The 122,320-nt window shown below is 37.3% G+C and overlaps 3 protein-coding genes, 1 long non-coding RNA gene and 1 other non-coding gene across 6 annotated transcripts; 2 read left to right on the top strand and 3 right to left on the bottom strand.

Moving 5' to 3' along the window:
• Positions 1-56,815: 56,815 nt before the first annotated feature.
• On the top strand, positions 56,816-56,924 carry LOC132280604 (small nucleolar RNA R71). Its single transcript, XR_009471617.1, has one exon. It is a non-coding gene; the product is annotated as a small nucleolar RNA R71 (small nucleolar RNA).
• A 10,462-nt stretch (positions 56,925-67,386) lies between these two features.
• Positions 67,387-69,280, bottom strand: LOC132277816 (transposon Ty3-I Gag-Pol polyprotein). Its single transcript, XM_059779658.1, is given in 1 exon segment — positions 67,387-69,280. A coding segment is annotated over 1 exon segment (1,779 nt). The 3' UTR covers positions 67,387-67,501.
• A 1,365-nt stretch (positions 69,281-70,645) lies between these two features.
• LOC132278726 (uncharacterized) lies at positions 70,646-72,534 on the bottom strand. Its single transcript, XR_009471109.1, has 2 exons — positions 72,253-72,534; positions 70,646-70,993 (listed from the first exon to the last, which is right to left on the bottom strand). It is a non-coding gene; the product is annotated as an uncharacterized LOC132278726 (long non-coding RNA).
• Positions 72,535-72,676: 142 nt separating this feature from the next.
• Positions 72,677-105,767, top strand: LOC132277817 (DNA-directed RNA polymerase III subunit 2-like). The gene is made up of 19 exons (XM_059779659.1): positions 72,677-72,685; positions 72,876-72,940; positions 74,680-74,785; positions 74,872-74,982; positions 77,104-77,163; positions 80,552-80,590; positions 80,803-80,853; positions 80,954-81,052; positions 81,879-81,938; positions 82,026-82,115; positions 83,349-83,450; positions 83,560-83,670; positions 83,805-83,921; positions 86,522-86,638; positions 86,779-86,835; positions 98,492-98,576; positions 98,641-98,744; positions 103,847-103,975; positions 105,146-105,767. Exons 1-19 carry the CDS (start codon positions 72,677-72,679, stop codon positions 105,194-105,196), a joined length of 1,563 nt encoding a protein of 520 aa, XP_059635642.1. The 3' UTR covers positions 105,197-105,767.
• A 1,641-nt stretch (positions 105,768-107,408) lies between these two features.
• Positions 107,409-111,502, bottom strand: LOC132278907 (uncharacterized protein At1g01500-like). Of its 2 annotated transcripts, none has more exons than XM_059780811.1 (3): positions 111,256-111,502; positions 109,762-110,560; positions 107,409-107,894 (listed from the first exon to the last, which is right to left on the bottom strand). In XM_059780811.1, the coding sequence occupies exons 2-3, from the start codon at positions 110,473-110,475 to the stop codon at positions 107,664-107,666; spliced, it is 945 nt and encodes a 314-aa protein (XP_059636794.1). In that variant the 5' UTR covers positions 110,476-110,560; positions 111,256-111,502; the 3' UTR covers positions 107,409-107,663. The 2 variants fall into 2 exon arrangements, with proteins under 2 accessions (XP_059636794.1, XP_059636795.1); XM_059780812.1 differs by lacking the exon at positions 111,256-111,502 and adding an exon at positions 110,727-111,242.
• Between the last annotated feature and the right edge of the window lie 10,818 nt (positions 111,503-122,320).

Genomic DNA, 122,320 nt, shown 5'->3' on the forward strand with positions numbered 1-122,320 from the left:
CATTTCCGGGATCCTAGTCCTGAGCACACACAGAGGAGAGTCCGACAGTAGACTGGGGAGACTGCGCAGCCCTCTCATAAAGATGAGCCATTACACCCTACTCCAACCCAGTCGCCGGCTCATCCAGCATTCACTCCATCACCATCTCCACCGCATAGAGGCGCTGAGCAGCCAGTTCAGCCGGCTCTACCTGTTCAGCCAGCTCATCTACAACATAACAGACTCACGCCTTGATATGTATACATGACTATCGAGCACGAGTCAGCATTCGACACCACATTCTTCTCCAGATCGGTGCTGACTCGATCTGCCTATTAGGACATCATTCATCGGGGCCTCTCAGCTATTCTTGCCCCAGTCACAGAGCCGATCTACCCGCGACTGGTACGGTTGTTCTATCAGAACCTCCGACCATCGCCGCACACTACAGCCGAGCTCATCACCTCTATCGATGCCCATGAGATCACCATTACAGTGGATACTCTGGCCCATTTGACTCGTTGTCCACATCAGTGCCCGCCCGAGCAACAGGAGACATATCCCAAGCTCCACAGGCCTTCTTACGCCGATATGGCGATTTTTCTCACAGGTCACCATGCCGGTGGCGAAACCTTCGCCACCCAGACATTCTTGCTGGATGACATGTGGTTTACAGATTTGGTGCTCTACCGAAACATATACATGGCGGGACACAAGATTTAGAGGCGGGGCGACTATCTAGCAGCCCTGTACACCTTCTATACCGGCCATTGGGTGTCTATTCCTTCGCTTATCTGGAGTCTGATGAGGAAGCTTTATGATGAGTACGTCAGCAAGGAGGCGCCCGGAAGGGCGAAGTCTCTTCCATTCAGCCACCTCATCACCCAGATTCTCATTGACCAGCGCTATCCTATCCACCCGCAGGAGGACCCCGAGAGAGGTTCCAGTCACTTCCGCAAGAAGGACTGGGACAAGAGCTACAGAGCTATTATCACTCGCCTGCAGGTTCATGCCGTACTGGCGACTGCAGAGCTGGAGTTAGAGGAGGAAGCGGCAGCACAGGCAGCCCAGCACCAACAGAGCCAGCAGTAGTAGCTCCAGCAGCGAACGATACACTAGTCGATCCAGCTACCGAGCATGATGACATTGATATAGACATTGACTTGGAGCACTCAGCGGATGATGCAGCTCAGCATTCTCCAGCCGGGTCACTTATCCACGAGCAGGAGCAGACCCAGGAGCTATCTTCTGACTCATCCATACTAGACTTGACCCCCGACTTCGGAGTGCGTCTGCAGATGCTCAAGGACGCTATTGTTGCCATCAGAGCTGACCTCACAGCCCACAGAGCGGGAGTTCGCTACCTTCCGCACGGATGTCACAACTATGTTCAGAGATCAATCCCGAGACATCCGTGGCACCAAACTTGCCCGCCCTACCTCATCCTCTTGAGTTCCAGTCCCTTCTGTTTCATGATCTCTCTCATTATACTTATTTTTGTCACTCTACTTTATTATTTTTACAACCGGTCTATCGGCTTTCATATTTTGTACCTGTACTTTACTTTTCCTATACATATCTTTTTCTGCTATGGATGTCTTATTCTTGCATTCTCATACATATATGTTTAACTCCATCAGGTATATCACAGTGACTTCAGTGAGAGAGTGCTACCCAATTTTCAGGACCACCCTTATAGCTCTCTCATTTCTCTATTTTGTTTATTCCACTTATACTTGTATGTTCATTGTGCACTGATTACCCTATTTTGTTATCTGATGAATTTATCCAAGTGCCAAATTTTAGGACCACAGTTCATCCCAAGTTTGGGGGGGCCATGCCACCCACTTCGGATAATTCAGTCCCGATCATTCTATGTTTTAGTTGCACTGGTATACTCTTTCCTTTGTTCTCTTGCACATTGAGGACATTGTGCCATTTAAGTTTGGGGGGATTGTGTTTTGCAGTGTTAGCTTTAAATTCAAATTTTTAGTATGACTTGTGTATTTGAGAGATATTTTTATGATTGGTCCATATCTAGCTATGATTTTAATCTTTTGAGGACTATATTGCTTAAAATTTAAAAATTGCTTGACTTGAGAGTCCAATACTTCTTGTATGCCTTGTGGAAACCATTTAGGAGTAAATTTTTCGAAGGATCGACATCTTGCTTACACTTATGGTTCACATCATCCTAATTTTGTGATTATTTTGAGATTCATTCTAGGATTCTACACTAGCACAGGCGCACACTAGCATTCATTTGTGGGGTACATGCTTTGTTGATTATTAAATTGGTTATATCCCAATTGGGCTAGTAGTGCATTGAAAACTTTCATTCTTGATAAAGGTGGATAACAAACCCTTTTCACTAAGTAGCCGGGATTTTTGCCTCATTAAGCATTGAACTTCTCGCGCCGAAAGGTGGAGGGCCCAAACTCTAGGTTAATAATTGATTGAAAAAAAAAAAAAAAAAAAAAAAAAAGTGAGGACTTCTCCCAAAAATGTGAGAAGTATGAAATGATTAGATGGTTGTTGTCTTGATTTATAGCCTAATTGATTTGAGCTTGTAAGTCCGTAGGGGTATCTTAACACCTAGTGCCCTAAAGCCATCTGGTTTAGGAGTCATTGACCTAACGCTTGATCTCATGAATCAATAGAAAGCTTAAGAGATCAACACATTGCACCATACTTCCATCTTTGATCCTCTGGGAAAAAAAAATATATATAATAATAATAATAATAATAATAATAATAATAATAATAATGAAAATGAAAATGAGTGAAAAGAATAAGTGCACCTAGAACAATAAGCTTTAATAAAAGGTCCATTTTTTATCTTGATGATCGGTTCTAGATTTGTGTGCTAGTTTGAGGGTAAGGATGTGATTAATTCTTTAGTTGGCTAAAATAGCAACACATTGATACCGGTTCACTCAAAAGAATTCTAGAGTTGTTTTGATTTGCATGATCATTTTCTTGATGTGTGGAGGACCATACTTGCTTGCTTGATGTTGAAATTTTGGGAGATTGCTTAGAAATGTTTGAAACATTGCATACTTGGGGTAGTTTTCTCCCAATGCTTATTTGCAATATTGGTGCCTTTTTTGAAAGAATGAGCTTAATGTTTGTGGGTATCATTTCTGGAAATCCTCACGAGACTTCATTCGTCCACTAGGGGCCAACCTAGGGGTTTAAAAGGCTTGTTGCATATGCTAAATGCAATCGTGTTCCCTACGAAAGTGGCGTTATCCATTTATTGTTTTCTAGTTCATAGTTATGTAGTTGTTCATTTCATTCCTTTACTTTCTAGTTCATTGCTAGGGACTAGCAATATTTAAGTTTGGGGGTGTGATGAGCACTGAAAAGTGCGTATTTAAACCCCTTAAGCTTAGGCATTATAGTACATTTATCTATCTTACTTTGCCGTTTTAGATTGATTTCGTATTATTTCTATTTTCAGGCACTTATCCCGAAAATAAGCTAACTCAACCAAATAAGAGTTTATTTGAAGCAATTCTGAGATTAAACAAAGAAATGAGCAAAGTGGAGGAAGAAAGAAGCAAAATGAAGCAAAGCAGCAAGTTCGATCGATCCAAGTCCAAGATTCGATCGATCGAACATTGATCAATCTCAGCACTTCAAGATAGATCCAAGTCTTGACCCAAAAGCACTTAAGTCCAAAAGTTCGATCGATCCAACATCATCTTCGATCGATCGAACACCTTTGTCCTTATCCAAATGATTGATCTTATCCATAGCTGTCCACTCACTAACCACCTTTGTCCTTTTCCCAAAAATATCTCCCAAAATATCTCGGATTTGTCTTTTTCCAAAAACTCAGCCAGTTGGATCGATCCAACCTCAGTTTGATCGATCTCAGCTAGTTCGATCGATCCAAGTCCAAGGTTCGATTGATCGAACTTCCTCCAAGTGCAAAAAGTTAAAATTTCAGCTCATTGAAAGTTGTCCTTTATCTAATCATTGAAGAATATTGTGTGCACGACCCTAGCTCATTTGGGGAGTGATTTTAACCTACCTATATAAGGTTAAGTATTGCTTTTTAGTGAGGGACACATAGGAGAGAGGAGACCAATACTTGAATATTTTTTTTAGATATACCATCTCTAAGGAAGCTTAGAGGAGGAGGCTAGAGACACCATTGGAGATCTTCATCAACAAGGAGCAAACCTCTTCCATGGAGTTAGCCCTTGAGGGTTGGAGCATCCTCACCATGAGTGGCTAGACACCCTCTTGGTGCTAGAGTTAGCCCCAAGCATGCTTTCTATATCTTAATTTTGTGTATTATTGAGGGATTAGTGTTGTAATTAATGTTTTGACACTTTGATATATATAGATCTTGTTTAATCAATGATTTGTGTGGTTTAATGCTTCCAATTGATCATTTCATTCTATTCATATGTCTATGTATGCTAGAATAGATGTTCATGTTCTTGTCTCTAGATTTTGTGTTGTTGATGCATGTCTATGTGTATTGATACCATGGATTTAGAGATTGTCAAAACATAGTGCTTAAAGGAATGCTATTGTGATTCTCTTGATGGTTCATACTTATTCCTTGATGGATTGTGCCTCTTCCCTAGTTTACGTTCATGCTAGTAGATTAGATGTAGTGTAGTTGTAGTGTAGTGTTAAATGGGAGGACAATCCATGCTTGTTGTTTGATGTTCCAAGCTTTTGAATACAAGTAACATATGTCTCTAATTTTGTGTTCTGCATGGTTGTAAGTTCAAGGAAAAGGATTAATAACTTATTTTGATTTATTGTGCCTTCCACATGTTGTTTAGACAATATATGCTTCATCGCTTAGATATATTGTGCCTTTCACATGATGTTTAAACAATACATGCTTAACTAGTCATCCTTGCTTGTCGAATCAACCAAACACACACACATACCAATATTGCAACACCCTAATTGCCCTCATTAGTCACTTGTCAATGATATAGGAATGCATTGCTTGTTGGTGATCTCTAAACCCCAAGACTCTTTTCTCTCTTACTTACTCTCCATTGCATTCAATTACTTAGTTTAATTTAGTTGCTCTCTAATCTAATCAACCAACCAATCAATTGTTTGATCACTCGACCTACTAACCCTAATAGCGATTCCACAATCAACTCCGACTCCAATCCCTTGGGACGATCCCTACTCGCCCTAGCTATATTTATAGTGAAAGGTAGTAGTGGCTTTTATAAATGTAAAATTTGGCCCTCACCTAAATTGCACGCTTCTCCAAGCTTGTGGTCACCGCGACCTAAAAAAAGGACCAGCATTGACAGTAAATGGACGTCATCAGAAAGCTTAGGAAGACGGCGACAAGGTTTTGGTTTCCAAAACTGCGCAGACAAGTTCTTTTTTTCCTCTCTCCCCTTGGCCTATGTTCTGTGCATACCTAGAGGATCTCTTGGATGTTAATTGAATATTAATTGAATCTTGCATGCTTAATAAAAGTCAACTTGATCATCTGTATGTGTTTCAATGTGATCTGTAACTGTTCTTGCTAGTTAAAGTCCATGTTCTGTGTTAACGCATAATGAATCGGTAGGGGTTTTAATCACTGTAATTAATTCCAGTTGTTGTAAAAAAATCATTGGGATGCTACTGGATTTTTATTAGACTGTTAAGATCAATTTTAAGGAAGAACAGAAGGGTATGAAGAGGCCGGAGATGAAACAGATGGTCAGAAACGGAGCAGAAGCGGAGCAGTACTCTCAAAGAGGGAGAGAGCCGGCTCCAGGAGGTTGGGAACCGGCTCCCCCCTTCATAGAGCAGGCTCCAAGGGCTAGGGAGCTGGCTCCATGGTGCATAGAGCCTGCTCTGTTGTTTAGAGAACAGGCTCCCTTGTTTTAGCCTTGTTTGGACGCGTTCCGGAACTGTTTGGGCACTATTTTGGACGTGTTTGGGATTCTGAATTGTTTCAAGGACTGGACTGAGAATTTTTAAAGTAATTTCATGGGATTTTAAAATCTCTATTTGTATAATTTGATCCATAGTTCAAATAGAATAAACAGTATAAAAATAAGTAACTTTGCACGCTGTTAATAGATAGGAAGGACTAAATTGTGTAATCTTGTTTTAACAATTGAACGGATTGTAACATGGACACTAAACATGATATTATGCTGTATTAGGATCCACAATGCATAATTTATCTCCATATGCTAATGGTGTTCACAGTGTGGAAGTTTTAAGCATTGTCGCACACTGTTGACGGATATAAAGTATTTAGTTGCTTAAACTTATTTTAGCAACTTAGGTGATTGGAGTATGATTTCTAAATTTATTTTGAAGGCATAGTGGGGTCTTATACATATTAGATTTTATCGTGTTTCTCTTGGATTTTAATTGAAGAATTATTAAAATATATTCTGTTAATTACATGGGATTATGTGTTGGATCATAATTGCTGAATTCTTATATTAAATTCTGTCAATTATCTGGAATTAGGTATTGGATTATAATTGCTGAATTCTTATATTAAATTTTGTCAATTATCTGGATTTGTGTGTTGGATTATAATTACTGAATTAGTATACTAAATTTTGTCAATTATCTAGATGTTATGGATTGTATGCATTGGTATAGGACGGTGGCATACTAGGGATGGTTTAGCTCAAAACGCTAAAACCTACGCTATTAGAATAAGGGAATGGATTGTAAAAATTGAATCTTACTTATATTTAGGTCAGATCACTAAATAAGTTGAGTGACTACATGGATTAACTGTTGTCTGTAGTTAAGTCATATCAACTGAATAAGTTGAATGATTAAGTGGATTTTAAATCGTATGTCAGATCAATGAACAATTGAATGACATACTCTGGTTTTGAACAGACTTTAGATATATGGTTATGGTACCACAAGATGAGCTTGAGTCTCAGGCTCGTTGGTTAGGGTGCGTATATGGAGTGGATGCGTAGTTAGCTATGATAGGTTGAGGTGTACCCTGTTAGGTCTAGGTATTCATGCCTACCTTTGGGTACGTTTTTGCATGTTGCCTTCTATTCAGGTTGAGGCCCCCTTTATAGTCTAGTGAATGTCCCTTAGTGTAGATATATATATATATTTATGGACTAGATAGATATTGTGAGATATCTAGGATGTATATGCGTATTGGGTCACTATATGGAGTGCAGTTAGATTAGAACTTGTTCGTGGGCCTGACCCACTCTTATATTTTTCAGGTATCGGACGGGTCCAGTCTTAGGGCTTGTTCGGGCTGAGCAAAGACGGTCATTCACTCTACCGATGATGTAGGATTTCATTCCATGGTTTAGTTTTCGTTTTATTTTGAGTTGTTTACTTTTCAGTTAGGACTTCATTTAAGGGTCCACTAGATGGATTCCTGAGTTGTACTCTTTGAGGTTTTGGGAGTTGGATTATTTTAATATTTAACTTTGGAGGATTTTATATTTAGAATTTCTTTAGCTTCATTATTTAATTCTTAAATTTTTTTTTTTCCCGTGTCTCGAATTCGAGGGGTATCACATAGTGCCACCGTCATCTTTGTCCTCCTTGAGCGAGGCCGCTTGATATACGCCAAAATAATGTAGTGAATGTGCGGTTCAAGAAAAGCCTTTTAGGTCAAGTTTAAATTTATAAAACCACTACTACTAACGTAGTAAGGGTGACTAGGGATCGTCCCAAGAGATTGGAGTCGAATTTGGTTGTGGAATCGCTATTAGGGTTAGTAGGTCTAGTGATCAAACAAATGGTTGGTTAGTTGATTAAACTAGAGAGCAAATTAAACTAAATAATTGAATGCAATAAAGAGTAAGTAAGAGAGAGTGAGTTCTTGGGGTTTAGAGGTCACCACCAAACAATGCTTTTCTACACCCTTAACAAGTGACTAATGAGGGAAATGTGTGTTACAATATTGATGTATATGTGTGTTTGGTTGATTCAATTAGCAAGGGTGACTAATTAAGCATACATTGTCTAATCAACATGTGAAAAGCACAATATATCTAGCAATTAAGTATATATTGTCTAAATAGCATGTGAAAAGTATAACATATCTAGCAAGTCATTAATCATTTTATTAAGCTCACAAGCCAAATACACCACAAGGTTAGAGACATATGCTACTTGCATTCAAAAGTATAGAACATCAAACAACAAGCATGGATTGTCCTCCCATCTAACAACTATGCTACCACTACACTACAATTAAGCTAATGACATGAAATTAAACTAATTAAGCTAAGGGAGAGGCACAATCCATTAAGAAATGAGCATGAACCATCTAGAAAATTACAAGAGCATTCCATTAAGCACTATGTTTTGACAATCTCTAGATCTATGGCATCAATACACATAGACATGCATCAATAACACAAGAAATAGAGTCAAACACATGAACATCTATTCTAGCATACATAGACATATTGATAGAATGAAATGATTAATTGGAAGCATTAAATCACATAAATCATTGAATAAACAAGATCTATATATATATATAAGTACCAAAACATGTATTACAACACTAATCCCTTAATAATACACAAAATCAAGATGTAGAAAGCATACTTGGGGCTAATTCTAGCCCCAAGAGGATGTCTAGCCACTCATGGTAGTGCTTCTCCAACCCTTAAGGTATGATACCCCTCGGATCCGAGACGCGGGTTGATCAGGTCCGAGCCCAAACCCGAGGGATATCAAACAATTAAAGTTTTTTATAACGAACACGGAGTACAAAATGAATTAAGAAATAAAATTAAATAGCTGGAAGAAACTAAACTAATAAACCTTGAATTATAAATATTTTAAATCCGATAATCCAAACCACCAATCCTTACAACTCGGGAATCCTTCTAGATGACCCCTAATAAAAATCTCGAACTGGAAATAAAACATAAAGCTAAACATAGAGAGTGGTCCTACGTAGTCGGTGGAGTGGAAGTTTGTATCTGCTCTGCACGATCAACCTCTAATTCTGGAACTGCCGAGCACCTAAAAAATAAAGGAGTGGGTCAGGCCCACATGCAAGTCCTAATCTACTACAATCCAAACAGTAATCCGATACGCAGATACATCCTGGGAAGACTCAACAATATCTAGAGTAGTCCATATATGTATATAGTACACACTATAAGACGCTCGCTAGTCCAGTAGGTCTGTCTCAGCCTGAATAGAAGGCAACATGCAAATACGCACCCTAAGGTGGGCATGAGTACCTAGACCTACCAGGGAACAACACTTATATCCAGTTATCCATCCTAGGCGATATACGAGCCCTAACCATGGTCCTGAGACTCAAGCTCATACCATGGCACATATAATAAATATATATAGTACGTACTCCTAATATAAAATATCACCCATCTGTATAGTGGTCTGATATATGTATAACAACTCCATCCTGAAACTATAATAGGTCATTCAATTTATTTGATTGACATGACACAAGTAGGTGATGGACTTAACCTTTATGGTTAATCCATACCTTAATCCAAATTAGGTAGGACTTAGTGTTTTGAACTAATCCATTTCCAATATAGGTAAGTCTTAGTGTTTTGAACTAAGCCATCCCCAATATGACACTATCTTATACCGGTTCATATATATCCATGTAAGTAGGACTTAACCTTTTTATGGTTAATCCAACTCATTCCAAATTAGGTAGGATTTAGTGTTTGAACTAATCCATACCAAGTATGTCACCGCCCCATACCGATACATACAACCCTCCAGTTAACACAGTTGATAATACAGTAATTAAATAGTTATCAACTATACTCCAGAATATACACAAAATAAATTTAATGCATATATATGTAACAGGCATTCAATATAGAGCCCATAATCCAAATTCCAGTAATGTAAACTGCTACATTAAATTCAAGCGTTTACATCCTCCAATATAGTCCATGAATTGATACAGTTAACACAAATTTAAGTATCAATTATACCCAAGCTAAGCATAGGAACTTTTAGTTACTTCTCTATACTTATAATACCAAGAAAAATATGATTATATATATAGTTAAATGTAATACCCCTAGTTTTAAAAGGGGTATAATTGGAATTTTATTATTTATTTTATTGTTTTCAGTATTTATTTTATTATTTTTAAGTGCTTATGTGGCTATGTGTGGAATTTGAATGACGTGTTGCTTGAATTGAGAAGTGGATTTAATTTAATTATATGCTTAATTTTTATTTAAATTTTTTTTATTTGGTATTTTTAATTAGATTAAATGTGTATTTTATTTCTGGTTTAAAATGATGGGCTTGGACAGTAGCGATGTACCAACCGGTTGGGTCTCATGGACTACTCGAATAGGAGAGTAACGGGTACTGTTAATATCCATGGATGATTATACATATATTTTTTTTGGTATATGTGTATATAGGGTAAATCAAATTAATAGGATTTTAGGGTTGTATATAACCATGAAATCTGTAGCCGACTTATATATTATTTATTTTATATTTTGTTTTATTTTCTTTTGTTTTTAGTTTCCTCCTAGAATTAAAATTAGGTTTTCCAATACACTTATAAATATATTGTGTTACGGCTGGTTAGGGTTAGAAAAACAAAACACAGACCCTATTCACGTTCTGGGATATTAGGAGGAAACAGAGAGAGGTTTTTGAGAGAAACAGAACAAGTTGTGAGGTTTTCCGGCTGGGGCTTCAAGGCCCGACCTAGGAGAAGGGAAGAGCAGAAGTAAGGGGAGGCTAGACAGTAACTCAGTATTGCCGGAATAATGGACACGATGCCGGAATTTCATAACTGAAATCACAGGCAAGTTCTTTCCTTTCTCTCTCTCGTTGCCTGTGTTCTGTGCATCCTTAGACTGTCTCTAGGGTTTTAATTGATCATTAATTAAATGATACATGCTTGTTATATGCTAAATCAGATGTCTATTTGTGTGGAATTATTCTGTTAAAGTTCTTGTGCCTCTGGTTTTCAGTTTGGAGTGGAAGCATGCTTGATCAGTTAAGGTTTTAAACACTGTAATTGAATTGGACTATTATGAACAAGTCATGGGGATGATATTGGGTGTAAATAGGATTCTTAAACTCAGTATTAAAGATGAACCGAAGGTTGGGAATAGCCAGAGACGAAGCTAATAATCAAAAGGAAGCAACAGAGCAAGAAAAGTGAGCGGAGAGGGCTCTCAGAGAGGGAGAGCCGGCTCCCACTCAATTAGAGCCAGCTCCAAGGGTTGTGGGAGCCGGTTCTAGGTAGGTTAGAGCCTGCTCCAATTATTTGGAGAAGGCTCTGTGGTCCTTTAGGTGTTCTGAAGCAGTTTGGGGCTTATTTGGTTCAACTGTGGGTTTCAGAACAGTGTTTAGGCTACTGTGATGGTTTTAAACACTATACCATGGAATGTTAATGCCCTAAGATGTATAAACTTATTTATATGCTAAGGTTTTAAACTATAAGAAAAATCTAGGGCAAGTCGCAACAGTTTACGGACTTGACGGACCAGAAGGATTTAATGGTGCAAACGGTGTCTAGAAATTAAAAAGGGATAGAACATGGATTCTAATCATTGTACCATGCTACATTAGAGCCACACTTGATAAATTAATGTCTCTGAACTCATGGATTTAACTGTAGGAATGTATACAGCAGTGCAGGTTGTTAACGGAGGAAAGAGAAAAATCTAGGGCAAGTCGCAACAGTTTACGGACTTGACGGACCGGAAGGATTTAATGGTGCAAACGGTGTCTAGAAATTAAAAAGGGATAGAACATGGATTCTAATCATTGTACCATGCTACATTAGAGCCACACTTGATAAATTAATGTCTCTGAACTCATGGATTTAACTGTAGGAATGTATACAGCAGTGCAGGTTGTTAACGGAGGAAAGAGGTTAATTTGCTTAATTTAGTTTTAGCAATTGAATGGAGTATGTATATATTTATAAATTTGATTGTAGGTGCATGCTAGGATCATTTAATTAACAAGTGTGATCTATGCATATCCTAGATGTTAGTTGTTGAAATATATAGTATTTCCCTGCAATACATGGATTTGAGTTAGGGATTTTAATTGCCGTAACATTAAACACTACTCTGTAATTATTTGGATTATGGTTTTTAAACTGGATCATGTTTTGGATGTTAATTGTTGAAATCTGATATATTATTCTACAATTAACTGGAGTATGGTTTTGAACCTTAATTGCTGAAATATTATATAAATTATTCCGCAATTAATCTGGATTATAGTTTTGGATATTAAAATTGATGTACTGTTATTCATAATCTGTAATTTACATAGTTTTAGATTTAAATTGCCGAAATACTCTTCTGTAATTATTTGGAATGGTTATGGACTGTAAATTGCTAAAATATTATTTAATTGTTGTAATTTACGCGGATATGGAGGATTATATGCACCGGTATGGGACGGTGACATACTAGGTATGGTTTAGCTCAAAACGCTAATTCCTACCTTATGGATTTTAATTGGTGAACAGTTTTACCTGTTTAACCAATTATATGGATTTTGTGGATTGTATGTATCGGTATGGGACGGTGGCATACTAGGGACAGACTGATTCAAAATACTCAGTCCTACCTATTTTGGAATAAGGGTACGGGTTGTTAAATAAAATCCTCCTTATATATATGAGTCGGTGCAGTTGAATACGCCGAACGACTTACTGGATTTCTTATGGATGAATGTGAACGGATTTTATATATATTGTTATGGTACCATGACATGAGCTTGAGTCTCATAGTCGACGGTTAGGGAGCGTATATGCAATAGGATGCGTAGCTAACTATGTTGGTTGAGGTATACCCTGTTAGGCTTAGGTAGTCATGCCCACTCAGGTGTGTATTGCATGTTGCCTTCTATTCAGGTTGAGACCCTCGGCATAGTTTAGTGAGAGTCCTGTAGTGTGGATATATATATTTATCTATTACGGACTATATAGATATGGTTGGGACATCTAGGATGTATCTGCGTATCGGGTCTCTGTTTGGATTGTAGTTAGGATAGAACTTGTTCGTGGGCCTGACCCACTATTATTTTTTCAGGTAACGGACGGTTCCAGGTCTTAGAGCTTGTTTGTGCTGAGCAGAGACGACTACTCATTCTACCGACGATGTAGGGGGTTCTTCATGGTTTAGCAGTGGACTTCTTTTTAGTTGTTCGCTTTCCAGTATTGGCTTTTGATTAGGGGTCCACCGGATGGATTTCCGAGTTGTATTATAATTGGAGAAGTTGGATGTAACAGACTAGTTCTTATTTATAAGATTTGTTCTGAAGTTTTCAATAAAGGATTTTTATTTAGTTTCTTTTCAGCAAATTTTATTTACTCATATTTATCTTAATTATATTCTGTGTTCGATTATTGCTAATTGTTTTGATATCCTCGGGTTATCGGGCGTGGGCCTGGCTAACCCGCATCCGGGAATCTGGGGGTATCACAGTTGGTATCAGAGCACTCCAAGTTCTAGTGTCCTTAGAAATGTTTTTCATTATAGGACTTCCGCGTTGCGTCTCTTAAAAACTTAGAGCCATATTAGGATTTGTTGTACTCTTGTTACGGTTCGATAGGGGGAGCTGATGTCAATTATATTCCATAGTTATGGAATGGTTGACACTAGGAGGAGGATCTGGTTCAGGGCGAAAGCGATATGGACCCAACGGAGTAAAGGAGGATGTTGTCAAGTTCTTTGTCAGAAACAGAACTTGGGGGATCAAAGATTTAGTCCTAAGGTTGGCATTACTTAGACAGTATACGCCAAGACTGGATTAAGATGTCGGTGTTAGGTCTGTATATCGGGGCCAACACAAATTGCAGATATTCTCAGAAAGGAGACAGACGAATAGTAGGATTCTGAAAAGGGTCCTACGGGATGAAATTTCAGTGTCTCCAAGAAAGGGGATATTAAAGCTTGAAGATGAAGGATCGCATGGAGGTGATCTCATTCATCAGTAGTATGGTGAATGATACTAGTAGAATTGGTGTAAATCAATCTACATGTGGATAAATTTTTGTCGTCTCTCGGAGAGTCAATTAAAACAGCACTCTTCGGTTGGAAATCGGATAGAGTTCTCATTAAAACAAAGATATGATTTTATATCACATTCTGGAGTGAATGGGGATTAGGTTGTGACGTTCTATGGTACGTTGTAAAACCACGATAGACGGTTTATATTCCGCATATTAGGAGGATGAGGGTTAAGTTTTTAGATATTTACTTAAGCAAACAATTGTGCAGTTAAACTACGGTTAATGGAGAAGTTTCGAGGTTGGATAATTACCAACGAAACTATGGTATGAACTTTTGCGAACTTGAGTTCAAATGAGGTTTTCTTCTCTGAAATGGAGGATGTTTGAATTGGGAATTATATTTTGGTTGTTTTGTTGCATTGTGTGTATCTATGTGTTTGATTTTGTTATTCTGTGTTGCATTTTGATATTATGTGTTTCGTTTTGTTGTTACGTGTTTCATTTTTGTTAATTTGTCCGGATTGGGAGTATGGAGTGGTTGGGGACACAAGTACGTGATCAACCAACTATTATGTTGATGACATGGATAATAGCGCTATGTACGCTAGGATTTGTGACAGTATGGTCATAGGATTGGGTAGAAATACAAACTTCTAGCCAATCTAATGGATCTAGGTATGCATCAATATGGTATGCTAGTTAGGATGGGATAGTTAAACTATCAAAATGAGACAAATAAAAAAAAAAGGATTAGTTTGATATGCTCAATGCTAGGTGGGGATTCGTTTTTACACCGCTATAATAATGGTGGTTGTTAGTGTCTTGGGGATTCGTGAGGTTGTGGTAGGTAAAGATCATTGTAATGCCATTATGGTTCAGACGGAGGATTTTGTACTGGTAGGTACTTATTAGAATGACTCTGAGAGAGGATAGTGGGCTGATAAAATCTTTAGCAGGCTATTCGTAATCAAGACAATATTTTACGAGGGTGTCATTTGGAGGAGTTGCTGGTGTTACACTTGGAGGAGGAACTAAAGTTTCTAGACTGTATAAAAAAAAGTGGAAATTTCTTTTATTTAGGGTTATCTTTCGCAACAATTAGCTGTTGCTCCGACATTAATGACTATATGGAGGATGCGAAAGGTTTCAAATTCAATTGAAAACGAGACAAGGAGTTACCTTGACACTTACCCATAATAGAGAAGTAAGGTGTGTTAAAGATAGGAAGGTGAGACTGAACACCTATATAAGGAAGTGGTGCACGGTGTGTGTGAAAAAGTCATAATGAGTTGACCTTCGATAAATGGAATTACCGGTTAATTTTATTATCGGTAAGTCTAACTGGTGATGCATAGATACAGTTTCTGGGTTAACTTTTGACAATGCTTCGATGTAAGCAATGGGTGCATACGGAAGCTGGTGGTACCAGACTAGTTGGTACTTTCTATAGACAAACGGGAAGGAGGATATAAGGATTTAGATTCACATCTCTTAGTTCTTTATTCATCCCGGTGCATCATAAAATGCTTCATGGTATGAAGCAGTTGTTTGGCGAATTGGCAAGCAAAGGGACGTGGTGATTTGGATACCATTTCTCATATGATCGCGATGGACCATTCGAGATTCCTAGACCCTTGTAGACATTTTCTATGTTCAACTGATAGACCCTTTTCACGGATTTGGATTCGGATTTGGTTAGGATGTTGGTTCGTTTCTTTATTAAGTCAGCTAAATTCTGGTTTATTGCGAACTGGTGGGTCATCAGTTCATCTGAATAGAGGGGAATACAAGACGACTTAGATGCATCAAGTTGGTGATTCACACTTTGCATTAAGTTCTGTTCGGGGGAAAGGAATAGGGAGGTGGACGCTCTCAACAACCGATCTTATATTCATATCTTGCGACTCATTGTTGAGTTTGTAGTTGTAGTTTCGCCTGTATAATAATGACACAGGCTATTATCACGGAAATTAAGGAAGACAACTGCAAATATTAAGGTTGATCTTTGTGGAGGTGTTACTTTACTTAACTAGAGCTTAAGGTACTGACGGAGATTTAGTGGTTTCTGTTAGTGTTGTCGAAATGAATTGCGATTTAAAATCGGCACTTCTTCTTAATGTACTCGGATAATTATACGGTACAACAGGACTTCAACTGTCGGGTCACGTGAACCGGATGATGTAAGACATGTTCATTTGTCTATCTGGATTGGTTGTTTTAAATTAATACGTTTGATATGCATGCTCGAATTAGGTGAGATTTAGTTCTTTGTTAAGTTTAAAATCGGTATATGGTTCCAAAGGCATGGTTGAATGGTCGGTATAGTTGATTTGTCAAATATAACTAAATATACTTAAGGTCGCATAGGTGATTTGCCACAGACATGGTTGAATTGTCGGCATGGTTGATTTGCAGTGGTTATCACAATATACAACAAGGGGGCATGGTTTATTTGCTAAAGTATAAATAACTATACTTAGGAAGGCATGGGTTAGTTACCAAGTTATGACTCAATCTATTCGTACTGAAAGAGCGAAGTCTACACGAGAATAGAAATGAATTTTAATAAAAATAATTCAAAGTTTTGTGAATTCCGAGGACGGAATTCCATTTGTTAGGGGGGAAGAATGTAATATCCCTAGTTTTAAAAGGGGTATAATTGGAATTTTATTATTTATTTTATTGTTTTCAGTATTTATTTTATTATTTTTAAGTGCTTATGTGGCTATGTGTGGAATTTGAATGACGTGTTACTTGAATTGAGAAGTGGATTTAATTTAATTATATGCTTAATTTTTATTTAAATTTTTTTTATTTGGTATTTTTAATTAGATTAAATGTGTATTTTATTTCTGGTTTAAAATGATGGGCTTGGACAGTAGCGATGTACTAACCGGTTGGGTCTCATGGACTACTCGAATAGGAGAGTAACGGGTACTGTTAATATCCATGGATGATTATACATATATTTTTTTTGGTATATGTGTATTTAGGGTAAATCAAATTAATAGGATTTTAGGGTTGTATATAACCATGAAATCTGTAGCCGACTTATATATTATTTATTTTATATTTTGTTTTATTTTCTTTTGTTTTTAGTTTCCTCCTAGAATTAAAATTAGGTTTTCCAATACACCTATAAATATATTGTGTTACGGCTGGTTAGGGTTAGAAAAACAAAACACAGACCCTATTCACGTTCTGGGATATTAGGAGGAAACAGAGAGAGGTTTTTGAGAGAAACAGAACAAGTTGTGAGGTTTTCCGGCTGGGGCTTCAAGGCCCGACCTAGGAGAAGGGAAGAGCAGAAGTAAGGGGAGGCTAGATAGTAACTCAGTATTGCCGGAACAATGGACACGATGCCGGAATTTCATAACTGAAATCACAGGCAAGTTCTTTCCTTTCTCTCTCCCATTGCCTGTGTTCTGTGCATCCTTAGACTGTCTCTAGGGTTTTAATTGATCATTAATTAAATGATACATGCTTGTTATATGCTAAATCAGATGTCTGTTTGTGTGGAATTATTCTGTTGAAGTTCTTGTGCCTCTGGTTTTCAGTTTGGAGTGGAAGCATGCTTGATCAGTTAAGGTTTTAAACACTGTAATTGAATTGGACTATTATGAACAAGTCATGGGGATGATATTGGGTGTAAATAGGATTCTTAAACTCAGTATTAAAGATGAACCGAAGGTTGGGAATAGCCGGAGACGAAGCTAATAATCAAAAGGAAGCAACAGAGCAAGAAAAGTGAGCGGAGAGGGCTCTCAGAGAGGGAGAGCCGGCTCTGGGAGCAAAGAGCCGGCTCTAAGGGTTGTGGGAGCCGGCTCTAGGTAGGTTAGAGCCTGTTCCAATTATTTGGAAAAGGTTCTGTGGTCCTTTAGGTGTTCTGAAGCAGTTTGGGGTTTGTTTGGTTCAACTGTGGGTTTCAGAACTGTGTTTAGGCTACTGTGATGGTTTTAAACGCTATACCATGGAATGTTAATACCCTGGGATGTATAAACTTATTTATATGCTAAGGTTTAAAACTGTAGGAAAAATCTAGGGCAAGTCGCAACAGTTTACGGACTTGACGGACCGGAAGGATTTAATGGTGCAAACGGTGTCTAGAAATTAAAAAGGGATAGAACATGGATTCTAATCATTGTACCATGCTACATTAGAGCCACACTTGATAAATTAATGTCTCTGAACTCATGGATTTAACTGTAGGAATGTATATAGCAATGCAGGTTGTTAACGGAGGAAAGAGAAAAATCTAGGGCAAGTCGCAACAGTTTACGGACTTGATGGACCGGAAGGATTTAATGGTGCAAACGGTGTCTAGAAATTAAAAAGGGATAGAACATGGATTCTAATCATTATACCATGCTACATTAGAGCCACACTTGATAAATTAATGTCTCTGAACTCATGGATTTAACTGTAGGAATGTATACAGCAGTGCAGGTTGTTAACGGAGGAAAGAGAAAAATCTAGGGCAAGTCGCAACAGTTTACGGACTTGACGGACCGGAAGGATTTAATGGTGCAAACGGTGTCTAGAAATTAAAAAGGGATAGAACATGGATTCTAATCATTGTACCATGCTACATTAGAGCCACACTTGATAAATTAATATCTCTGAACTCATGGATTTAACTGTAGGAATGTATACAGCAGTGCAGGTTGTTAACGGAGGAAAGAGGTTAATTTGCTTAATTTAGTTTTAGCAATTGAATGGAGTATGGTTTTGAACCTTAATTGCTAAAATATTATATAAATTATTCCGCAATTAATCTGGATTATGGTTTTGGATATTAAAATTGATGTACTGTTATTCATAGTCTGTAATTTATATAGTTTTGGATTTAAATTGCTGAAATACTCTTCTGTAATTATTTGGAATGGTTATGGACTGTAAATTGCTAAAATATTATTTAATTGTTGTAATTTACATGGATATGGAGGATTGTATGCATCGGTATGGGACGGTGACATACTAGGTATGGTTTAGCTCAAAACGCTAATTCCTACCTTATGGATTTTAATTGGTGAATAGTTTTACCTGTTCAACCAATTATATGGATTTTGTGGATTGTATGTATCGGTATGGGACGGTGGCATACTAGGGACAGACTGATTCAAAATACTCAGTCCTACCTATTTTGGAATAAGGGTACGGGTTATTAAATAAAATCCTCCTTATATATATGAGTCGGTGCGGTTGAATACGCCGAACGACTTACTGGATTTCTTATGGATGAATGTGAACGGATTTTATATATATTGTTATAGTATCGTGACATGAGCTTGAGTCTCATAGTCAACGGTTAGGGAGCGTATATGTAGTAGGATGCGTAGCTAACTATGTTGGTTGAGGTATACCCTGTTAGGCTTAGGTAGTCATGCCCACTCAGGTGTGTATTGCATGTTGCCTTCTATTCAGGTTGAGACCCTCGGCATAGTTTAGTGAGAGTCCTGTAGTGTGGATATATATATTTATCTAGTACGGACTATATAGATATGGTTGGGACATCTAGGATGTATCTGCGTATCGGGTCTCTGTTTGGATTGTAGTTAGGATAGAACTTGTTCGTTGGCCTGACCCATAATTATTTTTTCAGGTAACGGACGGTTCCAGGTCTTAGAGCTTGTTCGTGCTGAGCAGAGACGACTACTCATTCTACCGACGATGCAGGGGGTTCTTCATGGTTTAGCAGTGGACTTCTTTTTAGTTGTTCGCTTTCCAGTATTGGCTTTTGATTAAGGGTCCACCGGATGGATTTCCGAGTTGTATTATAATTGGAGAAGTTGGATGTAACAGACTAGTTCTTATTTATAAGATTTATTCTGAAGTTTTCAATAAAGGATTTTCATTTAGTTTCTTTCCAGCGAATTTTATTTACTCATGTTTATCTTAATTATATTCTGTGTTCGATTATTGCTAATTGTTTTGATATCCTCGGGTTATCAGGCGTGGGCCTGGCCAACCCGCATCCGGGAATCTGGGGGTATCACATTAAATCATATACAACAGTCTTGCTAAGCTCCAGTAAATAAACCTAGTAAATCCTCCAATAAAATCCATGAATTGGCACAATTTAATAACAATTTAAGTACCAATTAAATCCGATCTAAGTATAGCTGAGTTTAATTGAGTCACCATACTTAAAATACTGTAAAACATGATTTATATATATCATTAATTCCTATAATAAAACCATGCAAAGTTCTGAAACATAAACTAGCAAAACAGTGTGCAAATATACCAGTTTTTCCTTAACTGTATGTTATTCCATGATTTAATCAAATTTCAGATTAATGTTTTCCATAGTTTTATAAGTTTATTACAATCCCAAAACATGTTTAGTACAGTTTAGAAGACATGCCAAAACACTGCACAGTCCAAACCACGCACCAAAACCTTACAGTATACAAAAATTGGGCAAGAGCAGGCTCTAAAATTTGAGAGCCTGCTCTATTTAAAGGGAGAGCCGGCTCTAGGCTCCAAGAGCCAGCTCTAAGGCTGCAAGAGCTGGCTCCCCACCCTTTGGGAGCCGGCTCCAAGAGTAGGAAGAGCCTGCTCTTCCTCCCTTAGATGCCGTCGTCCGTTTCTGCGTCTTCTTCTCCAACTCCGATGATTAACAGAGCCTCTGTGGTGTTTTTAAATTCTTGTTCTAGGTTCAAACTCAGTCCTAGATACATCTTAAACCACTGACATCCTACCATAACATGTATTGAACACAACCTTTTGAAGCAACGACTACAGAATCTCAGTTAAAAACTTAAACGATTCAAAACAAATTTATTCAGTGAAGTTGAATACTACTTTTAAAACTTGATTCAGGGTTCAATCTTAAACCCAAATTCATTACAAGTCATCAATACATAATCATGACCTCAATTTTAATCAAAGCTTAAACACAATCACCGAGAAGAACAAATAACAGAAAACCATCAAGGTTTATGCAAATCACTTATTTCAACGAGATTAATATAATTCATACATGCATACAAGATTTGATATCATGTTCGTTTAATCCATTTTTAGTCCTTAATTAATCCCTGGAGTCTAACCAGGCATGCACAGAACACAAATTAAAGGGAGAGAGAAGAACAAGACTTGCCTCTAATTTCCGGTTAGAAAACTGAAACTGTCGTCTCTAAGTTTTCCGTCAATGTTATCGACTATTGTTCTACACCTCCGGCGCTCTTGGTTCAACCCAGAAGCACTCTGTTACAACCTCCTTGAACCTCTCTGCAAGCTCTCAAGTTTCCAGTCTCCGCTTCTCTGTGTCTCTCTATCTCACTGTATACGTGAATAGGGTTTTGTTTGTAACCCTAAACATACGTATAATGCAATATATATATAGGGCGTCATTAAAACCCTAAGTCTAATTCTACACCAACCTTAAGTCGACTACAACGTGAACATACAGGAAAATACAAACCTAATTAAACCAATTAACCTATTTAATTTTTAAACAATTACAATAATTACAATAAAATAATTTAATCAATTAATCAAATAAAATACAATTTAACCAATTAACTAAATAAAAACACAATTAATTAAATAAAAATGCACACAAATAATTAAATTAACAGCAATTAATCAAATAAAAACACAATTTAAACAGTTAATTAAATTCCAGGATTGTCTTTTAAATATTAGGGGTATTACACAAGGGCTAACTCCATGGTAGAGATTTGCTCCTTGGTTGATGAAGAGTCTCCAATGGTGTCTCTAGCCTCCTCCTCCTCTAACCTAGGTATGAGATGATATGATGTGAAATGATATGTTCTAATGTAAAAAGTAATCCTTATCCTTATATAGGTAGGTCAAATGACACCCAAAATGAACTGGGGTCGTGCACAAAATATTTCCCAATGATTGGATAAAGGACAACTTTTTGTGAGCTGGAAATTTAACTTTTTCGCACTGGACGAAGTTCGATCGATCGAACTTTGGACTTTGATCGATCGAACATGGCTGAAATCTATCGAACTGAAGTTAGATCGATCCTAAATAGTGGCGTTCTTTGGATAAAGACAAATCTGAGATATTTTGAAGATATTTTTGGGAAAAAGACAAAAGTGGTTGGTAGAGTGGTACAACTAGATAAGATCAATCATTTGGATAAGGACAAGGTAGTTCGATCGATCGAAGAATAATGTTGGATCGATCGAACTTTTGAGATCTCTGAAAATGTCATTATGGCTCTGATCCATCTTGAAGTGCTAAGATCGATCATGTTGGATCGATCGAACTTTGATCCGAGATCGATCGAAGATGTTGATTTCTACCTTTTTCTTCCTTTTGCTTCCACTTGGCATATTTCTTTGATTTATCCCAGAATTGCTTCATTTCTGCTCTTATTTGGCTGAGTTAGCTTATTTTCGGGATAAGTGCCTGAAAATGGAAATAATACGAAATCAATCTAAGACGGTAAAGTAAGATAGATAAAGGTACTAGAATGCCTAGGCTTAAAGGGTTTAAATACGCACTTTTTAGCGCTCATTACACCCCCAAACTTAAATATTGCTAGTCCCTAGCAATGAATTAGAAAGTAAAGGAATGAAATGAACAACTATACAAGTATGAACTAGAAAACAATAAATGGATAACGCCACTTTCGTAAGGAACACGATTGCACTTAGCACATGCAACAAGCCTTTTAAACCCCTAGGTTACCCCTAGTGGACGAGTGAAGTCTCGTAAGGGTTTCCAGAAATGATACCCACAAACATTAAGCTCATTTTTTCTAAAGAGATACCAATATTGCAAACAAGCATTAGGAGAAAACTACCTCAAGTATGCAATGTTTCAAACATTTCTAAGCAATCTCCCAAAATCTCAACATCAAGCAAGCAAGTATGATCCTCCACACATCAAGAAAATGATCATGCAAATCAAAACAACCCTAGAATCCTTTTTGAGTGGACCGGCATCAAATATGTTGCTATCAAAGCCAACTAGAGAATTAATCACATCCTTACCCTCAAACTAGCACACAAATCTAGTACCGATCATCAAGACAAAAGGTAGACATTTTATTAAACCTTTATTGTTCTAGGTGCGCTTATTATTTTCACTCATATTAAAGCTTTATTGTTCTAGGTGCGCTTATTCTTTTTAGGATCAAAGATGGAAGCATGGTGCAATGTGTTGATCTATTAAGCTTTCAAGCGATTCATGAGGTTGAGCGCTAGGTCAATGACTCCCAAACCAGACGGCTTTAGGGCATTAGGCGTTCAAACACCCCTACAGACTTACAAGCTCAAATCAACTAGGCTACAAATACAGACAACCTCCATCTAATCATTTCCCACTTCTCACCATTTGGGAGAAGTCCTCACTTTTTTATTACTTTTGTAACTTCTTTTTTTTTTTCGTATTCAATTATTAACCTAGAGTTTGGGCCCTCCACCTTTCAGCGTGAGAAGTTCAGTACTTGATGAGGATAGAATCCCGGCTACTTAGTGAAAAGGGGTTGTTATCCACCTCTATCAAGAATGAAAGCTTTCAATGCACTACTAGCTCAATTGGGATATAACCAATTCAATAATCAACAAAGCATGTACCCCACAAATGAATGCTAGTGTGCGCCGGTGCTAGTGTAGAATTCTAAAGTGAATCTCAAAACAACCACAAAATCAAGATGATGTGGACCACAAGTGCAAGCAAGATATTAATCTTTCGAAAAATTTACTCCTAAATGGCATCCATAAGGCATACAAGGAGTATTGGACTCTCAAGTCAAGCAATTTTTAAATTTTAAACAATATAGTCCTCAAAAGATCAAAATCATAGCTAGATATGGACCAATCATAGAAAATCTCTCAAATACACAAGTCATGCTCAAAATTTGAATTTAAAAGCAAACATTGTAACATACACTATTACCCCCAAACTTAAACGGCACAATGTCCTCAATGTGCAAAGAGAACAAAAGGAAAGAGTATACCGGTGCAATTAAGGCAAAGAATGGCTGGGACTGAAGTATCCAAAGTGGGTGGCATGACCCCCCCAAACTTGGGATTAACTATGGTCTTGAAATTTGGCACTCGGATAAATTCATCAGATAACAAAAGGGATAATCAGTGCACAGTGGACATGCAAGTGTAAATGAAATAAAACAGGGAGAGAGGTATAAGGGTGGTCCTGAAAATCGAGTAGCACTCTTTCACTGAAGTCACTGTGATGTACCTGATGGAGTCAAACATACAGATATAAGAATATAACACATGACATCCATAACAAAAGTATATAGAAATAACATAGAGTATTGGATACATTAAAAGATCAAAGCCGATAGACCGGCTGCAAATAATATACAGTGACAAAAATGAAGTATTGAGCACAGAGGTTTAGTATAAAAAGATAGAAGAAACTGGAAATCTCAGGTGGACGAGGCAGGACGGGCAGGGCGAGCTCCACGGATATCGCGAGATAAGTCTCAGAGTGCAGTCATGACATCCGTGCGGAATGTAGTAAAATCAGCTCGGTGGGCTACAACATTGGCTCAAATGGCAGCAGTATCAGCTCTGATAGCAACCACTGCATCCTCAAGAGCCTGAAGATGCTCTCCAAAGCCGGGGGTCTGACTAAGAGCCTCAGGTATAGATGAATCAGAAGAAAAATCCTGAGTCTGCTCCTCCTCATGTACTGGCGACCCGGCTAGAGAGTGCTGCTCTGCGTCATCTGCAGGTCGCTCTAAATCAATGTCTATATGCTCGGCAGTTGGACCTACTGGTACATCGTCCGCTACGGGGTCTGCTACTACTGCTGCCTCAGCTGCTGCTTCTGCCTCCTCAACCTTGACCTCCTCTGCGGCCACTACTGCGTGGTTGTGCAGTCTAGTGATGATAGCATTGTAGCTCTTATCCCAGTACTTCTTTAATAAGTGATAGGAACTTCTCTCAGGGTGCTCTCGAGGATGGAAAGGATAGCGCTGATCAATCAATATCTGGGTGATAAGGTGGCCAAAAGGGAGAGACTTAGCCCTTCCGGGCTTCTCCTTGCTGATACTCGTCGAAGAGCTTCCTCATCACGCTACAGATGAGCGCGGGGATAGATACCCAATGGCCTGTATAAAATGCGTAGAGGGCTGTCAGATAGTCTCCTCGCCACTGAATCTTGTGCCTGGCCATATATATATTTCGAAAGAGAACGGAATCAAAGAACCATAGGTCATCTGGAAGAAAAGTATGGGTACAGAAAGTCTCACCATCGGCATGGTGACCTGTCAAGAAAATTGCCATGTCGGCATAAGAAGGCCTGTATAGCCTCGGATATAGCTCCAATAGCTCCGGAGGGCATCGGTGTGGACAATGGCATGATCGGGTTAGCGAGTCCACAGTAATAGTATTCTGATGGCCATCTATAGTAGTAACCAGCTCTGCTGTGGTACGCGAGGACGGTTGGAGGTTCTGAAAGAACATCTGTACCAGTCGCGGGTAGAGTGGCTCAGTAACTGGGGTAAGAATAGCTACAAGGCCCCTCTGGATAATATCATGAGAAGCTGATCGGGTCAGCACCGATCTGGAGAAGAAATCTGTGTCGAACACTGACTCATGGTCCACTATTATATGCGCATATCTAGGCGCGGGCCTATCACGCTCTCGAGCTGGCTGAACTGGCTGGCGTGGTGGAGATGGTAATGGTGAATGCTCAGCTCCAGCATGTGATGGAGATGGTGATGGTGTAAACGCAGGCTAAGCCACAGAAGTGGATGGAATATGATCATCCTCAGCCTCATGAGCAGGTGACTGTGGTGGAGTAGGCTGTAATGGCTCCTCCTGTGCATGAGAGGGCTCGCTGGCTCCTCTATCCTGGGTCTGATATGTCTCTGAGGCCCGTGTTGCCTCTTGACAACAGTCTTGCGCTTAGTCATGGCCTGAAAAATAATTTAAAAACTTGCAAGGGGAATCAGTGCCAGAATTAAGAATTGAAAGCACAAAATAGAAACATGCATGTCAAATAAGATAGACAAAATATATAGATGACATGAATCTATCCAAGTGACATGATATGAAGCATGCTAAACAATGTAAGTATGAAATGCATCTAATGTGGAATATCGCAGGTATTGGGCATATATAAGATGACATGAACATAATACATGATGAATGAAGTGTGTGTATGAGATCTGTGAAGTTCGATCGATCACAAAAAGGTTTAAGATCGATCTCAAAACTTCGATCGATCTGAGAAATTTGAAAAACTGAGTTCGATCGATCTCTCAAGATCGATCTGAGATAGAAGTTTGATCGATCGAACTATGCGAAGATGAAAACTGAAAAGTCACAGATCTATGACTGTGGAAGCACGGGGGCCACACGAACAAGGTCGTGGGCTCATCAACTCATCAAATCATTAATCCTACTCACATAGCATGGCCCATACTCCCACAATTCGAATCAAAACTTAAAAATATATAACCATACATACATATATATACACATATATACAAACATGCTTCAAGCTTATCAATAGTGGATTTCATCAACAAAATATCCTAGATCTAGCATGTAGGCAACATGTATTGTCAAGTTGAAGCTTGAAATGACAAGGTGTGGCTCGGATCTTACCTCAAGTCGCGAGAGAAGATGAGAGGAAGATGGTGATGCAAATCCGAGAGGAGAGAGAGAGAATCAAAGTTTGGATCTCGCCGGAGGTTCGCCGAAGAAGATGATGATGATGGGGCACAATGGTGACGGGAATGAGGGACAAGGGTTTGGAGGGTTAGATCGATCTAATTAATCGATCTTGAGACCCTCCAGGTCTATTTTTAAAAACTTTTCCCGATTAATTCGATCGATCGAACTGAGATTTCAAATCGATCGAACTTTGATGATCCCTCTTCAAAGTGTTTTTTTTTTTTGGAATTTTTTTGAAATTTTTGAAAAATTAAAACTAAAATTAAAAATTAAAAATTAAAATTGAAAAATTGAAAATATTTTTGGATTTTTGAAAAATAGAATAAAATAAAAATATTTTTGGATTTTTTTGAAATAAATAAAGTAAAAATCTTTCTCTTTTATATATATATATATATATATTTTTGGAAAATAAAATGAAATACAATAAAATGAAATAAATATTTTTTGATTTTTTTTTAAAAAAAAAAAAAAATTAAAAAGTCAAATAAAGTCAAACAAAGGTCAAAATAGAGAATTGAAGAACTGAGATCGATCTGAACAAAATGTTCGATCGATCAAACAGAGAGCAAAAATATGCAGGTTTTTGGTTCAAAAATTTGGCTAAGTGTAGGAACTTGCAGATCTATCGAACTTTGAAGTTGGATCAATCGAAGAACTTCAGATCGATCTTGAAATGTTTTCGATCGATGAGACAGAGAGCTGAAATATGCAGGTTGATATAGGCTCAAAATTTTTCTAAGTGTTGGATCACGAGATCGATCGAACTTTGAAGTTGGATCGATCTAAGGTCTTCTGATCGATCTGAGAATAAGTTCGAACGATGGGACAGAGATGTGATTTGGATGCAGGTGGATGCAAGTCGAAAATTTTTCTAAGTGTTGGATACAGGTGGAAGTTCGATCGATCGAACTCTCATTTGAGATCGATCGAACTTATGCAAAATGCTCAATCACAACATAAAAATTCATGCAATCTTAATCACAGTTCCTAGCAATGCATGTGAACCCAAAGCCAATATCTAGACTTCACAAGAAATGAAATTTAAGATAGAAATAAGGGAGGAATAGGGTTTTGACACCCTACGAAATGCTTTGCTAGTCTTTAACGTCTCTAGCAAGACATTGGGCTCTTTTAGCCCGGATCAAAGATCTTATAATACATCCCCTCTTTGTTGGGGTGATAGATGCTTTGAATTCCACCCAACAAATAGTTCTTTGAAGAACTTGTTGAATTAAGCTCAAAAGAAACTTTGAATCCCTTGTCAATGCAATCACAACCTTTGGGCTTCCATGCCCTTTCAAGGCAAGAATTTGAAACAACACTTTGAGAATGCAAGGTTGAAGATGATCCTTTTGAAGTTTTGGTCTTACACAAAAGCTCACTTCCTTGACATTGAAGATCATGACATTTGTCTACAACATTAACCTCTCCTTCATATTTGTCAAATGAATTGGGTGTGGGATTAAAGATATTCAACTTTATCTTTATGTGGCCAAATGAGATTTTCATTATCCCCGTCCTACAATTGATGTTAGCATTAGCGGTTGCCTAAAAAGAACGGCTAAGGATAAAGGGAATTTGTAGGATTGGGGACTGGTTCCGTGTCAATGACAACGAAATCAACGGGGAAGAAGAATTTGTCAATCTTTATCAAAACATCCTCAATTATACCCCTAGGCTTCTTAATGGATCGGTCGGCAAGTTGTAAAACTACCGACGTCGGTTTCAATTCACCTAAGCCCAATTTGACATAAACCGAGTATGGAAGAAGGTTAACACTTGCTCCTAAGTCAAGAAGTGCCCGATTAATGATATGATCACTAATAATGCATGAAGTAATAGGTGAACTGGGGTCCTTAAACTTTGGTATAGTGTTATGTTGCAAAATTGAGCTTACTTGCTCTGTCAAAACCACTTTTCTTAGTGCTTGGCCCTTGTTCTTCCACTTTTGGGTGCATAAGTCTTTCAAGAATTTGGCATAAGCCAAAATTTGCTTGATTGCATCCAAAAGTGGAAGATTGACTTTCACTTGCCTAAATATTTCCATGATTTCATTGGTTTTTGCCTTTTGCTTGTCTTTTGAAATTGATGCTTTTAAGGCATCCAGAAATGGAACTTTTGGCTCGAACACTTTTCAGCATTTTGTTTTGAAGTTTCTTCAACACAAGAATTTTTTAAATCACTTTGTTTCAAATCATTTTTCAACAAAATCTGTTCAAATTCATTTTTTTTGCAAATCTTTCTTCAAATCATTTTCAAAATCACTCTTCAAATCATATTTTGAAGTTTTCTCATTCACAAGATCATGTATATGCAATGAAGGAGGAATGGGATGTGAAACGGGACGGGTGACAACTTGAGGTTGCACCGGTTCACTCTCTTCATTGGACATTTCAACTTGATTGTCCACAATCCTACCACTCTGCAAGGTAGTCACCGCATTAACATGTTCAATGGTGTGGCCTTCCGATAAGAAATGGGTTTCCACAACACAATGTTGCTTAGGTGGGGCATTAATAGGCATCTTTCCCTTTTCTCTTGCATTAAGAGTGCTTGTTATTTACCCTACTTGGGTTTCTAGCTTCACAATGGATTGAGAGTAAGAATGAAGCAATTAAATGTTAGCCTCAAGAGTGCCCAGAGCATTCAAAACTTTTTCTTCAAATGTGGGACTTCTAGCATTTCCTTGGGAATAAGATTGGTTGGGAAAATGAGAGTTAGCAAATTGATTCCCTTATGATTAATAAGGTCTATAACCTTGGGATCCTTGGTTTTGAAGTGGAGGTGGAATGTACTTCCCTTGAAAATCGCCTTGGGAAGGGATTGAGCCCTCTCCTTGGTTTTTCCAAGAGAAATTCGGATGATTTCTCCAACTTGGATTATAATGAGTACCATAAGGATTGTTCACTTAGTTCACAAAAGCTGCATTGACTTGTTCATTAGGTTCATTTTGCATTTGTCCGTAAGGACAATGAGAAGTAGAATGAAGAACACTAGAACAAGTCATACATGTTTCATTTGATGCATAATGAGAATGGTTAGGGAAGGAAGATACTTGGTTCGCCGAGTTTTGGTTAATCAAAAATTGATCAAACCTTTGAGATAAAGACTTCATTTCGACGGCTATTTCATTTGAATGGTTGACTCGATGTAAGCCAATACTCTTCCTACCTTGTGAATTTCTACCATTCTTGGATGATAATGTTCTATGCTCTCATAAAGATACCACACGTCATCCTCATGCCTATCAATGTATGAGCCTCCCAAGGAAGCATCAACCATGCCTTTGTGATTGTCCGATAAGCTCTCAAAGAAATATTGAACTAATTACCATTTGGGCATGTCATGATGTGGACACTTCCTAAGCAATTCATTAAAGCGTTCCCGTGCCACGTGAAACGTTTCTCCATCCCCATGTGAAAATTCTCGAATTGAGGTTCTCATGGCATTGGTCTTTGAAACCGGATAGTACTTATTCAAAAACTCTTGTTGCATTTCTGCCCAAGAAGTGATTGAAAAAGGCCTAAGATTGTTAAACCAATACTTTGCCTTGTCTTTTAAGGTGAATGGAAAAAGTTTGAGTCTTAAGACCTCTTCGGGCATGTCCGTATATTTTACGGTGGAACATACTTCTAAAAACTCATCCAAATGCTTGTAAGGTTCTTCACTTGGAAGTCCATGATAGTTAGGAAGCATTTGAATGGTTTGTGGCTTAATTTCATAGTGATGTGCTCTAAATGGTGGCAATTGAATGCATGTGGGTGCATTGTATTCATTAGGCACATTGTGATCTCTTAAGCAAGTGGAGGATTAGCAATTTAAGGTGCAACGTGGGCACTTTGATTTTGATTTTCTTGAATGATGGGAGGTTGTGGAGCATACATTGGCCTTGGCATTCCAAATGGAACTTGGCCTTGTTGTTGTTGTGGTTGGTGAATGAATGGCCTAGGCATGTCTAATGGTGCTTGCATGTTCTCATGGTGCACATTTGGATGAAGGATACCTTGTTGGTCTATGTGACCAAGGCTCTCTACATGCTCTTCATTATGGCCTTCCATTAATGTAATGGATCGGGTAGAACTAGAACTTCCTCTTCCCCTAGGATTTCTAACTACGAATTCAAGATGCAAATCAAGAGGGACAAGAGTTGGTTTTAGTGATCTACGACCATGCATGCACAATGTAAAAACACATAAACACAAAGAATGAACAAAAACTTCAACTTCACAACAATTTAATGAAACTTCCTCCACAAACACTTAACCCATACTCCTATGCTTTAACAACAATGATGCAAAGAACAATTAAAAATGCCTCCACGCGGGCTCACGATTTATCTAAGAAATTAAAAATAAGCCTCCACGCGGGCCGACGATTTAACTAAGGGATTGAGTAATAAAAAGCTTACAAATGTCCTATAGCACTTCAATTCCAAATTTATAGCTTAGCTTAGCAATTTTTTTGAATTTTTAAAGTTTTTCCTTGCTTGCTTAGCTCCTTTGCTTGGTGGCTCCTTTGCTTGCCTCCTAGCTCAATGCTCCTTGTCAAATATGAACAAACACAATAAGTAATCAAAAGAAAAATAAAAACAAAGTAAAGACATGATCAAAAGAGTACTTATTCCTAATTGATTCCAAAAATACGACGTTACCTAATCCCCGGCAATGGCGCCAAAATTTGAGCGAGGCCGCTTGATATACGCTAAAATAATGTAGTGAATGTGCGGTTCAAGAAAAGTCTTTTAGGTCAAGTTTAAATTTATGAAACCACTACCACCATTACTACTAACGTAACAAGGGTGAGTAGGGATTGTCCCAAGGGATTAGAGTTGAATTTGGTTGTGGAATCGCTATTAGGGTTAGTAGGTCGAGTGATCAAACAAATGGTTGGTTGGTTGATTAAACTAGAGAGCAAATTAAACTAAATAATTGAATTCAATAAAGAGTAAGTAAGAGAGAGTGAGTTCTTGGGGTTTAGAGGTCACTACCAAACAATGCTTTTCTATACCCTTAACAAGTGACTAATGAGGGAAATGTGTGTTGCAATATTGATGTGTGTATGTGTTTGGTTGATTCAATTAGCAAGGGTGACTAATTAAGCATACATTGTCTAATCAATATATGAAAAGCACAATATATCTAGCAATTAAGTATATATTGTCTAAATAGCATGTGAAAAGCATAACATATCTAGCAAGTCATTAATCCTTTCATTAAGCTCACAAGCCAAATACACTACAAGGTTAGAGACATATGCTACTTGCATTCAAAAGTATGGAACATCAAACAACAAGCATGGATTGTCCTCCCATCTAACAACTATGTTACCACTACACTACAATTAAGCTAATGACATGAAATTAAACTAATTAAGCTAAGGGAGAGGCATAATCCATCAAGAAATGAGCATAAACCATCTAGAAAATTACAAGAGCATTTCATTAAGCACTATGTTTTAATAATCTCTAGATCTATGGCATCAATACACATAGACATGCATTAATAACATAAGAAATAGAGTCAAACACATGAACATCTATTCTAGCATACATAGACATATGGATAGAATGAAATGATCAATTGGAAGCATTAAACCACATAAATCATTGAATAAACAAGATCTATATATATATAAGTGCCAAAACATGTATGACAACACTAATCCCTCAATAATACACAAAATCAAGATGTAGAAAGTATGCTTGGGGCTAACTCTAGCCCCAAGAGGATGTCTAGCCACTCATGGTAATGCTTCTCCAACCCTTAAGGGCTAACTCCATGGTAGAGATTTGCTCCTTGGTTGATGAAGAGTCTCTAATGGTGTCTCTAGCCTCCTCCTCCTCTAAGCTTGCTCTCCAAGAGTTCTTATAAGGTATAAGATGATATGATGTGATATGATATGTTCTAATGTAAAAAGTAATCCTTATCCTTATATAGGTAGGTCAAATGACACCCAAAATGAGCTGGGGTCGTGCACAAAATATTCCCCAGTGATTGGATAAAGGACAACTTTTTGTGAGCTGGAAATTTAACTTTTTCGCACTGGAGGAAGTTCGATTGATCGAACCTTGGACTTGAATAGATCGAACATGGCTAAGATCTATCGAACTGAAGTTGGATCGATCCTCAATGGTGGCGCTTTTTGGATAAAGACAAATCTGAGATATTTTGAAGATATTTTTGAGAAAAGGACAAAAGAAGTTGGTAGGGTGGTACAACTAGATAAGATCAATCATTTGGATAAGGACAAGGTAATTCGATCGATCGAAGAATGATGTTGGATCGATCAAACTTTTGAGATCTCTGAAAATGTCATCATGGCTCTGATCCATCTTGAAGTGCTGAGATCGATCATGTTGGATTGATCGAACTTTGATCTGAGATCGATCGAAGATGTTGATTTCCACCTTTTTCTTCCTTTTACTTCCACTTGGCTCCTTTCTTTGATTTATCCCAGAATTGCTTCATTTCTGCTCTTATTTGGCCGAGTTAGCTTATTGTCGGGATAAGTGCCTGAAAATGTAAATAATACGAAATCAATCTAAGACAGTAAAGTAAGATAGATAAAGGTACTAGAATGCCTAGGCTTAAAGGGTTTCAATACGCACTTTTCAGTGCTCATCACTCCCCGCGCCAGATCCACACCAGAACAATTGTTTTGTCGCCGATATCAGTCTCGATGGCTTAAATTTAGTTTTCGATGCCGTCATCGCATTACTGTTTAAGTGAAGTTGTGGCCGGCAGACAATAGTCATCGTCATCCATGGTTGCTTTTAAGACTCCCATTTTCGCCACCGAACATGGCGGATATGCCTTTAGAAGTATAGATCAACCTTAGGTGTGGGTCTTTCATCCATCAATGTCCACCATGTGTCCCAGCAAGGTCATCCTGTAGTCAAGTGTGACATGTGTGTCTCATAGTTCTTGCTTTTACATTTTCTTCATCCCAATTGCAGGGATGAATTCAAAACCAGAAGCTTCTTTTAGTTCAAATGTAAACCCATTTATGCAATGGTTCAGCTTCCTTCATATAGTAAACTTATAACCGACATCACCATAGAATTTTCGGTTTGTTCCTTGTTCCGATACCATATTTGATTTTTACAACAAAATATTCAATTTTACTAAAAAAAAAAAAAAAAAGTGAAGAAAGAAAGAAGAGGCTTTGTGTGTGCTGATAAACAACACCAACATGGCGGTCCATCCAGTAGCTGTTATAATCGCTGGACCAATGGTCCAGCAACAATGTACTAATTCCGGCAACTGTTCGGTGACGAGTTGGTAGAAAGAGAAAGCTCCGACATCTAATTCCGGCGACTAGTAGTGGCAATATTCATTAAAGGTATAATGGTAATTTAAGCAAACAGATATTTTAAAATAAATGGGATTAAAAAAATTAGGGGCAAAGTTGTCTTTTTACACGTTTTTAACGGACACTGTGACGAAAAAGTAGAAATTAACTTAAGTGATAGTTATTTTCGAAAGATATTTGAGTGTGAAATTTGGCCAAACCTAAAGGGGTGTAAGTGAAATTAACCCTTAATATTAAGTTCCTTTAAACTGTAAAAAGAGACCAAGTTAAATAAATATAAGACAATATATCCAAAACCCTTTGTAATTGTTTAGTCATATCATTTTTATTCTTTTTGAGTAAAGAAAAAATTAATGTGGTCATATTTGGTTTTTTTTAGTATTAATGCCCTTTTTATGTTTCAGTAATCTAATTACTAATGGTTTGTTTTTTTTTTTCATTTGCACTATGTAGATAGCTTTTATTGAATTAAATGATGGATTTTGGTATTTTCTATTTCAGTGACTTTCAACTTTCAAGTGTCAACTGACTTTCTCATCATCTTCCTCAGTCAATGTAATTTTTATTTTTATTTTTCTTTTCCTATTATCTTTTTCATTTTTCCTTTTCTATTTTCTAATATATTTATATAATTTCATATGTCAACATTTTAATGTCTCTGTCAAGTGACTCCGGGGAGCGTTCTGATGGTCATGAATCTCAACCCAATGAACCTATTGTTACTTATTCCAAAAAGGAACTTAAAACTCCTCCTAAAAAAAAGGGTCGGTCTCTTATGTGGCAAAATTTTACTAAAGAATTAAAAGATGGGAAGCCAAATGGTGTCAAATGTAAGTATCGTGGAGCAGTATTTAAGTGGTCGAATGAGAATAGGACTAGTGTTTTAAAAAAACATCTTACTAAAGTTTGTCCCAAATTCTCCAACAAAGACAAAAAACAAAAGCTTTTGTCATTTTAATCGGGGACACAAAAAGATAGTAGTAGCCTTGGTGTTTGGCGCTTTAACCAAGAAAAATGTAGGCTAGCTCTTGCTAAAATAATTATTATAGATGAGTTGCCTTTCAAACTTGTAGAACAAGAAGGTTTTCGTTACTTTTGTAGCGTATTGCAACCTGATTTTAAAATTGTGTCACGCACTACCTTGGCAAGGGATTGTTTTGCATTGTATCTTGATGAGAAACAAAAATTGAAAAATCTATTGTTGAAGCCAAACCAAAGGATTTGCATCGCTGCAAATGCATGGACCTCACTACAAAACCTGTCTTACATGTGCCTTACAACTCACTTTATTGATAGTGATTGGAAATTGCATAAAAGAATAATAAACTTTTGTACACTTTCTAGTCACAAAGGTGAGACGATTGGTCAAGCTGTGGAAGAATGTTTGATGGGAAGGGGTATTGAGAAACTAGGTACTATTACCGTTGATAATGCTAGTTCAAATGATGTTGCTGTTGGATATTTAAAGAACACAATTTCTAAGGGTAATGAAACTTTCATATTGGGTGGTGACTTTTTTCATGTTAGGTGTTGTGCTCAAATTCTTAATTTAGTTGTGAAAGATGGGTTATATGAACTGAAAGATTCAATAATTCGAATTCGTGGGGCAGTAAAATATGTTAGGAGTTCTCCACAAAGAGAACAATGCTTCAAAACATATGCAGAGGAAAAGAAGATAACAAGTAAAAGCTTTTTGTGCCTAGATGTTCCAACTAGGTGGAACTCCACATATCTAATGTTAGTGGCCACAATCAAATTTCAAAAAGCATTTGTGTAATACCTTGTTATTTTAAATGATTTATTAATTATGATTAATTACTTTTATTTTATTTTTAAATGATTTATTTGATTTAATTTGAATTAATTGAGTTTATTTTAATTTTTAATTGATTTGTTTTATTGAGTACTTAGATTAATTGTTTTATTTTTATTTTGTGAATTATTGATATGATGATTGTTGTGTGTGTGCTAGATTATTGATTGAATTGTTGGCGTGTTAATTTTATTGGTATGGTATGACTTAGTTATAAATTCTTGTTTGTTTATGTATTTTATATAATTAGTTATTTTAATTTAAGTGTTTATTTAATTATTTTACTTATTTAAATTAATTGGTTTGGGTTTAAGGAAAATTGGACGAAAGGATGTGATCTTGGGCTTGAAGGAAGCCTTATTGGGTTAATTAATAAAGCCCAATGATAAAAAGATATTTAAATAATTATCTTTGCATAATTTTATATATATATATATATATATATATATATATATATATATATATAGTGTTTTATGTATATATGTATATGATTTAATTAGTTAAAGATTAAAATAGAAGGAGATATACAATTATATATTATATAATATATGTGTATATATGTTATTTAATAATTATTATTTCTTTTATTTGATAGTCCTATTAGGAATAGGATTTAAATTTTAATGTGTATAAATATACGCATAAGGTTTATGGTTAAAAAGTTTACACGTTACAAAAATAAGAGAGACAGAGAGAGAAGAAGAAAAAGAGAAGGTTGACAAAGAGGAGGCCGGATCGGAGAAAGAGGATGCCGAAATTGAAAGAGACAGTCGAGGCTTAAGACGTCGGTTTCATTTCGAAACCTTCAGGCGAGTTCTTCTTTATTTTTCCTCTTAGAACTCATAAATATTTCTCCTTAAGTATCAAGTCTTTAATTAAATTTATTTGATTAAATCATAGTTAGATCGGATGAATTAAAATCATGAATTATTATATTTTATTTTTTTAAAAAACTTTGGATTTTAAATAGATAGTTGAATGTGATATATTTATTTTAGATTCAACTAATATGCTTGACTTATGACCCAAAAGGGGTTAATTAGGGTTTATAGAATTTTTGATAATTTTCTGGAATTTTTCAGAAATTTTCTGGGATTTTTCTATAATTTTTCTAATGTTTTAGAATTATATATATAATTATATATGTGTATAAATATAATATATATACATATACTATTCTACAAATTGGGGTCTGTAGCGTATCAAATAAAGTAGGTAATCCAGCATGGTGCGGCGTATATTATTATGGTGCACACGTTGATCTGGACGCTTGGATTAAATTGATAAAAGGGAGGTAGTTTAGTGCATCAAAGAACATAGGAGTATGGTATGCATGTGATCTGGATTGTCGACTTGGTCTGCTCAACAGAATAGTTATCCAGTGTGGCGCGGCTTACCAGAGCACAAAACAGCAATTAATCAGAAGCTGCCAGCACAAGTCGAGAGTATGTTAAGCGCGTGGCAACGCGTGGACGCGCCTGCTAGTGAACCTGAGCACATAGGGGCACGTGCAGTGTGTGTAGGAGAGTGTGGCAGAGCGTGAGGGCGCGTGGGGATGTGTGTGATGTCTCGAAAAGTTCCAGTGGGGTCCGGTGATGTCCCAAAATTGATTTTAAACTCGTTAAGGTTGAAAGCGAACACTATAAGAGATATTCCTAGGGCTTTGATATCTGTGGAGTGTTACTACTATATTTAGTAGCACTTATTTGCGTAATATAATTAATTAATAATTTATTACGGAAGGAAATATATATATATATATATATATATATATATTTATATATATGTATATATATATATCATACATATATATAAATATATATATATAAGGATAAGTATGAAGGGATGCGTATATATATATATATTTATTGATATACATATATATATATATATATATATATATATATATATAATTTAAATAATCAAATATTGTTATAGATGGTATTACACATATATATTATATAATATATGTGTATGTCTATGTATATATCATTTAAGATTATTATTCTTATTTGGTATATCATGTGTTTTCTAGGTTGTGTGGTTGATTAAATCATAGTAGGCTGGTTATTAAATTAATGTTTTGCTTTTAATATACATGGGATGTCTATGTATGATTTGGTTTATTGCTAAGTTTAAAGTTATTACATGTTTGAATTGTAGTCATGGATGAGTTGCCAAAGGCTTAAATATATGGCCTAAATATTTGTATGAATAAAATACATACATAGGAAGCACGGATGAGTTATTAGTTTAATAGTAAAAATATATATACTTGTAAAGGCATGGTTGAATTGTCAATGTATAAATAAATGTATTTGTGGAGGCATGGTTGAATTGCCAATGTATAAATAAATATACTTAAATGAGGCATGGTTAAATTGCCAATATATAAATAAATATATTTATAATGGCATGGTTGATTTGCCAAAGCGTAATTAAATTACTATGTGTTAGATGATTAAAATATCATCTATGGTTATTGTATGTATATGTTGGATTAGGATTAGATATTCCTAAATTAGAATAGTCTAGTACTTACATTTTAGTGTATTATTTTATACATATTAATAAAATAATACTGGTGGAGACATGGATGATTTGTCAAAGCTTAGATTTTGAATATATGATTTAAATAATTTAAATCATTATTGGGTTTGGATTAAATATAATATTCTTTTAATTATATTTTATTATTTAAATGATTAAACAACTATCTAGAATGGAATTAAGGTTAAAGGGAGTTTCTTTTTAAAGGGAAAAAATAAATTGTGAATTGGTCTATGAATGATTATTAATTTATTCATTGTTTATTGGTTTTGGAAAATTAATGAACCTAATAATAGATGAGACTGTATTATTATATATATAATTATTTATACATATGTGTATCATTGTAAATTAAAGATAAAAACTTTATTAGGTTTAGTTTTGATCAGAGATGATCTACTTATTGGTTTTCAGAGGCCTAGTAGAGAGAGCTTGTTTGTAGGGTTTAACCCGCGATTTGTTTTTCAGGTTATTAGAAGTTTAAGTCTCAAGGTTGATGATTCACAGCTGGATGACTTATTCATTTTTTCGGTTTATTTAAAAGTATGATATTATTATTTTCATTTGATGTTAGTATTTAATAATGAATTTCTATATAGTGGATTTTGGTTAAGGGGTTTTTGAGTTACAAAATTCCTGAGTTGTAAATTTTGGAGAATTATTAAGGGAATTTTTATTTTATAGATTTTCCTTCAGCGAGTTATTTATTCTTTTTATTTCTTTTTGTACTCCGTGCTCGTTTGAAATACTTTAATTGTTTTGATATTCCTTGGTTTAGTGCGTGGATTTGATCAACCCGTGTTCTGAAATTAGGGGGTATTATTGATGAGCGCTGAAAAGTGCGCATTTAAACCCCTTAAGCTTAGGTATTCTAGAACCTTTATCTATCTTACTTTCCCGTTTTAAACTAATTTCGTGTTATTGTCCTTTTTAGGTGCTTATCCCCAAAATAAGCTAATTCAGCCAAATAAGAGCTTAAAAGAAGCTAACTCAAGATGGATGGAAGAAAGGAGCAAAGTGGAAGCAGCTTGAAGCAATTACAATTTGAAAGGCTAGCATATGAAGAGCAATTCAAATTTGAATTTACTAGTAATGATGGAATTCCTATGGCTAAGGATTGGGATGATGCTCGTTTTTTTACTCAAATATTGCAATAATTCTATAATGCCACAGTGCATTTGTCTGGTTCATTGTATGTCACTTCTAATTTGTTCTTTCGTGAAATTTGTGGCATTGAAGCGAGCTTGGTTGAATGGTCCAAAAGTTTGGATCCTTGTATATGTGTCATGACTAGAAAAATGAAGATTAAGTTTGATAAGTATTGGAGAAACATTTGAAAAGTTGAATGTAATGCTATTCATTACAAATGTGTTAGATCCTCGTTGTAAATTAAAATATTTAAGGTTTTCTTTCTCCAAAATTCATGATCCAACCAAGGTAAATGTGCTGATAAAAATGATAGTAGATATCCTAAAACGTCTTTTTGATGAATTTGAAAAGGTTGAGTTAGCTAATTCATCATCATTTCAAATTGTAAATGTTGAGATTAATACTATAGCGATTGACCAACCGGGTGATACAAATGATGTATTCTCACTATCAGAGTTTGAAAAACATATGGAATAAGAAGGTGGTGAGAGAGACAAAACTGAAGTGGACAAATATTTGGAGGAATCTCGTGAAAAGAATAGTTCAAACTTTGATATTTTGAATTGGTGGAAAATGAATAGTGTGAGGTATAAAGTTCTTTCTTAAGTTGCAAAGGTTGTTTTAGCCATTCCCGTCTCTACTGTTGCTTCCGAGTCCGCATTTAGTACTGGAGATCGTGTTCTTGATTGATTTCGTAGTTCTCTTAGTCTCAAATTTATGGAATGCTTAATTTGCGGACAAGATTGGTTACGTTCTTCACCGGTCCAATTCAAATGGAAGAAACTATGGCTGAAATTGAAGCAATTGAATTTGGTACCATTAATTTTATATAAAATTTAGTTTTAAAGTATTTTGCTTTTATTGAAATATTTATAGCAGTTGTCTTTGCCTTTTGCAGATGAGAATGTAGCAGCTGGTTAGCATTTGGCACTTGGCAGCAGCATGCAGCCATGCATGATACAGCAGAATGTCCTCACTGAGTCACTAGTTACTTGGTTAGCATTTGGTAGCACACTATCATTATTACTTGGTTAGCACTTGAAGCAGACTATCACTATGATGTTGAATGTTGATTCACTTTTTTGTAATAAGAATGGAATATCATAATTTCATGTCAACTATCAGTGAATGATATTGAATTGTTGATTCAATTTTTTAACTTTTTTGTAATTCTAATAGAGTAACAGAAGTTTTATCATGGGATCTATTATATTGATAATCATGTGTATTTATTTATGTTTTTATTTTTGTTATTGCTATTGTATTTTGTTTTAAGGGAAATTAAAATAATTTTGAAAAAGTCAGCTTGGTTAACGGTTATATGGAACTGAACCGTGAATGACGGTTCGGTTCCATTGCTCACGATTCCGGTTCTATTTTTTAAAAACCCTACCGAGCCATGTGAATCTCTACCGCACATAGGAGGCTGTAAAGGCTTTTGGACAAAAATATCCAAAATCCCCCAGGAACAAAATCCCAACAAACACCCCTCCACCGAGCACTACAGCCGACACCTCTGTTTGGTTGCCATCACCGACGGGATCCTTTTGGCTTAGTCACACAGTTGGATTGCTCGAGAGAGACAACATCCCAAAGCCCTGGCACCACTTGATATGGAATCCACTCTCTATCCCAAGATGCAAATTTTCTCTATGCTACCCACCCTTGATCGAAGCCGTATAAGGTCATTCACAGGATCCAGAGTCTGTCTCCTCTGCAACATGGTTATTTCATCTGTTCTTTGCTTGCTCTTTCACCCACCCAATTTGGATCTCTTTCCAAAATAAGTGCAGATTCCACATAGCGCTCTTGATGTGGAGCGATTTTGTTGAATGGGCCACGATTCACTAATCAAGAAGAGATTTGAGATCATCTATGAATAAGCTCGTTCTATCCACCACCATCAACAAGATTTGGCACGAGCACAACAATCGAATCTTCAAAAATCATAGATCCTCACAGATTGCGATTTTCAGACAAATCACCGACTTGGTTCGATAGAAATTGCTATCTACAACTGTGAAAGACTCTCCCCTTGCAAAAAGACTGAAGCTTGATTGGGAGTTGCTATCGTTCATACGACCCCCACCAGAGCCACCAGATTGCACGAGTTATGCCTCATTTGGATCGAGGGATTTAGAAGGATTTGGAGAGAAAAGAAAGCGAATGATAGTATTTAATGTGTTTGGATGGAGAGAATTGAAGAGAAAAGAAAGGATTGGAAAGGATTTTGAGGGATAACCTATCCCTCCAAATCCCTCTTACACAGTGAAATCAAATCCTCCCACTTTTGAGAATATTTGGATGGATTTGGAAAGAAATTGAGCAAATTACAATAGGGGCAAGAGAGTTGAGAGACAACCAGCTGAAGCTTTGTGAACGGCTGCAGCAGCAGGTGATAGAAACTGATTGATATAGGTTTTGATTTTTTTAACAATCTGAAATCATATGCGGATATGGGTTTTGATATACAGTTGCAGAGAGAGGGAGGGAGGGAGGCTGAAAAGGAGATGGAGGCTATTGGGGAGGCTGATATATATATATATATATATATATATATACATAGTTGCAGAGAGAGAGAAAGAGTTGCGCAGTTCTATTAACTTTGAATTCACTATATGGTAAATACAGAAAAGTCAAAGACTTTGAATTCAACAACTTGCCTTCGATTCTGTTTGGTAGAAGTGATCTCTGTGAGCTGTCGTTCGATTTCAGATGATGGAGATCTAGGGTTTCAGAGCGTAGTAACACATAAAGGAGAGAGTCCAATGAGTTTTACGATAATATATACATATGTGAAATGATATGCCAATATGCAGTTGGAGAAAGAGAGAGGATCAGAGATGGAGGTGATGAAAGGCTGAAATGATTTTGCCCTACTAGCCTATCAAAAAGGGTAAGTTGGTAATTTCATTATTATCCTTTCCCTTCTTTCTCTCCTTTGTGTTATCCAAACAACAATATTGTCAATTCGTTTCTTTTCTCTTCCATCTATCCAAACATAAATATAAATTATAGCTATCATTTCATTTCCTTTTTTTTTTCTTTTCTCTTATAATCATTTCCTTTCTTTTCTTTTCTCCCCTGTGTATCCAAAAGAAGCATTAGGGTTCACACCCTCGCCTTCGTTATACCGGACTGTGTTTACCTTAGACAGGATTAATCTAGGTTTCCTTTACTAGACTAGCAATGCCTTTAGTCTGCTGGGTTAGGCTGGGCCTTGTTAAGCCCTATTATTGTTTCTTCTCTGAGGTTGGGCCTGCCCATGGTACATGGACTTGCCCATTATTAATGCTTAGCCTTTGTAAACTTTGTAGCTACTACTTATTTATATAAATTAACCTCAGCATCGGGGGAAGAAAAAAAACAAAAAAATACTAGTAATTATTATAAATTTCTTTAATAAATAATTTATGTAGAAGTTTACATGTTAAAACTTAAACCTAAACGCATTAAACCCTAAATACAAATACCAAAATATGGTCCAAGCTTTTTTTCTTTTTCCTTGACAAATATAGAAGAATTACATCTGAATACAAAGATTAGCCTGGGCAAGTTGTAGAATATTGCAGGAACACACTCTAACACAATATCATCGTCTGTGCCGCTATCCCGCCGTTGTCTATGACGCTGTCCCGCCGTCGTCATCTGCTATCACAACGATAAGTACTACATCACTTAGAGAAAATAAATCAGAAGTTATGTGTTGAAGTGATTTTAGTTATAAATCTTTTTACTGATTTCACGGTTGAATATTTCCCCTTTTATTTATTTTTATTTGTTCTTTGTATAATACCCTATTTACATCTCTCTTGTCACTCAATGGATCTCTGTTATTGTTTTGCCTTGCATATTTGTACATGGATAAATTTATAATAAACCATTTTGGCAAAATAAGAAGACAAACAGCAGTTATGTGATACAATTAATCGTAGAATATCACCAAAATAATATATTTTTAATTTTTTTTTGTTTTGGCTTTAACTTTACTTTATTTTTACTTTTTTCTTCATATACAGCTATGTTAGATCAAGAGAGTATAGAAATGGATACTAAAAATGAAAATGGCAAAAGACCAATTGATGATGTGGTTAATGAAGTCATTGATGTTATTGTTAGCGAAGAAAATTCATTTTAAACAAATAAAAGAAAGAAAACATCTCTGTCTGGAATGAATTTGAGGTAGTAACAGATAAAGATGGCACTAAAAAGGCACAATGCAAGTTTTGTAAGGCCAAGCTCGCTACTAAGGCAGGGGGTCTTACAATCTTAGGCACTTGAACAAGTGTGCACGACGTCATCTCGTTGATAAAAAACAAAATGTTCGAAGTGTAGGAAAAAGAGTCGTTGGAAGCGAATTTCAAGTATGATCATGCAAAGGTTAGAGAAGCTGTTGCCCGCATGATATTAGTACATGAATATTCATTTAACATGATGGATCATGAAATTATTAACCGATTCATGAATGCTGCCACCCCTCATTATCAAAAGATATTATATACAACTGCAAATAATGATTGTATGGCAGTTTATGAGATGAAAAGAAAAGGGTTAAAAACAACATTTAAAAGTGTTAACAAGTTTAGTATCACATGTGATTTCTGGAAGTCTGGTTAGTAGATTGGGTATGTGTGTCTTACATGACACTTTATTGATTCTGAATGGAAGTTACAGAAGAGGATCTTAAATTGTTGTGATGTGCCACCTCCTTGTACTGGTGTTATCATAGCTAATACTTTTTTTTAATGTCTAATTGATTGGGGCATTGAAAATAAAGTATCAACAGTTACGTTTGACAATGGAAGTAATAATGATGCAGCAATTAGGATTTTGAGAGATAACTTCAGCATAAAGATATTTCATTTACGTTGTTGTGCGCATATTTTAAACCTTTTGCGCACAAACCATTGCCCCTAATATCTTGAGAATTTTTTTAAAAAACATAAATAACTGCAGTATTCTCAAAATTATGTGTATATATATATAAATTAATAAAAATATATATACATTACTTCATAATTGCTGTGGTGCAAAATGAAGTCATGGAGGCAAACTAATTAAACATAAAATTAGTACAAATTGTCTAAACCCTTTTACTTTATAAAAGCATCGCGTATTTAGAAATAAATTTACCTTCAAGAACTCTGGAATAAGTTGAATCTTGTCGACCGCCGATTTCACCGGTGCAGCCAGGAATTGCTTGTCAACAGCGAACCTAAATTCCAAAGCCAACAAAAAGATTACAATAAAATTAAATAATTAAATAAATAAAATAAACTATTCTACACTTAAAATTAATATGAAGAAACATTTCCACATATGGATATATATATATATATATGTGTGTGTGTGTGTGTGTGTGTGTGTATATGACTCAGAATCTGTGTGTATATGTAATGCTACATTTGGTGTATAGGAATGGAATAGAATGCAAGTGCGAATGGAATGGAATGCAAGTGTGAATGGAATGAGAATGGGAATGGAATGGTCATTCTCATTCTATTGTTTGGTTGTAAATATGAAATGTGTAGGAATAGAATGATAATAACCATTCTAGAGTTTGGTTAGACCAATTTAAAATTTAGAATGGAATACCTTCTTTCAAGTGTTTGACTAATGTTTGACTTTTCTCTCTTCTTTCCCTTCTTTTTTTGCGGTGTCTATCGTCATCATTTATGCTTTGTGCTTCTGGATTTTGGCTTTTTGGCAAGGATTTTTGTCATGCTTCATTCCTATCTCAGTGTCGCGACCTTACCTCGTCTTAACTTCCATGGTGAAATCAAAAGATGTTCTATAGATGGTGATTCGGTCTTTAGGGTTGATCATCAAAGCACCAAGGATCGTGAATCTGTTTTGCGGTCATGTCTAGTTGGTCGTTTTGACAAAGATGTGGGGTGTATTGAAGGGATTGAGGCGTGGGCTACGAGAGCTTGGAAGGTCTCAAATGGCGTAAAAGTTTATTCCCTTCCCGATGATCTTTTTCTGTTCAGGTTCCTGTCCGAGCAAGAGGCTTTAAGGGTGTTGGATGAAGGAAAAAAGAGGTGGGGGGAGGCTGTGTTATCCATCGACATATGGCATTTCGCGGTTGGATGCTCTGCAGTGAAAGATCGCAGTATAAGGAGGGTGTTATTATTTGGCTTGCACCTTCATTTGTGGTGTCAAAAGTTGTTTGAAGCAATCGGTAATCTATATGGTGGTTTTCAAGGTGTTGAGGCGGATGATTCAGTGAATGGAGAGAGAATCCTTCTCTACGTTTCCGCCGAAAAAAAGATGCCGGAGTACGTCTTTGTTGAGGATCACAGAGTTGCCTTTAAGGTCAACTTGATTAAGGAAGTCACACCTCGTATCTTCCTAAAGTCCCACTATACAGGTGGGGAGAATTCTTACTTCCCGCGTGCTGCAACGATCATCAGAGGGGGTCGCCGAAATTACAGTTCCATCAGGGCTTCAAAGAAAATAGCCGATTGCTTGCCCACGTGCCTAAAGCGAGTAAAAAAAGTAGACCCAGGAACCGTGCTAATCAAGTCCTAGATCAGTGCCCACCGTCTCGGTTTAGCCGTTTCAAAAATAACCAACCACGTGGTAATAATCGTGGCATTAATGGAGCCACTCACGAAATAGCCATTGATGGGCCAGATGCACGTTCTGGGCCTCTTTTATTTAATGGGCTAACTAATAGTGCTTAGAAAATTAAAAGGGCCGTTAATTGGGGACCCAGCAACCATCTATCAATTTCAGTCCCAAACGAGAAATCCAGCTCTTTTATAGTTAAGCCCAAGCGGGGGCCCATCTCTTCTCTTAATTCAAAGCCCAGCTCACCTCACTCTCATGTTATAAGCACTTCGCACAATCCACACTTAAGTAGATCTTCCGGAACTGTCTGGAACTCGCCGGAAAAGAGAAGATGGATGAATCTCTCTGTTGCAGAGGTTGGTGCAAGACCTGTTGTCAAGAGGTTTCATCATTCTCAGTGTTGCGCTGGCTTTTCTTCTACATCCCGCTCTGCTATTCCATAATTGAAAGGAAGTACTAGATTTCTGTCTCAAAGCCATTTTCCTGGAGTTCGATGGTTAAGAAAAGAAAAGCAGAAGTGGGTGACTAACAGTTCAGGTATGCCTTCAGATCTCAATAGCCCCTCTACTGATCCACCCTCTTCTTCTACCCTTTCTTGTGAGGCGATGAGGGATGTTGTTGATGTTATGGAGAAGAAGGATGGGCGAACACTCTTGAACTTTGATCATAAGATGGGAAAAATGGTAAGGAAAACTGTAAGATTGATCCTCCTGGGCTGCTGGTTCCGGTTGGTAGTATAGATGATTTGTATGAAGGAGCAACAATCTGTCTGGGAAGAGATTTACAATTTAAGCTGTCTAATGATAAGGCTGCGGCTCTATTCAAAGAGTTACATTTGAATGTTGCATTGAAAGGTTTTAATTGTATGCCATCTGCAACGGATGAGGAGAATAAGGTTGGGAGCAGTGTTGGATTAGATGATTATGTTACAGATTCAGATTCTGTTTTTGAGTTTGACAGGAAGACTGAAGAGGAGGTGGCTAAAGACTTGGGATCCATCTAACAGGTTACTGAGCTTCAACCTTAGTTGAAGGATGACTCTAACATTTCAGTGGTGGAACATTTGGCAGCGGTGAGAGCTGATGATGAGGTTACTAACTTGGGGAGGAATTGGGTGGTTGATAACATTGGAACTACTAGTGAGTTACTGGGAGTTTTTACAAAAGGTAATAATGCTCAGACTTTATCTCTTCTTCAATCAATTGTGACTAGAACTGAGATAGCAGTCACTAATGAAGTTATAAACATGAAATCCATATTGTCTTGGAAAGGGATTCATGAGATTAAGAATCTCATCTCTGATGTCAATTACGACAAAAACAAAGGTGTGGTGATGGAAAGGGGCAGGACTAAGAGTAGGAGTTTGAAGAAGGGGGGGAAGGGAGTTAATCTCAACTGGTTTTTAACGAAGCTACGAATCATTATATGGAATGTTCGTGGTCTCAATTGTTGTTGGTTTCCTTAATGGAGTCGCCACAACCAACAAAGCTTGAAGAGTTGTGAATTTAGGAGGTGGCCAAGTTTTACATTTATAAAAAAAACCACTACTACCTTTCTCTATATAAAATATAGATAGGGCGAGTAGGGATCGTCCCAAGGGATTTGATGGTATATTGAATTGTGAAACTATGGTAATTAGGGTTAGTAGGTCGAGTGATCACACAATTGATTGGTTGATTGATTAAGCTAGATCGAATTCAACTAAATAAAATAATATGAAGTAAACAAGAGAGAGAGAGGTCTTGGGGTGTAGAGATCACCACCAAGCAATACTTTTCTATACTACTAACAAGTGATCAATTGAGGGTAATGGATGTGTTGCAATATGATAAAGGTGTGTGTGCATTAGGTTGATTCAATTGGCAAGGATGAAAAATCAAGCAAGTATTGTCTAAACATCATGTGAAGAGCACAATATATCTAAACAATAGAGCATATATTGTCTAGACAACATAGGGATAGCACAATAGATCAAAACAAGTCATTAATCCTTTATTAAGCTCACAATCCACATACAACACAATATTAGAGGAATATGCCATTTGGACTCACAAGCATGGAACATCAAACATCAAGAGTAGATTGTCCTCCTATCTAACATTACACTACCACTACACTAAATCTACACTACTAGCATGAAAATAAAGCTATCTAGACTAGGGGAGAGGCACAAACCATCAAGAATAGGCATAAACCATCAAATGAACCAAAATAGCATTCATTAAGCATATCATCTTGATAATCTTTAGATCTATAGCATCAATACACATAGACATGCATCAAAAACACTAAATCTAGAGATAAGCACATGAATATCCTACTCTAGCATACATAGACATATGGATATAATAGAATAGTCAATTGGAAGCATTAAACCATACAAACCATGAAATAATCAAAATTTATGTATACATGAATATCAAGATGTATCATACAACACTAATCCCTCAATAATACACAAGATTAGAGTATAAAAAGCATGTTTGGGGCTAACTCTAGCCCCAAGAGGATGTCTAGCCACTCATGGTAGGGATGATCCAACCCTCAAGGGCTAACTCCATGGCTGCTCCTTGTTGGTGAAGATCTCTTCCAATGGTTGCTCTAGCTTCCTCCCTTCTTCCTCTCCAAGAATAGCCTCCAAGATGATTTTCAATGTGTGACAAGATTCTCCCTCAAAAAGTGTATCATATTCCTTATATAGGTAGGTCAAATACACCCCATAATGAGCTGTGGTCGTGCAAGGCATATTCTCCAATGATTGGATGAAAGACGGAATAAATGAGCTGGACTTTAACTTTTTCTCGCTGGAGCAAGTTCGATCGATCGAACCTTAACTTGGATCGATCGAAAATGGGTTCGATCGATCGAACTGCATCTTGGATCTATCGAAGTGGTCTGACTCCTTCAAGGCTAAGATATTTCGAAGATATTTATGGGGAAAAGGACAAAAGTGGTTGGTAGGCGTACAGTTGTGGATAAGATCAATCATTTGAATAGGACAAAATAGGGTTCGATCGATCGAAGGTGATGTTGGATCGATCGAACTTTGAATTTCAGCAAAGGCCAAGGTTGGATCTATCGAGAAGTACTGTGATCGATCATAAATGTTCGATCGATCAAACTCTAAGTTGGATCGATTGAACTTTTTAGCTGCACAACTTTAATTCCTTTTTGCTCTTTTCTTTCTCCACTTTGCTCCCTCCTTTGGTTTATCTCAGGATTGCTTCAATTAAGCTCTTATTTGGCTGAGTTAGCTAATTTTTGGGATTAGTGCCTGAAAATATAAATAACACGTAATAAGTCTAAAACGGCAAAGTAAGATAGATAGAGATACTAGAATGCTTAAGCTTAACGGGTTTAAATGCGCACTTTTCAGTGCTCATCACACCCCCAAACTTAAATATTGCTAGTCCCTAGCAATGAACTAAGAAGTAAAGGAATGAAATAAACAACTATACAAGTATAAACTGGAAAGCAAGTAAAATGATAACACCATTTTCGTAGGGAACACGATTGCATTTAGCATATGCAACAAGCCTTTTAAACCCCTAGGTTACCCCTAGTGGACGAGTAAAGTCTCGTGAGGGTTTCCAGAAATGGTACCCACAAACATTAGGCTCATTCTTTCAAAAGAGGCACCAATATTGCAAACAAGCATTGGGAGAAAACTACCTCAAGTATGCAATTTTTCAACCGTTTCTAAGCAATCTCCCAAAATTTCAATATCAAGCAAGCAAGTATGGTCCTCCACACATCAAGAAAATGATCATGAAAATCGAAACAAGTCTAGAATCCATGTGAGAGGTCCGGCATCAAGTGTGTTGCTATCTTAGCCAACTAGAGAAGTAATCACATCCTTACCCTCAAACTAGCATACAAATCTAGTACCGAGTATCAAGATAAGAGAGTGGACCTTTTAATAAAGCTTTTTTGTTCTAGGTGCGCTTATTCTTTTCACTCTTTTTTTTTATTATTTTTTTTTTTATTGAGGATCAAAGATGGAAATATTGTGCAATGTGTTGATCTCTTAAGCTTTCTAGAAGATTCATGTAGCGAGCTTTAGGTCAATGACTCCCAAACCAGATGGCTTTAGGGCATTAGGTGTTAAGACACCCCAACGGACTTACAAACTCAAATCAACTAGGCTACAAATCAAGACAATAACCACTAATCATTTTCCACTTCTCGCCTTTTGGGAGAAGTTCTCACTTTTATTGCTTTTGCAACTTTTTTTTTTTTTTTTTTTTTCAATTATTAACCTAGAGTTTGGGCCCTCCACCTTTCGGCGCAAGAAGTTCACTGCTTAATGAGGCAAGAATCCCGGCTACTCAATGAAAAGGGGTTGTTATCCACCTTTATCAAGAATGAAAGCTTTCAATGCACTACTAGCCCAATTGGGATATAACCAATTCAATAATCAACAAAGCATGTACCCCACAAATGAATGCTAGTGTGCACCGGTGCTAGTGTAGAATTCTAGAATGAATCTCAAAACAATCACAAATTCAGGATGATGTGGACCACAAGTGCAAGCATGATATTAATTTTTGAAAAATTTACTCCTAAATGGCATTCAAAAGGCATACAAGGAGTATTGGACTCTCAAGTCAAGTAATTTTTAAATTTTAAGCAATATAGTCCTCAAAAGATCAAAATCATAGCTAGAAATGGACCAAGTATAGAAATATCCCTCAAATACACAAAACATGCTCAAAATTTGAATTTTAAAGCAACACTGAAACATACACCAATACCCCCAAACTTAAACTGCACATTGTCCTCAATGTGTGAAGAGAACAAAGGAAAGAGTATACCAGTGCTTTAGACATGAATGATCGGGATAGAAGTATCCAAAGTGGGTGGCATGGCCCCCCCAAACTTGGGATAAACTGTGGTCCTGAAAAGTTTGCACTCGGATAAACTCATTAGATAACAAGATAGGATAATCAGTGCACAGTGGACATGCAAGTGTAAAATGGGATAAAAGATAGAGAATAGAGAATAGAGAGAGGTGTAAGGGTGGTCCTGAAAAATTGGGCAGCACTCTCTCACTGAAGTCACTGTGGTGTACCTGATGGAGTCAAACATACAAATATGAGATACTAAGAGACATCCATAATCAAAAAGCAATATATAGAGAATATAAAGTGCAGGTACATCAATAAAATAATAAAGCCGACAGACCGGCCGCAAAGTATAATACAGTAACAGTGACAGTATAATACAGATCCAGAATAAAAGAAATGAAAGCATAGAACAACTGGAAGTGGAGTCTCAGGAGGCCTGATCGTGAAGATCTGCAGTGGCTGGAGGTGCAGGTGCAGGGAGTCGGCTAGAGAGATCGGCAAAGCAAGCCATGACATCCGCCCTGAAAGAGGTGAACTCAGCTCGGTGGGCAGTGATGTCGGCTCGCATGGCTGCTACGTCCTCCTCCAGTGTCTGCAAGCGTGCTCCGAATCTGGGAGTGGGAACTGGAGACTCAGGCAGAGATGCCTCTGAAGAAGACTCCCGAACTCGTTCCTGAGCAGCGGCTCGATCACTGGTATTATCGGCATCAGCATCATCTGCAGCATCGGCATACTCCTCCGCAGGTCGCTCCAGGTCAATGTCCATGCGATCGGCAGCCGGACCGACTGGTGCGTCGTCCGCTGCGATATCTGCTGCTGCTGGAGGTGCCGGCTGTGCCTGGGCTGCCTCCTCCTCCTCTAGTTCAGCTGCTGCCTCTACAGCTGGCTCCTGAAGACTCCGAATAAGAGCATTGTAGCTCTTTTTCCAGTCACTCCTCCCATAGAAGCTGGACCGTGCAAGGGGCTCCTCATCTAGGGGCACTCTGTAGTGCTGGTCAAGAAGGATCTGCGTGATGAGGTGTCCGAAGGGCAGGACCTTGGACCGCTTAGGGTCCTTCCTGGAAATGAAAGAATCATACAGCAACCTCATCACGCTCCAGATGAGGGCTGGGATAGATACCCAGCAGCCTGTGTAAAAAGCGTAAAGAGTTGTCAAGTAGTCATGACGCCTCTGGATCTTATGGCCCGCCATGTAAATGTTCTGGAAGAGAACTGTGTCGATGAACCAGAGGTCGTCAGGCAAGAAGGTCCTGGTGGCGAATGTCTGACCACCGGCATGATGGCCTGTCAAAGAGATAGCCATGTCAGAAAATGAAGGCCTATGCAGCCTCGGGTATGTCTCTGCAAGCTCAGGTGGACACCGGTGTGGGCACCGGCAAGCACGGGCCAGAGTGTTAACTGTGATGACAATCTCGTGGCCGTCCACTGTAGTGATCATCTCTGTGGTAGATCGTGGCGAGGGCCAGAGATGCTGAAAGAATAGCCGCACCAGTCGCGGGTATACATGGCCGGTGACTAGGGCAAGGATGGCTGAGAGGCCCCGCTGCATGATATCGTGATAGCTAGACCGGGTCAGGATAGACTCGGAGAAGTACTCAGTATCGAAGTACGACTCCTGAGCCACGGTCATGGCTGCATATCTCGGCAGCAACTGGTCACGGCGCTGAGCCGGTAGAGGTGGCTGCGGTGATGGCATGGCGGCTGCATCTGCCTGATGGCGCGCAGGAGAAGGTGATGGTGTGAAAGCTGGAGGAGCCTGGGATATAGATGGCATGTGGTCAGCTCCCTCCTCAGCCTCGTGGGATGGGGACTGAGGGGGAGTAGCCTGTGCGGGCTCCTCCTGAGCATGAGATGGCTCTGCAACCATCTCTATCCTGGGCCGTATATGTCTGCGGGGTCGCTGTGGCCCCGAAGATCGCTTAGTTATTGTCTTGAACCGCGGAGGCATGATCTGTAAAAAGACAAGAAAATTTTAATATATAAGTCAGTGCCAAATATATAAGAATTTAAGTGCATAATAGAAACATGTATGTCAAATATGATAGACAAAATACGGATGACATGAATCTATGATGATGATGAAATGTGAATCATGCTAAGCAATGTAGGTATGAAATGCATCCAATGTGGAATATCACAGGCATTGTGCATATAAAGATAGCATGAAGACAACATGAGATGAATGGAGTGTGTATGTGTGATCTTTGAAAGTTCGATCGATCGAACTTTAAGTTCGATCGATCACCAAAAATTTTCGATCGATCGAAGTGAAAAATGTTCAAAAGTTGGATCGATCGAAGTGAATTGGATCAATCCAACACTTGGATCGATCGAAGCATGAAAATGCACAGGTTGGATCGATCGAAGATAGTGAAATGAAGTTCACTACTTCAATCGATCGAAGCACAAGTTCGATCGATCGAACTGTACGAATGCCGAATCTGAAAAGTCACAGATCTGTGAGATCTAGAGCACAGGGCCCACACAAACATGTTTGTGGGCCCATCTACACACCAAACATCCAATCCTCAACACCCAAACACTCCCCAAATGCCACAATTCACATCACAATCCCCAATTTGGTTCGGCCGAATGGATATGTATATGTATATCATGTAACAGGAAATTCAAGCTTCAATAATGGACGATTTACACATTTATAACATGATTCAACATAGAAAATCAATAACATGCATCAATTTAAGCTTGGAATCAAGAAAATTGCATTCGGTTTACCTCTAAACCGAGAGAGATGAGATAAGAGAAAGGTGTGAAGCCGCGGGGAAAATAAGACTTGAGTTGGCCGGAATTTGCTCGTCGGAGATGGGGAAGATGATTAGGAATTGGGTTTTTGCCGGATTAGGATGAGATTGAGAGAAGAGGGAGACTAGGGTTCGGTTTGCTTTTGAAGTTGGATCGATCCAAAGTGATCGATCCAACTCGGTTATATTTTAAAAACACGATATGCAGAGTTTGATCGATCAAAGATGGAGTTCGATCGATCGAACTTAGGTCTCCACTCTTAATGGCATTTTTTTGAAATTTTGGATTTTTTTGAATTTTGAAAAATATCAAAGGAAATTAAATTAATGAGATGCAAATTTCGATCGATCGAAGAAATATTTTGATCGATCGAAGAGGATAAAGAATGTACAAGTTTAAGGGCTCAAAAGTTGACACGTGCTGGAACCTTGGATCGATCGAACTTGGAATTCGATCGATCGAACATGAAAAATTTTGAAAAGTTCCGAGAGCATGCATTTTGGAATTTGGATGCAAGGCCAAAATTTTTCTAAGTGTTGGGACTCATGATCGATCGAACCACACGTTGGATCGATCGAAAGATAGTTCGATCGATCGAAATGGTTTACGATCGATCGAACTTTTGAAAATTTGGAGATCCCGAGAGCATGCATTTTGGAATTTGGATGCAGGTCCAAAATTTTTCTAAGTGTTGGGTGCAAAATGAGAGCTAGATCGATCGAGTCCTTAGTTGGATCGATCGAACCAATTTTCGATCGATCGAACCAAAACTTGGTTCGATCGAAATTATGCCTAAATGCTCAAAATGACTTGAATGCTCATGCAATCCCTTACTCAGTTCCTTCCAATGTATATGAACCATAAAAATAGTATCTAGACTTCGCAAGAATTAAAATGCAAGATAAAAATGAGGGAGGAATAGGGTTTTGACATCCTACGAGTTTCGGTGCTAGTCTTTAACGTCTCTAGCAAGACCTTGGGCTCTTTCAGCCCGGATCAAAGATCTTGCAATGCATCCCCTCATTTTTGGGATGAGAGATGTTTCGAGTCACTCCCAACAAATGGTTCTTAGAAGAACTTGTTGGGGTAAACTCAAAAGACGTCTTGAGTTCCTTGTCAAAACTTTCCTTGGGCTTCTGCGCCCTTTCACAACAAGAGTTCGAAATCACTTTTCTTGCATGCAATGCTGAAGATGAAGATAAAGGCTTTGAAACATTGTTCATACACAAAAGCTTATTCATTTCACAAGCAAGATCATGATATTCCTCTACCACATTAACCTCTTTCTGTCAAATGGATTGGGTGTGGGGTTAAAGATGTTCAACTTCACTCTCATGTGCCCAAAAGAAATCTTCATTATCCCCGTCCTATAATTTATGTTGGCATTTGAGGTTGCCAAGAAAGGACGGCCAAGGATAACCGGAATTTGGTTCTTTGGATTGGGCACCGGTTCCTTGTCAATGACGATAAAGTCAACCGGGAAGAAGAACTTATCAATCTTAATCAACACATCCTCAATTATCCCCCTAGGCTTCTTAATGGATCGGTCGGCAAGTTGTAAAACCACCGACGTCAGTTTCAATTCACTTAGGCCCAATTTGACATAAACCGAATACGGAAGAAGGTTAACACTAGCCCCTAAGTCAAGAAGTGCCCGGTTGATGACATGTTCACCAATGACACAAGATGTTGTAGGTGCACCGGGGTCCTTAAACTTTGGCAAAGTGTTGTGTTGTAGAATAGAACTCACTTGTTCGGTTAAGACCACTTTCTTTGATGTTTGGCTCTTGTTCTTCCGCTTTTGGATGCATAAGTCCTTCAAGAATTTGGCATAAGCCGGAATTTGCTTAATTGCATCCAAAAGTGGAAGATTGACTGTGACTTGCCTAAACATATCCATTATCTCATTGTTCTTGGTCTTTTGCCTTTCTTTTGAAATGGACCCTTTCAAGGCGTTCGAAAATGGAGCTTTTTCAAAAACTCTTTCAGCATTTTCTTTCAAAGAATTTTCAGCATTGGACTTGTTCAATTCATTGGATTTCAAATCACTTTTCAAAGAAGAATCATGAATAACATTTTTCAAAGAACTTTTCTCAAACACATTTTTCAACACTGTTTTTAATGAATCTCTTTGGAAATCATCTTTCAACTCACAATTTGAGGGCTTCTCATTCTCAAGATCATGCACATGCAATGAAGGAGGAATAATGTGTGGAACGGGACGGGTGACAACTTGAGGTTGTACCGGTTCACTCTCTTCATTAGGCATTCTAACTTGATTGTCTACTACCCTACCACTTCTCAAGGTTGTTACCGCATTGACATGCTCAACATTATGCCCTTCCAATGAGGATTTGGTTTCTACAACACATTGTTGTTTGATTGGGGCATTCATGTGCATCTTTCCCTTCTCTCTAGCATTAAGTGTTTCAGCTATTTACCCTACTTGGGTTTCTAGCTTGGCAATTGATTGAGAATGAGAATGCAACAATTGAGTATTTGCTCTAGAGTGCCCAAAGCATTTAAAACCTTTTCCTCAAAAGCGGAACCTCTAGAATTTCCTTGAGAATATGATTGGTTAGGAAAATGAGAATTAACAAATTGATTTCCTTGTGAGTTATATGGTCTTGAACCTTGGGATCCTTGGTTTTGAAGTGGAAGTGGAATGTATTTCCCTTGAAAACCGCCTTGGGAAGAGTTTAAGCCCTCCCCTTGGTTTTTTCAAGAAAAATTAGGATGATTCCTCCAACCGGGATTGTAATGGTTACCATAAGGATTGTTTCCTTGGTTCACAAATGTTGCATTAACTTGCTCAATGGGTTCATTTTGAATTTGTCCATGAGGACAATTAGAAGTAGAATGAAGAATACTAGAACAAGTCATACATGATTCATTTTGAGCTCTAGGAGAATGGTTAGGAAAGGAAGACACTTGATTCGCCAAGTTTTGATTGATCAATTGATCAAACTTTTGAGATAAAGACTTCATCTCGGTGGTTATATCATTTGAGTGGTCAACTTGATGCAAGCTAACACCCTTCCTACCTTGAGAATTTCTACCATTCCTAGATGACAATGTTCTATGCAAAGAGTTTTCACTCATGCTCTCATAAAGGCGCCACACGTCTTCCTCTTGCCGATCTATATAAGAACCTCCCATTGAAGGATCAACCATGCCTTTATAATTGTCCGATAAGCTTTCAAAGAAGAATTGGACCAATTGCCATTTAGGCATGTCATGGTGAGGACACTTCCTAAGCAATTCATTGAAGCGTTCCCATGCCTCGTGGAAAGTTTCTCCTTCCCCATGTGTGAATTCTCTAATGGCGGTTCTCATAGCATTGGTCTTAGAAATCGGATAGTACTTTTTCAAAAATTCTTATTGCATTTCTGCCCAAGAAGTTATAGAAAAAGGCCTAAGGTTGTTAAACCAATACTTCGCCTTATCTTTAAGGGTGAATGGAAAAAGTTTCAGCCTTAAAACTTCTTCCGGCATGTCCGTGTATCGAACGGTAGAACAAACTTTAAGAAACTCATCCAAATGCTTGTAAGGTTCTTCACTAGGAAGTCCATGAAAGTTAGGTAGCATTTGGATAGTTTGTGCTTTAATCTCATAATGGTGTGCTCTAAATGGTGGCAATTGAATGCATGTGGGTGCATTATACTCATTAGGCACATAGTGATCTCTCAATGCGAGTGGTGGATTAGCAACTTGAGGTGCAACATGGGCACCTTGGTTATATTGAGCTTGATTAATGATGGGGGGTTGTGGTGCATACATTGGCCTTGGAATTCCCATTGGAATTTGGCCTTGTTGTTAAGGAGATTGATGAATGTATGGCCTAGGCATGCTTGTAAGGTTCTTCACTAGGAAGTCCATGAAAGTTAGGTAGCATTTGGATAGTTTGTGCTTTAATCTCATAATGGTGTGCTCTAAATGGTGGCAATTGAATGCATGTGGGTGCATTATACTCATTAGGCACATAGTGATCTCTCAATGCGAGTGGTGGATTAGCAACTTGAGGTGCAACATGGGCACCTTGGTTATATTGAGCTTGATTAATGATGGGGGGTTGTGGTGCATACATTGGCCTTGGAATTCCCATTGGAATTTGGCCTTGTTGTTGAGGAGATTGATGAATGTATGGCCTAGGCATGCCTAATGGAACTTGCATATTATCATTTTGCACATTAGGATGAAGGATGTCTTGTTGGTCTATGTGACCAAGGTCTTCAACATGATCATTATTGAGAGCGTCCATTGGTAGATTGGTTCTATGTGAACTTCCTCTTCCCCTTGGATTCCTAATAGTGGATTTTAAATGCAAATCAAGAGGGACAAGAGTAGGTCTCAATGAACGACGACCATGCATGCACAATGCAACACGAATAAGCAACTTTCTCAACAATGCAATTAAACTTCACAACCATAATTTTCAAATGCAATGTATTTCAAATAAATGCCTCCACGTGGGCCCCCAATTTATCTAAGGAGATTGAGTAAGAAGGTTTCACAATAGTCCTTTAGCACTTCAACTCCAAAATTAAAAGCTTAGCTTAGCAATTTTTCATTTTAAGCATTTTTCCTTTTCTTTGCTTTGCTCCTTAGCTTGGAATTACTTTGCTAGCTCCTTGCTCAATGCACCTAGTCAATGAAGAACAAACTTAATAAGCAATTAAAAATAGAAAATAAAAAGAAAGTAAAGACACGATCAAAAGAGTACTAATCCTAATTGAATTTCACAATTCGACGTTGCCAATTTAACATCCCCGGCAACGACGCCAAAAACTTGTTGTTGGTTTCCTTGATGGAGTCGCCACAACCAACAAAGCTTGAAGAGTTGTGAATTTAGGAGGTGGCCAAGTTTTACATTTATAAAAAAAACCACTACTACCTTTCTCTATATAAAATATAGATAGGGCGAGTAGGGATCGTCCCAAGGGATTTGATGGTGTATCGAATTGTGAAACTATGGTAATTAGGGTTAGTAGGTCGAGTGATTACACAATTGATTGGTTGATTGATTAAGCTAGATCGAATTCAACTAAATAAAATAATATGAAGTAAACAAGAGAGAGAGAAGTCTTGGGGTGTAGAGATCACCACCAAGCAATACTTTTCTATACTACTAACAAGTGATCAATTGAGGGTAATGGATGTGTTGCAATATGATAAGGGTGTGTGTGCATTAGGTTGATTCAATTGGCAAGGATGACAAATCAAGCAAGTATTGTCTAAACATCATGTGAAGAGCACAATATATCTAAACAATAAAGCATATATTGTCTAGACAACATGGGGATAGCACAATAGATCAAAACAAGTCATTAATCCTCCATTAAGCTCACAATCCACATACAACACAATATTAAAAGAATATGCCATTTGGACTCACAAGCATGGAACATCAAACATCAAGAGTAGATTGTCCTCCCATCTAACATTACACTACCACTACACTAAATCTACACTACTAGCATGAAAATAAAGCTATCTAGACTAGGGGAGAGGCACAAACCATCAAGAATAGGCATAAACCATCAAATGAACCAAAATAGCATTCATTAAGCATATCATCTTGATAATCTCTAGATCTGTAGCATCAATACACATAGACATGCATCAAAAACACTAAATCTAGAGATAAGCACATGAATATCCTACTCTAGCATACATAGACACATGGATAGAATAGAATAGTCAATTGGAAGCATTAAACCATACAAACCATGAAATAATCAAGATTTATGTATACATGAATATCAAGATGTATCATACAACATTAATCCCTCAATAATACACAAGATTAGAGTATAAAAAGCATGTTTGGGGCTAACTCTAGCCCCAAGAGGATGTCTAGCCACTTATGGTAGGGATGATCCAACCCTCAAGGGCTAACTCCATGGCTGCTCCTTGTTGGTGAAGATCTCCTCCAATGGTTGCTCTAGCTTCCTCCCTTCTTCCTCTCCAAGAATAGCCTCCAAGATGATTTTCAATGTGTGACAAGATTCTCCCTCAAAAAGTGTATCATATTCCTTATATAGGTAGGTCAAATACACCCCATAATGAGCTGTGGTCGTGCAAGGCATATTCTCCAATAATTGGATGAAGGATGGAATAAATGAGCTGGACTTTAACTTTTTCTCGCTGGAGGAAGTTCGATCGATCGAACCTTAATTCCTCAAACTTGGCCTCATACAAGTTTCGCTCGACACTTTACCGCAGATGATTTTGATGTGTCGAGCGAAACGTTATAATTCCTCAAACTTGGCCTCATACTGGGTCATTGTCTTCTCCATCTGTGTAAGATCAATAAATTCCCTAACCTTAGCGTAGCGTACTACTGCTGGAAAGTACTTTAAAAGAAAAACCTCTTCGAAAACCTTCCACGCCATGACTGCTTCTCCACAAGCCCTCTTCACCATCTCCCACCATCTATCTGCCCGACCCTCTAGTTGATAGCTAGTAACAAGAACTCTTAAGTCCTCTGGTATGCCTAGAGCATCTAATCTCTTTTTAATTTGCCAAAGTCATTCTTTGGCCACCATGGGGTCAGGTTCTCCCTTAAATACTGGCAGCTTCATTTTTCGGAGTTTTCTTTGTGCTATCATAGTTTGAGGGGGATGTGGAGCTATCCGCGCAAGTTTCTGCATAGCTTCGGCCATATTGCACATTACTTGGAACATTCCATCGGGACCTTGAGGTGTAGAGTCCGAGCCTCCTTCCATTGGATTCTAATAATTTCAAAATACATTTTATTCTTTGAAAGATAAGAATAAAATGGAATTTTCTTGAGCTAATATTAAAATAGTAATTCTCACGTGAAAACGAGTCAAATGTGTATAATATTGATTATGCTTCTACTTGGTGGAATTTAATTGGTATTATTATTATTATTATTTTTATAGACTTTGTTCCAGGTTTATCTTATGAAACAATTATAAAATATGTAGAAATAGACCTATGTATGTGTATGTGGGTATACTAATGTGAGATAAATACAATTGGTCAATGATGGGTCTTGGTTTAATCAATGAGTTGTGTCAGTTACTTATAAGAGTTATGACCTAAATAAAGAAATGACCTTAAGGTTTCTTCAATTGACAAGTCTGTTCCTTTCTTTGCTTACATCATCTCTTACATCTGCAAAGGAAGATTTGTTGGCTATAAATAGCCCTTATGTCTCATAGTTTCAAATCATTCGAAAATCATCCAAGAGCATTCAAGTGAGGATCGATTCGAAGAAGAAGAGAGAGTTTGAGTGAGCAAAGAGAGTTTGGAGAAAATAGTATTTATTTTCTCATTTGTGAGCCTTTTGTAACCCTTTGGGTTTTGATATTAGTACATTGATCTTGAGCTCCCGTGGATGTAGGCACATTACCGAACCACGTAAATCTTTGTCTTCCTTTTGTGTGTGTGTTTTCTCCTATTTATTATTTTGTGAGTGCATTCTTCTTGTGTGTGTGATCACAACCACCATTATTTATTTGTTGGGCCCATGCTTCGGCACAACAAATTGGTGTCAGAGCACCACGGTTCGGTTCTTTTGGGTGATCGTGATCGTTGAAAAAGAAGATGGCAACCGCAAAATTTGATATTGAAAAATTTGATGGGCGCAACAACTTCAGCATGTGGCAATGCAAAGTTATGGATGTTCTGACTCAACAAGAGTTAGACATTGCTCTGGGGAAGGAGAGACTAGAAGAAATGAAGGAAGAAGATTGGAAAAAGATCAATCGTAAGGCTTGTGGTCAAATTCGGCTTTATCTCGGAAAGGATCAGAAATATCCTTTCATGCATGAAGTTTCAGCAAACAAGCTTTGGACGCAACTGGAGGAGAAGTATATGACAGAGCATTGAAAATCGGCTCTATTTGAAGATAAAGCTCTTCCGGTTTGATTATAAAGAAGGTATGTCTATGTCCAAGTATCTGGATAATTTTAACAAAATTCTTGCTGATTTGCAAAATTTGGATGTTAAAATTGATGATGAAGATAAAGCATTATTATTGTTGAACTCTCTGCCTGATTTGTATGAACATTTGATTACGACACTACTGTATGGAAAAGAAGAAATTAAATATGTTGATGTCTCTAATACCCTCATGAATAATGGGCTTCGCAAGAAGGATAAGGAGGTTAATAGAGACTCAACAGTTGAAGCTCTAACTGTACATAGTAGAACAGATCAGAAAAAGTTTGGTAGCCGTGGAAGATCTCAATCCAGATCAAGAGGAGCATCAACTTCGGGCAGGAAAAATCTTGCCAAAGATGAATGTGCCTTTTATCATAATAAAGGGTATTGGAAGAAGGATTGTCTTAAATTGAAAAACAGGGATGACAAGAAGATTGCCGCCAAAATTGTTAGCAGTGATGATGAAGCTGTAGAGTTTGCTTTGACGATTTCATGGGCAATGATCATGCCTGTCAAACAAGGGGGATAGGAAAGATCCGTTTGAAGTTGCACAATGGAACAGTCAGAGTTCTCGAAGATGTCTGGCATGTGTACCAGATTTGATGAAAAATCTCATCTCACTTGGATCATTGGCAGCAAAAGGATATGAGATTACGTTGAAAGGCGATGGTCTAAAGGTGACCTATGGAGCTCTAGTTGTGATGAAAGGTACGAAGAAGAGTAACTTGTATTTTCTCCTTGGAAATATAGTTACAGGCGCATCAGCTGTTGCAGACAGTTCAAAGGGAGATGCATCAGATGCTACCAGATTGTGGCATGTACGCTTGGGACATGCAGGTGAGAAGGCTTTGCAGGGACTAGTGAAGCAGGGTCTATTGAAAGGTGCTAAGACCTGCAAGCTTGGATTTTGTGAACATTGTGTTCTGGGTAAGCAGACAAGAGTCAGTTTGGCATAGCAGTACACCGCACGAAGGGAATACTTGACTATGTTCACACAGATGTTTGGGGACCTACCAGAGTTGCATCTTTGGGAGGTAAGCATTGGTTTGTCTCATTTGTTGATGACTTCTCTAGACGAGTATGGGTGTACACCATGAAACATAAAGATGAAGTCTTAAAAGTGTTCTTGAAATGGAAGAAGATGATGGAGACCTAGACTGGCAGAAAAATCCAAAAGACTCAGATCCGATAATGGCGGTGAATGCATATCGGACCCATTCTTACAAGTATGCCAGGACGAGGGTATTGTTCGACACTTTACAGTCAGAGAGCACAACAGAATGGGGTAGCAGAACGCATGAATCAAACCTTGTTAGAAAAAGTTAGATGTATGTTGTCCAATGCTGGATTGGGCAAAGCGTTTTAAGCTGAGGCTGTGACATACGCATGCCATCTCATCAACAGGTTGCCTGCAGCTGCGAATGATGGCAAAACGCCCATGGAGGTATGGTCTGGGAAACCTGCTACAGATTATGATCTTCTGCGAATATTTGGTTGTACTGCCTACTTTCATGTTAAAGAGAGTAAGTTGGATCCTAGAGTCAAGAAAGCTTTATTCTTGGGCTATAGTGAAGGCGTAAAGGGGTATAGACTTTGGTGCCCCGAGTTAAAGAAAATCATTAATAGCAGGGATGTTACATTTGATGAGTCTTCTATGCTGAAAAGTTCTTCTACAGAGAACATGACCAAAGAAGTTTCGCAGCAGGTGGAGCTTGAGGCTCCAATTGTTCCAGCTAGACCTGTCAGTAACCCAGATAATGAGGAAACAGGTACAGATAAGGAGGAGGCTCCCACCCAAGAGTCTCCATAGCAACCGTATTCTATTGCAATTGGTAGATCAAAAAGAAAAATAAAGAAACCTGCATGGTTTACTGATATGGTGGCATACGCACTACCCATAGTTGATGATGACATCCCATCTACCTACAGAGAAGCTATCAGAAGTTCAGAAAGTGTAGATTGGAAGAAAGCAATGGACGAGGAGATGCAGTCTTTTCATATGAATCAGACTTGGGAGTTGGTCCAGCTTCCAAAGAAAAAGAAGGCTATAGGGTGCAAGTGGGTATGAACCAAGAAGGAAGGCTCTTCAGGGCAAGACAGTGTGAGATTCAAAGCTAGATTGGTGGCGAAAGGCTACGCGCAAAGGGAAGGGATTGATTATAATGAGGTATTTTCACATGTTGTAAAACACTCTTCCATTCGGATTTTACTAGCTTTGGTTGTACAGTTTGACCTCGAGTTAGCTCAACTCGACGTTAAAACTGCCTTCTTACACGGAGATTTGGAGGAGGAGATCTGTATATCTTAGCCAGACGGATTCAAGGTTGCTGGTAAGGAAAATTGGGTTTGCAAATCAAAGAAGTCGTTGTATGGGTTGAAACAAAGTCCAAGGCAGTGGTACAAACGATTTGATCAGTTCATGAAAGGGCAACAGTACACAAGAAGCCATTTTGATCATTGTGTGCATTTTCGTAAGCTTCGTGATGGATTATTTGTATATTTGCTCTTATATGTTGATGATATATTGATTGTATCTAAGAGCAAAGTTGAAATTGATAAGTTAAAGATTCAGTCGAGTACTGAGTTTGAGATGAAGGATCTTGGTGAAGCTAAGAAGATACTTGGAATGGAGATTAGCAGAGATAGAATGAAGGGCATTGTTTGTTTGTCTCAGAAGCAATATTTGAATAAGGTGCTTCATCGGTTTGGTATTGACTCGAATACTAAACATGTAAGTACCCCTTTGGCCCCTCATTTCAAGATTAGTGCTTCATTATCTCCACGCACAAATGAAGAGCGTGCGCAAATGGCTTATGTTCCGTATGCAAGTGCAGTTGGAAGTTTGATGTATGCAATTGTGTGTACGAGACCCGACATTTCACAGGCCGTTAGTATGGTGAGCAGGTATATGCATGACCCAGGAAAAGGTCATTGGTACGGTACATCCATGGTACTGTGGACGTTGGTTTGAAATTTGAGCGGGATGATAGACTTGGTCAGCATTTGGTTGGATATGTGGATTCGGACTACGCTGGTGATTTGGATAAACGTCGGTCAATTACAGGTTATGTGTTCACACTTGCTAGAGGACCGGTGAGTTGGAGGTCAATATTACAGCCTACAGTTGCTTTGTCTACAACAGAGGCAAAGTACATGGCAGTGACAGAGGCCATTAAGGAAGCCGTATTTCTGCATGGGTTGATTGAGGACTTGGGGATTATTCAGGAGCATGTTGATGTCTACTGCGACAGTTAAAGTGCTATCTATTTGGCAAAGAACCAGGTTCATCATTCACATACAAAACACATTGATGTCCGTTTCCGTTTTGTTAGTGAAATTTTGGATGAAGGCGATATTCTCCTTCAGAAGATTGGGACTGCAGATAATCTCGCAGATATGCTGACGAAGGTTGTAACGAAGGTCAAGTTTGAGCATTGCTTAGACTTGATTAACATCTTGTGTGTATGAGCGCCTTTGGGCGCAATTGGAGGCAGTTCATGATCATGTTTGAAAAGACATACAGAATTTTTTTCGCCAAGGTGGAGATTGTTGACAAATTTGAAGTTGCAAAACTGGAATTGAAGTTGGCTCAAAATATGTCATCGATTACATCATCAGGCTTTGCATATGTCATCGCTCACTTGAATGCTCTTGGATGATTTTCGAATGATTTGAAACTATGAGATACAAGGGCTATTTATAGCCAACAAATCTCCCTTTGCAGATGTAAACGTCGATGTAAGCAAAGCCTGATGATGTAAGCGATGATGTAAGTAAAGTCTGATGATGTAAGTGATGACATATGCAAAGCCTGATGATGTAAGTGATGACATATGCAAAGCTTGATGATGTAAGTGATGACATATTTTGAGCCAACTTCAATTCCAATTTTGCAACTCCAAATTTGTCAACAACTAACGTAGCGGAAACAATAAAGAACAGGGTTAAATCCTTGAACTTACAAAGAACACACTCACAAGAGAGAAATTGAAATTATATTGATAATTATAATGTCTGTAGACTTACATCTCTTGTCTTTATATAGGCAAGTCAAAAATAAAATAAAAAAAGAAAGTATGCGTGAAATAATATTAAAGGGGAAATCTGAGATTTGATGGAGTAGAATCCTCCTTAAATCTTGCAATAGAGAATAATATCTTCTATTGCTGGCAACTACACCAAATCTCCTTTTGACTCTTCCTTATTTATTTATTTACTTCTATTCTCCTTACCTTTTCAGCCTCCCTGATTTGCGATGATTCTTTTGACTTTTCCTTATTTATTTATTCCTTCTATTCTCCTTACCTTTTCAGCCTCCCTGATTTAGGATAATCTTGTATGTGCAGATAATCGTGAGCGAGCTGTTCTACATCAGTCTCCCCTGCGTAAAAAGAACTCGTCCCCGAGTTACCCAAATCTGGCGGATAATATTCATGTATGTCAGCCACATTGAAGGTAGAAGAAATGGCCATGTCAGTAGGTAAATCAATCATATAGGCGTTGTCGTTGATTTTCTTTAGAATTTGGTACGGGCCATATTTCTTGGCTTGCAGCTTATTGTATGTTCCCACTGGAAACCTCTCTTTTCTTAGATACACCATAACCAGTTCCCTTTCTTCAAATACTCTTTTCCTTCGTCTCTTGTCAGCTGTGGCCTTATATTTGGCGTAAGTTTCCTCTAGATGTTTCTTGACACTCTCCTGAATGGTCTTAATGTGCTCAACCATTTTCTCTGCAGCAACACTCTTCCCCGATAACTTCAGTAAGGATACCAAATCTGAAGCAACTTTTGGAGGACAACAATACACAACCGCAAACAGGGATTTGCCAGTAGACCTGTTAACCATGCAATTGTAAGCAAATTTTGCCTGGGCAAGAGCAAGATCCCACTGTTTTGGTTTCTCTCTTGAAATACAGCGAATTAGATTTCTAAGGGTCCTATTTACCACCTCTGTTTGGCTATCAGTCTGGGGGTGACTGGTGCTACTGAAATTAAGAGAGGTATCGAATCTCTTCCATAAAGTTCGCCAAAAGTGAGATAAAAACTTGGTGTCACGATCTGAGGTAATGGACTGTGGCACCCCATGTAAACGAACCACCTCCTTAAAGAACAGATTGGCCATTTGGACTGCATCGTTCGTCTTCTTACATGCAATAAAATGGGACATCTTGGAGAATCGATCGACCACCACAAAAACAGAGTCTGCTCCTCGCTGCGTCCTTGGCAACCCTAGAACAAAATCCATGGATAAGTCCTCCCATGGAGCATCTGGAATAGGCAGCGGTGTGTAAAGACCAGTATTCTAAGATTGACCTTTATTAGTTTGGCAGATTGAGCACCGCCGCACATGGTTCTCCACGTCACGTTTGAGTTGTGGCCAATAATACCGTTCTTCTACCAACTCTCGCGTCTATTAACACCCCAAATGTCCTTCTAATCCTCCTCCATGCAATTCACGAACCACTTGCTCCCGCAAAGAGCTCCGTGGAATACACAACTGATTGCCATTAAAAAGAAATCCTTCCTGCATGTGCGACCCTTTAAAGGATTGGCTCGTTTTACATGCTGCCTAGGCTTGGCCAAAATGTTCGGCAGCCTCATATAACTCCTTCAGGCATTCGAACCCTGTGATTTCAGCCCTCATAGTTACTAAGAAAGCTGCTCTCCGACTTAGTGCATCTACAACATTGTTCAGTTGGCTTGACTTGTGTTTTAGCGAGAAGGTGAATCGCTGGATATAAGCCGCCATCGCGCGTGCATCCGATTGACACTATTTTGATTTTTCATGGATTTCGGTGCTTGGTGATCTGTAAACAGCACGAACTCTCGCTGGATAAGATAATGCTCCCATGTATGCAAAGCTTACACCACCGCATAGAATTCCAACTCATAGGTAGTCCACTTCTTGCGTGCTTCACTCAGCTTCTCACTGTAAAATGCTACTGGCCTTCCTTCTTGTGATAAAACTGTTCTGATTCCCACTATTGAGGCATCACAATCTACCTAAAATAGCTTCTCAAAATCTGGAAGGACTAAGATTGGGGCTGTTGACAGTTTTTCCTTGATTAAGGCAAAACTTATCTCAGCTTCCCCTCCCCATTGGAATTTTCCTTTCTTCATGCATTCTGTGATGGGAGCCATAATACTATTGAAGTTCTTGATGAACCTTCGGTAGAACGTGGCTAAGCCATGGAAACTGCGTACTTCTCCCACATTCTTCGGCGTAGGCCACTCCTGAATGGCCCTCACCTTCTCCTCATCTACCCGAATGCCATCACTACAAACCACATAGCCGAGGAATACTAGGCTTGGGGTCACGAAGCTACACTTCTTCAGATTAATGAACAGTTTATTCTTCTGCAAAGCTGTTAATACCTCTCTCAAGTGCAAAAGGTGTTCTGCCTCTGTTTGACTGTAAACCAAAATATCGTCGAAATAAACAACTACAAATCGACCAATAAATGGTTTGAGTACCTGATTCATCAACCGCATGAAAGTACTTGGCGCGTTGGATAATCCGAATGGCATGACTAACGACTCATACAATCCTTTTGTTTTGAACGATGTTTTCCACTCATCCCCAGGGTGGATTTTGATCTGATGGTATCCACTCTTGAGGTCCACTTTGGTGAAGACTTTTGATCCCGCTAACATATCCAGCATATCATCCAACCGTGGAATGGGAAATCTGTACTTGGCAGTGATTCTGTTAATTGTGCGACTATCAACGCACATTCTCCAACTGCCATCTTTCTTCGGTACTAGCAATGCCGGAACAGCACATGGGCTCATGCTTTCCTGAATCAACCCTTTCCGTAATAACTCTTCCACTTGCTCTTGTAAGATTTGACTCTCATTGGGATTCATTTGGTAATGTGGTAGATTTGGCAGGCTCGCCCCGGGCACCAAGTCAATGTGGTGCTGAATGTCCCTCTTAGGAGGAAGACTATCAGGTCAGTCTTCCGGCACCAACTCACTAAACTTCTGCAGTAATGGCTGCACTATTGCTGGTACTATAAAAGGAGGTTGTTTAACTACTTCCCCCTTGCACATAACAACAAAGATTTCAGGGGCAGTTGTTACTTCACCCATAAATTCCTCACTATTGATCAACATAACTGAATTTCCTTTGGGAAATTCGGCCTCTTTCATCGGACCCAAAACAATCTTCTGACCATTCTTGTATAGAATATACACATTGTCTCTACCACGGTGAGTGGCATCGACATCAAATTGCCATGGTCTGCCCAATATCATATGGCATGCATCCATGTCAACTACATCACAACGCACCTCTTCTGCATATGTTTTCCCAATTGAGAATGGAACGGTGCAGGTTTCAATTACTCGCGTTTCTGAGCCTTTCTTGATCCATCCAATTTTGTATGGATGGAGATGTTTCTTTGTTTTAAGCCCCAATTTTCGAACCATTGTCAAGGAAACAATATTCTCACTACTGCCGCTATCAATAATAATGTCACATACCTTATGGTTGATAGTGTAACGTGTACGGAACACATTATGACGCTGCGGGTGCTCCTCTTTCTTTAGCGTGAACATCAACCTCCTTACGACTAAAGAGTGGGACAACAACTCGCCATTGTCTCCTTCAGTCACCATTTCTTCTTCAAAGGTAAGGAACTTACCTTCCTCACCCTCGCCTTCCTCACCCTCGCCTTCCTCATGCTTGACCAGATTTACTGTTGGTCGCTTAGGGCAATTTGTTGGATTTATGGCCAGGTTCTCCACATCAAAAACACTTGCCCATACTGGGGTGTGCATAGGGATTTTGTCTCACAGCTGGGGCTCCCCTCCCAGTAGGGCCTATGGGTGCTGCGGGTTTGGCCTTTGTCGGACCATCTCCAATGCCTCGCCATGTCATTGGAACAGGTGCTACCGCGGTCTGTTTACCTATGTCATGTGTAGGACGTTGGGTATTATATGAACCACGAGACCGATTCGTTGACTTCTCTAGTAATGATTCTGCTCTCTCTGCCGCCGTAACAATCTCAGACAGTTTGAATAAGCAGCGCCACTTTCTCTTCAATATCCCATTGTAACCCGCCTTTGAAACGGGCCACCATGCTAAATTCGAGTTCCACTAGGTTGTTACAGGATGACAACCGATAAAATTCTTCAGCATATTCTGCAATCGTTCTACTTCCCTGCTTTCTAATAAAGAACTTGTTAATCAGGGGGTAAAAATCGAGATTTCATCAACTTCTTAATCTTAACCCATGTACGTACCGGATCCTTACCGTCACGTGCACGGGTGGTTTGCACTTGATCCCACCATGCTGATGCGCCGCCTTTGAACTTACAGACCACGAGTTTGACTTGCTTCTCCTCTTGGATTTTCATATAGTCAAACAAACTTTCAACTTCACCAATCCAGTCCAAGAACTTCAATACGAAGATGACCTTGAAAGGTGGGTAGGTCAATCTTCAGACGAAAATCCTTGGAATCATCAATTTCCCATCGACCTCGATTATCTCCAAACACTTGTACGGCTCGGTGGTTACCAAAACCGACAATTTCCTCATAGGCTGGTTGCCTATTCGGTGGGTTTGGGTTGCGATTACCAGCAGGACGTCCATGATCACCGTCGTTGGGCAGCCTGTTGTTCTTGCGGTTAAGTTCTATCGTTGTCAATCTCGCCAATACTTGACGCATAGTTTCATGCATATCAAGCAAGGTTCGATTAACGTTGGTCTGGAACTCAGTAAACTCAGCCCTCAAAAGAGCTACTCCATCACGATCACCGTCGCTGGAGGTGTTGCTTCACCAATAGAGGGCGTACGATTAATGACATGGAATGCAGTAAGAACATCACTCTAAAAATGTTTTGGTACGTGCATATTGAACATCAAGGTACGACTAACATCCAACAGATGACGATGCTTCTGTTCAGCAACACCATTTTGTTGAGAGTTGTGAGCGCAACTAGTTTGATGAATAATACCATGATCATTACAAAAGGAAACTATGACAGACTGACTGTATTTTAATGCATTATCAGATCAAATGACTTTAATGTGTTTACCAAACTGGACAAGGATCTTATTATAGAATTTAAAAGCGATATTAGGTAGCTCAGACCTTTCTTTCATTAAAAATAACCAACTCATATGAGAATAACCAACTCATATGAAAATAACGAAATCCATTCTAACTAGAAATGCAGGAAGGTCCCCATATGCCCGTGTGGACTACAACAAAAGACTCAGAATGACGATCATGACTACTACGAGAAAAAGAGCTTCGGTGATGCTTGCCCAACGCACAAGCTTCACTTTCTAAGCTAGACACATGACTCAAGGAATAGCTAACTTGAGTTTGGCCAATGATGGATGACCCAAACGGAAGTGCCACTGAAGAAGTGAAATTGTAGCACGGAATGCAGATGAAATGGAAAAGGAAGAGCCACCGTGATCCAGATAATATAGGCCGTCCTTCTCATGCCCCAAACCAATCATCTTCTTCGTCTTAAGGTCCTGAAAGACAAGTAGTAGGAAAAAAGGTTATAGAACAGTTTAATGATTTAGTTAGCTGACTAACATAAAGTAAGTTAAAGGGAAAGTCAGGAACATAGAGACTATAGGGTAAGGATAAGGAATTAATGGGATGAAGAATCCTTAGGACTGGCCGAGAAGAACCATCAGCTAATACAATATGATGTTTAATGGGGTTCAAATCAGAAAAGATAGAAGGTATACCAGACTTATGGGAGGTTGCTCTAGAGTCAATTACCCAGGATGAAGGTGAATGGGCTACACATGCAATATTACCTGAATTAGGCAATGTAGCAGTGGAAAAAGAGGGAAGAGCAGTGCGCAGTGTCTGAACCAGCTCGCTAAGCTGAGTAGTGAGTTCATTATTTGAACTAGTACCGGGAGTTACATGTCCAGATAAAGTAGGAGTCGAATGTGTTGTGAATCATTCGGCTTTCCATACTTCACCCAACAATAAGGCTCAGTGTGATTAGTAGCACCACAATGATCATATTTCCTGTCACCACGACCACTAACACGACCACCCCCTCTCGAACCACCACGAGAGATACGGCCTCCACAACCACCACTAGAACCAGACCCACAACCTCCATTACTGGAGACTAAAGCAGAAGACTCTAAACAAATGGCAGTGGAGCTCTGTCCCAAAGATGAGCACAATAATCGAGAATAAGCATTAGCAGAAGTAGGCAAGGTCTCACTAGTAGCAATCTGATTTTTAAAGCTACTAACGACCAATACTAACCAATTGTGCTGGGAACTATCAAGTGAAAAGGTCCCACTAGCAGCACAAACAATTGTGCTGGGAACTGTTCAGTGAAAAGGACCAATACTACCAAAACAATCCAGACCAAGAAAGGGGGTTTTGTTTTGTTTGTGTGTGTGCTTGGGGGGGGGGGGGGGGGGGGGGGGGGGGGGTGGGGGTGGGTGGGTGTGGGTGGAGACACCTTGACAGAGGACCAAAATTAACCAAAACAATACTGCTGGGAACTATTCAGGGACGGATTGAACCAAAAAAAATAACTGCAGCCCACCTTCGAAGCAACCAAATCCATAAAAAAAAACACTGACACTAGAGGCTTAGTTGCACCTCTCTGTGTAGATGACTTCCAGAAATTTGAGCCAAAAACTCACCCAAAAACAGATGAACCAAAACCAGCCGAAAATTCAAAAAATGTTTCCAAATTAGAAAACACCCATCAGAAGATCTCAAAAAATTACAGAAAAATCACCGCAATTACCAGGAGGAGAAAGCGATCCAAGAGATGGGTTCATCACATGCTGACATCGTGTTTGTGCTGACCTCATCACAACGAGGATGATATTAGCACCTTAATTTGAGGATGCTGATCTCCCAATTACTGTCAAAATAATTTTGATGGGCTTTAGTTGCGTCGGATTGTTTGCTTTGATACCAAGTTAGAGTGTAAAATACTGAGAATTTGGGTTAGATGAGAAGAGGAAAATTAGGGTTAGATGAGAAGAGGAAAAGAAGATGTTCAGAGAAAGGGTTAAGGGCACGCTCAATCAATCTGCCCTTTCTCCCTGTCATATATTTATATTAAACGTGAGACAAATACAATAATACCCTTAGGTTAATATATCCAAAGGAGTTAATAACTGACTGAAAAAAATAATAACTCTTAACAGAAATAAAGGAATGTAATGGCCCAAGTTCATTCATTCATGTCCTAATATGTTTTGCATTTCCTGTCGCATTAACTTTTTGATGAACTTATTAATTTCACATGTCTGCATTACATATAATTTCTGTCACTTTTTTTTGTCACAGTTAGAATGTCTTTCCATATGTCTATGTAGTTCCTTGTTGTTAGCATGGCTTTAACTCTACCGTCTCTTCCAGGTGATTCTGATACAAGAACAACTTTCAAAGAATAGAATAATTATCGATACTAACAACAAGGGGTGGTGAGTAGTTTTCATTTTATGGTTTGCTTGTTTTATATTGTCCTTTAATTCTTCCTCCTCTTCTTCTTCTTCTTCTTCTTTTTTTCTTTTTTAATTATTATTTTTATATCTCTTCCCTTCTTTTCTAAAATTTTCATTTGTTTATTGTTGGAGTTAACTATTTGACATGGTGCTTAACTTGGCTATGATTGTCCTCTGCACAGTTTTGCTTTCAATTAACACAATCTCAACGATCTTGCCCAAAAACAAATGTAAAATAAATGATAAAGTTAAAAATATATACTAACAGGGGGTGTAATGAGAAAATAAATAGCAAGCTCGAAGTATTGACTCCTTTTACTATTTTACCTTTTGCTTACCCTTATCTGTGAATGAAATATATAGCTGATTTTTTTTTTTTTTTTTTTTTTTTTTTTCATGGTTTACCAGCCAAATGATAGTATTTGTGATTGCTGGCGTTGCTTAAATCCCTCTTTTGAAGTGTTTTGGTTACACTTATTGTTATCCGTTTGTTTATGTTTTTTGACATATGATGTATTGTGGGTGGAAATTCTTCTTTGATAATGTAGATTATTATGCTGGGTGAAAACTGAATGAGTTTGTGAACACAAACCTGGTTGAAGTGCACTAATGTTGTTAGTGTGAAACATAAAGAAAAGGATAGAGCTGTTGTGTCATCAAAGGCCTTTAGCACAACTCTCAGAGTATCCACAAAACCCACTAACTCCCCCATAGATTTACAGTTTCTCCCCTGAAGCCAAAAAACTAAAGTGTGGAGGATAGAGAACTTTAGCACACTAATAGGAGTTTCCTCTCCCTTGAAGGACCTCCTATTCCTTTCCATCCACAAAGACCACCGAAAACATAATGGCACAACTCTCCAAGCATCTCAAGCCTGAGCTCCCACAATGCAACCTCTCTAAGCCTCAAGAGCAGTTCTCGCAGAAAGAGACATAACCCACTGTGCCCCGAAGAGGCCAAGGAACATAACCTAGCAATCACGAGCCATTGGGCAATGGAGAAGGAGATGATCCACTGTCTCCTCATCCCTTCTGCATATGTAGCATCCGCTCACTATAATTTGCAAGTTGTCCATTGTAAGGATCTGGCCCAAAGCTATTGTCCAAGCAAAAAAGTCCACTGTCAAGGGGGCTTCCTGCGTCACATGGCCTTCCATGGAAAAGGAAGTGTCTGATCACTTACCAATCTCATGACGATTGCAGCCAGCAATCATGGCATGTCTTTTGGTTGCAATCCTGAATAGCCTAGGATAGGAACAAGCTAAGGATCGATCTCCACGCCAATGATCCTTCCAAAGCCAGATACTACTACCATCCCTCACCTTGAAGCGAATATGATTTAAAACTCATCCCAGCTCTTCCAAATGAATTTCCAAACCCCAACTCCAGCCGCCCCCTTCACTTCTGAAGAACACCAACCACCCCTATCCTCACCAAACTTCGAACAAATGACCCTCCTCTAGAGCCTATTCCTCTGCTCCCTTAATCTCCTGAACCACTTACCCAATAGGGCATTATTACTATTTTTTTTATAAATACCCAACAGGGCATCATTTGAAGGGAGTGAGTCTCCTAACCCCCAACCCACATCTTATTTAAACATGGTGTACTTTTTGAATTGGTTTGGACATGGTTTATTGCTACTTCATGGATTCCATGGCTGCTTTGGGTTGTTCCTTCGTCTTAAATTTTATTTTATTTATTTATTTATTTTTTCAGTATACAAGCGTCTGTCACGAGCAGCACAGAGACAAGAAAAAGTAAAACATCTATTGTAATGGAGAAAGAGAAGATATATTTAAATTTAAATCAATTTTCTACAAAGGTCATTATGTATTTCTTTTCCTCTCTTTTTATTCTTATTTTCGCATCATTGTTTTGTCTAAGAAAGGGTTTTAAATTCTCTTATAGGTTCCTATTATGGTGGTCATGAAGGCTATGGGTATGGAGAGTGATCAAGAGGTTGTGCAGATGGTTGGAAGAGATCCTCGATACAGTGCACTACTTTTGCCATCTATTGAGGTACCACTTGTGGTGTAGGATATTAGAAGTTTAAAGAATGTTGTTATCAGAAATATCTTCAGGGAGAGTTTGAAAGGAGTTTTATTTGCCACCTCCTTGCTAGGCCCAATGCTAATGTTGCACGCCAAAAGTTTCTCGTGTCTAGGAACCACAAGCCGGAATAGCTTATTGCATAGGGATCAACTTAAATCAAAACAAGTGATAAATACTCGACTATTGTTCTCACAACTTGTGTTAAGGGTTTAAAGCTCCTGTGTAAAATCTTGAATCATTTTATCACATTAAAGGAGCACCATACACCCTTTTAGGTTCTAGTGGCATGGATTCTTATGTTTGCTTCTAACATACTCCAGTGATCAATGTGAGAGAACCTTACTAAAATTAATAAAGCCTTGTCAGAACTATTTGGGGTGGTTACATGAATTTTGTGTTATCATTCTGCTATTTGCTCCTTATCATTTCAACCCAAGTTAATTTGGTTTTCACCTTCCCTACTTTTGCATCTGTCATAGTTGTTAAAGGCTCAAGGCGCCAAAGGCCTTTTGGAGCCTAAGCGCAAGGCACGCATGTAATTATATTGTATATTATAACTTATATTATTATATATATTCATAATCATCAAGCACTAATTGCAGTTAATGTATGTAGTGAACCACTAAATTTATGAATTTTGTCAAATATTTCATAAAGTTAAACAATACGATATATGATATAGAACATTTTAATTTAGCAGTCATTAAATAAAAGTGAAAATGATATGAATAAATGATTAAAAATACAAGGCACATTTTTTTTGAGCCTGGGGCCTAATAAAAAACATTAGTGGGAGGGCTATATGTGAGCCTGACTGAAGGAGCCTGGCGTGTACTAGGTTGAGACGCTCTAGCTGAGCCTTGACAAGCCTGGGGCTTCTTTGGAGCCTAGGTGTGCCCTTAACAACTATGGCGGATCATTCACTTTTCCAGAGTGATGTAATTTTAGTTTTCTTTGTACATTGCTATATGACCTTGATTTGTTCTATCTCATTCGATCTCTGACAGGTGCGCACTCATGCCATATCACGAATTTGTTCATTTTTAATTTTATCCTTTGTTATTCTCTACACTTATATTTTGACATACACATTTACCTAGGCTCGTTTTGTAAAATTGTTATTTTTAACCACCTGTCCCATAAAGTATGGCAGGCGTTGTAGATGTTTCATGAAATTACATTTATTTTTTAAAGATATACCCTATCATACAATATACTAGAAGTACTCATCCACTTGATCCATCCTTTACAATCTCACCTCTTTCCTGTTGGGTGAAAATAACTATATTGGAATGCTGAATAATAATTAAATGGCTAGAATAAAGGTTACCATGAGATTAGGGACACACTATGCACGTGGCTCCATTAAGTTTTAATGAATAAAATAATCACCAACTATGGCTCCAAGCTGGCTTCTATTGAGATGGACATAGATATGTTACAACTATTTAAGCAAGCTCTCCAAGTTTAGCTTCTAATTTGTGTTGGTCCTACTGTTTCATCTTTGTTTCTTCTTGAGGAGACCGTTTCCCTTTTCTTTTCTCTCTCTTCTCTATGTGTGTGTGTGTGTGTGTTTTTTTTTTTTTGAAATAAAAAATATGTCATTTCTCCCACTGATTAACCAATTTATTGTTAAGAAAATAGGAAAAAAAATGTGTTGCAGGCTTGCAGCAGAACAGTGTTTAACTTGCATACAAGTTAGTGGGTCCAAATTAGAAGAATTGATAATTATAAAACTTACTATTTTGAATATGAAATTGAAAACTTTAAACTATACCATTTGGAAGTCAAATATTTCTGTAGCATATGTATTGTATTTTTTTAAAAAATAAACTCGTGCCCTCTTTTTGTTTGCTGAAGTTACTTTTGGGGCATTGCTGTATTATGCTCTTGATGAATGATGAATCCCTCTTGACTGCTTGTATCATTAAATTTTTTTTCTTTACTTCATGTCATTTTTACGATACTGCCCTTGTGAACTTCTGATTTTTTATCTCCCTTCTTATTTTGCAATGGTTTTTTTTTGCCTCATTTTCCAACAGTTTTTGGTACTATCTTTATCAGTGTACCTTGTTGCTCCAATTTCAGGAATGTGCAAGCCATAATGTATATACACAAGAGCAAGCCCTGGAGTTTCTTGAGAAGAAGGTGTGCTACTTTACTTATTCACTGTAAAATAAATTGATGTTTTGAATCTCTCTTAAAAATTATAATGCTTCCAGAGTACCTTGAAGTACATTGTAAAATTTCTTCTTCTTAATATAATTTTGGGGGAACTATCAACTATCTGGACCAATCCTTACTGAAACTAGGTTGGCCAATGGAATGATTTGACATCTTTCCAGTTATAATTATAATTTTATTTTTTTGGATCCTTTTAGTTCTGGTTCAAAATTTTAAATTCTCCATAGGAAGTTTACTATTATAATACTTAACTAGCTGGTTAAATGCCTTATTTTATTGTGCGGTGGCCACATTGTTGAATTGTTTCTTTTTCTGCTATGTAATTTAACCACTTCATCTTAACTGGCTTATGATGAAATGGGGGATTGAATTGTTGTGTTTGCATTTTAAGAATCAATGTAGGTAAATGCATGCGAGAGGCATAGAGAGCATTGTTGAGATCTGATGTCGATATCTGACATCTTAGCATACAGTTTAAGAAATTTTTGCCTATTGAGGGATTAATTGTAAACCAGTCCTTACTGTGTTGCGAGAAGATAATCACACATTGATAACTTATCAAAAAAAAAAAAAAAAATCACACATTGATGGAGTTAATGGATGCAGGAACTCTCTTCTGCTGAATTTTTGCTGATTGAGGGATTAACAGTAACTCAGTCCTTATTGTGTTGTTAGAAGATAATCACACATTTATGCTGTTAATCGATGCAAGAACTCTCTTCTAAGTTGCTTAGATGCCACTTAATAACAAGGTTCAGTAGGTGGTCTAATGTTGGCCTGAATTCCGGCTTTTGCAAACCTTTTTTTTTACTTACCAGAATAACTTCATCAAACTTTGCAATATGACATTTAGTATGGTTTTTGAATCTACAATTAGAAGCTTTGGAAATATTTGAAAAGAGAACTAAATGTATCTTAAAGTTTTTTATGTAGGTGAATAATAATTTTCCCCATTCTGATGGCCTTTTGGTTTTTCAGCATGCTGTCTATATTGTTATCAAGAAAAAAAAGAGTTCATGTATAGATTTAGAGTTGACCTAGTTCAGATTAAAAGTAAACCATGTTGTGTTTGCTAATAATGACACTGATTTTTGTGTCATTATCAACTATAATGGTGGTAATTTCCTATTTGACTTGATTCATATGCCCTAGAAGCATGGTTCTTCGATTTACATTTTCTCTTTTGTTATCCTCCAATTATTTTGAGAATAATTTGGGCTTTTAGAAATTCAAATTCAGAAAGCTTATGCTATTGTGATGCAAATAATAATTAATAGCCTTGGAAAGTTTATAGTCAAAGTTCTAATTATGCCAGTGGAAATCTGAAAATGTCATGGGAATGGTAAAAGCTGTCATTAATGCTCTTTGGTAGTCTAAAAGTCAGTCTAGAGAATTGAAGAGACATTAAAAGTCTTTATTATAAAAAGGATAGGCCTCTATATTTGATGTATTCAAGTCTTTATTAATATCAATTGGAGCTGTTTCAGAGTATAAACTTCTCTTAAGGCTTTTCCCAGATTTCTCTTCAGAAATCTAGGTTCCAACGGTGATTGGAGTAATCCTAGTCTTCCTTAGTGTTGTAAGAAGACTTCTGCGTGTTTTTCTGTTTACTTCAAGTGGTATCAGAGCCTTTTGGAAAGATCTGTGATTACTGTGGATCTACGGCTAGGCAAGAAATCAAGATAGCCACAAAAGAAGACTTTAAGAATTTGCAACATCAAATTTCTTGACTGACCACTATTTTAGAACAACATGGAATCATTTCTCCCCTTAATCTGGACACTAAGAGACAAATGGATGCATATCAATCTGAATGTTTCACAGAATAGACTACTAGAGAAATTATTCAGCAGCATAAGCACTGCAAAAGTGAAAATTGGACTGAACAACCTACTAGAGACAGACGTCAGCAGCATAAACAGTTCAAAAGTGCAAAATTGGGTGCTGCCACATCAGCAACAGTCAAAAAACACTTGGACAACAGAGGTGAACGATGCCCAAGAGTCTGAATTTTGGTCCTACACATGCGAAGGTTCAGGATGCAAGTCCGCCAAGTTCCCAAGAAATGTAAACAGCCAAAATATTGACGGAAAACAACTCTTTTTGGAGGATGATCTTGGGAATTATGTTGATGGCACCTCAACATTTGAAGAATCTTTTGGATGTGTAGACGAAGAAGATGAGATATTGGGATATGAAGAAAAAAATAAGGCAGAAGAGGAAAAGTCTGAAAAAGAAGCCAAGAACTTGTCAAAAACTGAAGCTGCTATAATTATTCAGTCTGCATATCGTGGATTTGAGTTGAGGAAGTTGGAACCATTGAAGAAATTGAAGGAAATGTCTCAAGATGATTCCCAAGAAGTAGAAATTTCAGAACTTACGTTCGTCAACAGACAATTTTATGAAAATTTTGATGATAGAACCATTGAATTTCCAATGGTAAGGGGTTCATTAGAAAATCCATCCGAAGAAGTTTACTTGCATAATTTGGTTAGAAATGAGTCTTCTTTGTTCACGGAGTTGAAAAATCATGAATTCCATATTCATGACTTGATTTGGGATGGATTCTTGGTGCGACATACAGCTAGGAGTTGTTCCAATTCAAAAATCAGATTTATTCAGGTTTTGTTTCGTGATATGTGGTTCAAGCAAGCTTTGGAAATCTTCTAAATTTAAAGAAAGAGATTGGGATGAAAAGATGTTCTTTGCGAGTGAAAGAAAATTATTGTGTTTTGTTCGAGTAAGGAAAAGAAGAAAGAAAGGGGTTCTCAATAGATCATGGTAAATGAGGAGGGTCTGATTCAAATAATAATTAATAGCCTTGGAAAATGTCTAGTCAAAGTTTTAGTTATGGCATGAGAAATCTGATAAACATGTCTTTGCCTTCAATACATGATTGGTTGAGTTTTATGATAAAAAAATTTATAATCCTTACAAGTTCCCTGCGAGGATTTAAGTGGTTTCTCCTTAATCAAGTGGGACTCTTGTGTGGCTTGGTTATATCAATTGATTGTCCCTGCGAATCTAGTGTGCCGGTTTGGTTGCATCAATTTATTGTCTGGTTAGCAATGAGAAGTGACACCATTAAACTTTCTCAGGTTACTACCAACTTTTAGCTTTAAGCCATCTCAATGCAGCCAACAGTGCAGGCAGAACCTGCATTAGAATGTTATCATTGTTAGTATAGATCTGCTTCTTCATTTTTCTAGGAAGCATTGGTTTAATTGTTTTGCGGTAATAAATTTGATGTTGATCTACCTGATTGTGCTTCAATGCATGCTTTTACATTTTTTAAATGTAGTATGCTACATTTTCTGTTTATGTTTTTAACTTGTATTGCTTGCTGTTGCAGGTTAAAAAAATGCCATTTTTTAATGCTCTACTTGAAGAGGTTTACCCTTGTCTTGTCCATTTCGTCAACTTGTTTCTTTTTCTCAATCAAGGGATATCCATTTTTTTATGCTCTACTTGAAAAGGTTTACCCTTGTCTTGTCCATTTCGTCAACTTGTTTCTTTTTCTCAATCAAGGGATATCATTGTATATTTGATATGCTGATTGCAACACAATATATTTTCACCTATCTTTTTTAATACTACAATTAGGAAGGCAGAGCTCTGGGTATCCTACGTGATGTATTTATTGCTAATGTTCCAGTAAGTTTTTGTTCAGAATCTAAAATTTCAATGCACTAATAATCTTTTCAACTTTTTCCCCCACTCCTCTCACTCTCTTTCTTTCCCTCCTTTACTTTAGGTGCGGCAACATAATTTTCGTGCAAAATGTATATATGTTGCTGTAATGTTAAGACGTATGATGGAAGCAATCTTAAACAAAGATGCAATGGATGACAAGGTAAATTGAATTCCACTTCCTGATTTTATTCTTTAGCTCTTTATTGGTGGTAGTAATAATTACATATGAAGGCACTAGCCAATCTACATGCAAAGTCTACCTTTTAGTACACAGATTTTGTCCTACAGACCAAAGAGTAACTCTCCTCTTCCTAAATATGAAACTATAAAATATGTACTTGAACATAAATTTCCTTTTACTTTAGAATAGGAGGCTTTTGGACCTTCAAAAAGTCGTCTGTCATGCTTTTCTACATACTCATTTTAGTGTGGGGACCAATATCAATGGTTCAGTTCTTGTGCACAAACAAAACAAGAAAAAAAAATCCTGATTTATACACACACACACCACACCCACCCATGAAGAAAGAGAAAAAAAATTAATGGAAGAGTAAATAAATGAAGGCAATTGGAGAATACTTTTATTTTAGGTTTGTTATATCCATTTCTAGGCACCTTCTTTTGTAATCTTTGTACTCTAAATCCTTGGTTACTTCCTGTCACTCCTGCTTCAACTCACTAAGAGGAATAAAATCAGAAGGTAATTTGACTGGAACTAGCTGCAGAAGAGCCAAAGAGCGAGGATCTACAGCTACTAAGAAATGGTGACTCAAACTACTGGTAGCTTCTTCAGGAGTCCACATGTCACTCAAATCTGTTGAAACATTTTTTTGACCTCACCTCGAAATCCCATCTTTGTGAATTATTTATAAATGATTATCATTTTACCACAAGCATCTATATATTTATATATAAGGAATTTTGTAGAAGATGTCACTGCATGCTCATGAACTATTGATTATAATGTTTAAATAAATTCTTTATAGGACTATGTTGGGAACAAGCGGTTGGAGCTATCTGGTCAATTATTATCTCTACTTTTTGAGGTAGTATTTGTTAACTTATTTCACGCCAATAATAGTCAAAATCCTTCCCATTGGTTTTACTTTTCTTGGTGGGCTTTATTTTTGTAGGATTTGTTCAAGACGATGAATGATGAAATCAGGAAGAACATAGATCTCATTCTAGGAAAGCATCGGTCTAGTCCATTAGACGTCTCTCAGGTGAGTGTCTTGATCTTGTTTAAAGGTAAAGGTGACAACATTATTTAGGATTAAGCCTCATGGTACTTCTTTGTTTTGTTAAAAGTCAGATAAAAAAAAGAAAATCTGAAGACAAATTTTAGAAAGCTTTTGGTTTTGGATTCCCTTGCACACACAATTTGTTTACAAGGACAACAACAATACATTATGGCAGGACGTACATCTAGATATGGTGGCATAGCTTAAAATAGTGTGTAAAATTTAAGTGCTGTACAGATTCATTTAACTTACTTTGAGTCTCTATATACATGTTGAATTATTTTGCGGAATTGTGGAGAAAATATTAACACCAGAAACAGTTTTTGTACATTTTCATTTAACTTACTTTGAGTCTCTGTATACATGTTGAATTATTTTGCGGAATAGTGGAGAAAATAGTAACGCCAAAAAAATGTTTGTGAAGAAAATACATTATATGCAGATACAAGAAGATGCCTATTGTGTTACTCCTTCCAAGAGTTAAGTACTTCAGAAGATAGAAACCTTTTAAGTCCTAAAACCTGAATAGGGAAGTTAATATTCCTTGGTGGGTTTCGGGAAATAATCATCATGGTAATAAAGAAAGAAGTTCAGAAAAATGTTCACTTAAAGAAACTGTATCTCACAGCTAGTACTTTTTTTATTTTATAAACTTCTTATCTTTCCGATTTCCAAGTGATCAATAGAAGTATTCCATCATATCTAAGCCTTCAAAGACCAAATATGTTTTTTGGGTCCACTTCTTTTGGGAACTTTTCAATGGATACTTATAAATATATATTTATTTTGGGTTTACAAGAACCTCATAATTTAGTACTTTTCTAATTTTCCATCATGTGGGCTACAATGTGGTCTAGGTAAACTTTCTCTACTATTTAGACTTCTCTTTTGATCTTCCATGGTGACACAACTACTCAGCATGTACTAGTGTTGTGACTTCTCAAGTAAGGTTGCCCATCACTGTAACTAAATTTCATTCAAATGGTTCCACATCATAAACAGTTTAAAAAATGTAATCTGTCATCGGTGTCTTAATCTATTTGTTGGTGATTGAGTTGAAATTCACGAGTTGCAAAGTCACAGTAATTTTCTTGCTACACTGATTTGAGTTGACAAATTTTTTTATTGTACTTCTTCTTATACCTTGTAATGTATGAATAATTCTTGAAATAGATGCCATAATCTGGTGACTTCCTTTTCTCTAATTTTCCGCAGTATATAGTCAAAGACACTATTACTGTTGGCCTAGAAAGGACCCTTTCTACTGGCAACTTTGATGTGAAACGGTTCAGGATGCACAGGAAAGGCATGACACAGGTTGTTTGTTTCCCCTCTCTTATTTGCTTTGCTCTAGTGTGGCCTTTCTATGCTTCTGGTTAAAATTAAGAAGATACTGTGGTCTCAAGGTAAATTCTTCTTTTGGTAGGTTGTAGCTAGGCTATCTTTTATGGGGACATTGGGCCACATGACAAAGATCTCGCCGCAATTTGAGAAGTCTAGGAAAGTTAGTGGACCTAGAGCATTGCAACCGAGCCAGGTAAGGCTGATGTGTTTATCAAGCCTTTACAGCCTTTTGAAGTATATCCTTCTCACGTGATTTCGTAGGCTTTTGCAGTCAGATCTTATCTCTGTATTTAACTGTACCTCTGGTTTGTGCTCATTGAATTATAGTGGGGCATGCTATGTCCTTGTGATACTCCAGAAGGTGAAGCTTGTGGATTGGTGAAAAACTTGGCCTTGATGACTCATGTTACAACTGATGAAGAAGAAGGCCCATTAATTTCTTTGGTAAGATATATGTCTCTTAAATTTTTTTACGTCTACGGAAATTAAGTTAAACCATTTTCTGTCTTCCAAATTATTTCTTAAGGTGTTTATGTGCAGTTGTTTTTGGTTGCATTTTCAAGACTTCAAGGATTTTGTACCTTGAAAATATGAATGTCATGGTACCTATAAAACAATAACTAGACATATGCATGTAGGCTTACCAATTGATTGAACTTGGATTAAATATTGCTATATATAATTTGTTTGGTTAAAAGAATGCAATGATTATGGTACCATTAATGGTGTTGTCCATCATTCATCTTAGAGTTGTGATAGAGGATCCGAAAGTTGGACACATCTGATGGAATTTACATCATCCCCCACTCACACAAAATAGTTGGATTAAATATATCTATATATATATATATTACTCATGGATGAATCTATTTGAAAAATCTCTCTGACACCCATTGTCAGATTCAAAATTACTCCCATTTTATCTTCCTATTACAAAATTACTTCTCTACACTTGAAACCTTTAAAATGCTTCACATTTTCTGATTTTTCACCAATAATTTTACTCTCTCTATAATATATATATATCACCTCTATGCATCCAACAACCACCACCCTCTCCACATCTCTTTGTCTCGCCACCACCACTCCACTCTCTCTCTCTCTCTCCACAAATCAAATACACCATGGCCGTTCTGTTGTTGCCGCTCATGATCCTTTGGAATTTATTGATATTTGAGGGCCATGTCACCATCAAATAGATTGCTAATTGATACTCAGAAGTTACCTCACTCCCATTTTATCTTCCTATTACAGTATCTCTACTATTTATATATATATATACTATACACACACACGCACACGTATAAAAGCCTCACCTCCATTTTATCACTTCACAGTTCCACCAAAATTACACACTCATTTTCCCTATGTGAGTAGAAAAGGACTAAGGGCTAGGGTTTCAGTAACTTTGTGGCTTTTAGAATTTGAATAATAAATACACACTTTAATTTTTATATAGGTTTCAGACAATGAATCTGTGTTTAATTTTTTTTTTTTTTTTGTTTTTTTGTTTTTCAAGCAAAGGACAATTCTAATTTTTGTAAATTGAGTGTACAATGGCCTGGTGAATCAGTATATCATTAGGACACACGAAGATAGATATAAAGAGGGCACACACTGAAATTAAATAACATATGAAGGTTGAAGTGAAAAATCTAACAAGGGGTCTGAGATGTGATCTACTCGATGACCTGAATTGGGACCTTGATAAGGTTTAGACACAAGTTCCTTTTCCTCATCATATCCCAGAAGGAAGCCCAGAGGTCTGCAATCATCGTCACCGTACCACAGCACATGATCTGTCTCTCTCTAAAATTTCCTCTTTCTCTCTCTACAGTTGCTTAACTGAAGTGAAGGCTGGACTAATTTTGTATAGTAAAGGTATTTTTGTTCAATCAAATTTGGGTCAAATGTCATTTGACATAGTTAATAAGCTCATTTAAGTCATTTTACTTCATGTAAGGGTATTTAAAAAAATATCTAATTTACGGACTTGACCTCTAATTAATGATAGGGCGGTCAGAGTAATTATTCAAAACCTCTAGGGAGGTGGACGATTCTTTTTTAAAAGGTTTCACCTGGTTTTAATTTGGACAAACCTCAGGTATGTCACAGTCATTCACCCTAGAAATAGATATGTACTTTTTTTGTTAGAAACCCCCCTTTGGAGAATGAAATTATTAAATGATCATTTAAAAATAATTCATATCCCTGTGGCTCATGCTTACTGGAGTATTATTTTTGGTTTGTTCAACGTTTAGTGGGTTATGCCTTGGTCCTTGAGGGATTTGATTGACGGTCCGCGCCCTGGATTTTTGGAGAGTGTCTCCCCTTTGTGTTTGGTGGTGCATTTGGATGGAGTGGAATAGAAAATCTTTTGATGGGGAGGAATTTTCCATTGGGGCACTGAAATTTTCTATTATTTGTTTTCTTTTTAGTTGGGTGAGGGCGAGAAATTGTATCTTTTTTAGATGAAATCATGGATTTTTTGGGTTCCTAGTACCTCTTTTTGGCTACTGCCCTCGGGATGCATTCCCCTTTTGAACGCTATCTATATACTTTTATTTATTAAAAAAAAAAAAAAATCATATCTGGAAGTGTGTCGGGGTGTTTTTTGTCAGCTGAAATGCTGGTTAGAAATTCTGCCCTTGGAGAAGGAAATTATTAAATGATTGTTAAACCTAAAGATAATTCATATCTGGATTTTTTTAAGGGGTTTTTATTCAGCTGAAATGATGGGATATTGCAAATCTTCTGTTGAAGTGGTTGGGAAGAAATAGCATTCTGAATTAGTTTTCTAGGATCTGCATATTTTTAACTACATTGGCATGCATTTGAATTGTTTTTAACACTTGTAGGAATTCATTTCATAGCACATTGTTGAGGTAAAAAATAGAAATAGAAATCAGAAAACCTGTTGCTTAGCAGATGCTGAAGATTTGTAGAGTCAATGCTGGTTTCATGCTATGCTTGTACGTATTATTTTTTCTGTTGCCCTTCCATTTTTATTTACGTATTATAACATGTTATGGTTATTGTATCAGTGTTACTGTTTGGGAGTTGAAAATTTGGAACTACTCTCTGGAGAAGAACTTCATACGCCAAATTCATATCTGATTTTATTGAATGGGCTTATTCTTGGCAAGCATCGGAGGCCACAGGTGTGCATTGATCCTTTAAGATTGACTGTTCTGTATGTCTGTGCATGTTTTTTACTAAAATTCTGTATTATTCATTTATTTGTCTCCTCACCCTACATAACTCACTCCATGCTTAACATTTTGCTTATACATTGAGAAAGTTGCGAAGGGCTGGCAGAATTGGTGAGTTTGTGAGCATCTTTGTGAATGAGAAACAGGTATCTTTTCTATGTCATGATTTCACTATTTGTACTTGTTTTTTTTTAATGTTTTATAATTTTTGCTTTTCACTACATCTGTTTATTCGCAAAAGATTGACAAATAAGTTTTTTTTTTTGTTTTTTTGTAACACAAGTAATGAATGGCATTTTCTATTACAAAGGCATTTTCTTTGTTTTTGGGATGATGATGCCTTTCAACATGAAGTTTTTTTTTTTTTTGATAAGTAAAATTGTATTAGAAAGCGTTCAAAAGGGGAACTCTGTACAAAAACCGAAATAAAAAAAGGGAGTCCTATGGACCAAAGAACCCAAAAAGTCCATGATTTCATCTAAAGATATACAATTTCTTCCAATAAGCCAACGAAAAAGAGAACAAATAATAGAAACTACAATGCCCCAATGGAGAATTCCTCCCCATCAAAAGATCTTCTATTCCGCTCTTTCCAAAGACTCCACCAAACACAAAGGGGGGGTCACCCTCTAATATTCACGAGCATGAGCCCCCACCCTTTTGCCCCTCCAAACGTCAATCATATCCCTTGAAGTTCGGGGCATAACCCATTGGACACCAAATAGACCCAAAGTAAGACTCCAGCAGAAGGTGATCCACAGACTCTCCATTATTCTTACACAGACAACACCGGTTGACTATGATTTGTCTTCTCTTTCTCAAATTGTCCAAAGTCAAGATCCTGCCCTAAGCTGCAGTCCAAACAAAAAATGCCACCATTAGAGGAGCCTTCGAATGCCAAACCGTTTTCCATGGGAAATTGGAACCGTGAAACCCGGAGAGGCAGAGAAAAAAAGAACGGACCTGAAAAGTCCCATGTGAAGAAGGCCCCAAGTCGAGGAATCCAACCAATACCATCCACCTCCTTTCTATACAAATGGTCTAGTAAGCCAATGACGTCATCCAACTCCAATCTTGAAAGGATCGCCGGAACCACACATCCTATGACAACGTACCGCTATCGAGTCGATAACATTCAGCTACCCTATTAACAACAATCCTGAACAACCTTGGGAACAAAAAAGACAATGTGCAATCCTCGCACCAAGTATCCTCCCAAAACCGAATGTCCCTTCTTTCCCGAACTCTAAATCTAATATACTTAGAGAACTCATCATATCCCTTCCCAATGGATTTCCACACCCCCACGCCGAAAGCAGATCTGACCGGCCTAGATAAAGTCATTTTGCAGCTATAATCCTTGAACATGAACATATCTCATGCTTAAACATGACTGTCATGTCACACATAGATAAATGGTGCTGGATACAATAGATCCCCAAGATGTATATACAAATTCTGCCTATATGTATATCGTTCATTAAATGACTATATTGAATGCACATTTTCTTTTATCTGATTGCAAAATCTATAGAGATATGAAGTAAAAAATTGATAAGTAGATATTATATTTGAAGAAAAGGTAACTAGAGAAGATGGATTCATGCAGCGGACCCCTGGTAATTGTGATTAAGGCTTCATTGAGTTTTGTGAATTTGGGAACCATAAAGTCCGCATGATCTTGTCGCGATCTATTGTCAAGGAAGTAACATATTACAGAGCTTCATAGTTTGCTAGAGTTGTTCTTGGGATAGTTGATCCTTCTTTTGAATATGTCTCGTACCTTATGGCCAAAGATCTAATCAAGAACTATTAATCTACAAATTAGAAGAAATGAAGGGCTTATGTTGATGTAGAACAGATTTTAGTATTTTTTTTTAATTAGGTTTATTTATTTATTTTTATTTTATATTATATTTTTAGAGAGTTTTTGGTTTAAGTAATTTTCTTATATTTTTTCTTTTCTTATATTAGATTTCCTTGTGTTTTTAGTTTACTTAAGCATTTAATTTCCTTTTCAGTATTAGGGATTTTTTTCTTTGTTATAAATATACATGTAATGCAAGAGCAAAAAATTTGAACCTTTTATTAATAATATTTTAGAATTCTATATGAATTTTTTCTACTTTGTGGATTCAAAGTACCTTATCAGTTGGTATCAGAGCGTTGATTTACCCTGGCCTGATGACGATTGCTCGTTTTGGTAGCACCCACTTTGCCGATGTTGATCTCAGAGTTAAGGCTCTTTGGGCAGCCATTGTGATACCCCCGAATTTCCGAATGCGAGTTGGCCAGGCCCACGCCCGAATACCCGAGAATATCAAAAACAAAATCAGCAATAAACGAACACAGAGTACAAAAGAATAAAGAAGAATAAATAAAATGCTGACAAGAAACTAAAATGATAATCTAATAATAAACCTCAGAATATATTTCCATTAATTAATAAACTCTTCTAATACAACTGATCCTCCAAAATACAACTTGGGGATCCATACTGTGTGGACCCCTAGAAAATCCAAACTAAACAAATGACAACAATAATTGTCTAAATCGGGAAACTGAATCATAAAGGAACTCCTATGTAGCATCGGAAGAATGAAGTAGACTGATCCCCGCTCGGCACGAACAACCTCTACTCCTGACGAACACCTGAAAAATAATGGTGGGTCAGGCCCACAAACAAATTCTACTCTACTACAATCCAAGCAGAGATCCGATACACGTATACATCCTAGTCAATCCAACAGTAACTAGTAGTCCGTATATATATATGACGACGGCCGTTCCAATACGCCAAACTAAATGTAGTGAATGTGTGGTTCAAGAAAAGTCTTTTATGTCAAATTTAAATTTATAAAAACCACTACCAACACCACTACTAACGTAGCAAGAGTGAGTAGGGATCGTCCCAAGGGATTATACGTGTTGGAATTTCAACTTCGACTCTAGCGTACCAAATAATTGCAAAAGAGAGTTGGATTGGTTGATTACTTCTAGAAAATAATTAATTAAAATGCAATAAAAATAAAACTAAGTAAGAAGGAAAGGTCTTGGGGTGTAGAGATCACCACCAAACAATACTTTTCTATACTACTAACAAGTGATCAATTGAGGGAAATGAATGTGTTGCAACAATGTTGTGTGTTTAAAAGACATTCAATTGGTAAGGGTGACTCAACAAGTGCAAATTGTCTCAATCAACATGTGTGAGGCCACAATACATCTATTGGTAGAGGAATATATTGTCTAGACATCATGTGAAGAGAACAAAATATCAAATCAAGTCATTGAACCTTTCATTAAGCTCATAGTCCAAGCAATCCATAAGGATGACTTAGTTAAACATGCATTATCTAAATATCATGTGAGAGGTACAAAATATCTATTGGGAGAGGAATAAATTTTCTAAACACATGTGCAAGATACAACATATCATAACTAGTCATTAATCCTTCATTAACCTCACAATCCACATACAACACAATATTAGAGGAATATGCCATTTGGACTCACAAGCATGGAACATCAAACATCAAGAGTAGATTGTCCTCCCATCTAACATTACACTACCACTATACTAAATCTACACTACTAGCATGAAAATAAGGCTATCTAGACTAGGGGAGAGGCACAAACCATCAAGAATAGGCATAAACCATCAAATGAACCAAAATAGCATTCATTAAGCATATCATCTTGATAATCTCTAGATCTATAGCATCAATACACATAGACATGCATCAAAAACACTAAATCTAGAGATAAGCACATGAATATCCTACTCTAGCATACATAGACATATGGATAGAATAGAATAGTCAATTGGAAGCATTAAACTATACAAACCATGAAATAATCAAGATTTATATATACATGAATATCAAGATGTATCATACAACACTAATCCCTTAATAATACACAAGATTAGAGTATAGAAAGCATGCTTGGGGCTAACTCTAGCCCCAAGAAGATGTCTAGCCACTCATGGTAGTGATGATCCAACCCTCAAGGGCTAACTCCATGGCTGCTCCTTGTTGGTGAAGATCTCCTCCAATGGTGCTCTAGCTTCCCTCCTTCCTCCTCTCCAAGAAGAGCCTCCAAGATGATTTTCAATGTGTGACAAGAAACTCTAGAGCCTTTTTCAAAAAGTGTATCATATTCCTTATATAGGTAGGTCAAATACACCCTATGATGAGCTGTGGTCGTGCAAGGCATATTCTCCAATGATTGGATGAAGGACGGAATAAGCTGGACTTTAACTTTTTCTCGCTGGAGGAAGTTCGATCGATCGAACCTTAACTTGGATCGATCGAAGATGGGTTCAATCGATCGAACTGCATCTTGGATCGATCGAAGTGGTCTGACTCCTCCGGATAAGGACAAGGCTGAGATATTTCGAAGATATTTATGGGGAAAAGGACAAAAGTGGTTGGTAGGCGTACAGCTGTGGATAAGATCAATCATTTGAATAGGACAAAATAGGGTTCGATCGATCGAAGGTGATGTTGGATCGATCGAACTTGGAATTTCAGCAAAGGCCAAGGTTGGATCTATCGAGAAGTACTGTGATCGATCATAGATGTTCGATCGATCGAACTCTAAGTTGGATCGATCGAACTTTTCAGCTACACAACTTTGATTCCTTTTTGCTCCTTTCTTTCTCCACCTTGCTCCCTCCTTTGGTTTATCTCAGGATTGCTTCAATTAAGCTCTTATTTGGCTGAGTTAGCTCAATTTTGGGATTAGTGCCTGAAAATATAAATAACACGTAATAAGTCTAAAACGGCAAAGTAAGATAGATAAAGGTACTAGAATGCTTAAGCTTAACGGGTTTAAATGCGCACTTTTCAGTGCTCATCAATATATACACACACTAAAGGAACCTCACTAGACTATAGGGTTGTCTCAACCTGAATAGTAGGCAACATGCAAAATGCACATATAGTGAGCATGAGTACCTAGACCTACCAGGGTACACAACTACACTATATCTAGCTACACATTCCTGGCGATATACGCACCCTAACCACTGATCCTGAGACTCAAGCTCATATCATGGCACCATACTTATATATATATAATTTAGTAACCATCCTATCCAGCATAAATTAATCCTCCATAAGTCATTCAACTTATTCAGCTGACCTGACTTGAATATAAGTAGGACTTAACATTTTAGTTAATTCATTCCCTTATATAATAAATTAATCATCTATTAGTCATTCAACTTGTTCAGCTGACCTGACTTGAATATAAGTAGGACTTAACATTTTAGTTAATCCATTCCCTTATATAATAAATTAATCCTCCATAAGTCATTCAACTTGTTCAGCTGACCTGACTTGAATATAAGTAGGACTTAACATTTTAGTTAATCCATTCCCTTATATAAAATAGGTAGGACTTAACTGATAAGTTAATCCGTCCCTAGAATGCCACCGTCCCATACTGGTGCATTAAACCACACGATCCAAAAATTGATGTAACAATTAAAGAAATACATCAAACATTCCAAAAATAGCTATGATAATATGACATCAAGTTATCACATAATATGAATGACTTATTATTTATTTAAGCTTCCTATATCATATGTCCTACACAAACTGAATCTTATACATGATGATATTTTATTATATCGTCAAATAAGCATTCTCCATATTCAATTCATCCTACACATTTAATCTCAATTGCTAAAGCATTTTAAAAGATTAAATCCATTCGTTTGTTTAAAACATTCAAATAGCAAGCATCGTTATGATTGAGTGTATTTAAATTTATTTAAACCCAAACCTAGTCCCTATTTAATGTTCAGGAATCCTATGCATGTTTCTACGTTCCATCATTCCACAGATATGAAAAATACATAATTCAAACATGTAAACATTCACACCAGAAATCAAATCAAAATCATGTATTTATCAATTCATAACACAAGAACAGATATGAACTAATTTCATAAAAACCTATGTTTTAATCCAATTAAACATGCATAATTATTTAATTTTATGTGTTTAATAAATTCTGGAATTTCCTAGGCATGTACAGAAACACGAATCAAAGGGAAAGAGATAGAAGAAGAACTTGCCTTAAACTTTCGGATCGAAAGTTAAACTTCTTCTTCCTTGATCTTCTCTCTACAGGATTTTTCTCCTCATTCCTTCCTTTTCCTCCTTCCCTCTCTAACACTATCTCTCTAGTATATATCAATTGAATATTTCTAACCCCTTTTCACAACCTATAGCTATATATTTATAGGCTAAATAAAATAACCCTAACCCTTTTCCCAATCCAAGTCAACTCAAAAAAAAATAATAATAAAAAAAATATTAAAAAGGTAAGTAAAATATGTTACGTATATAATTTATGTATATGTTTATTAAATAAATAAATTATACACATTCCATTATTTATTAATGGAATTATCCAATAATACTTAAGTTACCATAATATTATAAAGTAACTTAAAACATAACACGTATCAAATCTATGTATATTTTTATTATTTATATATAAAACATATACATCAGATTAAATATTACTACCCAAGTTACCATAAAAATAATTAATAAATTAATTTCCTTTTTATATACGTATATAATATATCTATATATATACATACAATATCCATGGGTAATAATCCATACACATCCAACCTCCTATCCAAGTAGTCCATGGGACCCAATTGGTTGGCCCATTACTACTAACCATAACCATAAAACAAAAATAAAATAAAATAATAAAAGAAAAGAAAACATTTAATTTACAATTAATCAAAACACCATTTAAGCACATAATCTAATTAAACAATTAACACATAGACAAATACAAATAATACATAGACACATAATCAAATAATCAAGTAATACCTAATTCAATTAAACACATAAACAATTAGTCAAATAATTAAGTAAATAATTAAAAAATACAATTAAAACAAATAAATAAATACTGAGACTATCCTTTTAAAATTAGGGGTATTACAGCCATGCATACTCAAGAACGGTTCGTAGCAATTGGTTTTGGGATTGGTGGCAACCGGGTTCGTGGTTCAGTTTTTGTTCGCGCTGATGATGTGTCTCACAACCAACAGAATAGGGATTATGTTCTTGTTTATCTACGTAGGCGTCCAACCTATGCGGATTATTTCGATAATGAGAAGATCAGATTTAGAGAAGTTGCGATGGATCGTCACGATAGAAACTATAGATATCTGGACAATCGTAAGTTTTAGAAAAAACTCGATTTACTTACAATTACTTCTAGTTTTTGTGCTGAGGATGTGTTATATTGGCTTAATGAGGTCGAGTACTTTCTTGAGTATTTTGACATACCCGAACACAAGTAAGTTCCTCTGGTAGCAATCATGCTTAAAAAGGGTGCTTCAACTTGGTGGGAACAGGTAAAGACTAACCATAGGAATCAAGGAAAACAACGTGTACAATCGTTGGCAAAGATGAAAAGGTTGTTGATTGCTAAATTTTTACCACCAAGTTACCAGCAAATGTTGTACAACCAATATTAGAATTGTAATAAAGAGACTCAGTTTGTCAGCAAGGAGGAGAATAGTGATGATTTTTTTGAAGTAACTGGTAATTTTCAAGAAAATAATTGTGAGAAAAATTCTACCACAACTCTTCTAGCCAAAGATGATAAAGTTGCTCAAATTTTAGCCGTGGTAGATGTACTTGGAAAGACTTCCAAGAATACAACTTCGGAGACCACATTCTTCGAGGAAGTAATTGATGGTTCAACAGAATCTCACATAGAACAAGAGGATGATGGCCATGAGCATTGCAATGTGGGTCTGGGGGACAATTGCTATCCAGTAACTATGTCAACTCAAATTTGATGGATTACAATGGCTCATGACTTATCAGACTTACTTTATTGGGGGAATGTAATACTGTAGGTGGAATTCATGATGATCCTTTGATGTCCAGTAAGCATATTAGACAGATCATTGATCCTAGAAGTGGTGCATGGAACCATATTTGAATGACTACGTTGATGACTTGGATAAAGATGCAGCCTCAAAAATTGATGGTGATTCCTTGTTGCTCAATGAAGTCCAAGTTAATGAATTAGATTCATTCAATGATGTGATACGAGAATTAGACCAGCAACTGTCGTCATAACCTGATTCTAAGTAATTATAATTGGCCTATTGGGTATCAAGTTCAAAGTATGATGGATTTCGTATGTCAATAGATTGGATGATTTTGCAATCATGATCATTGGTGAGGCAAATCCGGAACATACCATGGTATATTCAAAGCGTGGATTTTTCCGTATGTTGATTGGAAAAGGAGAACTAACTGAAGATGCCAGTAGACGTGACTTTTACCTTTAGTTGGTGGCAGCTTCCAAATTGGAATTAGTCAATTATTCCAATAAATGTGAAAGGTATGTGGTTACTAAGTTGGAAACTGAGATAGTTATTAATATGAGTCAAGTGCAGAAAACACCCCTATAGTATGCTTACAGTGCATATCACACACCTCATGTGCAGAAAACACCCCTAAAGTTTCAATTTGGTGCAAATTGGTCCCACCTGACACATTTAAACTATAGTTTGACTAAATTGCCCTTATATACACATTTTACATATTATTTAAAGAAACGAAAGGAACAATGGGAGGAAAAATCGAAGCATTTTTATGAAAGGTCGAGATTAGGTTCTCAGTGGTACACAATTTTGTTCACACTCATATATGATGAGCTAAACTTGAGGACGGGTTTTCTTTTAAGTAGAGGGGACTGACGTAGGATTGATTTTAGTATTTTTTTAATTAGGCTTATTTATGTATTTTTATTTTATATATTTAGAGAGTTTTTAGTTTTAGGTAATTTTCTTATATTTTTACTATTCTTATATTAGATTTCCTTGTGTTTTTAGTTTTCTTAAGCAATTAGTTTCCTTTTCAGTATTAAGGTTTTTTTTTGTTCTTTATTATAAATATACGTGTAATGCAAGAGCAAAAAATTTGAACCTTTTATCAATAATATTTTAGAATTCTATGTGAATATTTTATACTTGAGAATGATATTATTGCTTCCGCTACGTCATATGTATAAGTCAAATTGTAAGATTTTAACTGTTACGTCACCATATATTTGGCATTGCATTGTTACATTGCCATATATTTTGTTTTGCACAGTAATTGCCAAAAATCATGGCACTGAATTTGTTACCACTGCTAATCTGTTGTGTGGTTGCATCAGGTACCTTATATCCATGTTGAATTCTATCCCTCTTGTTAGTGTCCTTGAGTTTCATAGTTTGCTAGGGTTGTTCTTGGGATAGTTCATCCTTCTTTTGAATATGTCTCATACCTTATGGTTAATGATCTAATCAAGAATTATTGATCAACAAACTAGAAGACATGAAGGGCTTTTGTATAAGTCAACTTATAAGATTTTAACTATGTTATGTCATCATATATTTTGCATTGTGTGATACCCCCGGATTTACGAATGCGGGTTGGCCAGCCCATGCCCGAATACTCGAGGATATCAAAACAAATTAATAATAAACGAACACAGAGTACAAAAGAATAAAGAAGAATAAATAAAATGCTGACAAGAAACTAAAATGATAATCTAATAATAAACCTCAGAATATAATTCCATTAATTAATAAACTCTTCTGATACAACTGATCCTCCAAAATATTCCAAAATACAACTCAGGAATCCATACTGTGTGGACCCCTAGAAAATCCAAACTAAACAAATGACAGCAATAGCTGTCTAAATCAGGAAACTGAATCATAAAGGAACTCCTATGTAGCATCGGAAGAATGAAGTAGACTGATCCTCGCTCAGCACGAATAACCTCTACTCCTGACGAACACCTGAAAAAATAATGGTGGGTCAGGCCTACAAACAAGTTCTACTCTACTACAGTCCAAGCAAAGATCCGATACACATATCCATCCTAGTCAATCTAACGGTAACTAGTAGTCCGTATATATATATATATACACACACTAAAGGAACCTCACTAGACTATAGGGTTGTCTCAACCTGAATAGTAGGTAACATGCAAAATGCACATATAGTGGGCATGAGTACTTAGATTTACCAGGGTACACAACTACACCATATCTAGCTACACATCCCTGGCGATATACGCGCCCTAACCATTGATCCTGAGACTCAAGCTCATATCATGATACCATACTTATATATATATAATCTAGTAACCATCCTATCTAGTATAAATTAATCCTCCATAAGTCATTCAACTTGTTCAGCTGACCTGACTTGAATATAAGTAGGATTTAACATTTTAGTTAATCCATTCCCTTATATAAAATAGGTAGGACTTAACTGATAAGTTAATCCGTCCCTAAAATGCCACCGTCCCATACCGGTGTATTAAATCACACAATCCAACAATTGATGTAACGATTAAGGAAATACATCAAACAATCTAGAAATAACTATGATAATATGATATCAAGTTATCACAAAATAGGAATGACTTATTATTTATTTAAGCTTCCTATATCATATGTCTTTCACAAACTGAATCTTATACATGATGATATTTTATTATACCGTCAAATAAGCATTCTCCATATCCAATTCATCCTACACATTTAATCTTAATTGCTAAAATATTTTAAAAGATTAAATCCATTCGTTTGTTTAAAGCATTCAAATAGCAAGCATCATTATGATTGAGTTTATTTAAATTTATTTAAACCCAAACCTAGTTCCTATTTAATGTTCAGGAATCTTAGGCATGTTTCTACGTTCCATCATTCCATAGATATGAAAAATACATAATGTAAACATATAAAAATTCACACCGGAAATCAAATCAAAATCATACATTTATCAATTTATAACACAAGAACAGATAAGAACCAATTTCATAAAATCTATGTTCTAATCCAATTAAACATGCATAATTATTTAAATTTATGTGTTTAATAAATTCTGGAATTTCCTAGGCATGCATAGAAACACGAATCAAAGGGAAAGAGATAGAAGAAGAACTTGCCTTAAACTTTCGGATCGAAAGTTAAACTTCTTCTTCCTTGATCTTCTCTTTACAGGGTTTTTTTTCCTCCTTCCTTCATTTTCCTCCTTCCCTCTGTAACGCTCTCTCTCTAGAGTATATCACGTGAATATTTCTACTCCCTTTTACAACCTATAGCTATATATTTATAGGTTAAATAAATTAACCCTAACCCTTTTCCCAATCCAAGTCAACTTAAAAAAAATAAATATTAAAATATTAAAAAGGTAAGTAAAATATGTTACGTATATAATTTATGTATATCTTTATTAAATAAATAAATTATACACATCCCATTATTTATTAATGGATTACGGTAGGAATATATATTTAAATTGTAGAAACGTCTATGGTATGTTGAATGCTTGTCCAACAGTGATGAGATTTGTTGGTATCCATTTAAAAGTGGTTGACCTTCTTAGTTTATTGTTTCTCTCACAATTGTTAATAATTTTTCTCATAGTGTTAATGTTAACGTCATATGATATGGTCAAGGATCTTATTCTAATAATAAATACATGACACTTCATTTTCTATAAAACATAAATGACAATCATTACAAAACTTGGATTGACATTTATTTGTTTGTTAGCCATCACACTAGGTCACCATTGCCATCATCTAGTCTTGGTCCCATGGTGGCAGCCCAAATCTTACACAATCGCCCTATTACACAAGCATGCCACATCAGTGTACATAAACATTTTATGGATGATTTAACTTAATATTTTACCTTTTATTTATTCCTGTAATTTTAATGATAAATAGGTCCTAGATAAAATGCATGCTCGAGGTAGCGGTCCTCGTGTCATGATTACTAGGCAACCTACTGATGGGAGAAGTCGGAATGGAGGTTTAAATTCTTTCATCCTCAAAATGTTGTTATTTTCCTTCCATTCAAAGATGAAATTTTTCAGGATTGCGGGTTGGAGAAATGGAACGCGACTGTTTGATTGCTTATGGCACTAGTATGTTGATTTTTGAACGCTTAATGATTTCCAGTGATCCTTTTGAGGTTCAGGTACAGCCAACATGTGTGCAATTTACAATTCTCTTTTCTTGAATTTATATATCACTTATATATCTTTGCAGAAATAAAGTTGTGCTAGAATAGATGCAAATCAACATTAAAATATGTTGATTAATATTGTTTGCATGGTGTTATGAAGGGATATTGTAATTGTGTTTGAAATTTTTATTGTTAATTAGGTTTCTATTCTAGGGTTTTATGTTACTCCCTCCGTCTCAATTTAATTGTCCGTCTTTCTTTTTTGGGCTGCCCCAAAATACTTGTCCCAGTTGAAAAGTCCAAGTAAGATAAATGCATAACTTAGTAATTTTAAAAGGTGACAATGCATTAAATGCATGCCTTCTTAAAAAGTTATACTACCCAAAAGTGACTACCTAATGACGGAGGGAGTATTTAGGAAAGTTCTTGTTAGGGTATACTTGAGCTCCAATGAATTGTAATCCTTGTCCCACAAAGAATTGATTAGTGTTGACTTTAAGAGAGAATCAAATCAAAGAGTAAAGTGTAAGAAGAAGAAAAAGAGAAGAAAGAGGGTGAAAGAAAAAAAAAAAGAGAGATGGGGAAAGAAAGAATGAAAGAATACTTTCATCCTTCCACCACATTATATTTATAATAATAAGTTTCAAAAATTGCACATAAGCCCCAACATTATATAAGTAATAACAAATAAGCCCTAACAACACTCCCCTTCAAGTTGATGCAAAGATATCTATCATGCCCAGCTTGACTAACATATTTTGCAAGCAAGTCTTGCTCACACCCTTAGTCAAAACATCAGCAACCTGATCATGTGTGTTGACGTATGGAGTACAAATTAGCCCAAGACAAAGATTTTCCTTGATGAAGTGCCGATCGACTTCAATGTGCTTTGTCCTGTCACGTTGAACTGGATTATGGACAATGCTAATAGCAGCCTTGTCAACTTCATTGACTCGCGAATAGGATAACTCAACTCACCCAATATCATTCGAAGTCATAACAACTCACAAACTCCATGTGCCATGGATATGAACTCAGCCTCTGCACTAGATCTAGACCCTGCCCAATTAGCATCAGTATAGGCTTCAACACGCAAGTGGCCATGACAGCCAAACAATATCCCCTTACTAGATGTACCCTTGAGGTAGCAAAGAACATGATGAGCTGCCTCAAGGTGAGGTGTGTGTGGAGCATGCATAAACTGATTAATCATATTAACAGCGTAGGCAATATCTGGGCGCGTGAGAGATAGGTAAATCAGTCTCTCAACCAATCGCTGAAATCTCCCCACATCGTCTAATGGGTCTCCATCTACATCATTAAGCCTATAGTTTTGCACAATGGGAATATCAACAAGTCTAGCTCCAAGTCTAGCTCCAAGCCTGCCTATTTCAACAAAAAAATCTAACGCATACTTCCATTGAGAAATGAACACCCCTTTCTTCAATCTGCATACCTCGATGCCAAGAAAGTATCTCAATGATCCGAGCTCTTTAACCTCGAACTATGTCCCCAAGAATGACTTCATTCGATGAATCTCTTCTAAATTATTTCCAGTGATAACAATATCATCAACATATACAATAAGAGTATGATCAGCCTGACTCTGTGTGTACCCTACTCTTTTCACAGCAGTGCTAAACCTCTCAAACCAAGCACGTGGCGACTACTTTAACCCATACAAGGCTTTATTTATCTTGCACACTAAATTCTGCCCATTGGCAAGCTTAAACCCTGGTGGCATAGTCATATACTCCTCTTCCTCCAAGTCACCATGAAGGAAAGCATTTTTTACATTTTGCTGATGTAAAAGCCAATTCAAATTAGTTGCCAAAGAAAGGACATATAGAGTTCATCTTGGCAACTAGAGCAAATGTTTCCAAATAATCAGTCCCATAGGTCTGAGTGAGGCCCTTTGCAACTAACCGGGCTTTTATATCTCTCAATTGTTCCGTCTGTATGATACTTTATTGTGTAGACCCATTTGCAGCCTACTGGTTTCTTACCCCTAGGTAATGGAACAATATCCCAAGTACCATTCTTCTCAAGAGCCTTCATCTCTTCAAGCATGGCCTCCTTCCATGGAGTTTGACTGAGAGCATCTGAAACACTAGAAGGAACAGATACAAAGGAGATACACAAAGTGAAAGCACGATATGTTGGAGATAAAGCATCATAGGATACAAACTGAGATATGAGATGTTTTGTATAACTACGAACACCCTTATGATAGGCAATAAGGACATTAAGATCAACATGAATACTATTGGGAAGAGAATCAGGATTATCAATGTCAACTGAGGAATTACCTGGATCAACGGAGACTTCTTGGTCCTGAGGTGAGTCAATGATTTGGTTTTGTCCTCCAAGTGTAGGCAATTGGCTGCTTTCCCTGCTTCAAATAATTAGTGGTAGGAGGACCAGACATAAGCACCTTAGTAAGAAGCTCCCCCTGAATGGGAACAGGCAAAGGAAAGGGGCATTCCCTCTGAATGGACGACGAATTTTCTACCTGTATATTAGTCTCCCCCTTAGAGAATCCCGAATAATGGAAAAAAAGGAATAGACTCAAAAGAATGTAACATCCATGGAGACAAAGCGACGACGAGTGGTAGGAAATGAGAGGTACATGTCTGAGCGAAGTTAGAGGTGGAAATGGAGGCATTTTGAGCTAGTAGATGTCGAAGAGCATCAAGTTTAGCCCCGGACAAAGAAATTGGTGGCCCTGAGGAGACATAACCAGTAGCCTTACACTCTGCAGTATGTGCTGTAGATAACCCCCTAAATGGACCAAGCCTTGGCCTAGCATTCGCATGTGCATGAGCTGGAGTATGGCAACCGTGTAGATTCCAACATGTTTCCCTAGTGTGGCACGTACGCCTCAACTTGCTCTTGTCATCCTACTTCCCTCTTTTTGGAGGATTGGGCTTGTTCCATTATTGTGTGGCAAGAGCAGACCTCTCAGACAATGGTACTTCTAACTCAGTTACCATGTTGACCTTAAGAGATAATCAAATCACCTAGAGCAGACCTCTCAGACAATGGTTTTTACTATACACCTAGAGCTTTTCAAACCTTGCTTTGTTACCATGTTGACTTTAAAAGATAATCAAATCAAAGAGTAAAATATAAGAAGAAAAAAAGAGAGGATGAGAGAAAGAGAGAGAGATGGGGAAAGAGAGAAAGAATGAAAGAATACTTTCATCCTTCATTATATTTATAATAACAAGTTTCAGAAATTACACATAAGCCCCAACATTATATAAGTAATAACAAATAAGCCCTTGACAACAATTAGAGCTCTATAAATAGACACCTAGGATAATAGTTGAGACTTGTGAGAGTGAGAGAGACATTATCTCGTGAGGAATAGTTAAGTGAGAGTTACAGCTCCTCCACATCTCACTGCCTTTGTAGATGTGGTTTACAGTTGGTACTGGAGAGAGCGATCATCTTTCGACAATGCAGTGATTGTAAAGGACAAAGACAAGTCCATAGAAGTTGTCTCCGAAGAGAGAATCACTACAGAAGAACTAGACTTGGACATTGGTGAATCTTCCAATAGGTAAAAAGGTGATTGGGTGCGAGGGGGTGTTCAGTTGCAATGTCATAGCTAGAGTGCAATTCACTTAGCTAAGAACCAAACGTGTTATGCAAGGACAAAGCACATAGACGTGCCATACCACAAATGGAGTTGACAACCTCAGGAGAGATTCAGTTGCAATGTCATAACTAGAGTGCAATTCACTTAACTAAGAACCAAATGTGTCATGCAAGGACAAAGTGCATAGACGTGCAATAACACAAATGGAGTTCACAACCTCAGGAGAGATACAGTTTATGAAGGTTTACACTGAGGAAAATGTAGCTGACATGTTGACTAATCCAGTTTCTGCAGAAAAGTTCAATTATTATTTGGATTTTCACAAATTGAAGAAGAATGGAACCTACTGTCTAAGGGGGTGCATTCGGGTGCCATGAGAGATAACCACCTTGGTGGGAGAGAATTCCAGAATTTCAAGGTGCTTGACAGAGTTTGAGTGTGTTTCATACTCCTTGTTGGCTTGGGTTTCTAGTTTTTGAGTTGTTCTTGGTTTAAGAAAAGTCTTGTTAGGTTAAGCTCCTAGTAATTGTATTCCTTGTTCAACAAGAATATCTATTCCTTTGCCATCAAGAATAGGGTTAGGAGCTCCATAAGCAGTCCATGCTCTGAGTGAGAGTCGAGACAGTTTCTGATATAACTTCTTGTGCCAGCGGAAACATATACACATGTGGAGATCCAATAACAAATAACAGGACACAAGATTTAACATGGTTTGGCACTATGCCTACATCCACAGAGGAGAGAAAATGAAAATTGAGTAACAAAAATTAAATCATGTTTACAAAAGCACTCAATTTTCAAACCTTGCTCTCAACCCTCCCACTCAGGCTCTCAACTATCAAAACTTTCCCTTATTGGAAACTCACTCTTGCAGTAATTGTAGTATTGGATATTCTTAGTCACACTATTAGTATTGCCCAATATGTTGGTAGAACATCAGTAGAGTCTTGCTCGAAATTATTTTTTCTTTTTCTTTTTTTTTTTTCTTTTTTTTTTTTTTGTGTGTATCTTTTTACCATGGCAAGAAACACACACACACACACTTGTCCCTACTGGGACTTGAACCCTCGACCTTCTACTTTTGAAGATGAGGAAGTACCACTTGCCTACAGCCTTTGGTCTTGCTGCAAATTATAGCCCTTGTTTTTAGCAATTCGTCTTAGCTTCTGCATAGTGAGATGTTGAACAGCCATCTCAAAGCATATAAATCTGTTACTTATCCATTTGGAAATCAGCCTTGCCGCTAACGTTTTCAACTCACTGTAATGATTTCCTTTAATCGATAATATTATGCAATTTCAATTTCAAAGGGTGTGTATTTACGCAGATTGAGTATCCAATTGGTATTATAACATCGTTGTCGTCCAGATTGTTTCCAACATGCACTAGTTTGGCACTCTTTGTTTTTTAAGCATGAGTAGAGTCATGTTCTACTAAAACTATCATCTGCATCAATTTCAATTAACATTTTCAATTATGTAAATAGTCTAAATTTTTTATACTGTCACAGGTTTGCAGAAAGTGTGGTTTGTTAGGATATTACAACTATAAGCTGAAAACTGGCATTTGTTCGACATGTAAGAATGGGGAAAATATTTCTACCATGAAACTGCCCTACGCATGCAAGCTCTTATTCCAGGTAAACTTGACAGTTCAATGCTGATGATTTTGCATATATAGTCTTCGATTTTCAGACATTCTTACATGTTCTTTGCTTTTTTGTAGTATTAAAGTAGTCATACATGGTTTTTGTAGATTTTGTACATTCTTAACTCTTAAGCATGAATAGGTGTGACCAAATAGCCCAAGGCCGGCCCAAGCTTGCTATGTGGGATAACCTGGGTCGACCAGTGCTCCCCATTGAACGGGCCTAGGCCTGGTGTCCCAGCCTGTGAGGCCCAACAGGCTGGCAGCCCATGAGTCCGGCACAATGTTTATTTAGATAATAATGCTTCCATTGGGGCATGAACTCACCTCCTCTCCTTTTGTGTAGGTTGTGAGTACTCAAATCACATTCCGTCGGATATTCAGGATAAGGCTTTCAGTTTATATTATATGTTGAATATCTCATGCTAATATATGAATTAGTTTATTAAGTCAACCATGCATAGAGAAACTCAAAGACCCATCCACGTTCCAAAACTTTCTTTAGTGCAGGACTTCCCAAAATATTGAATTTTGAGTTTTTTTTTTTTTTCCTGTCCAAAATTATTGGATTTTGAGTATAGTCATTAGTCGTTTTACTGTTCAGCATTTTGCATATTTTGTTTCTTTGTTATTTGTTATCGTTTGTTCAATCCGGATTTCTACTAAATTGTACTTACTCTAATGATTATTGTATATGCATCCTTATCCTTGCCAAATCATTTGAGAAAATTGAAAATTTCTATTTGTGGGAGCTTTCAGAAAATTGAACCAAGCATAATTTTTTGTACAGTTTTCTGTTTTCAGTTTTTTGAAAATAGAAAACTGTTCTCAGAGTTCAAACCAAGCAGGCTTGTTTTTTTGTTTTCCGAGTTCTTGAGAACTGTTTTTAGAAAACTGACCCAAACATTAATTTTTGAATGAATTGTGCTTGCTTGCTTTTGAGTTTTTGTTTTCAACTTTTCGAATTTGATGGATATGTAAAACAAAAAAATGATAAAAACAATGTTTGTGGTAGTGTTGGAGGTGTATTCCTTCTCTAATGTCGTCTTGTGTTTGCCTTTGATTTTATTAATTATGTTTTTTTTTTCCTTTTTTCAAAGGAAATTTTGGTAAAATTGGGCCAAAGGCCTTTTCTTTAACATGGCTATGTTCATGCTCTTAGGAACTACAATCAATGAACATTGTTCCTCGCTTACAATTAGCCGAGGCTTGATCTTTGGGGTTTGCCTGCTCGTACAAACTGAAGCAAATGGATGATGGGCAAGGTGCTGCACGTCCTTCTGAAGTGCATTGGACAGGACTTCTCTGTGGAAATATGATCAGGAATAAATGGTTTTTCAGCATAAAAGGGCATTATATAGGACTGAGGAGAAAACAATCAGACTGGCCTATCCTTGCAAAATCTGAAGATTGGTTCAGCATGAATTCCATTTTTGATGGATTTGAGGTTTCAAGCTATATCGTCATTCATTACATTGAATTTGCAGCATATTGCAAAACATAAGACACATCAAGGCTTTTCTATGCATTGCAGCTGAGTTGGTTCAAATGAATGTATAACTAGGTATCCATTTGTTGGGATTGTAAATAAACAAGACTTTGGTTTCAAATTATTCAATTGAAAGAAAAACAGTATGGAGTCGAATCATTTTTTCTCTTCCTAAAATTTTAGTGCTATATTACTCTTCAAAGAATATTCTTGGTCGCTTAGATGGCTCAGAGAAAAGTATGTTAAGAATGTAAATTTTTGGAATTTAAATTTAAAAAATTATGATTCTGTTGTTTGGGAGAACATCTTTAGCTCCGAGGGAGCAACGTTTATGTTCAAAAATGTTTCTTTCAAGATTTTGACATTAGTCCCACCTAAACTGTGAAGTGTCTACCTGTTACACAGATTTTGACATTACTATTTCTATTTTTAACACTTAAATTTTTTTTTCATAAATTTAACAACTTTAATATTAAAAATGATAGTGTTAAAAAGATAGTAAAATTTAGTGTGATGAAAGAAACCACAAGCTACCAAAGCATTTAAAACTTTCTTTCCAACATAATTTTTTTTTTGCATTATTTAACACTCTTCGAATTAATTTACATTACATATGGAAGTATGAAATCGACGCGTTGAGACTATAATTGGAATTGCAATGTGCCAATTCCATGCTTCCAAATACGGACAGCTTCAATTAAAAAGCATCATGCACTTTGTTCCTACTCAAGGGACGAGATTGTTTTTTTTTTTTTTTTTTTTTTTTTTTTTTTTTTTTTTTTTTTGGATAGAAGATAAGAGAATAAGCTCGTAATTTCTTATATTCCTTCAGAGAGAATTCTTGGATGGAGTTTGGACACCGGAGGACTAAGGCCCTCAAACCATCTTCTTTAATGTGTGGTTAAATGCTATGAACGGTACGAGTGGCAAATATAGATGTGACTAATTTCATAAAATTAATGTGTTTTCATTGATTAGGCATACTAATGACATTGTGAGGACAGTCTAAATTGATTACGAATCAAGAAGGTGAGTGAAGCAGTCATTGTGAGGCTTGAGCATTGGACGGTTGAAACCCGGTCTGAATTGGTTATCAATCAAGGAGTGATTAGTGAAAGTCATTGTGAGAGGCTTGAGCATCGTTTGGATGTCATATGTGGAATTTTTTTGGGGTTATGCTGAACATTTAGGTTGTTCTTTCAAACTCGAAAACAGTATATAGTTATCTATAGAAAAATAGCCTCTACATGTAAAGGTAAAATTTCAAGACAGAAACAAAATTGCATACATCTAACCTTCCCTGCAATGGCAACAAGAGCATCCGGGGCGCAAGCAACTTTAGAGTGACAGTGTCTCAGTGTAGAGAGAGAGAGAGAAAGGGTCGGTACGCAAAAGCAAGTAGAGTGCCTTTTTTGTGGGCCCTACAATTACTCTCTATTGAGTTATCTGCAGACAGAGTGGGCTTTGGACAATCAGCTAAAAAAAATTTTGTTTGTGTAATTGACTGTGTGGCTTCTATCTTGTATCAATCAATTGATACAAAGTAAAACACAGACAAACGGGTCTTGCAACGGTAATTTTAAACGGTTATATTATTTACACTATAAATACTAAATTTCATCTTCAATAATTATCCTCTTCAATAATTCTCTCTTTCAATATTTTTTTTAACATTCATCTATGTGGATCCTCAACCTCCATCCTATCGCCCCAAATTCAAATTCAAATTTTTTATTTTATTTTTAAATTAAATATATAAAATAATAAATAGAAAATGAAATAACTAAGTTCCACACTATGAAACATTTGGATAAAAAAAAAAATAGAGTACCGTATCATCACCTTTTAACTTATGTGGCACTGGCAAGATGATGACTCAAAATTCGAAAGACCTAGCCTTAATGGGGGAGCTTAAGGGCAATACAACACCAGCGAAAAACAAAAAAACTATTTACAAAGTGATACATACAAGGTAATTTCAAGTTCCAGGTATGCAAAATTAGTACTTTTCATCTTCAGAAACTTGACACCTATTATTTTTTCCTAACAAATATCAAACTACAATTGAAAGTAAAAAAAAAAAAAACAATAAAAAGCACAGGAAACAAGGACTTAGAGGGAAGAAACTTTGTAATTGATTAGCTTTTGAATTAGAAGGAACTTGAATTAAATGATGTTCAGCTAAGAGACATTAGAGAAGCTGCTTTTTGAAGTTTCGGGTTGTGGTTTGGTAAGTACGGACTAGCAAACCGACTCCTATTCCGATTCCCAGACAAATGCCAAGCCCTATCCCAACACCGACTCTCACACCAGCATTGAACCAGGACAGTTCACCATCTTCTCCTTCCATGTATTCTGTTCTCCTCCAGTAAATGTTGTAGTCTTCTTCACTTTCTGGTTTGTAGTTACTGTATTCTGCTGCCTGCAATGGAAAAACACAGAAAATGCAAATCATGTGCAACTGGGCAGGAAAAGCACACCTTATTAGAGACCACCTAGACGCGAGCCGGCTAAAATCTGGTCTATTAATTTTTATGTGAAGCATAACATGTAAAAATAATAAAATGATCTCAATTCGGAAGAACCATACACATTATGTTGGAATTAATAAAGCGATTTAGGGTTTAATGGAGAAGAACTAGATGCAATTGCTTGTGGCTAAGCATAGCATCTCATTACGAGAATCAACATGGATCAGAGGTTTCCGCGGACATGGTTTTGGCTTCTTTTTTTTTTTCTTTATGGATCTAGACCGATAGTTACTGGCATTATTATCTAGTGTTAACTAACCGCAGTGGCAACATGAATGAGGTTAACAAATCAAATTAGAAGGCTTAGACCCCATGTCCCCAGAGCACATGGAAGTCTTCTTAAAAACTAGCACACAATCGTTGCCGCCCAATTACTTTTAAGACAAAACAAGGATCTATTCTGACAGATAACAATTATGCAAAGATCAGTTGTTGCGCTTTAGAGATCTATAAGAAAAATTAGGATCCTCGGATCAATTTTCATATTTCAAAAATTTGAGAGCTAGTGCTGTCCATGCAAGACGATCCAATATTTTCAGTTGATGCTAGTTTCTAGCCCGTAATTTCTCCTAGACATCTATGATTGCACAAACACTAAGATGTATGCATACAGGGTAATCCCCGGTTAAAATGATTATAAGCTTAAAACTCTAAACGATGACTGAATCTCAAGCATTGATGCTGTAGAGACCGATTTAGCCACCGAAAAGGACTAGAAGAAAGAGAACAAGAAGAGAGAGTGGGTCCAACCAGTGAAGTGTGGATCTGGCAGCAAGGCCCATGCAAGTCAGGTACTGGCAGAACAATGGATAATGCAACTGAAAATGAAAGGGCAATTGAGTATTACTCAATCCCTTCAAAAAGTGTGCCCTTTGCCCATACCCCTCAACATATTAAGGATAAGATGCTGTTTGCCAACACTAGAATCAAACCCCATTTTGCAACAAGAAGCATGTTTCCAAAGAGGAAGCAAGTGGACAACCATAACAGATGACAAAGGTCACAGAGAGGCCATTCATGATCATGCTGTGTGCCTGTGTGCTCTCCCCATCAAATGAAACACTATAATATAAATTTTGAAGCAACACCACCGTATTTTGTTGGGAGCCATGACTTGGTCCCACTTTACGAATTTCAGCTTCAAAACACTGATTTATTTTTATCGTCGACGATGGTGGTGTTGGGCATCTTAGAGCACCCCATAATCCTACACCACACACATGCAGTCCCCTTTGTCACACATGCACTGGGCAATTTCCGAAAAAATTCCCCCGGGGTGGCGTCAAGGGGGTCCCACATGATATGTGATTAAAACATGTGATAACATTGATAAAAAGAAAATTGAAGCATGTCAATACATAATTAATCTGGGATTCAAATTTGTCTAAATGAGAAAATGGTCTAACTGTATGTCTCCAATTATGCTACAGTCCGGGAATTAAAGTGTGTGTTCATAGAAAGGGTTTCTCTTTTCCTAATAATAAGTTAACCAAGTGCCAGATTCACTAAATAATTTTTATTTTCAAACTACAGTGCATCATGTGACAATATGGAGAACTTCTGTATCACAAACTAAGAGCTCATTAAACCAATTTTCTGATTAATAATTGCTAGACTAGCTGTATAGGATGTGCCTTATTAGAGATAGTATTATCATGGTAGCATTAAAATGGTAGATGAACACTAGCTCAGAAAATTAAAGAGAACCTAACATAATCTGAATTGAATCCGAGAACAAAAAAAATTGCAATATATTACCTGCAGATCAAGACCAGATGCAACATCCTTCTGGGATTCAGGTGTTTCGTACTCCGGGATTGAATCCAGCATCCCCTTCCTATTTGGCTTCTTCCGAAAACTAAGCTGCAGAGTCTTGGTTAAGATGATTGGTGTTCCTGAGAAGCAACCAGCAATATAAACCTCAACGGTTGGCAACAATGTATCAGAACCCACAATTTGCTTTCCCTTCAAGAATCCGGTGCCAACAATCATCACCGATTCACAATTCATGCTCCACAGCCTGGGACTGTTTCTTGATTCCCCGATAAAGCCATTGCTATTGGACATCTCCAGAACCCCAGAGAGCAAGAGATCCTCCTTATTAAAAACCTCGAATTTCACACTTCCTGTCAACCTTATACTATCCGTGCTCACAAACGTGGCTTCTTCGGATTTCTTATCCACTCGGTTTCTTCTAAGAATCGAAGAGACTCTTTCCGAGCAAATGGTACACCTTATACCATTCACTTCAAGGAGGGTGTCAGGGCTCAGAGGAATGTGGTTGAGAGTGAGACACTCCGGGGTCGAATCATCAACCAAGAAATTGCTGATTCTAACATAGAAAACTCTCAAATCAAACCATTTCAATGATAATTTGCTATAGGATTGGTAAGAATAAGATGGGTGTCTTATAATCTGAAGCCCCGGATCAGCCGGTTTATTTTCGTTCAATGTTTCATAAGAATTCTCCATGTTTCAAAACCTTAATCCTCACTAAAATCCTTCAACGGGGACTAAAACAAAAATATGGAAAGAACCTTTCAAGCATGACTCAGTCCTGTACCAAAACCAAGAGAACATCAATACTTAGAAAATTATGAACAACAAAACTATATGGAAATTAAAAATTAAAAATTAAAAATTAAAAATTAAAAATTAAAAATTAAAAGAACTAAACAACAAAATTACAAGGATGTCTTTTATATTGATCAATTCACAGAGACCTTGTAATTGAAGATGAACCCAAAAAAATTCAGCTGATGAAACACATGACCATAAATCTATATCAACAGAAATGACAATACAATGAATGCTCCCAAATTGGTACTGAAGAAACCCTAATTTGAGGAACAGAAAGTCCTTGATACAAGGAAAAGGGAAGACAGAATCATAACTGAAAGAGTGATATAATCTAACTTTTGTATGGGATCAAGAAAGAATAGGGACATGAACTAGTAATTGCCAGCTGTACTTTCTGTTCCAAGTCAATACATATTTGGTTTGAAGACATCAAACCTTATGAATAGAACAGAGGAGAGAGGGAGAGTGTGTGTGTGTGGAAGATATAGTGAAGAGAGAAGATATAGGTGTTCTCAAACAAGAAAATTTAATCAAAAAAATTCTCTACATATGATGCCCATAATAGAAATCAATTAATATAGTAAACACAAAATATAAAAACACAAAAAATCAACGGTGAATACAGAATAGAAATTGAAATTCTGATTTTGGAGATGAGAGAAATAAACTAACAGTCTAATAATGGATCCAAACAAAGAAGAATTTAAATTTCCTTTGTTTTTCTTTGAAATTCCAAAGCAAAGCAAAGATTTAATGGAGCTTAATGGTCTGGACGACTGCAACTCTGTTATATATAGAGAGAGAATAGGCCAAAGAGTCCAACATAACCGCCGGCAATTTAACAGTAACACGCGTCAGACAACTCTCCCTCTCTCTCTCTAAAACGCCACTCTCTCTCTCTCTCTCTAGAGAAAAATACAGATTAGAGAACCACAAGCATTTTATGAAATTACGTAATTTGCTTACCAAGAAAAACTTCCACCACAAACCGTGTGTCTCTTTCCACTAGTGTGTGTGTATATATATATATATATATATATAACCTCCAAATAATCGAATTTAAGTTACGACTTGGGAGTGATTAGACGAATCGCTTTCAAGTTACAAGGTCAGAGGTTTTGTTTATGTTCCTATCCAATTTTGTGGCAAAAAACTGACCCAATTTTTTCAAAACATTTGGCACGGCACACATTCAGTGAGTTTGAGGGGGAAAAACACGTTAAGTGAATGACTATTAAAAGAAATAAATTAATAAAAATATCTTTAGTAATAATTTTTTTTTGAAGAAATTACATATTACATACATCATACATCAAGTGTAAAAAGAAAAAATTTAAGAATATCATACATTATAAGTAAGTGTAAAAAGAAAAAATTTAAAAAGTAAAGAAAAAGGAAAGAAAAATGAGAACTTTGAAAGGAAAAAAACAAATTAGAGTTTTATGAAAGAAGATAAATTTAATCATTTTTTAGGAAACTAAAGAAATTATTTTTTAGGAAACTAAAGAAATTTAAAGAGTGCAAAAAAAAAAAAAAAAAAAAAAAAAAAAAAAAAAAAAAAAAAAAAAAAAACCAACTATGATGGCTTTTTCACTAGTAATATTATTTTATAATGATAAATTTTAATCTATTGATCGAAATAGAAACCATCCTATTGTGTTTTTATAGATTTTGATCTAGATGGAGTTATTTCATTTTTTATTACTCTATTAGTGTTTGTGGAAGATAAATCTTAAAATTCCTTGCATATTCTCATAATATATTACATATTAATATATATGTGTATAGCCAAGGGACAATTAATTGATAGACATCGGGTCTCCCTCTGACAATCTCCGAATGATTCGGTATGATCTTATCCAAATTCCAAAGTGATCATGAAAATTCATATTCACATTGTGATTGGTGAAATGATATTTGATACTATGTTTTTCTTCTATTGGGCTATTTTATTAAGGAAATATTATTCCCTCTTTCGCATGTTAGTTGTTAGGTCAAAAATTTTGACTCACTGTTCACTATTTACTTTTTATCTTCAAATTATTTGAGATTATTTTTAATTATATTCATTTTATATATTATCTCCGTTTTATATTAAGTGTCCACATCGAAAACATTACAATATCTGATTTCGATTGATTGGATTTCTTTTAAGACATAACCAATGAATTTTTGTACTCGGTACCAAAATATGAATTCACTTTGAAAATTGTGACACTGAACATCTATTTTGAGAGAGTCATAATTTATAAAGTAGACATTTATTTTGAAACAGAGTAAGTATGATATAGAATTCCAATACAATTTGAGTGTCCCACCAAAACTTCTTGAACAGTTTCGTAAGGATACATTCAATTTCTTCGACAGCCTGACTTCAAAACAATTCCTTTGGAGCTAAGAAATAAGAAAGAGATTTTCATCATGCTAAATGATTTAGGCTCGATACACAATTTATTTAATATCCTAAAACATGACATTACATATGTTGAAATGAAAAAGAAAAAAATTAATTGAGCCAATTATAGTAATGACATGGTATTACTAACTTATTAAATACTGTTATATAATAATATGATTCATTAAAATAAAATATTTTTACTTATGTGACATGATATAATTAATTAATGACACAAATAACGAAATATTAAAAATACAAATATATATATATTTTTTTGTTGAAACGAAGTTCAAAACCGACTTCAAAAAGATTTCCTTCAAGTTGAAGAAAGAAGAGGATATTTTCATCATTCTTTGACAACCTAAAACATGAAATCACATACATTAGAAGTGTAAATACCCATTTTGCACTGCTTTCATAAATAAATTTAAATATTTGTTTTTAAAAAATAAAAAATAAAAAAGGAAAGAAAAATAATAATAATAAAAACAAAAAACAAAAACAAAAAAAAAAAAAGAAAAGGAAAGGAAATTCAAACATTACTTCCCCCCCTTTTATTTTCCCTCACACACACACAAAATTCATCCTAATGCATTTTCATATGTATGGTACTATAATGCACTTTCATATTTCACTCATTTTTAGTGTCTAGACATGCAATTAAGCATATCCTTAACTTTGGTTGTTTTTTTAAAAAGTCAAATATATACTGATATAAATAAAAAATTATTAGATGGTCTGAATCTATTTAACATTGGTTAGACTAATTCACTGGCAGCCATCCGATCATATTGTATAATATATTAATACACTTTTGTGGAGTTATTTTATCGATCCGAGAATCTGTATTTAATTGGTCCACCAAGTATCAATATCTAAGATCATCTAATAATTTCTTGATATAAACAAGTCTTTCATTGCTCCATTTTTATCCAATTACAAACACTTTTCATTTTTAATTGCACTTCATTCTCATGCACCACTCATAGTTTTATAAAAATCACATGTTTTCAAAAAAACTCATAAGTATTAAGCTAATCCAAGCAATAGGTAAAGAGAGGACTACAAATTAATTACTTTCCTCGAAAGCTACTGTGTTTCTTTATTTTACCAAACTTTTCAAAATTACATATTTTTTAAAAATTCATGCATCATTAAAGTTTTGAGAAGACTAAAAGTTGTACATGCTTGGTTGTTAATTCTGAAAACAGTTCTCAGAAATTCAAAAAATAGTTTTCAGAGAACTATAAAAGACTGTTCTGTAAAAACAGACATTTTTATAACTTAATTTTCAGAAGACTATAAAAGATTGTTCGGTGAAAACAGGTATTTTTATAATTGAGTTTTCAGAAAGCAGTTTTCAAAAAACTGAATCAAGTAGAGTTTTTTGTATAGTTTTCTGTTTTCAGTAACCGAAAACTATTTCCATAATTACAAACTAAGCAAGCCCTAATTTTCATGATTTTTTGGTGAAATTTTAAAAAATAAAGAGAATGAAATATTATTTTAGAATGTGATAACCAAAATATTGAGGATGTTTCAGGAGTGCCTAACACATTTCCTTAACATAATCGAAATCGAACTTCGATCTTAATGATCTAGACTTGCATAGAGTCAGGATTGACCCAAGAAATTATGGCAAAAGTGAAATTTTCCTCAACTGAGACTCTTAACACTCAATCTCCCCATTTAGGAAGAAGAGATTATACCATTTGAACTAGTGCCCATATTGGTTCATTTAGACCTATTTGTTCTAGAGTGTCCAATAATCAAGTGTCGAGGCATTGCAATAAGGTAGCTTACTGTCACGCCCCGCAAACAAGAGCCTACGCCACGTAGGCGCCACACAGTCGCCCAGCAGACGATGACATGGAGCCTGCTTAGACCGGAGCTCTCTAAACTTCTCTACACAAGTATGGAACTTTCCGGAATTCTCTAGATTAGTGTGGAGTTGTCTAGGCTTTTTTAGACTTGTCTAGAGTTGTATAGAATTCTCTAGACTTGTCTTGTACATTCTATATAGTTGTGTAGATATTTCTTTGGAGGATTCTAGACACTCAATCTAGGCCACACATTTGTACACATCTAGAATGTTCTTGTAAGGCCAATGGCCTATAAATAGGAGGTGAGAGTTCATTTGCTCCTCACCAAGCAACCAAGTTATAATCTCTCATCTCAAGCAATACAAGTTATATACATTCTCAAACTCTCTTACTCACTTGCCTAACCTCTTCTTACACACCCAAGTAAGCAAAACACTTGTCTAGCCTTAGTCTTCACTAAGCTAGCACACTCGGGTAGGCTGACTTAGCGCTTCAAGGGGGCTTGAAAGTGTCTAAGGCCGCACGTGAGCTTGGAAAAGTCCAAGTCTGTGACAGTTGGTATCAAAGCTAAGGTCGTAAGGCGTCACACCTTGTGTAGAGGAAGCTATGGCGGAGCAATCAGAAGTGACTAACAATCAAGAGGATGAGCTACGTGGAAGGGAAGCAAATCTCCCTCCAGTCGGAATGAGGACGAGGGCTAGGTCGAAGGACATCATGGTGGGCTTAGAGGCACGTATGGCAAACATGGAGGGGTCCATAGCCAACGTGTTGGAGCAGCTTGAGGATGCTCACCAGCGCATGGATGGGCTGGAGTCAGAGGACGCTAAGGTCCAGAATGCTGTCGAAGGGTCACTCAATGCCCTAAGTGGTGACTTTCGGCAGGAACTCCAAGCACTTCAAGAACTTATGTTGGGCGAGTTTGCCACCCTATGTGGCTATGTTGATCAGGTGCTTGGCATTTTCTGTGAGCAAATAGAGGAAGTGCGAGCGAACTGGGCATTGTGCAAACGGGTGGTGGCGTTCGGCACAGCTACTACGGGGGTAGTAGCACCTCGAGTTGATATTCCCAAGCCTAAGTGCTATAGTGGGAACCAGGTAGTGAGGGAGTTGGAGAACTTCCTCTTCAGCATGGAGCAATACTTTGAGGCTACGGGCATAACGGATGAGACCATCAAGATACGCACGGCGACTCACTACCTCATAGACTATGCCCTATGATGGAGGAAGAAGTATGGCGATATGGGCAAAGGTACGGTCTCTATTGATACTTGGGCTGATTTTATAAAAGAAATTAAGAAGCATTTCTATCCTGAGAATGCCGAGGATGAAGCCAGGGGCAAACTTCGAAGGCTAAAACAGGTTGGGTCGATTCGGGACTATGTGAAAGAATTCACTAACTTGACTCTTGAGTTCCCAGACTTATCCGACAAGGACTCTCTTTTCTTCTTCATGGATGGTTTGCAGTTGTGGGCCAAGACGGAGTAAAGGCGGCGCAACGTGCAAGACTTTGCCACGGCTATTGCAGAAGCGGAATCCTTTATTGATTTCAGCTCCAAGAAGGAACCCTCGTCTAAGCCAAAGGACAAAGACAAAGACAAGGGGCGGTATGCCGGCAAAGGTGGGGGAGACAAGGGCGCTGCACCCCACAAGGATTGGTCCCGTAAGCCAGGTGGTGGCCATGGTGGCAAAGAGGGAAGGGAGAACAAGGATGGAGCACCCAAGCCTAAGGGATCATGCTTCATATGTGACAGGCCATATTGGGTGAGAGATTGCCCTAAGAGGAAGACCCTCAATGCCACGACAAACCACTATGAGGAGCAACAACAACAACAGGAGGCGCAGATGGGTTCGCTGCAAATCCTTAATGCCATCAAGGCTAAAACTGAAGTCCCTAAGGCGGCGGCTAAGGGGCTAATGTTCGTGGAGGCGAGCATCAATGGGACACCTACACGTGCTTTGGTGGACACGGGTGCGTCCCACAACTTTATGAGCCCTGATGAGGCCAAGAGGATGGGCCTCAAGTATAGCAAAGAAGGGGGCTCCATGAGGGCAGTTAACTTAGCAGCAAAGGCTATACATGGCATAGCACACGGCGTCCAAGCATGCATTGGCGAGTGGGGTGGCCACATAAATCTATCAGTGGTACCCATGGACGACTTCAAACTAGTCCTTGGGTTGGAGTTCTTAGACAAGGTGAGAGCTTTCCCTATTCCTTTTGCTAACACTATGTGTATTATGGAAGGCAACACAGCATGCATGGTGCCAGTAGAGCGAGGCGCCAAGTTAGAAGCCCAAGCCTTGTCAGCTATGCAGTTCAAGAAGGGCTTCAGGAAGGGAGAGACTAGATATCTTGCTACGTTGATGGAGATGCCCGATGATAAGCTAGTCCCTTCCCCACAAAAAGAGGTGCCTAAAAAGATACAAGCCATGCTAGACGAGTACACGGACGTGATGCCTAAGGAGCTGCCCAAGAAGCTTCCACCTAAGAGGGAGGTGGATCATAAGATTGAGCTGGAACCGGGTTCCAAACCCCCTACTTTAGTGCCCTACCGGATGGCACCACCAGAGTTGGAGGAGTTGCGGAGGCAATTCAAGGAACTGTTAGATGCGGGCTATATTCGACCCTCGAAGGCCCCATATGGTGCACCGGTGTTGTTCCAGAGGAAGAAAGACGGGTCATTGCGCATGTGCATCGACTACCGGGCGCTCAACAAGGTGACTATCAAAAACAAGTACCCCATTCGTCTCATTGCCGATCTTTTTGATCAGCTTGGTGGAACACGCTACTTCACTAAGCAAAACTTGTGCTCGGGGTATTACCAGGTGCGGATAGCGGACGGGGATGAGCCTAAGACTACATGTGTGACAAGGTATGGCTCTTATGAGTTTCTTGTTATGCCGTTTGGCCTCACCAATGCACCTGCTACTTTTTGTACTTTGATGAACAAGCTCTTCCATCCCTACTTGGATCGCTTTGTGGTGGTGTACTTGGATGATATTGTTGTGTATAGCACCACTCTAGAGGAGCACGTGCAGCAATTGAGGGCGGTCTTCCAAGTCCTACGGGAGAACGACCTATATGTGAAGACGGAGAAATGCTCCTTTGCCCAAGAGGAGGTGTTGTTCCTAGGGCATAAGATACAGGATGGCAAGCTGATGATGGATGAGGCAAATGTGAGGGCCATTCAAGAGTGGGAGCCGCCCACTAAAGTGACAGAGCTACGCTCATTTCTTGGGCTTGTCAACTACTACCGCCACTTTATCAAGGGTTACTCGGCGAAAGCAGCCCCATTGACAGACTTTCTCAAGAAGACGCGTGCTTGGAATTGGACAGAGTCATGCCAGGAGGCATTTGATAACTTGAAGAGGGCAGTTACAGAGGAGCCGATACTTAGCTTGCCCGACCACTCCAAGCCATATGAGGTGCACACGGATGCATCAGACTTCGTTATTGGGGGCGTGTTGATGCAGGAAGAACACCCCATAGCTTATGAGAGCCGCAAGCTTAATGACACCGAGCGGTACTATACGGTGAGGAGAAAGAAATGACGACGGTCATCCATTGCCTACGTACTTGGAGGCATTACTTGCTCGAGGCACAATTTGTGATCAAGACGGATAATGTTGCCACCAGCTACTTCTAGACACAGAAGAAGCTCAGCCCCAAGCAAGCTCGATGGAAAGACTTCCTAGCGGAGTTCACCTATCATTTTGAATACAAGCCGGGCAAGGCCAATGTTGTGGCGGATGCGCTTAGTCGCAAGGCCGAGCTCGCAACTATTAGTCAACCCCAGCACCCTCTTGTTGAGCGGATCAAGGAGGGGTTGCAACATGACCCTCTGGCCAAAAGCCTTATTCAGCTGGCTAAGGAAAGGAAAATTCGGCGTTTTTGGCTAACGGATGAATTGCTTCTCACTACAGGGGACCGACTCTTTGTGCCTAGGTGGGGCAACTTGTGGAAGATGCTAATACGGGAGTGCCACGACACCAAATGGGCTGGTCACCCAGGTATGCGGCGCACACTAGCACTCCTGGAAGATTCTTACTATTGGCCTCGGATACGTGACGATGTGGAGACATGTGTGAGGACTTATCTTGTGTGCCAACAAGACAAGATTGAGCAACAGCATCCTGCAGGCCTACTAGAGCCACTGCCTATTCCAAAGAGACCGTGGGAGAGCTTCTCTATGGATTTCATTACTTGTTTACCCAAGTCAGAGGGTTGCGGGAGCATTATAGTGGTGGTAGATTGGTTCAGCAAGTATGCCACCTTCATACCCGCACCAACAGATTGCACGACAGAGAGGGCAGCAGAATTGTTTGTTGACCATGTGGTCAAGCTTTGGGGAGTTCCAGAAAACATTGTCAGTGACAGAGACCCGCGCTTCACGAGTAGATTTTAGACGGGGCTCTTCAAGAAGATGGGGATGGATCTCAACTTCTCTACGAGTTTCCACCCCCAATCAGATGGGCAGACGGAACGCATCAACGCTCTCCTGGAGCTTTATTTGAGGCACTATGTGAGTGCCAATCAACCAGATTGGGCCAAACTCCTTAGGGTGGCACAGTTTTCTTACAACTTGCCACGGAGTGAGGCTACCAATCACAGTTCATTTGAGGTTGTTACCGGATGGCAGCCTATGACACCCAACGTCATTGCTTTGACTTACGATGGTAAGAGTCCTGCAGCCTATAAATTTGCCAAGAGGTGGCATGAGCAGTCCGACTTGGCTAGGGCGTACCTTGACAAGGCGGCAAAGAAGATAAAGAAGTGAACCGGCACCAAGCGAAGGCGGGTGGAGTACATAGTGGGACACTAGGTGATGGTTAAGCTACTACCCCAACAGTTTAAGTCCTTTCGGAGCGTGCATAAGGGGCTAGTAAGGAGGTACGAGGGCCCGTTCCCCATTGTCAAACGGGTGGGTAAGGTCTCCTACATGGTGGAGCTTCCACCCAAGTTGAAGATACATCCAGTCTTCCATGTCAGCATGTTCAAGCCTTATCATGAAGACACGGAAGACCTTACTTAGGGCATATCGCATAGGGCACCCACGGCCGTTGTCACATCCTTTGACAAGGAAGTTGATGGCATCCTTGCGAATCATGTGATGAGCAGACGAGGTGTGCCCAAGTATACAGAATACTTAGTGAAATTGAAGAACCTGCTAAATAGCGAGGTGAGCTGGGAGCACGAGGATACACTTTGGCAGTTCGCGGAGCATATCCAACGGTTTAAGCAAGAAGACGCGACGAGGGCGTCGCGAGCTTAGGTGGGGGAAAATGTCATGCCCCGCAACCAAGAGGCTACGCCACGCAGGCACCACGCAGACGATGACATGGAGCTTGCTTGGATCGGAGCTCTCTAGATTTCTCTACACAAGTATGGAACTTTCCGGAATTCTTTAGATTAGTGTGGAGTTGTCTAGGCTTTTCTAGACTTGTCTAGAGTTGTATAAAATTCTCTAGACTTGTCTTGTACATTCTATATAGTTGTGTAGATATTTCTTTGGAGGATTCTAGACACTCAATCTAGGCCACACATTTGTACACATCTAGAATGTTCTTTTAAGGCCAAAGGCCTATAAATAGGAGGTGGGAGTTCATTTGCTCCTCACCAAGCAACCAAGTTGTAATCTCTTCTCTCAAGCAATACAAGTTCTATACATTCCCAAACTCTCTTGCTCACTTGTCTAACCTCTTCCTACACACCTAAGTAAGCAAAACACTTGTCTAGCCTTAGTCTTCACTAAGCTAGCACACTCGGGTAGGCTGACTTAGCGTTTCAAGGGGGCTTGAAAGTGTCTAAGGCTGCACGTGAGCTTGGAAAGGTCCAAGTCCGTGACATTACACTTTAACTAAACTCTCTGCTATGCAATCTTTTTGTGTTTGCCTAAAAAAAACAAAAAACAAAAACAAAAAACAAAAAAAAAAATCAAAACTAAAAAGTTTGCGACTCCATAATGTTGAGTGTGCTCTGAGAAAAAGTATTTTATTAAGGAAATATTACTTACCGATCATGTCATTTCAAATATTAAAGACACTTGCACACACCAAAAATAAATAAATATAAAATTCCAGAATACCAATACCAACAATACCAAACGCGACTTAAATTAATACAACTTTCGTAAAAAAAAAATAAAATAAAATAAAATAAATAAATAAATAAAATAAACATTCACAATCAAATATGAAAGCCTTTCTCAACCTCAACTTACATTTACATTGTTTATTAAGGGCTCTACCAAAATCCATGTTAAAAGATAATGAATCTGAATCAGACCTTGCTTATCAAGGTGGGCAATCTGAAGATAAAAAATATTAAACTTTCAATTTTACATTACGCAAAAAAAAAAAAAAAAAACATTACAATATCTAAAGGTGCGTTTAGTAACCTAATCGTTTTCTGTTTTTGTAATTTTAAGAAAGCAGAAACATGATTTTGCTTTCTTGAGTGAAAATAGAAAGCAAAAATGATATTTATTAACACTTGTTGTTGTCACAAATTTGAAAATATAAAATAATAACTATGTTTAATAATACAACATATTTGTTACAAAATGTACATAATATTATTTAATTTTTTTATTTTATTTTTTATTTTATTTATTTCTATTTTATTTTTTCCATGGCAAGAATTTTAGAAGTTAGTGATTAGAGGGGAGCATAGATAACTTAAATACGAACTCTCGGACACAGGGTGCAACCCAACCACTCTAGCACAACCATAGTTGTTAAAGGCTCAAAGCGCACTAAGGCGCCAAAGGCCTTCTGGAGCCTAAGCGCAAGGCGCAGTATAAGGCGCGAGCCTGATCGAAGTAAGGCACAGTATAAGGCGCGAGCCTGATCGAAGTAAGGCGCATGTATATAATAATGCATATTTAACAATATATTATTATATATATTCATAATCAAGCAATAATTACAGTTAATGTTAGTAGTGAACAATAAATTTATGAATTTCGTCAAATATTTCACAAGGTTAAACAATACGATTTATACTATAGAACCTTTTAATTTAGTAGCCATTAAGTAAAAAAAGAAAATGATACGAATAAATGATTAGAAAATACTAGACGCGCCTTTTCTGAGCCTGGAGCCTACTAAAAAGTTATGTGAGCCTGATTGAAGGGCCTGGCCTATAGTAGGTTGAGGCGCTTTCGCTGAGCCTTGATGAGCCTGGGGCTTTTTTGGAGCCTAGGCGCACCTTTAACAACTATGGGCATGACACTTGCTTCCATTAATATCAAAAAGTCATAAATTTAGAAAATCTAATTTAAAATTATAAATTGTAAAAATACCCAATACATCATACGTACAAAATTAGATATACCAAGACAAAAATATTCCCACCAATTATGTATATAAATACATGTATATGTATGATGTGTACATTTATTATGTGATATATAATATATTTAACAGAAGATATTGTGTTATAATATTGTAAATTAATTATAATTTAATATTTACATATAATATAATATAGATATGATATATAATAATTAAAATATCT

Source organism: Cornus florida, unplaced genomic scaffold, assembly GCF_030987335.1.
Source record: "Cornus florida cultivar Cherokee Brave unplaced genomic scaffold, ASM3098733v1 CherokeeBrave_3.0.0_Hap2_Chr10, whole genome shotgun sequence".
NCBI lineage: Eukaryota > Viridiplantae > Streptophyta > Magnoliopsida > Cornales > Cornaceae > Cornus > Cornus florida.

Excerpts from the sequence above, each read along its gene's own strand:
- LOC132277817 (XM_059779659.1), top strand. Across the intron at positions 83,451-83,559 it reads ACAGGAAAGGCATGACACAG|GTTGTAGCTAGGCTATCTTT; the intron begins GTTGTTTGTTTC and ends TTCTTTTGGTAG. Across the intron at positions 86,836-98,491 it reads TCTTTGTGAATGAGAAACAG|GTCCTAGATAAAATGCATGC; the intron begins GTATCTTTTCTA and ends AATGATAAATAG.
- LOC132278907 (XM_059780811.1), bottom strand. The coding sequence starts at position 110,475 with ATGGAGAATTCTTATGAAACATTGAACGAAAATAAACCGGCTGATCCG. Across the intron at positions 107,895-109,761 it reads CATCTGGTCTTGATCTGCAG|GCAGCAGAATACAGTAACTA; the intron begins GTAATATATTGC and ends TTTCCATTGCAG.